The sequence below is a fragment of the Triticum urartu genome, chromosome 7A (genome assembly GCF_056163025.1).
Source record: "Triticum urartu cultivar PI428250 chromosome 7A, HENAU_Tu73, whole genome shotgun sequence".
NCBI lineage: Eukaryota > Viridiplantae > Streptophyta > Magnoliopsida > Poales > Poaceae > Triticum > Triticum urartu.
In genome coordinates this window covers 705,242,444-705,386,622 of record NC_141879.1, presented here as the reverse complement: position 1 = coordinate 705,386,622, position 144,179 = coordinate 705,242,444, and positions in this window count along the sequence as shown.

The window sequence follows — 144,179 nt, the reverse complement described above, 5'->3', positions numbered from 1 at the left end:
CGGCCTGTTCGCATATAGCCCATTTACAGCCTGCTAACCCAAGGCCCGTTACACCCTATCCGAATTAGGCCCAGTAGCATCATCTGGGCCACCCAATATGATTCCAGCCCGTTTTCACTTCTGGCCCATGTATGGCCCATGACGTCTTTCGGCCCATATGAGGCCCTATGTAACTCTTGGCCTACTAACGTCCCATGGTGAAACTGGCCCGTAATGAACAGTGTATCACTTTACACCCATTAATGGCCCGTGGTGAAACTGGCCCGTAATGAACAGTGTATCACTTTATACCCATTAACGGCCCGTTATTCTGTTGGGCTGTTTCCAGTCCATGTTATCTTTCGGCCTTCTCAGAGCCCATTTATTCTTGGGCTCATTTCCAGCATTCGTTTACTTACGGCCCATTACTGTCATTTTCTGCTTGTGGGCCAAATTCAGCCCGTGGTTACACTTGGCCCGTTTGTGGTCCGTTAATACGTTGGGCCGTTTTCACAGCATCATCAAATACGGCCTATTAACGATGACCCGTTATGGTCGGCCCATGAATGGACGATTCCAACTCTAGCCCGTTTACGGCCATAATGCGGCCTGTTATTGGCCCATGTTTGGCCATCGATCATACTGCCCGTATAAGGCCCATTGATGATACGGCCCGTAGAAGGCCCATTGTTTCTATGGCCTGTAGAAGGCCCACTGTTTCTACGGCCTGTAGGAGGCTAAGTGTCACTATAGTAAATATTAGCCCATGGTTATTGTGGCCTAGTTTTAAAAAATAGGTTATTGCAGCCACTAGCAAACCACGGAAAAAGATCTGCAATGACTAGAAGCAAACAAATAAACAAGACAACAAGGAAATAAATAAGCAAGCAACTTACGCCAGGCTATCACAGCTATTACACATATTACATCCACTGGGCATCAAAGTTCGCCATCAGTGCAAATAAACGCGCCGACAAAAGAATATACAAAACTGAGAGCACTTCAGAAGGCACTAGGCTTGGCCAGGTCGGGCCCCCCCAAACAGCTGAAGAAGCTGAGTAGACCTCAGTTGTGTCAATGATAGATGCATCAACACTAGATTTAAGGCATGATGGTGCGCACGGTAGTCCTCTGACATCTTCATTGCATCTTTGACTTCAAGTCGGAGCTGAGCTGAAGCAAGCCTTTCCGTTTTAAGTTGAGACTAAAGAACTCGAACTGATTGAGGCAGTGACTGCACAGAGGTTGTCTCACACCTGCTGGTGAGTAGCTTCAACTCACTGTCTTCATCAAGACAGGACCTTGGGGTCATCTCGCTGTCCTCAAGATGGTTTGGCTCACTATCTTCCCTAAAGTTCTGCCTGGCGTAAGAGATACGAGTCTGAAAGAGAATCAAGGAGACACATAACAGGTTTCACAATTATATAAGCAAATAAATGGATCTGTTCTGCATAAGCAACATGTTTTTACAACTACAATTTGAAACTGGTAGTTGTTGCAAACATCCAATCAGATGTAAACAGCAAAGCAAACAACAGTGGAGGAAATGATGCCTATCCAAATCTATACTAGAACAAAGTTTGAAGGCCTGAGAAGGATGAACTTACATTACATGTTAACACGGGCTAGACAAAGCCCTTCTCCATGTTGATGGAAGGATAATTCAATAAATTCCCCAAAGAAAATTCTTTATAAGCGTTGCCATTATTCTACATTTTGCAAAGAGTAAATATAGATCAAATAATATTGGAAGAAACAGAGGATAATGAAGCTCAGGTGCAGACTGATGATACATAATCAAATAGCAATTAATTAAGTACAACGTTACAAGGCAAAAGGGAGAGAGGTACTGACAAGAGCAATGCAGAGCCCATTATTGTTTTGAGATCGTATGATCCTTTGAGCAAGGAGATTCATCTGAAATTAGTTTTCATACAAGAGAGAAGGTAAGGCACAAGAAGAAATTTAGGAGTTCAAATTTTGAATTGATATCATAGACAGTACGTGACGCTGGGCTCCCAGTAGTTCTAATAGGGGTTTGGCCACTGTAGTAGGGGTAAAGTGTGGTACAGTTGGGCCTGTGTTTTCTGTGGCTGCTGATCTATCTGATTTAATAGGTATCACTACCTTTTCCAAATACCTAGTTTGTACTCCTTGACGACCTGCACTCACCCTCTTCCTTTTGGACACCTATTACGAAAGAACAACATTTGACTGGAAAAACATAGTGTGATGACACATGGAATAGGTACAGAAAATGGATAGGTATGGCATATACTCATATATGATGCTTAAACTAAGCAGATGGTGTAACAAAGTAGAAGTAATGCAAGAGGTCAGAAGCAAAATATGTGCGACCAATACAACTTTGCAAAGTTAGAGCAAGCACCTTGATGGGTGAATAAGATAGGCCATCCTCCACCATGCCAAGTTTGTTAGGCAGTGGATCATTCCGCAATATTCCTCTTGTGCGCCCATTCTCATATTCATTTTGATAATGTTCAATATCTGACATGCATGAAAAAATAAAAACAAGTGAGATTTTCTTTGTAATGCAGAAGTGATTCTAATCCAATACCGCCTCCCTGTAAACCCCTTTGTGCTATCTCTCCAATTCTTTTAAAAGATGCCATGCATGCTGTAATTTGTTGTGTGCATTAATATAATGTGGCCTACTACTCAAAATATGAGAGCTCCAGAAGTGATGACACTTTGCAGATGATAGCTTCAACATATAGTAAATAAGAACAAGTCGACCTGACCTGACAGATTCAAAATATACTAAGGCAGAACAACTCGACCTGACCAATCGACCGCAAGAGAAGAGTATCATCTTAAAGAAGAGCAGAAGAGCAAGCAGATTGAAGATATTACAAGTCTTTTAATACAATGTCGGTTGGCCACCCATGATGAACCAGAGCGCATAGAGAAATACTATTCTTTCCGGTCTCTCCATATGTGGCTCACATGCATTTCGAAACTAAAGTAGGAACATTTAGCTAACCAATTAAACATCTCTCAGTTTTACTAATATCAGCAATAATATCATATATGAATTTGTACAACTAAGCTTGTTTAGCTCGATGGGTGGAGCAGTGCTATTACGATACGAACCACGTAGGCTGGTTGTGGTCGTCATAAAATGGGGAAAACATAAGCATGATGAGTATAGTGTTGACTGTGGCAGTGGGATGGCAGATCTGAAGCTGCAAACCGCGCAAAGGGTAGTTAGCAACCGATGTTTGCTTTGAAATAACAACTAAGATTTGGTATGGACAAGACAAGAAAGTACGGTCAACAAGTGACAAAGAAATGCAATTATGCTGTCTCTCTATATGTCGCGACAAACTCAAGTGGGACCTTTAGCTAACCAATTAAATGTGTCAGTTAACTAATATCAGTATCATATCACAATCATATTTGAACAACTAAGCTTTCGAATTCTGAGTGTTGTGTTGTCTAGCTTGAAGGGTGGAGTAATGCTAGTACGACAGAAATCACCTACGCAGATCATAGTAGAGTAGATAAAAGGGGAAAACCCTAAGCATCAAGAGAAAAATCAGGAAAGTGGAACTAGCTGGACCAATGGGTGGCGCACATGCTTTTCGAAACGAATATAGGAACATTAGGTGACCAATTAAACGTTCTCTGTTTTAGTGATATGAGCATCATATCAGATTTGTATTTCAACACGTAAGCTTTGGGTTGAGGTCTTGAGGAGCAGTGCTAGCACGACATGAAGCACCTACGATGATGGTAGTGAATATAAAGGGGGGAAACCATAAGCTTTACGAGTATAGTGCCCGTGCCATGGCGGATCTGAAGGTGCAAACCGGACAAAGCTACTTCGCAACCAATGTTTGCTTTCAACTAGCCACTACGATTTGGTACGGACAAGAAAAGTCAGTAAACAAATTACGATCTATTTTCCGGGTGAGATCAATAACTTAAGCACATATGGAAGAGTACCACCTCTCTTGCGACGCCGAGTAGGCCTATGCTGATACGTTGAGGGTGCTGCGGGTGCGATGGCTGTCGGCGGCGGGGAAGAAGACTTTAGACGGCAGACGGCCGGGTCGGGGGATATATCCTGTTGCCGTGGAGGAGGCGGTCGTAGGAGCGGCAACGACAAGGTGGACGACGGCGCCGATGAAGCGAGAGGAGGCGATGAAAGGATCCTGGTCCAGCGCCGTGGATGAGAGACGTCCATCTCTTGCAGTGGACGACGGGGTAGGGGTAGCGGCTCCAGCAAGGTGGAGGATGGGGTGGCGGACGGAGGAGGCTAGCCGCAGTGCGGAGGTTGTCGTGCCGCCGACGGTGTATGAATGGGGAAATGGATGGGAGGGGGGATCTCAAACTTTGGGGCACGCTTCTCTGAAATGGGGGAAAGTTATGAACTTATCCCCCGTTTAAAATTTCGGACATCGCGTCGGTTGGGGATAGGACGGTAATCTCGCATCTCCCAAATATTTGCCGGTAACTATTTCGGGCGAGGAGAGGGTGTTTTTCCGCCCACGGTTGGCGCCACGGTGTATGGACGGGTCTGACAGGTAGGGCGGTTGTGTCACGTCTGATGGAAGTTACACATCTGCCCCTATTTAAAATATTAGCCTACATCGATTTCGGGAGAGGAGAGGGTGTTTTGCCGCCCACGGTTGGCGCCCACGGTGTATGAACGGGTCTGACAGGTAGGGCGGTTGTGTCACGTCTGATGGAAGTTACAGATCTGCCCCTATTTAAAATATAAGCCTACATCGATTTCGGACGAGGAGAGTTTGTTTTGCCGCCCACCGTGTATGAATGGGGAAATGGAGGAAGAGACACATGTCTTTTGGACGAGCTTGAATCAAATGTGTTTTGCCGCCCACGTTTGGCGCCCACCGTGTCTGAATGGGCTCAGAGGCCGTCGTGTCACGTCTGATTGAAGTTACTAGTCTACCCCTATCGATAGCAGTGTAAATCCTGTCAATAAGGATGTCAAGTGTCAGGGGTAGACAGTAATTTCCATCTCGCAAACACTTGCTTCGAGCAGCCCACAAATTATAGTGGGTGTTTAGCCGCTTCGTTCAAAACTTGGGAGAATTAGCATTCACGTTTGCCCTGGGACCTGGCAAACTAAATTCAAATCCAATTTGTATTCGATTACGAATATCCAAAGATAATTATACGTTTTGTTATTTATTTCTTCAAAACCACAACAAAGGTTTATTCCACCTTTATATATGATTATGATTTAGAAATGCCGTGATCTTCGAATTCAGTAGGTTGGATACACTCTGAGTCAAACAGTTATTTCATCCAATACAATATGCTCACACGACAAATTGTTCACCTTATGTCAATCATACAAGTTCTGAGGATTACCTCGCGTAAAAAATTTGGATCATTACAACACATGGACAACACAGGGGGTCTTGCAACATAATCCATTCAGAGACATGACACAACATGCAAGTACAATAATCTAATGAAAATTTCAACTGGTATCTAAAGAAGAACCGGGATTATCTTGGGCTTCAGATAGCAGAAACAGCAGGACCTCCTCCGTCTTCAAATGCAACATTCTTACTTCCTCCAATTCTTGGGTTGCTTGCATAATGCGTGCCGCTAATTCCGTAATTTCCAGCCTCAAGATAAACATTAGCTCATTCATGGCAGCCACACCATCTCTTTCTGCCTCTAGTAGAGCCTCAAGCACTATAATATCTGTGCTCAGACTGCTCTCTGGCGGTGTTGCCTCTGAACTGCTACCATCTGGTAACATGGATGGCGCACTGCTTCCACAAATATATTCTGGGGTTGTACATTGTGTCCTAGTGTGAACGGCATCCTGAAAGGTTTCCGCTGGACATCAGTAAGAGATAGTTATCGTATGATCCAGGCAGTAAGCTTACACGGTAAACGACGGACGAATTGTTGCCGAGCATGGCAAACTATATTTAAATGGTTCAAAGCAGCATCAACCGAAAAGAAATTAAAATGGTAAGATGAAACTAGGGATGTAAGTGGCAAATAAACGAAATCCGCCAGTCCCATCTAGTTAGTTTTTGCTACCTCCCTAGTTCATTTTCCTCAAAAAAACAAAAACTATTTTGAACTATCATACCACTAGTGGACTTTAATCGGGATTAAACCGGACCCAGTTGACATCCCTATTTTAAAGGGAGTTTACAACCGCTATATTTAAGTTGCCAAGGCATCTAAGCAGTTGAAATAATCTGAGAAAGCACTTAACAGTGTGGCCTCATATAAACTACGAAGATAGTCTTGTGATGAAGTTGAGAGGAAAAGTTAAGGACTCAAATGAAATAGGCATGCATTTCTTTACGATAGTACAGCAGGCACTGCTGACATATTGGCCAACTTAGGTATAGCGTAACAACAAATAAGCATTCGAATCAAGCAATACAACAAAGCAGACAACTAAACTATTTGTCATTCGGTAGGATTACACGTTGAGGGCACAAGCCAAGAAAGCAACCCACTCGCATTACATTTCACATGTACTAAAACACACTGGCTTACCATATGTTGCTGTGAAGCCTAGCTGCTGTTGCAATGTTCTTCGAAGATATCGCCAGCATCCCGTGGTTGCAAATCTAGTTGTTGTAGTTTATTCTGCACCATCTATTTAGGTAAAATTAATTTTAATCGCATGCACTGATTCGAATTGATCATCAATGGTTCATCTAAACTAATGAAAGAAGGGTGTGTGCATACACGACAATACTCCCTCCGATTCTTTTTACTTTGCGTATAACTTTTTCTCAGTTTTCTCGTATTAGTCTGCGCGTTGCCGATTCCTAGCGCTGGTTTCCTTTTGTGCCCCGCCCCATCTGCCTCTGCCCTAATTAATTGGCAAATTAGTCCAGAAAAATTAAACCAGTGCCCTCCTTGGTATGCAGGTCAAGAGTTATGCGCAAAGTAAATAGAATCAGAGGGAGTATATCTGCTTCCCTCTATTTTTATGCTTGTTCAAGGTGCCAGCCCCAAAAGAACAAATATTTTGCTTGATGGGGTTGGCAGCTCATAATTAATAGAAGCATCAAATTAGTCATGCAACTTGGGAAGATCAAGAACACACAAACAATTAATGAATAGAGGCTCGGGGCAGTGATGTAATAGCTAGCATCAGAAAGTGTAGGGTAAAACGAACAAAAAGCAGCAGAACCACATGCTAGTTTGCTGATGTGTAATTAAGCATAGAGAACATTAAGTAGTCTGATGGAACAAACAGGTGGCATTAGAACAAAACTAAAGCATATTAACTATATGTGCACTGGTATGTAATTTAGCACATGTAACATGTTCACTGCCAGAAGTATGGCCCTACAGGTGCAAGCAGAATAACACGTCTCATGAAAAACTGAATGATGCCCTGAAGAAATTCAAAGGTGCGGTGCTTATGCTAGGAAAGTGAACGTAGGCGCCGGCCGTTGGATAATAGTACCTGATTCTTGGCGGCGTATGGGTATAGTTGTCATACTTGATAGCTAAGGATCATCGACGGTGCTCGTGTTGCGGTTGAGTTTGGGCCGGCTGTCGCCGTCGCTGAAGCGGCTCCGGTGCTACGGTTGCAGCGCCTGTCGACATACAAGAAAGCTCATCTGTGGTAAGTGAACAGTTGCACGATAAAGAGAAAAACCGAAGGAGTACAAATCGAAATAACCTGATGAGGCTATGGCGTCAGTAAAGCAGGGCCGGTGGAGTTGAATATGGCGTCCGTGGAGTGGGTCCGGTGCAGTGGACGAAGGCTTCGGCGGGTGCATTGTACAGTGCTTTCGGTGAGGCGGATCTGTTGTGGCGGATGAGGGCTTGTATGAAGGGCCAGCGAAGGGGCGGACGAGGGAGTCAGTGAAGGGCCTACGCTGTGGTGGACGAGGGTGCCGGTTAAGCAGATCCGGTGCGGTGGACCGTGATGGCGGTCAAGGAGATCTGGAGCGGTGGACAAGCCAGTCGCTGAAGTGGCTCCGGTGAAGTGGCGAGTTGGCAGTTGGGGGTTCCAAGGTGCGGAAGGTAGATCCGGCGGGGTGTGAGGTCCATCGCTATGGCGGAAGACTAGATTCGGCGGCTTGCCGTGGTTGTGGGGGGGTCGGGGAGGGGAAGGGGAGGGGCTCTGGTGAAGAATGTTGGGGGCAAAGAGGGGAAAACAATGGAGTTACCAAAGCAGCCCTTCTCCGTTCATGTGGCAGGGGTAAAACAGGAATATCGTAGGGCTAAACTTTCGGGCGCGTGATATTTCGATGTGAGCGAGAAGTTTGAAAGCTTTTGGCGCCTAAAATTATAAGTATTCTGCTCTCGTACGGCTGACTATGATATCATGGCCGACAATTTGTTTGTTTTGCATGCAAAAAAATGTGCAAGTTTTGAAAATCAATGTCTCCAACTCGAAACTTAGATTGTCCATTCAATTCAAATATGGATCATTGAGCTACTACAAGAAAATACCATCATATAGTCCAATTCAAATGAAATTCCAAATGTGTTTATCCTAAATATGATGACAAAAGCAAAAATGTGTATGTGTATGAATAAAGTGGATGATTCTAAAGTTTGAACATGCCCGTATGTGTATATCTCTAGGTTTGATATATGAATTTGAAATCATGAAATCCCGGCTTAAAAAATGTACCTCCGTTTAAATGAATTACAAAAGCTAATGATGGAGTCGAATTCCAAAATTCCAATCTTAGGTTTGTAATTCTGGTACATCAAGGTATATCACGCATGTTCAAAAGTATCATTATCTCATAGTACAAACTGTGAAACAAATTGATCAACCATGAGTGCACAATATCTCAATTACGCTAAAGTCCCTCAAATATAGACACCTCACTCTTTATCTGAAGTCAACCCCCCCACCACACACACACACACATAGAGAAGTCGTTCTCTCCCGCAAACACCAACACACGAGCACATTAACACCCCTCTCTCTTGTAAAGTCCGGACCCCAACATAGGTCTCTATCACTTTGTCTCTCGGGCATGCACACATCTCTTCCCTCACTCTCTAGGTCTCCCGCTATCTCTCTTACCCAAGCACGCGCACTATGTAGAGTGTATATTTCCCATACACACAAAACGTCCCCCCAAACGTCTATCTCCCTAGTTATGTGGTTCTCGTGCACTCACCTCACACACCACCCCCACTGCAAACAAGCACACTTTGTCTCCTTGTGCACCACTCTCCTCTTTCTATCTCTCCCACATGCGGACCCGCCCCAGGTCCTTCCCTATATACATATATGTCGTTACTCTTTGCATAGCTCCCTAATGTATAATCGTTCTCGATTTCGCACATTGTTCTCTACACCATCTATTCTAGCTCTCTCATGAAGTCCCTATCACGCACACGATGACTCGCTTCCCTTGCGTCTCCGTTCATGGGCCAATTTCGGACAACATCAACATTGTCTCCCTATCTATATGCCATTTATGGACACAAACAACCCCTCTCGCCCCCTCTCTTCCTCTCTCTCTCTCTCTCTCTCTCTCTCTCTCTCCGTCGCTAGCTCTCTCTTTCTCTCGCTCTCACACCCCTCTCCCACACACACACTCGATGTCTCTTCCAAATAGTCTGCTCTCCCCGCCCGCACCCGTGCTATCTCACTACTACACATGTCACACCATTCCCCTTCCCTTATACTAGGTTTACATCATCAGTGGTCTCTCTACTCCACATACACTCTCTCCCTCTCACACACAAACGTGTGCACAAACACACACAGACACGCACAAACACCCATTTACCTGGATCCTCATCTCTCCTCATTTCTACATGTGTATCTCACACACTCACTCTCTAATTATGTATATGTGTCTCCACGTTACACAACACAAAGCCCCATGTACATGTCTCTCTCTATCCTCGACACACATAGACACAACGAATCTGTTATCATTGCCTGAGTCTCTAACATATCACACACGCACTCTCTCTCTCTCTCTCTCTCTCTCTCTCTCTCGCAAACACGCTCAACAAGGGTTTCTCCGTGAATAACTTACCGTCTATTCATGAACAGTCGTGGCAGTATGGCGAACACAAGACGTGAAAAAGAATAAATCTACACGTGCTTAGACCATCTAGTATGACTACTAGGACTAGAGCAAGCCAAAAAGTGCGCCGCCGTCACCCCCTCCTTGTCGGCGACGGGAAAATCTTCGTTTTACACAGTCAAGAAGTCATTGTGCTAAGGCCCCACATGCCGAGGCATTTAATAGAATGTAGATGCTAGTTTACGGAAGCAAGTATCGACAATACGTTTGTATCTCCATACTTATATTTCTTCTCTTATAAAAAACCGAGTTGGTGATGATGGTACGTGTGCCATCTTGCAATATAGACCGTCCGATCTATATGTGACGGATGGAAATTAAACTAAAAGATACCCGCACCCCTCTCCACATTTGCAGACAAGGCCTTCCCTCATTCATCCTTATCTCCAACAAACCTCATTGTTGAGCAATTAGAAAGGAAGCCTCTGGAACAAACTGGCCTGGTGGCCGCTGCCGGCGTCGTCAATCCCCATGCCTCCGCTCAGTTCGACCACCAACCACCACCACACCCCACTCCTCTTCACCTTATCTCATATTTCTCGAGATATCATTAGTTTTTACACATGGGATTACTCCCGCAAGGGTCAATCACAACAAGTGTTTTATAAAAAAATGCATCTTGATGTTCCGTGCAATGCACGGATCTTGCTAGTACTCCTACACAAGACTAAGTTGGTGATGCTGGTGTGTCTGCCATCCGTTGTTTCTGACCATTAGATATACATCTAACGATTGTGATGTAAGTTGTTGCCTTTTCTCATCAACATCCCACTTGTCTACCAATTTGCAGAAAAACCCATAATTAGTATCTTAAAACCAACCACATCCCTCCCTGACCTCACCAAAACAGCCCAAGGAATATATTCTAATTGAAACATAATATATCTCTAGTGACATATGTATATCAAAATTAGGGTGTTTTGTACCAAGTTTGTGAATAAGTATTATTCTAATTATGATTTGTTGCAACGGACATGAACATTGCTAGTATTTCCAACCATGCATTTCTTTTCCTAGTATTCCATAGTTTCAAGTTTTCCATCAAGATATTAGTCACTCATGGTTGATATTTACTTTCAATCATGTACACATATGCACTATGTAACTAGCCTTGCTTATTGGCTTCCAAAGCTTAGCTTTCACTCCTACTTATAATATGTAGAGTATTTAACAAAAAACTACCACTTTTAACCAGCCCTTGGAGGAATCTATTGTACAAAAAATAGCAAAAACATACCCAAAATTTCTTAATCCATGCCAAAAACTACCTAGTACTCCTACCGATTAGGTTCGTTTAAACCCATTTATGATAGGGTTGGCCCACATGTCTGTGCTGACGAGGTAGCTTAAACCAACACATTTTGTTTGATCGTTGACACGAGGGACCCACATCTGACCTTCTATCCTGCTATTCCCCCTCAAATCATTATTTTTCCTGAACATTACTTCAAATAGTACTGATGCGTGTTCGTCGGTGGCGCCGGTGATGAGCGAGTTGGCCGCCGCTCCGCCGGACGGGCCGGACGGCGTGCTGGCCTCCGCACGGGTTGGCAGGCTGGCCCGAGCGTGACTCACGAGCGAGCAAGCCGCCGCACTCGCCTTCGCTCGAGCCGAATGGCTGGCCTTAGCGCGGCGCATGCGAGCAAGCCGCCGCGCTGCCTTGCCAATCTAGCTAGCAAACCTTGCAGACAAGCAGTTGGACGGAGCTATCTTGGCTAGCTAGCGGCCGCGAGCGCCGGACGGAGCTGGCATCCGGGCTGCCGCAACATGGGCTCCGCACCGCCGGCGGTCTTGACCTCACCTTCTGCCGGCGGCGGTAGCTGCGTCCCATGGCCGAGGATGACTAGGTGGACGGGCCGGAGGTAGGAGGTCACTCGAGGATTTTTGTTGGTAAGAACATGTACAATGGTTGATAAGGTAGTCTTATCTTAAGTCTGCCACGTATGCAAGTGGTAGTAGTTTCTTGGCATTTTAGTGGTTTCTTGCATTATTAGAGCAAGTACAATAGAGCTGAGTTAGCAGGCTATAAGAAATAAACTACTACTACATGTTGGCTATAAGATGGGCTGTAGATGACATGGCACTGGCTTATAGCCAGCAGCTGGCTATACTATTAACCATGCTCTTAGGGGTTTCTTGTAAGGAACAATGTACGTACTACTAGCGACAAAAGGCGATTCTAGGTTGCGTTGTACTCCAACGAGTACTACTAGTGGTCGCAGGAGTGTATACCTCGTTTTGTGGGTTCGATCCCGGCCGAACGCACAGCGGCCTTTTTTTTAAAATAGTACTACTACACTTTGCTGTGAGCCAATATTTTACACGGGTAGTTTGAGTTTTGAAGTCAAACGGACGTGCGGCCCCACAATCTGGGTGCACTGGACAGCCTAGCCATGTGAACGGGTTTTCCTTCCCAGCATCCCGTGGCTCACGTGCTCGCCCTAGCCGCACCTCGCTTGCATCTTCCAGCTAGTAGCATATTTAAACTAGCGCCTCCCAATTAAGCCCGAGGAGCCGGAAAAGCCTGGCGAGGCATTGGGAACTGTGCAATATGGCTCTGTACGTAAAGTGTTCTACTACTACTCTGTAGCTTGTGGCGTTGCATGAATGGACTTCACTCCATTATCGGCTCTACTATAAAAGAAATTCCTCTTGCCATGTTTTTTTTGAAACGGAGGCAAAAGCTTTGCTTCATCTCATTCATAAAGAAGGAACTACTAACAAAGTTCGACGAGATCCATTACACCTCCACAAATGGAAGCGAAAAGCCTAGTCTCGCTGTATCAAATAACTCAAATGTTCGGCCCCCGCAGTAACCGTCGCTGATAAACAGGCTGCTAGTGTGTGCATGAGAGGAGCGGCTGAGTAGGCCAGCTACGTGAGAGGAGCGGCTGAATAGAGCACCGAGAGTACCCACTAGGCCACTACGCAGATTACTTCCCCTGCATTGATAGTACAGTGATGGTTCTAGAGAACAGTAGTACCGTCCACTTCCAACTGTAGCTCCTTGGCCCTGAGATTCAAGAGTTCAAAACTGGTGCACTATACTAGACTAGACTAGAAGTACAGTACATCGCACTACTAGTTGAGAAAAGTAGTACTAGTACTGCTACAGTACGAGTACGTACTCCTCCGTCACATAATGTAAGATGTTTTTTGACACTAGTTGGCGTGTAAAAAAATGGCAAAAACATACCCAAAATTTCATAATCCACGCCAAAAACTACTACCTAGTGCCAAAAATTTCTTACTAGTGCTATTATTTATAGTATAATGCAATCCCATAATGTTCCATAATCCCTTTCTTTCAAAAAAATCTCTTCTGGAGAGAAGATTGCTATCTCCACGCGAGCTTCTCATAGGCCAGCGCCACCGCATGCAGTCATGTGAGAGAGAGTGAGACATCCATGCAGCATGCAGAGAGAGGAGAACGTGGGCGGACAACCAATGGGCTGCATGGGGCATTTATAGCTGCTAACTCCTCCCATCCATGCGCCAGGGGTATTTTCGTCCAGAAAGCATGCAGTGAGCCCCTGCCTTGGTATCTGGGTCTGCTCTTATGCGCAGAGTAAAAAGAATCGGAGGGAGTACTAGTAGTAAATAATAGCCTCACCCCTTCGCTGAGGAACAATCTACAGTTGGAAGGGACGAGGCCCTGCAGTTACTACGCTCTTATCTCCTCCTCGCCAGTTCCCCTCCCCCCGAAGAGAAGGCAGTTCGTTGCTGCTCACATGGATTTGCCAGGCGGTTCTCCTCCTCGTCGGGGCTGGGAGACCTTGGACGACGATCCTGTGGGAGAAATCGCACGCCGCTCCGACATCCTCACCACCACAAGACTCAATGCTTCCTGCACCAACTTTTCCAAGACGCTGCTTAAACAGGCCATGCTTGTTGGTCTTCCATGCATCCTCGAGGAGAAGGTTCTTCTATGGGACAATCCTTCGAACAGTCCACCGCTCCCTGGACATGGTTGCACGTTGACTCCGCTTCAGTTGCCGACATTGAGAGGTAGTCGGATTTTGTCCGATGAGCAGGTCAGTAATGGAGTTTGATCATGTAGTACTTAGTTATTCCATTTCCATCCCGTAATTTCTCCGCTGCCCACCCTCTTATATATAGGTCTGGGTCGGTGCCAACGAAGATTGGCTTGCATACCTCCGGCCGGATACCACCATCATTTTGCACAACATCCACAGCAGTGCGGCTGTTCCGGTAGACCCCTTCTCCACCATTGGGATCGGCCTTCTGGACTGGCTGGGAAAGAATACGTATGATGATGCCTACATGGGATTGAAGAAGATAGCAATTGCGGACCCGCCGACAAAGCGACGCGGCGACGACGATTACTATCTCATCGCGGTGTTCGACATAAGGATTGCCATCAATGCAGGAGGCAGTAACGGCAGAGGCTGGCGCATGTTGGCGGCGGCAGATTTGTACCCCTACATGTTCGAAGACGCCGTGCGCCATCCAGGCCGCATCTTCGCGGTGACAAGCCAGGGGACTTGTTTCATCTGGTTGACATCCTACGGTATGGGAGATTACAAATGGAATGCACAAACCATCATTTGCATCCCTAACGGTACTCCATTATTTTGCAGGGACCAGTCATCCCCTGATCAAAATAAGATCGTCGATCCTGGATGTGCATTTTCATCCACGATTCGGTCTAACCTGGAACCTTGTAGCTGAATTTGGCATATTGGGATCAACTATCTTAGCAGTCGTTACCCATGGTACCATTGATGTGCAACATGGTCACATAATCTACCATGATCGAACCGTCACCATCTACCCAGGTATTCCATTTTTTAACCCTCTCGCCTTCTCTTTCATTGTTGTACTAGTAGTATACTTTGTAGTACTAGTAGGAGTACCTTTTACCTTGGAGGACGCGTATAGCTAGCTAGGCCCTTGAAGACTTGATCCCACTAGCTGCCACCATTTTTGTTTTTCCATGTCTTACTATCTCATCCATGTAGCCAAGAGTGGCTATATATAATTAGCCGGTTATTTTACTTCCTCTATACCGGAGTAGTACTATTTGCTGCACAGTATTACTGACCGCCACATTTGAGCACAACATTATTATGCATGGACCTTGACTATGTACGTCACCATGTTTCTAGATCTGGGATGCCGCGTGTACCAGATGAATGGCACCGAGTTCGACCCCCGTGATGCTACGTGGGTGCCGAGGAACACTCTTGGAGAGTACTCGCTTTTCATCGGGGGCAGCTACCCCATTGTGAAGCGGATGCTACCTTCCGTGCACGACACGGAAGGCCTGCCATTCATGAAGCATGGTTGTGTCTTCAGTGCGCACCGCTAGATGAACGACATGCTGGGACACGCTATCCTTGATTTATGCCGCTTCAGCTTGGATGAGTCTCCATCATGTGGAACTGGACTAGAAAGCTGCGACAATGATTTGCCGTTGCCCACCGCTATGGATCGTGCCATCCATGAAGAAGACCTGGGACTGGAACCTGGAGGAGGACATGTAGCCCATCTATAACGTGTAAGTGGAGTACGGTAATTGTGAATGGTAGCGCTGTGAATATATGTAGACTAGTCGTGCACAAATTTATCACATGAGTTGGAGATGAACTTGTGTGGCATACTGGCATTTGTCCTTTAGAATTTATTACTAGTAAATGTGTTATGTGTATGTGCAACTTGTGTGGTTGTTGCACGGGCTCCAACACGCTCTTTGAGAAAAAAGGTGGCACATCTTTGGATATAGGTGACGTGGTGGCATCATACAGTAGCATCGTTCGCTATAGTTGTACTAGTACACTCCTACTAGGACGACAACTCCTATAAAACCTTGCGCTTGGCTCTTTGCCTCTTCGGGAGGTTCAATAGTTCGTACTCGTGTGAACCTTGCACTTGGCTCTTCGCCTCTTCAGAAGGTCCAACAATGATGATACTACAGTACAATATGCTTCTGGCAATCTGACACCGATTGAACTGCTGCATGTCCACCGCGAGGGTGAGGGCGAGGGAGAGGGAGAGGGCGTTGTAGTCAAAACCCTCTCCTCGTCCTGCGAACCACCGCGCGCATGGGCGAGGGAGAGGCGTAGTAAGCAAGCTTCTCCTCGTTCAGCGAGTTGACGGGACACATCAAAGCAGTACTAGTACTACTAGTAGTAGTCCATACTGCATCCTTTCCGATTAATATGGCTTAATTTGAAACGAGAAAAATACACTGGCGGTCAACGTATGTAATAGTACGCTCTTTACGGTCACTATATATAGTTTTGCGGCGATTATGCGATCACTAGCTCATCGTAGAGCACCGTATTGCACCCTACTGACCGGCCACATAGTCGACGTGGCACTTTGTTGACTGGTTAAATTGTCACCTGGTTTCTGGGTCCCACCTGTCAGTTGGCAGAGCAAAGAAATCAGTTAAACAAAACATTACGCAGGCGCGACACGAGTCCAACCCTTGCACGCGAACCGCCCTAGCTGTGTATGTGAGTGCATGCACGTGTCCTCCCTCGGTCTTCCAACAAAGAGTGTACTACATGATGTACATCAACACGTCCAATGCATTTAGCCTTTAATCTAAATCGATATTGATTGACTAATGCACCAACTTGTGTTATAGGTATAGGCTACATGTCTATCCTTAATTACAGCATGCAACAGCCTTCATTTAATCTTCTTATCTCAATGGTCGCATGCACACATAAGTCTGCTACTTTTGGGCGTTAATTATGCCCTGGTCAATGTGTAAATCTCTAAATGTACAGTCTTTCACGGACGTAGGGAGTAGGTTGAGCACTTGAGCGTGAGCGTGTGTGTTGCGTCATGTGCTTTGTGCCGCATGGGTGTGTGAGTGTTGCGTGCGTCCATGTGTACGTTTGAGTGTTGCATGTTGCATGCACGCATGCATGGGGCTTACTCCCTCCCATTGACATGTTCATATTTCAAGCTTCCTCTGTTCCCTCCATATGGTGATACTCCCTCTGTTCCCAAATAGTACGGAGTAAAAGCCTCCCTCTGTTCCCAAATACGGAGTATTTGTCTTTCTACAGATTTCAACAAGAGCTAGGTATGGAGCAAAAATGAGTGAAGTGAGCGTAGAGACATAGGGATACTATAGAAAGGAAGTCCTCGCGATCCATTTATTCCCCATCTCGATCAGAGAGAACTATTCAACTAGTCTCTTATTCTTCTTCCTCTCTTCTTCTTCCTCCTCTCTTCTTCTTCCTCCTCTCTTCCCCATCGTCGGCCGCACACCATTTACCCCCACTCACTGCTCGCCTACCCGCGCCATCTTCCTTGGTAGCTCGCGCGTACCATATCCCCCCGCTCACTACTCGGCCACACGCGGAGAGGCTTCTTCGCTCGCCCGCCCGAATCCACTTCCCCGCTGGCTCACAGGCACCGAAAACCCCAATGGCAGAACCGACTGACACGCAGAGCCGAGATTGGAATTCCCTCCCCGATGTTCTCTTGGAGCAGATCTGTAGTCGTATGGACCTACTTAGCACCGTCCGTCTGGCCGCATGCTCGGTGTCTTTGTACCGTCTACTCGTCTGCAACCGGCCGGCTCTTTTCAAGACACCCTGCTTGCTGATGCCCGATCCTCGCAGGTGGCCCAGACACCGACTTGACGATCCTACGGAGGTTGCCGTGGTGCCCCTCGACATGCTACCACTACCCGTCCACCTGTCCTTCATGCGCGGCCACTACTGGGCGGGCATGAAGGCCAACTGGATCGTCCTCATCCACCACACCGGTAGTCCATGGCGTCTCGTGGATATCTACACCCAGCGAGAGATCACCCTTCCATCGTTGGATACCGCCGCCATCGAGCCTCGCGGCTCGCTGGACATTCCTGCCTACTATGCACGAGACGCGTCAAGCTTTTGGCTCGACCTCTGTTTGCAGAAAGTTGTAATCTGCGAAGTGCCCACACCATCAGAAGACTACATGGATTACAAGCTCATTGCCTTGTTCAACAAGGGATTAGTCTATCTGGAATCCGGTCGCCATACATGGTTATGGCTCATCATCAATCCTGTTGAGGAAACATTTCTGTCTGATGCTATAGTGCGTGATGGCATCGTTTACGAGGTCAACGCATAGATTGGCTACCCATATTGGTGGAATCTATCGTCGTGTAATTGGTCTATCTCATCTCATCTTTACCTTATGAATACGACCGCCTGTCCATTTGTTACAAATTTAGAATGCATATCATGTCTATAACCACATCATTGCTATATGTTCCTCTCATTTCCTAGATTTTTATGACCACACATGTTATTGTTAGAGTTGATATGAGAACAATTGGCATCTAATGATTGTTAGAATACATATTATGAGCATAACATCATGATTGCTATATGTTACTCTCGTTTACAAGATTTTTATAACAACGCATGTTATTGCTTAGAGTTGATATGAGAACAGTAGTAGTAAGTGCTATGGTAGAATATGAGTAGGCGCTTTCATAGCTGTTTTCCTCTCATTGTTACATGATGTTTGAACCATGACATATTGCTAGAATATGAAAGCCATTGGCTTATTTTTTAACTTGGGGTATGATTATGACCACGACATTGCAATTCTCTGTCTATGATATGTGTCACTGTTATAATAATCTTAATTCCACACATACTCTGAACATGATTGTTTATTTTTGTCCTTTTGGTCTCCAATTTGAATTGTTGCAGCAGACGCAAATGCGCTGGCCTTCATGATTCCAGGACCTGGAATCATACCAGCCGATGGGTGGTGGTTTATCGCTCGTTCAGCTGACGACGGTCATTTGATTCTCATTCGCACGTACCAAATTGACCAAACCATTACATCAAACCACATGCAGTACAATGCATGGGGGCGTTCGTGACATTGATGGCTATGGCTGCTTCGTGTTCGAGAAAGATCCCAGCTCCGTTGGGCCAGGCGTATTCAACTGGAGGCGGGTTTACAGCCTCGGCAACCACTCCTTGTTCCCCGGGCTCAATTATCCGATCATCCAACCAATCATCAATCATATCACCGGCGATGATTACTGTGCTATGCAACTTCCATTCGCGAGGGGGGGGGCTGTGTTTACACATCATACCATGGGTTTCATGAATCACCATATCCAGAGATTCGCCGACACAGCTTGTTGCCAGATAATCTTCAGTGTGTGAAAGGCCTCAAGCTTCCATGCGATGGATGGCTTTTGCAAACCCGACATGCGGCGATGTGGTTCATGCCAACAGCAAATATGCACAACTTGATTCGTGCTGATATCTAGACTGAGCCATGTATTCTTCTGCTGTAGCACGACCCTCTTTTGTTGGATATTATGTAATGTTGTTAGTTTGAAGCACTCCTCTGGTTTGAAGGATAGATACCTTCCTGGGATCAAGTGCATCCTAACTCACCTGCGTATGATGTACTGATAATGATGATGGAGATGCTGTGCAGAAGCCATATATATATATATATATATCAGTTAGGCTTCAAGTGTGTACTTGTTAGTTAAACCTATGTATAAATTGTGACACTAAATACGACTAGTAAGTAGTACAGTAGCAGTACTAGTATACATCGGTCAAATTATTTATCATGTCCACAAATTGAATTGACGTGACAACACGCTGCGTGTGACGTGACACAAGAATCCCGGCAGCGTGTTCGGGTATTCTGGACTTCAGATTTGGAGTACCACTTCTCTGTCAAAATATTTCATCATTCACTTAAAACAGTCGATTGATCATACATTGAGTACCATATAACTGGAATTACCGATGCAAGTCGAAGAAGGATTGGCCCGTGCTGCCGGCTGGCATCAAGTTCGATCCCACGGATTAGGAGCTGATCGAGCACCTTGAGGCCAAAGTGAGTGCTGACAGCATGGTATTTCAGTCTCTCATCGATTTGTTCATACCAACCATCGACAGCGAGCACGACATATGTTACACCCAACTTGAGAAACTTCCAGGTAAGACACCGATCGGCGGTCTACTTGCATAAACATATTCCTTTGTTTATAGCTCTATTTTTCTTTTTAGACGCAGACCTGGTGAAGCAATTACAATTTGACAGTTAATAAAAAGTGAAACAAGTGACTGCAACATGCCAAAGATGTTATGAAAATGCCAACTAGGTATACTAAAACCTGTATTCCACAATACTGCAGGTATCACACTGAGTGGCCTAAGGAAGCATTTCTTCCAGCGCAATTCCAGGGCATTCAAAAGGGGCGCGTGGACGCGTCGCAAGATACAGTCGGAGTGCGGCATGCACGCGATGTGGCACAACACCGACAATACCTTGCCGGTGATGGTCAACGGCCGGCAGACGGGCAGCAAAAAAGGTTCTGGTGTTGCACACCAACAAGAACTTCGACCAGCAGAGGACCAACTGGGTGATGCACCAGTACCACCTCGGGACCTGGAGCAAGAGAAGGAGCGGGAGCTGGTCCTCTGCAAGATTTTCTACCAGACGAACACGAGGGCCAGGAGTAAAAAGATTATAAGTTAGTTTGGTATTGGTAGTTGTACTACCTTGTCATCCGCAAGTTGGTATTGTTGTTAACGATCTTTTGGTATGAACTTGCATTTTCTTCCAACCATCATGCCGAGGGTCGACGTGGATATAAAGCTGAATCATTTGTTTCGAAATGAATTTTCAGGCACCTGATTTTTATTTGATGGGTAGCATAAGCACCTGCCGTTCGAATTCCCAGTTCTCCAATTTTTTCGAAACAAGTGCATGCACTTATTATCACGATAAAAAACAATATCCATGTTGCATCCCAGTTATCAGTCTGTACTTGCAGAATTCTCTCATTTATTGAGCATGTATATTGTTTTTTCAGGTCAAGCAAGTTTCAACTTGGCTGTAGATTGCCCAGGGTTGTTTTGTTTTTAACAGGACCAGCCCATGACGACAACGGGGCACAAAGATCCAACAGGTATCTACTGGCCTCTGGCCTGCCAGCATTAGTTATATTTGTCTTACAACATCCGCAGGCAGTTTTTTTACTGAATCAAACACACAGCCCAGTTCTATTTTCCTCTTGAAATGCATGTCCTACATCCGTTTTCTAATCTGTACCTATAGTTTTACTAGTTCATATACATGTATCATTATATTGAAAACACATAAAATTCCCTTTTCATATTTACATCCTTATTTTTGTTGTTTTTTCCCACCCAGCGCTGATTTTTTTACCACTGATTTTCCCTTAAACCAACTAAATTGTCCCACGTCTTATTTGCTTACAAAAACAAAAAGATTTTTTTGGCAAATCAATAAGTTCTTAAAAAATGTTTATCATTTTGGGATTACAACAGTTCGGACTCCACCAAAATATGCAAAATAAGGTTGGACTTTTTGACCGTGGTCCTGGGCAGAAAATGGGCTGTAATAAATTACTTAAGAATTAGCAAATGGGCTGTAAATTATAAAAAATAGCAAATGGGCTTTATGTTGTCTGCCACAGATTTGGAGGCTGACTTGTGGGCCTACTAAGTTCATAAAAAGAAACTTAGTCAACAATCGACTCTACCAGCGTCAGACCATTAGATGTCAATCTAACGACAATCGTGCTTCTTGAGTCTCTGATCTTCTTGCCCCAGCCGCCCAAACCAGCGCCGTCGGAACCGCCTGCTTCCGCCTCCCGTGGCCGGCAGTGCTGCCGGGAAGGCCTCACGGCCCCATCATACTCGCATACCTGGCCTGTCTATCCCTCTACTCACCCACACCACCTGTTATTTTCCGGCGACGGTAGCCGAACCAGTCAACCCTCGTACTCTCAACCGCGTGGGCAGCCACTGCCATGTCTTTCCCGGATCCGTGTCGTTCCCTTCGTAGGCCTCGCCGTCGTCCACCGCCCTGGTGCTCTCGGCACGGCATGGTCAACGAAGTCCATCCAATGGTCGTAGTGCTTCTTCAACCTCTGGTGTTCTTGCCCCAGCCGCCCAAAGTAGCGCCGGTTGTGCCGCATGCTCCTGCCTCCCGTGGCCGGCTGTGCTGCCACGGAGGCCTGACCGTCCCCATACTACTCCCACCGCTGGCCAGGCCATCCCTCCACTCACCCACTCCCCCTGTTATTCTGCGGCGACGGCAGCCTCACACCACAGCCGAACCAGTGAACCCTCGTACTCCTCTCCGCGTGGGCATCCACTGCCGCGTCTTCCCCGGCTCCGCGTCGTCCCCTTCCTAGGCCTCGCCGTCGTCCACCGCCGTGGTGCTCTCGGCGCAGTGTGGTCAATGTGGTCAACGACCGACTTCCATCGGAAGAGTACTATACGTGGAGAGGCTGACAGCTGGGTCCACGGCAGCCGCAAGGAAGTGCCTCCTTATTACGCGCAAAATAATTATTCCTCCACCTGACAGCAGGGACCCATCGGACGGGCAACCAGTATTTCGCAGAAAAAATGTTTACCCCCTGACTGCTGGGACCCACCGGACGGGCCACCGTATTTGGCGAAAAAAACATTTGCCCCTGACTGCTGGGACCCACCGGACGGACCACCATATTTCGTGAAAAAACGTTCCCCCCCGCCGTCAGCTCGGACCCACCGGAAGTGCCTCCTTATTACGCACAGAAAAATGAATACACCCCTGCTAGCTGAGACCCACCATGGTGGGAGGCTGACTTGTGGGCCTACTAAGTTGACGAGGATGGAGGGCTTTGTCAACTTAGTCAATATGAACGATTCTAGCTCCAGTGACCGTACGATGTCCATCCAACGGCCGTAGTGCGTCTTCAACCTCTGGTCTTCTTGCTCCAGCCGCCCAAAGTTGCACCTGTCGTGCCGTGTGCTCCTGCCTCTCGTGGCCAGCTGTGATGCCGCGGAGGCCTCACCGCTCCCTACTACTCCCACCGCTGGCCCATGCTATCTCTCTACTCACCCACACCCCCTGTTATTCTGCGGCTACAACAGCCTCACGCCACAGCCGAACCAGTGAACCCTCGTACTCCTCTCCGCGTGGGCATCCACTGCCGCGTCTTCCCCGGCTCCGTGTCGTCCCCTTCCTAGGCCTCGCCGTCGTCCACCGCCTTGGTGCTCTCGGCGCGGCGTGGTCAATGTGGTCAACGACCGACTTCCATCAGAAGAGTATTGTACGTGGAGAGGCTGACAGCTGGGTCTACGGCCACAGCCCAGTTTTTTTGTGATTTGCCAAGTAAGTCGCTTTGTCAGGCCCGTTGGGCTGCAAATCTTTCAAGACGAGGAGAGCATCATTCGGCTGGCTGAGAAAATGGCCCATCAGTAATGAGAAATGGGCTGTACATTTTTTAAACACATCAAACCGGCAATTAGTATAAAATATCTTTTTTTTCATTTCTAGATTTTAAATTACATTATTTTTTATGCGTGGAGAATTTGTTGGATTTTATATTGATAGACATTTATTTTTAAAATCAGTTTGAATGTGAATCGAAATTTCGGGATTAAAAACAGTTCGGACCGCACCAAAATATGCAAAATTTCGTTAATTTTTTAACCGTGGCCACAATATGGGCTGTAATGCTAACAAAAAGAAGATGGGCTCCAAAAAAACCTTAAGAATTAGCCAATGCGCTGTAAATTATTAGAAATAATGGCAGATGGGCTGTATGCTATTTTCCACAGATTTGAGGCTTTCCTAAAAAAAGGTTGACACACAAGCAGTGACTGTTGGATGTCCATCGAACGGCCGTCGTGCTTCTTCAATCTCTGGTCTTCCTGCTCCAGCTGCTCAAACAAGCGCCGGCGGGACTGCTTACTCCCTCCTCCCTGCGGCCGGCTGTGCTGCCGCGCAGGCCTCACCACCCCACCGTGCTCCCATCGCTGGCCTAGCCATCCCTCTACTCACCCACACTTGCTGTTATTCTCCGGTGACGGCAGACGAACCAGTAAACCCTCGTACAGTCGTACTCCACTCCGCGTGGGAAACAACTGCCGAGTCTTCCCTGCCTCTGTGTCGTTCCCTTCCTAGGCCTCGCCGTCGTCCACCGCCCTGGTGCTCTCGGCGCGGCCTGGTCAACGTGGTCAACGACCGACATGCATCTGAAGTGGACTGTACGTGGAGAGGCCGACAGCTGGGTCCACGGCCGCACGCAAGGAAATGCCTCCTTATTACGTGCAAAATAATGATTCCTCCACCTGACATCAGGGACCCACCGAAAGGGCCTCTGTATTTCACAAAAAAAACGTTACCGCCGCTGACAGCTCGGACCCACCAGCTATATCTTTGCACGCAAGAAAGTGCCTCCTTATTATGCTCAAAAAAATGAATACCCCCTGCTAGCTGGGACCCACCTTGGTGGGAGGCTGACTTGTGGGCCTACTAAGTTGACGGGGACGGAGGGCTTTGTCAACTTAGTCAATATGCACGATTCTAGCTCCAGTGACCGTACGATGTCCATCCAACGGTCGTAGTGCTTCTTCAACCTCTGGTCTTCTTGCTCCAGCCGCCCAAACCAGCGCCGGTCATGCCTCGTGCTCCTGCCTCCCGTGGTTGGCTGCGATGCGGCGGAGGCCTCAGCGCCCCCTACTACTCCCACCGCTGGCCAGGCCATCCCTCTACTCACCTACACCCCCTTTTATTCTGTGGCGACGACAGCCTCACACCGCAGCGAACCAGTGAACCCTCGTACTCCTCTACGCATGGGCATCCACTACCGCGTCTTCCCCGGCTCCGCGTCGTTCCCTTCCTAGGCCTCGCCGTCGTCCACCGCCCTGGTGCTCTCGGCGCGGCGTGGTCAACGTGGTCAAGGAACGGCTTCCATCGGACGTGGACTGTACGTGGAGAGGCTGACAGCTGGGTCCACGGCCGCAGCAAGGAAGTGCCTCCTTATTACGTGCAAAATAATTATTCCTCCACCTGACAGCGGGGACCCACTGGACAGGCCACTGTATTTCGCCCCCCTGACTGCAGGGACCCACCAGCTACATCTTCGCACGCAAGGAAGTGCCTGACAGTCGAGACCCACCTGGTCGAAGCGTACGTAGCATTGTCATTCTGGTCGCGAACGTGTACGTACATATATACTGGTCGATGTAGAGGCGCGCACGTGTCGTATTTGAGGCGCGCACGTAGCATGTACATGTACGTACATCGGCCAGGGTGCAAGAAAGAAAATACGGCCACGTATGTGTACATACGGGCGGGGTCTTGAACGCCTACTCGCGCATACGTACGGCCAGGGCTCGTGTACATGGCTGGGTCGGAACGGAGAAATAGCGTCGTCGTCATGTTCATGGGGAGGCAACAGAATGCGTCGTGTTCATGGGGAGGCAACGGAATACGTCGTGTTCATGGGGAGGCAACAGAACACGTCGTGTTCATCGGGAGGGCTTGGACAGAACAGGCGATGGAAACGAGGCCTAGCGTACCGCAGAACGGAGGAAACGGCCTTATGTTCGACCGGCCACGTTCGAAACGGGATCCTGTTCATCGGGAGGGGTCTGGCGTACCGCAAAACGGAGGAAACGGACCTCCTACGGTCGAAACGGGGGTCCTGTTGATCGGGAGGGGTGTGGCGTACCGCAAAACAGATGAAACGGACTTGTGTTGGAGCGCTACGGTCGAAACGGGGGTCCTGTTCATCGGGAGGGGTGTGGCGTACCGCAAAACGGGACTCCACAGGATACTGTTCATCTCCACTGTCGACCTCCTCCAGCCTCCACGGGCTCCTGTTCATCCTGCCTCCACGGGCTCCTATTCATCCAGCCTCCACAGGCTCCTGTTCATCCAACCTCCACCACGCGCAACTCCACCGGCTACTGTTCAACCACCCCTCCACCGTCTACTATTCATCCAGCCCTCCACACCACGGGGTCCTGTCCAACCACCCCTCCATGGGCACCCCTCCACCGTCTACTGTTCATCCAACCCTCCACACCACGGGGTCCTGTTCAACCACCCCTCCACGGGCACCCCTCCACCGTCTACTGTTCATCCAGCCCTCCACACCACGGGGTCCTGTTCATCCATCCCTCCACGGGCACCCCTCCACCGTCTACTGTTCATCCAGCCCTCCACCACACCACAGGGTCCTGTTCATCCAGAGGCAACACCACCGCTCACTGTTCATCCAACCCCCCCCCCCCCCCCCCCGCCCCGCGCAACGCTCACTGTTCATCCAATTGATCGGCTTCAGTTAGCAGCAGTAGGGAAGGAATCACTCAATCGGGATCAGTTAACAGCCATCGATCGATCGCTCGGGTTCAGTAATGCGTAGCCTGCAGTGCAATCGCTCGGGTTCAGTTAGAGCCCAACGCCTCGCTCGGGTTCAGTTAGAGCCAACGCCTCGCACACATGCGCGTACGTGTACGAGAGAAGCGCACATCGCTCGGCCCCCGACGTCCCACCGCAACCGGGAACTCCCCGAAATTTTCCTCCCCCTCGCTTCTACCATGTTTTTTCCGTCATGGACGGCCCAAAGAATGTCATGCAGCTGCGTCTCCGGCCCGCCCAGGACGAAAATCCCATTTTCTGTCATGATTTTTTGTCATAGAAGTAGGAGCCCACCACATCTATGATGATACCGTGTTTTGTCACAATTATCGTCATAGAAGTGTCATATGTATGACATAAATTTTTTTTGTTCGGCCCAAAATGTCACGGATGTGTCTTTTTTTGTAGTGGGAGGTGCCGTACGTTCGGTACTTGGATCAGTTGGATCGTGAAGACGTTCGACTACATCAACCGCGTTACTAAATGCTTCCGTTTTCGGTCTACGGGGGTACGTGGACACACTCTCCCGTCTTGTTGCTATGCATCTCCTAGATAGATCTTGCGTGATCATAGGAATTTTTTTTGAAATACTGCGTTCCCCAACAGTGGCATTCGAGCCAGGTCTATGCGTAGATGTTATATGAATGAGTAGAACACAAAGAGTGGTGGGCGATAGTAGTCATACTGCTTACCACCAACATCTTAGTTTGATTCGGCGGTATTGTTGGATGAAGCGGCCCGGACCGACATTACATGACCGCATTCATGAGACTGGTTCTACTGACGTGCTTCGCACACAGGTGGCTGGCGGGTGTCTGTTTCTCCAACTTTAGTTGAATCGAGTTTGACTATGGCCGGTCCTTGTTGAAGGTTAAAACAACACACTTGACAGAAAGTCGTTGTGGTTTTGATGCATAGGTAAGAACGGTTCTCGCTAGAAGCCCGTAGCAGTCACATAAAACATGCAACAACAAAGTAGAGGACGTCTAACTTGTTTTTGCAGGGCATGTTGTGTGTGATATGGTCAAGTCATGATGAGATATAAATTGTTGTATGAGATGATCATGTTTGGTAAAAGTTATCGGTAACTGGCAGGAGCCTTATGGTTGTCGCTTTATTGTATGAGATGTAATCGCCATGTAATTGCTTTACTTTATCACTAAGCGGTAGCGATAGTCGTGCAAGCAATAGTTGGTGAGACGACAACAATGCTATGATGGAGATCAAGGTGTCAAGCCGATGATGATGGAGATCATGACGATGCTTTGGAGATGGAGATCAAAGGCACAAGATGATGATGGCCAAATCATGTCACATATTTTGATTGCATGTGATGTTTATCCTTTATGCATCTTATTTTGCTTAGTATGGCGGTAGCATTATAAGGTGACCCCTCACTAAATTTCAAGGTACAAGTGTTCTCCCTCAGTATGCACCATTGCTACAGTTCGTCATGCCGAGACACCACGTGATGATCGGGTGTGATAAGCTCTACATTCACATACAACAGGTGATCATTTAGATGAGTAGAGGGATGTCTATCTAAGTGGGAGTTCTTAAATAATATGATTAATTAAACTTTAATTTACCATGAACTTAGTCCTGATAGTTTTTGCACATCTATGTTGTAGATCAATAGCTCACGTATAGCTCCCCTGTTTTATTTTTGATATGTTCCTGGAGAAAAATAAGTTGAAAGATGATAGTAGCAATGATGCGTACTGGGTCCGTGATCTGAGAATTATCCTCATTGCTGCACAGAAGAATTATGTCCTTCATGCACCGCTAGGTGACGGACCTATTGCAGGAGCAGATGCACACGTTATGAACGTTTGACAAGCTCGGTATGATGACTACTTGATAGTTTAATGCACCATGCTTTGCGGCTTAGAAGCGGGACTTCAAAAATGTTTTGAACGCCATGGAGCATATGAGATGTTCCAAGAGTTGAAATTGGTATTTCAGACTCATGCCCGTGTTAAGAGGTATGAGACCTCTGACAAGTACTTTGCCTACAAGATGGAGGAGAATAGCTCAACCAGTGAGCATGTGCTCAGATGTCTGAGTACTACAATCACTTGAATCAAGTGGGAGTTAATTTTCTAGATAAGATAGTGATTGACAGAATTCTCTAGTCACTATGACCAAGTTACTAGAAATTCATGATGAACTATAATATGCAAGGGATGAAAAAACGATTCTTGAGCTCTTTGCGATGCTAAAATCGGCGAAGGTAGAAATCAATAAAAAGCATCAAGTGTTGATGGTTAACAAGACCACTAGTTTCAAAAAAAGGGGCAAAGGAAAAGAAAGGGAACTTCAAGAAAGAATGGCAAGCAAGTTGCCACTTCCGTGAAGAAACCCAAAGCTAGACCTAAGCCTGAAACTGAGTGCTTCAACCGCAAAGGACATGGTCACTAGATGGGGAACTGCCCTAGATACTTGGCGGACAAGAAGGATGGAACAGTGAACAAAGGTATATTTTATATACATTTTATTGATGTGTACTTTACTAGTGTTTATAGGAACCCCTTGGTTTTTTATACTGGTTTAGTTGCTAAGAGTATTAACTCGAAACAGGAGTTGCAAAGTAAACAGAGACTAGTTAAGGGCAAGGTGACGATGTGTGTTGGAAGTGATTCCAAAGGTTGATAAGATCACCATCGCACACTCCCTTTACCTTTGGGATTAGTGTTGAACCTAAAATAAATGTTATTTGGTGTTTGCGTTGAGCATAAATATGATTGGATCATGCTTATTGCAATACGATTATTCATTAAGTCAAAGAATAATTGTTGTTCTATTTACATGAATAAAACCTTCTATGGTCATACACTCAATATAAATGGTTTACTGAATCTCGATCATGGTGATACACATATTCATAATATTGATGCCAAAATATGCAAAGTTGATAATGATAGTGCAACATATTTGTGGCACTGTTGTTTAGGTCATATTGGTATAAAGCGCATGAAGAAACTCCATGTGGATGGACTTTTGGAATCACTTTATTATGAATCATTTGATGCTTGCAAACTATGCCTCATGGGCAAGATGACTAAGACTCCGTTCTCCGGAATAATGGAGCGAGCCACTGACTTATTGGAAATAATACATACCGATGTATGCGGTCCGATGAGTGTTGACGCTCGCGGCGGATATCATTATTTTCTAACCTTCATAGATGATTTGAGAAGATATGGGTATATCTACTTAATGAAACATAAGTCTAAAACATTTGAAATGTTTAGAGAATTTCAGAGTGAAGTAGAAAATCATTGTAACAAGAAAATAAAGTTTCTACGATCTGATCGCAGAGGAGAATATTCGAGTTATTAGTTTGGGTTTCATTTAAAACAATGTGGAATAGTTTCACAACTCACGCCACCTAGAACATCATAGCGTAATGGTGTGTCCGAACGACATAACCGTACTTTATTAGATATGGCATGATCTATGATGTCTCTTACCGATCTACCACTACCGTTTTGGGGTTATGCATTAGAGACAGCTACATTCACGTTAAATAGGGCACCATCTAAATCCATTGAGACGACACCGCATGAACTATGGTTTGTCAAGAAACCTAAAGCTGTCGTTTCTTAAAAGTTTGGTGTTGCGATGCTTATGTGAAAAAGTTTCAAACCGATAAGCTCGAACCTAAATTGGAGAAGTGCATCTTCATAGGATACCCAAAAGGAAACTGTTGGGTATATCTTCTATCACAGATCCGAAAACAAGATATTTGTTGGTAAGAGTGGATCCTTTCTAGAGAAGGAGTTTCTCTCGAAAGAAGTGAGTGGGAGGAAAGTTGAACTTGATGAGGTAGTTGTACCTTCTCTTGAGTTGGAGAGTAGTTCATCACATAAACCAGTTCCACTGATGCCTACACCAATTAGTGAGGAAGTTAATGATGATGATCATGAAACTTCAGATCAAGTTACTACCGAACCTCGTAGGTCAACCAGAGTACGTTCCGCACCAGAGTGGTACGGTAATCCTATTCTGGAAGTCATGTTACTAGACCATGACGAACCTGCAAACTGTGAGCCCAGATTCCGCAAAATGGCTCACTACTGCAGGATGCTGCTAACGCGACACTACGATCAGAGACCCTTCGAGAAACTGTGTGCGATGCAATAATCGCAAACGGTGCTATATGAACACCGTCAGAAATGTATAAAATGTTTGTGATGACGGATGCATCAAACAGAGTTCAGGTTTTAGTTGTGTGTGCGATGAAGGGCATATGGTTCAGTTCAATTAACTATTTGCGATGAGGAGGAACAAAAGAAATGGGCAGCCAGATGAAGGCATCTGCGATACATAGCATACGGTTCACTCGGATGAACTATTTGTGATTAGGCAACACAAAAGAAATGGTCAGCCAGATCAAGGTGTGTGTGATTGAGGGCATACGCTTCAGAAGGATTAACTGTGTGTGATTAGGCAACAGAACAGAAACGGGTCAGCCAGATCAAAGTGTTTGCGATTGATGGCATACACTTCACATGGATGAAGTGTTTGCGATTAGCCACAACAAACTGAAACAGTTAGATAGATCAACATGTGTGCGCTAGACCGGCACACACATTCTAATTGAAAGAACCGTGTGTGATGGTGCTGACATTGCCTATTGCGGTGCACCCTATGGTGCAAAGGCCACGTACGCTGCCGAGAAGGCGTACGCGCCCATGTTACACCTTCCGGGAATAGTGCCACACTTATAACCGTCAGTAAATTTTGAGCATGCATCCCGTCACATTCCAAATTGCAAACCTGTTCACAATGATCAAAACCTAAACGGTTTCCCACTTAGGAGCGTATTACTACGCGGTTATAAATACTACTACTCCAAGATGACTGCACATTCCTCCTCAACTCCTCATCCACAAAAAGTCAAAAACAAACAAGTCATTCATCATCGTTCCCTTGCGTCTGCCTTGGCCAGTGTGAGTTCTGGGTCGAGAGATTGCCACCAGGGATAGGCGAGCCTGGAAGCGGAAGCATGAGAGATGTCCCGCCTCGCCGCGAAAGCAGCCAACATGTCCCGCTGCACGGCCGTAGCAGCAGAGACGTCCGGCCACGCTGAAGAAGCAGCACGGAGGACCCGCCGCACCGTCGATGCAGCAGACTGGTCCGGCCGCACCGCGGAAGCAGAAGTGGTGTCCCACCGCATCGCGAATGCAGCAGAGAGGTCCTCCCACACCGTGGTGGCCTAGGAAATTGCCTTGCAGACAGGCGAGGACTCTTACAGGCGCATGTGTGCCCTCGTCCTCAGGCAGATGGATCAGATCTCCAGGTGGGCGAGGTTGTAGGATGACCTGCATGTTGGGTTTCGTAGTAATTTCAAAAAATTTCCTACGCTCACGCAAGATCATGGTGATGCATAGCAACGAGAGGGGAGAGTATGATCTATGTACCCTTGTAGATCGACAACGGAAGCGTTTGGTTGATGTAATCGTACGTCTCCACGGCCCGACCGATCAAGCACCGAAACTACGGCACCTCTGAGTTCTAACACACGTTCAGCTCGATGACGATCCCCAGTCTCCGATCCAGCAAAGTGTCGGGGAAGAGTTCCGTCAGCATGACGGCATGGTGATGATCTTGATGTACTACCGTCGCAGGGCTTCGCCTAAGCACCGCTACAATATTATCGAGGACTATGGTGGAAGGGGGCACCGCACACGGCTAAGAGTATGATCACGTGGATCAACTTGTGTCTCTAGGGGTGCCCTTGCCTCCTTATATAAAGGTTCAAGGGAGGGGGGCCGGCCGGCGAAGGTGTGGTGCGCCAGGAGGAGTCCTACTCCCTCTGGGAGTAGGACTCCCCCCTTTCCTAGTTGGAATAGGATTCGTGGGGTGGGAAAAGAGAGAGAGAGAAGGAGGGGGGCGCCGGCCCCCTCTCTCCTGTCCTATTCGGACTAGGGGTGAGGGGCGCGCGGCCCAGCCCTGGCTGCCTCTTCTCTTCTTCCACTAAGGCCCACTAAGGCCCATATACCTCCCGGGGGGTTCCGGTAACCTCCCGGTACTTCGGTAAAATCCCGATTTCACCCGGAACACTTCCGATATCCAAACATAGGCTTCCAATATATCAATCTTTATTTCTCGACCATTTCGAGACTCCTCGTCATGTCCGTGATCACATCCGGGACTCCGAACAACCTTCGGTACATCAAAATGCATAAACTCATAATATAACTGTCATCGTAACCTTAAGCGTGCGGACCCTACGGGTTCGAGAACAATGTAGACATGACCGAGACACGTCTCTGGTCAATAACCAATAGCGGAACCTGGATGCTCATATTGGCTCCTACATATTCTACGAAGATCTTTTATCGGTCAGACCGCATAACAACATACGTTGTTCCCTTTGTTATCGGTATGTTACTTGCCCGAGATTCGATCGTCGGTATCCTATACCTAGTTCAATCTCGTTACCGGCAAGTCTCTTTACTCGTTCTGTAATACATCATCCCGCAACTAACTCATTAGTTGCAATGCTTGCAAGGCTTAAGTGATGTGCATTACCGAGAGGGCCCAGAGATACCTCTCCGACAATCGGAGTGACAAATCCTAATCTTGAAATACGCCAACCCAACATGTACCTTTGGAGACACCTGTAGAGCTCCTTTATAATCACCCAGTTACGTTGTGACGTTTGGTAGCACACAAAGTGTTCCTCTGGCAAACGGGAGTTGCATAATCTCATAGTTATAGGAACAAGTATAAGTCATGAAGAAAGCAATAGCAACATACTAAACGATCGGGTGCTAAGCTAATGGAATGGGTCATGTCAATCAGATCATTCAACTAATGATGTGATCCTGTTAATCAAATGACAACTCTTTGTCCATGGTTAGGAAACACAACCATCTTTGATTAACAAGCTAGTCTAGTAGAGGCATACTAGTGACACTCTGTTTGTCTATGTATTCACACATGTATTATGTTTCCGGTTAATACAATTCTAGCATGAATAATAAACTTTTATCATGATATAAGGAAATAAATAATTATTATTGCCTCTAGGGCATATTTCCTTCAGTCTCCCACTTGCACTAGAGTCAATAATCTAGATTACACAGTAATGATTCTAACACCCACGGAGCCTTGGTGCTGATCATGTTTTGCTCGTGGAAGAGGCTTAGTCAACGGGTCTGCAACATTCAGATCCGTATGTATCTTGCAAATCTCTATGTCTCCCACCTGGACTAGATCCCGGATGGAATTGAAGCGTCTCTTGATGTGCTTGGTTCTCTTGTGAAATCTGGATTCCTTCGCCAAGGCAATTGCACCAGTATTGTCACAAAAGATTTTCATTGGACCCGATGCACTAGGTATGACACCTAGATTGGATATGAACTCCTTCATCCAGACTCCTTCATTTGCTGCTTCTGAAGCAGCTATGTATTCCGCTTCACACGTAGATCCCGCCACGACGCTTTGTTTAGAACTGCACCAACTGACAGCTCCACCATTTAATGTAAACACGTATCCGGTTTGCGATTTAGAATCGTCTGGATTAGTGTCAAAGCTTGCATCAACGTAGCCGTTTACGATGAGCTCTTTGTCACCTCCATATACGAGAAACATATCCTTAGTCCTTTTCAGGTACTTCAGGATGTTCTTGACCGCTGTCCAGTGATCCACTCCTGGATTACTTTGGTACCTCCCTGCTAGACTTATAGCAAGGCACACATCAGGTCTGGTACACAGCATTGCATACATGATAGAGCCTATGGCTGAAGCATAGGGAACATCTTTCATCTTCTCTCTATCTTCTGCAGTGGTCGGGCATTGAGTCCGACTCAACTTCACACCTTGTAACACAGGCAAGAACCCTTTCTTTGCTTGATCCATTTTGAACTTCTTCAAAATCTTGTCAAGGTATGTGCTTTGTGAAAGTCCAATTAAACGTCTCAATCTATCTCTATAGATCTTTATGCCTAATATGTAAGCAGCTTCACCGAGGTCTTTCATTGAAAAACTCTTATTCAAGTATCCCTTTATGCTATCCAGAAATTCTATATCATTTCCAATCAGTAATATGTCATCCACATATAATATCAGAAATGCTACAGAGCTCCCACTCACTTTCTTGTAAATACAGGCTTCTCCAAAAGTTTGTATAGAACCAAATGCTTTGATCACACTATCAAAGCGTTTATTCCAACTCCGAGAGGCTTGCACCAGTCCATAAATGGATCGCTGGAGCTTGCACACTTTGTTAGCTCCCTTTGGATCGACAAAACCTTCCGGTTGCATCATATACAACTCTTCTTCCAGAAATCCATTCAGGAATGCAGTTTTGACATCCATCTGCCAAATTTCATAATCATAAAATGCGGCAATTGCTAACATGATTCGGACAGACTTAAGCATCGCTACGGGTGAGAAGGTCTCATCGTAGTCAATCCCTTGAACTTGCCGAAACCCTCTTGCGACAAGTCGAGCTTTGTAGACAGTAATATTACCGTCGGCGTCAGTCTTCTTCTTGAAGATCCATTTATTCTCAATTGCTTGCCGATCATTATTGGGCAAGTCAACCAAAGTCCATACTTTGTTCTCATACATGGATCCCATCTCAGATTTCATGGCTTCAAGCCATTTTGCGGAATCTGGGCTCACCATCGCTTCTTCATAGTTCGTAGGTTCATCATGATCTAGTAGCATGACTTCCAGAACAGGATCACCGTACCACTCTAGTGCGGATCTCACTCTGGTTGATCTACGAGGTTCAGTAGTATCTTGTTCTGAAGTTTCATGATCATTATCATTAGCTTCCTCACTAATTGTTGTAGGTGTCACAGAAATAGTTTTCTGTGATGCACTACTTTCCAATAAGGGAGCAGGTACAGTTACCTCGTCAAGTTCTACTTTCCTCCCACTCACTTCTTTCGAGAGAAACTCCTTCTCTAGAAAGTTTCCGAACTTAGCAACAAAAGTCTTGCCTTCGGATCTATGATAAGGTGTATCCAATAGTCTCCTTTGGATATCCTATGAAGACACATTTCTCCGATTTGGGTTCGAGCTTATCAGGTTGAAGCTTTTTCACATAAGCATCACAGCCCCAAACTTTCAGAAACGATAACTTTGGTTTCTTACCAAACCATACTTCATAAGGCGTCGTCTCAACGGATTTTGATGGTGCCCTATTTAACGTGAATGCGGCCGTCTCCAAAGCATAACCCCAAAATGATAGCGGTAAATCAGTAAGAGACATCATAGATCGCACCATATCTAGTAAAGTACGATTACGACGTTCGGACACACCATTACGCTGTGGTGTTCCGGGTGGCGTGAGTTGCGAAACTATTCCGCATTGTTTCAAATGTACACCAAACTCGTAACTCAAATATTCTCCTCCACGATCAGATCGTAGAAACTTTATTTTCTTGTTATGATGATTTTCAACTTCACTCTGAAATTCTTTGAACTTTTCAAACGTTTCAGACTTATGTTTCATTAAGTAGATATACCCATATCTGCGTAAATCATCTGTGAAGGTGAGAAAATAACGATATCCGCCACGAGCCTCAATATTCATCGGACCACATACATCTGTATGTATGATTTCCAACAAATCTGTTGCTCTCTCCATAGTACCGGAGAACGGCGTTTTAGTCATCTTGCCCATGAGGCACGGTTCGCAAGTACCAATTGATTCATAATCAAGTGGTTCCAAAAGTCCATCAGTATGGAGTTTCTTCATGCGCTTTACACCGATATGACCTAAACGGCAGTGCCACAAATAAGTTGCACTATCATTATCAACTCTGCATCTTTTGGCTTCAACATTATGAATATGTGTGTTACTACTATCGAGATTCAATAAGAATAGACCACTTTTCAAGGGTGCATGACCATAAAAGATATTACTCATATAAATAGAACAACCATTATTCTCTGATTTAAATGAATAACCGTCTCGCATCAAACAAGATCCAGATATAATGTTCATGCTTAACGCTGGCACCAAATAACAATTATTTAGGTCTAATATTAAACTAGAAGGTAGATGTAGAGGTAGCGTGCCGACCGCGATCACATCGACTTTGGAACCGTTTCCCACGCGCATCGTCACCTCGTCCTTAGCCAATCTTCGCTTAATCCGTAGTCCCTGTTTCGAGTTGCAAATATTAGCAACAGAACCAGTATCAAATACCCAGGTGCTACTGCGAGCATTAGTAAGGTACACATCAATAACATGTATATCACATATACCTTTGTTCATCTTGCCATCCTTCTTATCCGCCAAATACTTGGGGCAGTTCCTCTTCCAGTGACCAGTCTGCTTGCAGTAGAAGCACTCAGTTTCAGGCTTAGGTCCAGACTTGGGTTTCTTCTCTTGAGCAGCAACTTGCTTGCTGTTCTTCTTGAAGTTCCCCTTCTTCTTCCCTTTGCCTTTTTTCTTGAAACTAGTGGTCTTGTTGACCATCAACACTTGATGCTCCTTTTTGATTTCTACCTCCGCAGCTTTCAGCATTGCGAAGAGCTCGGGAATAGTCTTATTCATCCCTTGCATATTATAGTTCATCACGAAGCTCTTGTAGCTTGGTGGCAGTGATTGGAGAATTCTGTCAATGACGCAATCATCTGGAAGATTAACTCCCATTTGAATCAAGTTATTATTATACCCAGACATTTTGAGTATATGCTCACTGACAGAACTGTTCTCCTCCATCTTGCAGCTATAGAACTTATTGGAGACTTCATATCTCTCAATCCGGGCATTTGCTTGAAATATTAACTTCAACTCCTGGAACATCTCATATGCTCCATGACGTTCAAAACGTCGTTGAAGTCCCGGTTCTAAGCCGTAAAGCATGGCACACTGAACTATCGAGTAGTCATCAGCTTTGCTTTGCCAGACGTTCACAACATCTGGTGTTGCTCCAGCAGCAGGCCTGGCACCCAACGGTGCTTCCAGGACGTAATTCTTCTGTGCAGCAATGAGGATAATCCTCAAGTTATGGACCCAGTCCGTGTAATTGCTACCATCATCTTTCAACTTTGCTTTCTCAAGGAACGCATTAAAATTCAACGGAACAACAACACGGGCCATTTATCTACAATCATACATAAACAAGCAAGATACTATCAGGTACTAAGTTCATGATAAATTTAGGTTCAATTAATCATATTACTTAAAGAACTCCCACTTAGATAGACATCCCTCTAATCCTCTAAGTGATTACGTGATCCAAATCAACTAAACCATGTCTGATCATCACGTGAGATGGAGTAGTTTCATTGGTGAACATCACTATGTTGATCATATCTACTATATGATTCACGCTCAACCTTTCGGTCTCCGTGTTCCGAGGCCATATCTGTATATGCTTGGCTCGTCAAGTATAACCTGAGTATTCCGCGTGTGCAACTGTTTTGCACCCGTTGTATTTGAACGTAGAGCCTATCACACCCGATCATCACATGGTGTCTCAGCACGAAGAACTTTCGCAATGGTGCATACTCAGGGAGAACACTTCTTGATAATTTAGTGAGAGATCATCTTATAATGCTACCGTCAATCAAAGCAAGATAAGATGCATAAAAGATAAACATCACATGTAATCAATATAAGTGATATGATATGGCCATCATCATCTTGTGCTTGTGATCTCCATCTTCGAAGCACCGTCATGATCACCATCGTCACCGGCACGACACCTTGATCTCCATCGTAGCATCGTTGTCGTCTCGCCAATCTTATGCTTCCACGACTATCGCTACCGCTTAGTGATAAAGTAAAGCATTACAGCGCGATTGCATTGCATACAATAAAGCGACAACCATATGGCTCCTGCCAGTTGCCAATAACTCGGTTACAAAACATGATCATCTCATACAATAAAATTTAGCATCATGTCTTGACCATATCACATCACAACATGCCCTGCAAAAACAAGTTAGACGTCCTCTACTTTGTTGTTGCATGTTTTACGTGGCTGCTACGGGCTTAAGCAAGAATCAATCTTACCTACGCATCAAAACCACAGCGATAGTTTGTCAAGTTGGTGTTGTTTTAACCTTCACAAGGACCGGGCGTAGCCACACTTGGTTCAACTAAAGTTGGAGAAACTGTCACCCGCAAGCCACCTATGTGCAGAGCACGTCGGGAGAACCGGTCTCGCGTAAGCGTACGCGTAATGTCGGTCCGGGCCGCTTCGTCCAACAATACCGCCCAACCAAAGTATGACATGCTGGTAAGCAGTATGACTTATATCGCCCACAACTCACTTGTGTTCTACTCGTGCATATAACATCAACATATAAAACCTAGGCTCTGATACCACTGTTGGGTTTCGTAGTAATTTCAAAAAAATTCCTACGCTCACGCAAGATCATGGTGATGCATAGCAATGAGAGGGGAGAGTATGATCTACGTACCCATGTAGATCGACAACGGAAGCGTTTGGTTGATGTAGTCGTACGTCTTCACGGCCCGACCGATCAAGCACCGAAACTACGGCACCTCCGAGTTCTAGCATACACGTTCAGCTCGATGACGATCCCCGGACTCCGATCCAGCAAAGTGTCAGGGAAGAGTTCCGTCAGCACGACGGCGTGGTGACGATCTTGATGTACTACCGTCGCAGGGCTTCGCCTAAGCACCGCTACAATATTATCGAGGACTATGGTGGAAGGGGGCACTGCACACGGCTAAGAGTATGATCACGTGGATCAACTTGTGTCTCTAGGGGTTCCCCTGCCTCTGTATATAAAGGTTCAAGGGAGGGGGGCCGGCCGACCAAGGTGTGGCCAGGAGGAGTCCTACTCCCTCTGGGAGTAGGACTCCCCCCTTTCCTAGTTGGAATAGGATTCGTGGGGTGGGAAAAGAGAGAGAGAGAAGGAGGGGGGCGCCGGCCCCCTCTCTCCTTGTCCTATTCGGACTAGGGGTGAGGGGCGCGCGGCCCAGCCCTGGTTGCCTCTTCTCTTCTTCCACTAAGGCCCACTAAGGCCCATATACCTCCCGGGGGGTTCCGGTAACCTCCCGGTACTCCGGTAAAATCCCGATTTCACCCGGAACACTTCCGATATCCAAACATAGGCTTCCAATATATCAATCTTTATGTCTCGACCATTTCGAGACTCCTCGTCATGTCCGTGATCACATCCGGGACTCCGAACAACCTTCGGTACATCAAAATGCATAAACTCATAATATACCTGTCATCATAACCTTAAGCGTGTGGACCCTACGGGTTCGAGAACAATGTAGACATGACCGAGACACGTCTTCGGTCAATAACCAATAGTGGAACCTGGATGCTCATATTGGCTCCTACATATTCTATGAAGATCTTTTATCGGTCAGACCGCATAACAACATACGTTGTTCCCTTTGTTATCGGTATGTTACTTGCCCGAGATTCGATTGTCGGTATCCTATACCTAGTTCAATCTCATTACCAGCAAGTCTCTTTACTCATTTTGTAATACATCATCCTGCAACTAACTCATTAGTTGCAATGCTTGCAAGGCTTAAGTGATGTGCATTACCGAGAGGGCCCAGAGATACCTCTCCGACAATCGGAGTGACAAATCCTAATCTCGAAATACGCGAACCCAACATGTACCTTTGGAGACACCTGTAGAGCTCCTTTATAATCACCCAGTTACGTTGTGACATTTGGTAGCACACAAAGTGTTCCTCTGGAAAACGGGAGTTGCATAATCTCATAGTCATAGGAACATGTATAAGTCATGAAGAAAGCAATAGCAACATACTAAATGATCGGGTGCTAAGCTAATGGAATGGGTCATGTCAATCAGATCATTCAACTAATGATGTGATCCTGTTAATCAAATGACAACTCTTTGTCCATGGTTAGGAAACACAACCATCTTTGATTAACAAGCTAGTCTAGTAGAGGCATACTAGTGACACTCTGTTTGTCTATGTATTCACACATGTATTATGTTTCCGGTTAATACAATTCTAGCATGAATAATAAAATTTTATCATGATATAAGGAAATAAATAATAACTTTATTATTGCCTCTAGGGCATATTTCCTTCACTGCAAGCCTCGTTTGAATAGTCTACCGACGTCATCCGGCAACTAAATGAGAGCAATGCGAAGCTCCGGGCCGAGCACGACCTGCTCAGGGCGAAGATCGTCGAAAGTATGGAGCAGCAGGAGTAGAGCACTGCCTTGTTGAAGAGGAATGGCGTCATCTTCGAGAAACTTATGGACAAGAATGTCATGCCACGCATCGAGCGTAGAAGGCTGGTGGAGGAATCCGTGGATGCTCTCAACCAGCATCTTGAGGACAAGAAAGAGCTCGTCGCCGCCCGCCGCGGAGACTAGTTCCTGCTGTGGCTTCCTTCTTCTTTTGTCCTTGTGTATATTGGGCGTTGCCGCATGTGGCTTTTTTAAATTATGTTTATAAATATGTAAGACAATTATTATCCAATGTCATCGTCCTTATATTCATCATGCTTGCTATAAGTCGTAGTCGATGCTATATATGTCCGTTGGATCGCACATCAAGATCCATGCAAAACTTTCTTTTCAGATTTTCATTTTTCTCTCTTAAATCTAAGTCTAGTGAGACATATAGCCACGCCATCGAACAGGTGCTCGGGTGCCATTAATGGAGATGTTGGGAGGGAGGTGCACGGCGGGTAGCGGTCAAAAGGGCTCTCCTCCTGATGAGCACACACAGGGGTCTGATCGCACGCCTCCCGTACTCAAATAGCTACCCCGCACGGCACCTCCTAACCAATAAAAAAAGGGACGCGTGGCCGCACATAATTCGTAAGTCGAACGCCCATGGTTTCAATAATACTTGCGTTTCCGATTTGTAATGTGACAACACTTGTTCCAAAATGACTAGTGCGCCTTCGCAAATCGGACAGAAAAATTACCACAACATGTTGGTGCCATGTCATGAGACCATGCCAAGTTTCATGATTTTCAGACGTGTTTTGGAATTACAGAAATTAAAAAACCAAGTTTCTCAATCTTTCCGGCCGAGCCATGACGCCCAGATGTTTGAATTTCACTCTGATCTCTTGCATGGGACCTAGAAATTCACCCAAGGACACACATGTGATTTTTCAAACAACTTTGGTGCACTGGAGCCTGTGCTTGTAGTTCAAATTTGAATTATGCACATTAAATGACCAGAAACTCAACTAATGTATAAAAAAATAATTCCAAAATTTAGCACGGTACTTCTATTTGGTCTAATCTGGCTGTGTAAAAAAATTAAGGCGGGAGAAGGCAGTGTACGTATGTCATTTCGCACACGGAGGTGACACGTTCCCTCTCGGAACCACGGGCCTTCTTGAGGGAAGCTCCGGTTTGCAAGAAGCCTACACCAAAGCTTGACCCAATTCTCCCAAAAAAATTACCGCAACATGTTGGTGCCATGTCATGAGACCATGCCAAGTTTCATGATTTTCAGGCATGTTTTGGAATTACAGGAATTAAAAAAACCAAGTTTATCAATATTTCCGGCCAAGCCACGATGCCTAGATGTTTGAATTTCACTCCCATCACTTGCATGGGACCTAGAAATTCACCCAAGGACACAAATGTGATTTTTCAAACAACTTTGGTGCACTGGAGCACGTGCTTGTAGTTCAAATTTGAATTATACACATTAAATGCGCAGAAACTCAATTAATGTATAAAAAAGGCCAAACGAACACGGAATAATTCCAAAATTTAGCAGGATACTTCTATTTGGTCTAATCTGCTTGTGTAAAAAAAATTAAGGCGGGAGATGGCAGTGTACGTGTGTCATTTCGCACACGGAGGTGACACGTTCCCTCTCGAAACCAGGAGCCTTCTTGAAGGAAGCTCCGGTTTGCAAGAAGCTTACACCAAAGCTTGTCCCAATTCGGCCAAAAAAATTACTGCAGCATGTTGGTGCCATGTCATGACACCATGCCAAGTTTCATGAATTTCAGCCGTGTTTTGGATTTACAGAAATTAATAAACCAAGTTTCTTAATCATTCTGGCCGAGCCATGACACCCAGATGTTTGTATTTTATTCCCATTTCTTGCATGGGACCTATAAATTCACCCAAAGACACACATGTGATTTTTCAGCAAACTTTGGTGCATTGGAGCATGTGCTTGAAGTTCAAATTTGAATTATGCACATTAAATGCCCAGAAACTCAATTAATGAATAAAAATGCCAAACGAACCCGGAATAATTCCAAATTTAAACACGACACTCATGTACTAGTTGCATGTTCACTGTACGTAAATGTTCTAGCAATTCAAACACCATCCTTTCCCTCCGTAACACCATTTTGTCTTTCAAAACATAACGAAAAAAATTAGGTATACCACAAATAGTTTACTAGAAAGTATCGTGTGGGATGCGATATAAAATATCTTGGCGCACCATCTTGTATGGCTTACGCAGGAAGCTTCGTCATCTACAGTCCACCGCCCCCGCTTGAACCACACTTATGCGCCAGTTTCTCACGGCACCGAGCGAAATTTTTTGGCCACCGCGGAAATATCTATCTCCCCGCCCCCTCCCTCCTATCAAAAGCCACATTTCCACTTTTCCTCCTTGCTTTCCAAGTTCAAACCTTCACTGCTGCTTACTGGCAACTCAGCCTCCTCGCCAGTGACCCTTCTTGCAGCGCCGCCTCCTCGTCGGCTACCCTTCTTCTCGCAGCGCCGCCTCCTCGCCGGTGACCCTTCTTCTTATAGCGCCGCCTCCTCGCCGGCGACCCTTCTTCTTGCTGCACGGCCTCCTTGTTGCCGACCCTTCTTCTTGTTGCATGGCCTCATCGATATGGTCAGGTAATCCACACCACACCCACACCATCCTCCTCCTTTCCCGTACCACATGCCCTGACCGACGGAGCGACACCTTCCACCGAAATCACTGCCCCCTCCTCCAATTAAGCGCCGCCCACAACCATTTTACACGCAGTATAACGTGGAGCTGAGTAGCATGCGACCGCATGCGCGAACGAGGTTGCTATGGCTGACATGCGTGTCGACCGCCAGATCTTGGAGGAGCACTTCGTCTTCAAGGCCACCGTCGACACATCCGCGTGGTTGTCTACATTAAAATACAGTTCGTGATGTTTTATCGATGCCACCGCCAGTGCCTTCTAGTGATTTCTCCTCTATAATGTTAATATGAAATCTGATGTTCAGTTAACAGTTTGGTCCTCTAAAATGTAATGTTTAGTTAACACTTTGGTCCAACAATTGCTACATTTCGTAGTACTGTTCTCAAGCATTCTTTATTTTGTTAACTGTCTTATCTTCTAACACATGTTTTTATTCTGCAATGTCATGCTCAGTTAACTATTTTGGTTCATTTGGTCTGCTGTCCATTTAACTATTTGGTTCAGTTCTGCAATTTGATTTCCATTTGTTGTGGCTACAATTTTGTATTGTTATGCATGTGACACCAATCGAATTTGGTTGTACTCAATACATATTCTACTGATAGGATGGCAACTCTTAGTTAACCTGATCAAGATCTTCCTTATGTGTGTTGCAGGGAAACAATGGGAGACACTGCGGTTTACCATCAAGGTTTGTTCAAGCAGGGTCATTTGGCTAATAGCACATTATTGTGCAGTTGGAGGAATCATTCTAATATTTAGGTTTCTTACAATTTGGTCTTGCACATGTAGGTCCTGCTGTCAGAGGCTTAGACCCACTATTCGACCCATTTTGCATATGGGGAAATGAGATGTCCATGAATATCAGTCAAGTCAAGAAACTCAGAAAGATTGTTAGGATGAAGAAACTTGTGACGAATAACAACAAGATCTTTGTTTGCGCAACGAAGAAGACATCAGTCAACTATAGGATGGTACCAACTCTTTTACCTTGTTTTTCCCCTTGCGCCATTTCAAAATTTACAACAACGATTTATGCATAGCTTTGTTTTCAGTACTTTTCAAAGCAATTCACCGATGATTACCTCTCAAACCACCTGCATGGTCAAGAAGCAAGGAAGGTATTCACTCAACACCCATGGTACAATATTGAAGTCTTGCTGAAGAGGACGAAGGTTGGGCGGGTAATTATCCATAGCCACTAGCCTAAAGTTGCAAGGACATTCAACATCATTGAAGGCTCAATATTTGCCTTCCGCTTTTGCAGTTTCCTAGATGAGATTCATCTGTCTATTTACCATGTATGATGGTACTTTCCAAAGGTTTTTGATGCTGCATGTGAAACTTGGTGCTGTTGTGTAATGGCGTAACTGAGTGCCGAAGCTATCTGATGTAATTCGATTATGGAATCCTGCTTGCTTTTATACAGATATGAAATATCTGGCGTGTTTTATAAGAAATATCAGTTTGATTAGTACATGGATTATCAATAATGGGCTAATTACCCTGCTTATTGGGGTTTTCTATTGCAAACGGTTACTCAGACAACACCGTGGGCGATGAACTCAAACAACCCACACGGTTTCTAGAAAGTAGGCGTGTTCGATCAACAAACAATCACACACGGCTTCCGGCAGCGAAATGTTTGTGTTAGGACACCTTGCACACATGTTTCCACACAAAGAACTGTCTGGGAAGGACACCCTATCGCACACACTCACTTGGCGACGGTTCCAAATGCCGTCACGGAAAGGGTTTTAAACCGTTTGTTTAGGACGTCGTTGTACCAGTGGCTTGAGGCCATGAAATCTGAGATGGGATCCATGTATGAAGAACAAAGTGTGGACTTTGATTGACTTGCCCGATGATCGGAAAGCCATTGAGAATAAATGGATCTTGAAGAAGAAGGCGGACGCTAATTAATAGTAGTGTTACTATCTACAAATCTCGAATTGCCGCAAAAGGTTTTTGACAAGTTCAAGGTGTTGACTACGATGAGATTTTCTCACTCGTAGCGATGCTTAAGTCTATCCGAATCATGTTAGCAATTACCACATTTTATGAAATCTGGCAAATGGATGTCAAAACTGCATTCCTTAATGGATTTCTTAAAGAAGAGTTTGTATATGATGCAACAAGAAGGTTTTGTCAATCCTAAAGGTGCTAACAAAGTGTGCAAGCTCCAGCGAACCATCTATGGACTGGAGCAAGCATCTCGGAGTTGGAATATATGCTCTGATAAGTCGATCAAAGCATATAGTTTTATACAGACTTGCGGTGAAGCCTGTATTTACAAGAAAGTGAGTGGGAGCACTACAACCTTTCTGATAAGTATATGTGAATGACATATTGTTGATCAAAAATTATGTAGAATTTTTTGCAAAGCATAATGGAGTGTTTGAAAGGAGTTTTTCAAAGAAAGACCTTGGTGAGGCTGCTTACATATTGAGCATCAAGATCTATAGATATAGATCAAGATGCTTGATAAGGTTTTTCAATGAGTACATACCTTGAAAAGTTTTTGAAGTAGTTCAAAATGGTTCTGTCAAAGAAGGAGTCATTGCATGTGTTGCAAGGTGTGAAGTTGAGTAAAGACTCAAAACCCGACCACGGCAAAAAATAGAAAGAGAATGAAAAGTCATTCCCTATGCCTCGGTCATAGGTTCTATAAAGTATGTTATGTTGTGTACCACACCTATTGTGTACCTCACCATGAGTTTGGCAAGAGGGTACAATAGTGATCCAGGAGTGGATCACTGGACAGCAGTCAAAATTATCCTTAGTGGAATAAGGACATGTTTCTCGGTTATGGAGGTGAAAAAAAAGTTCATCGTAAAGGGTTATGTCGATGCAAGGTTTGACACTGATCCGAATGACTCTAAGTCTCAATCTGGATACATATTGAAAGTGGGAGCAATTAGCTAGAGTAGCTCTGTGCAGAGCATTGTAGACATAGAAAATTTGCACAATACATACGGCTCTGAATGTGGCAGACCCGTTGACTAAACTTCTCTCACAAGCAAAACATGATCACTCTTTGGGTGTTAATCACATAGCGATGTGAACTAGATCATTGACTCTGGTAAACCCTTTGGGTGTTAGTCACATGGAGATGTGAACTAATCACATAAAGACATTAATACAGGATGCTGCTAACACGACACTACATTCAGAGACCCTTCGAGAAACTATGTGCGATGCCATAATCGCAAACGGTGCTGTATGAAAACCGTCAGAAATGTATAAAACGTTTGTGATGATGGATGCATCAAACACGGTTCAGGTTTTAGTTGCGTGTGTGATGGAGGGCATACATTTGAGTTCAATTAACTGTTTTCGATGAGGAGGAACAAAAGAAACGGGTAGCCAGATGGAGACGTGTGCGATGCATAGCATACGGTTCACTCGGATGAACTATTTGTGATTAGGCAACACAAAAGAAACGGGCATCCAGATGAAGGTGTGTGCGATATATAGCATACGGTTCACTTAGATGAACTGTTTGTGATTAGGCAACACAAAAGAAATGGCCAGCCAGATCATGGTGTGTGGGATATATGTCATGTGGTTCACTCGGATGAACTGTTTGCGTTGACACAAGAGTACAGAAACGGTTCAACTTAACAAGACGTGTGTGTTGTGCGATGGGATTGCATGCGGTTCACTCGGCCCTTGTCGTCAGTGTGTGACCTCTGTGGCAACCGTTCACTCCCCAGGCGCCTCTTTGTGCACCGTGGCAACCGTCCACCGACTCTTAGCCTTTCCCTCTTGATTTGGAACTGCTGTCGCACGCTAGCTCTTCCTCTCTCCTCCATTTGCCTTCACCCTTCCTTCTGCTATTGTTTGATCATCTTCTCCATGGAGGGAACAAGCCAGAAACGACCCCATTATTCTTGCCCCGATCTGAATGATGACGCGATGGAGAACTCATCGATCGGTGCGATCACTACAAAAAATATGTCAACTTGTGACCTTGACTATTGGTCACTGAAAGGTCATTGTTTTTCATTTGCGACCTTTTTGTGACCAAAAATAGAAGGTCAAAAGCTGGCGGTCGTAAACTGAAATTAACGACCTTCTCTGTGAGAAGGTCGTAGACGTTTACGACCAAAATATGCCTACTGGTGTGTTTTGGTCACTAGCAGCCTCCCCAGGCCACATAGGCATCCGACGTGGCAATCTGATGTGGCACAAGAATCAGCCCGGTCCAATTCGGTGTTTATATGGGCCGAGCCCATTAATTCAGCCCATTTATGTTTTTTGTCAATTTTCATGAGCTGCATGGGCCAAGCCCATCAATTCAGCCTATTTATATTTTATATATCAGTTTTCGTCAGCTGCATGGGCATAGCCCAACATTTTAACCTTTTTATTTTTGGGCCATGGCCTTTGTTTTCTTGTTTTTTCAGATTCTGGTAAGTGGGTCCGAAATGCCAGGTTCTGTTTTGTGGGTCCCTCATGTCAAGGTCATGTTCTTCAGATTTCAATATGCCAGTGAATAAATAACAAATATTTAAATTCAAATAGACAGAAAACACATGTAATACTTCAAATAACAACAGCCAGAATCAGTATGGAGCTCTTGCTCTACCAATAACACGTAATACAATTGGAATCACAATATTACAAGCTCTACAAGTGTCATAGCTGGCTATAGTAATTTACAACTCCACAATTGTCTTCAATCTACTTGAGAATGGAGCTCCTATCAAAAGCGATCACAAACTGGGCACATGCTCCTGTCATATGAACCATATGCCATACTCACTAGATGACCATAGTCAGGATTAGGCTGTGACCTTCATTACAAACATCAATATGAACTTCCATCCCTTCCACGGTCATCCTGTCAAGGATTGGTGCTGACTCGCATTAAAAAAGATATAAAAAAGATTCCATACGGACTAGCATTCTAGAAACTAACTAGTCAAGGATCACATATATTGTTGTAAAGGCATTCCATACTATTAAGATGGACCAAATTCATGCAGATACAACATGTCTCACTAGTTCAAAGCTGAGCCACAGGAAGCTTACCATTGTGCAATGGATTTATCAACAAAAGGGCCAGGTAGATGGCGAGACCAACACTATCCATCCCTGGGTCCTCCAGCTTCCAGCGTGTTGCCTCCTCCTTGCCCTTCCTTCAAGAAAAATAACTTCCTTCAAGAAAAACAGCACATGGTCAGCGCTTTCCTAATATAGCAATCAAGAGTGCTCTAACTTTTGACATGGTTAGCTTCTATTTTTCTGGACATTTGGATCAACATACATCCAAAACTAGCTAAATATGAGCACAAGCTTCACTCGTGTGACCAACAATTTATTGATGAAAATCATTAATCAGGAACTAAATATAACATTTCGACAATCAACAAATGTTTGGTAAAATGACAACTTAAGAAGAAAATAGGCACTCAAGCAGGAGTGCCCACACATCCAATCACCAATCATATAACCACTGATAGCAAGCTAGTTCAGTTTCAGAAATGTACCCCATTCATGAGACCAGCAGCAAAGAAGCAACCCAACCAACGAAGCACTTGAGATAGCCTCAGTTCAACCCGGGCTAGAGAACTTGACGGGCAACACCAACAGTAATTCTTCGCTCCATTCATGCTTGCACAGGTACGCCACCGCACTGCTGGACTCGCATATACCTGCCAACATCACGATACTATAAGATAATTATAATCAGGAAAAGTCACATTGATTCAAGCATATTACTTGCTGGGGGTACCACACAACATCATTATGTGGCTACAATTTTTTTGCTTTCTATATACCATTTTCATCAATCTCAGATTTAACAAAGCAAGAACTACAAATGCAACGTAGCCTCAAATTTAACAGAGCAAAACTACAAATGCAACATAGCCTTAAAAACTAAGTTTGACATGTCATTTTAAAGATGTGTCGACCTTTATTTATTTCTATTCTTGGATGAGAAGGCTAGGGCAAAGTTAGCTTTCTTGTCTGCGTAAGGATGAGAGATAATAACTGTAGTGTTGCAACATAAGGATAGTACAGATACCATAATAAGTTTCAGGAACATCGCATCTAGCACAGTTGTAGAGATGGCACAAAATTCTTCTATGCAATTTTCAACATATTTGTAATAATTTTCATAAGCAATGAATCATGACAAACAAATTATGAGTTATGAAGTGGTTTCAAACTATAACAGTGAAGGACTAGACCCGCAAAACACAACGATGTATAGGCACTAAACGTGCACATCAAGTAATAAGAACAGAGACCATAAATGATACTGATCAAGGATAAAAATAGGTAGGTATCATATAATTCTCATCACAATCATACAATGAATTCATTAAAGGCTACAGATATAGAAGTATCATGCAACCAAAAGGTTTTAAGACCATACACAAGGATCAGTGTTAGCGGAATTGAGATATATTTGTACAGGGTAATGAAAGGTGCCAATCCAGTGCAAGATAATACAACACATATGTCAGAGTTATTTAGATTTGTTAATGTGTTTGTCACACTACCAAAATTCAAGATAAACCATGACAGGGAAATGAGTGAATTACAGCAAAGGAGGCATCTAATTTGACTACCAGTACCACAATCATTGAGTGAAAGCAAACACCAGAGAATTCAGAAACTTTCTGAACTGAATGCAAGCAAGTTTGCACATGACATAGCAAGTCTGAAGACCGTAATTAGATTAGATGTTCTAACTCATGAGCTACATACATAGAGACCTACTGGAATCTGCTTACACTTAAACTAGAAAGAGAACAAAAAACTGAACCTAACTATGCAGCAGAGAGAGATAGCATGGGGGGACGACCTATGGACCAAATTGTCCTTAACCAGATCGTTCAAGGGAGCACAACAGCAGTAGCAGACCTTGCATGTTGCTTCACACAACTAGATCGGAGCAACCTGCAAAGGAACACACTAATTAGATGGGGAGATGGAGAAGAAGAAGATAAGAGAAGTGGAGGAGCAAGTGACGAACCTGAGATGGTGCTACTCCTCCTTGGTCGCCATGGACAATCTGATCCCCACATAGTCTTTCTCGCCCTTCCTTCACAAAACCAGATCAGCTCTCTTCACGAACCTGCAAAAAAAGCAATCATATGCAAGATACGTTAAGTGTACCTGAAATGTCTATAGAGTATGGAGTGGATAAAAGATAGTCTTGCCGGATTCATCAAATGCAATGGTTTGAATGGACCTTGAGGATCCCACCTATTTATTCCAGAAGCAGTATCATCATCAGTAACCAATCATATGAAAAGGAAAAACTTATCGCGCCCTTTGCTTTGAGCATCTTAACATACAGACTATGCTAAGTGATGCACTGGCAGGGTGACACCAAAGAGCAAAAGCCTTAGACAGAATCCATTGCCACAGAGATGCATTCGCAACTACAGCCCAATCTTATAGGATTATAACGTGAACATGAACTGGCCAATACTTATTAGAACCAAGAATCGCATGACACATATCACCACAAAGTATGTACAGAAACCCCACAACTTGCTCGCAAGTTGCAACACAGCTAATAAGTACTAGAAAGCACGCTTATAGCCAATAAGATCTGTTCTTCCTGATTTGCTTAAATACTGAGAAAATTAGTACAAGTGTGATCTGGTTGGTGTTTCTGGGCTCATATGATATGATGAGTTGACTGGAAGGCACCTAGAATACTGCTAGGTGAGATTCCAGATTAAAATGTTATACTATTTCTGTAGAGTAAACCGGATTGAGTGCTACTACTGTATCATGCAACATCTTTTAAAAGTTTCTTCTGGTTCTGAGGCGGCCATGTAGCGACCGAGGTCGTCCCATGGTGGTGGAGCCATGCATGCGTTGTGAACCCACGTACGTGTCTTATCTCAAAGAAATAACCCGGCAGCAGCAGGTCGCACACTTGTTCAAGTGCAGCAGTTTTCTTCACCTACCAGGGTGCCACGGTGCCGGTTTCATTCAATCCTCTACACCTAGCCATATCTTTTCTCTACCAACACGGAATAAATTCTACACCTACTAATCTTACCTTATCTCAAAGAAGACTTGACGACCATGAATGACGACGGCGGGTGAAATGAAAATGAAAGGAGAGGAAAGGCAAGGCTCACTCACATCGTTGGCGAAGAAGACGCGGCTGTAGGTGTAGCTGCCGACGGGGTAGATCCAGGAGTTGGCGACGAAGCTGAGGTTGCCGCGGCCGGGACGTCATGGAGGGTGACGATCTTGAGCAGGAACTCGGGGCTGTGGTAGTTGTTGACGACGATGGCGCCTGGCACCCCCAGCTTCTCCATCTCCCAGTCGAAGGTGAGGCCGAACTTGGACTCCCCCGTTGTCGTCGTCTCCTCATGCAAGGGCGCGCCGGCCTTCATGGTTCCGGCGACCTTCGACGGAGAGGAGGGCGTCGGCGTCCTTGGAGCGAAAGAAGAGGAGGCCGAGGGAGCGGAGACGAGCATGAACTAGTTGCTGGAGTTGTAGATGGTGAAGACAGACGTGCCGGTGAGCGCGTGCACGCGACCTCGTCGAGCCGAGCGCGAGAAACTAGGCGGTGCTATGGGGCCTCAGCGGGCGCTCCGCGGCGAGCGCGGGGCGCGGGGCGGCGAAGCGAGAGGCGAGGTTGGAGAGGAAGGAGGAGGAGGCGGCGAGGGGGTTGGGAGGCGGGGAGGGGGAGGGGAGGGGCAGGACGTGCCGCGGCGGCGATCTGAATCAGGGGGGAGAGGATGAGAGGGAGGGGATCGATGGGAGTTGGGCTGTAGGTGGGGTTTTCTTTTTTTTTTCTCTTTTTTTTCTTTTAGGTGGGCTGCGGGTGGGATCTGAATCGGGGGCAGAGGAAGGATGGATGGATGTGTGCCATGTCATTGATCCATGGCACACATGTTTCAACCAATGAGAACAAAGCTTATATAATTGTGGTTTTTCTTTTTGTCTTTCTTATATTTTTGCACCAAGGTGTATTTTGGAATGGTATAATTTGTTCGGATGATCTCGTATTGTGCAAAAGGGTGCATATTGGAATGACAAACAATGTTGCCTAAGAAGTTTTCATTTTCTTTGAACAAAAAAATTATTTTCCATTTTTCGGGTGTCCAAAATGAGTTTTTTTATGAAGGATGTACAATATATTTGTTGCAAAATTGGACCAAATCAATTTTCTAAAATATTAGACCATGTTTAATGTACAATTGACCAAATCGTTGGGTGTCAAAAGATTTTATCCACCTCTCATGAAAAAAACAAATTTCCGCTGATTTAGCAGGAAGCGGGGCAAATTTGAACTGCAACTACCTCATAGTTTGCTCTTTATTTTTTCCAAAAATTATTTATAGGTACATAAGTACCTATTTAATAAGCGAAACACCAAAAGTTTCCCAAGATCCAACCACTAGCTAGGAACGGGCATGCCAGCCGTTTTAACCGTATTTTGAAACGGGCATGAAAAATTCAAAAAAAAATTAAAAAATTGGAAAACCTTAGCATTGTGTCATTACATGTGACCAAGTTACTAGGAAAAATAATAAACTTGTAATAACGTAATTATTTCAAAAAAGTGTTCTTAGAAATGAGCTATCATGTGTGAAGATTCATCGCTTTCAAGCCAAATGATCGATCTTATAGCCACATTCATGGCATAGTTTGTTGAAATGATCTCATATCATGCACAAGGTTGTATATTGGAATGGAAAACAATGTTTCCTAAGGAAGTTTTCATTTTCTTTGGATGAAAAATTCATTTTCCATTTTTTGAGTGCCCAAAATGAGTTTTTTGTGAAGGACCTACCATATATTTGTTGCAAAAATGGACAAAATCATTTTATAAAGTATTAGGCCATATTTAATGTAAAATTGACCAAATGGTTGGGTGTCAAGAGTTTTTATGCACCTCTCGTGAAAAAAACAAATTTCCGCCGATTCCGTTGGAAGCGGGTCAATTTTCAACTGCAGCTGCCTCATAGTTTGTGATTTATTTTTTCCAAAAATTATTTCTAGGTACACAAGTGTCTGTTTAATCATAGAAACATCACAAAAATTCAAGATTCAACAACTAGTTATGAACGGTCATGCCCGGCGTTTTAACCACATTTTGAAATGGGCATGAAAAATTCAAAAAAAATCAAAAATTAAGAAAACCTTCGCATTATGTCATTACATGTGACCAAGTTACCAGGAAAAATAATAAACTTGTAATAAGGTAATTATTTTTAAAAAGTGTTCTTAGAAATGAGCTATCATGTGTGGAGATTCATGGCTTTCAAGCCAAATGATCAATCTTATGGCCACATTCATGGCATAGTTTGTTCAAATGATCTCATATCGTGAACAAGGGTGCATATTGGAATGGAAAACAATGTTGCCTAAGGGAGTTTTCATTTTCTTTGCACAGAAAATTTATTTTCCATTTTCCGAGTGCCTGAAATGAGTTTTTTTGTGAAGGACCTACCATATATTTTTTGCAAATTGTACCAAATCAATTTTATAAAATACTAGGACATATTTAATGCATAATTGACCAAATGGTTGGGTGTAAAAAGTTTTGATCCACCTCTTGTGAAAAAGACAAATTCCCGCCGATTCAGTAGGAAGTGGGTCAAATTTGAACTGCAGCTGCCTCATAGTTTGCTCTTTATTTTTTCCAAAAATCATCTCTAGGTACATAAGTATCTATTTAATCAGAGAAACAACAAAAAAAATCCAAGATTCAACCACTAGCTAGGAACGGTCATTCCCGCCGTTTTGACCGCATTTTGAAACAGGCATAAAAAATCAAAAAATTGGAAAACCTCCGCATTGTGTCATTATATGTGACCAAGTTTCCAGAAAAATAATAAACTTATAATACGATAATTATTTTTAAAAAGTGTTCTCAGAAATGAGCTATCATGTGTGAAGATTCATGGCTTTCAAGCCAAATGATCAATCTTATGGCCACATTCATGGCATAGTTTGTTCAAATGACCTCATATCGTGCACAAGGGTGCATCTTGGAATTCCAAACAATGTTGCCTAAGGGAGTTTTCATTTTCTTTGCACGAAAATTTCATTTTCCATTTTTTCGAGTGCCTAAAATGAGTTTTTTTGTGAAGGACCTACCATATATTTGTTGCAAAATTGGACCAAATAAATTTTATAAAATACTAGGCCATATATAATGCCCAATTGACAAAATGGTTGGGTGTCAAAAGTTTTGATCCACCTCTGGTGAAAAAGACAAATTCCTGCCGATTCAGTAGGAAGCAGGTCAAATTTGAACTGCATCTGCCTCATAGTTTGCTATTTATTTTTTCCAAAAATCATTTCTAGTTACATAAGTACCTATTCAATCATAAATACATGGTTTGGTGGCGATGCGTCGAGGTTTGGACGGTGGCCGAGGGCCCCAACTCTAGAGCGCGTAAACTTGCATGACCGCCGCGTGGTCACCGCGTGACCGTGGCGTTGCCATGTGTTCTGGGCGTCCTAAGCATGTCTAGTGGGTTGGGCACTCCCTAGGTAGGTGATAGTAAGAAAATCACAACATAAGATTCTCACGAGGAGACCGATCGATGCTCAAACATGAATAAGCAGCCAAGTGTTTGATTAGCGGTACGGGAAATGCACATGGCTAATGGGTGTGAGTTTTGGCTGAGGATGATCAGTTACTAAGAAGACCGTCTTCACAAATTTTCAGCTCAAAAGGAGGAGCCTAAGCGGTACTTGCTTTGCAAAGTACCACACTGGACATAAATACGAATGTTGAAGCTGGGCCCAAAATAATGAATGGATTGAGCTGGCATTTGGTGGAGGATAGTTATTTAGGCATATAAAAGCACTGTAGAAAATGGATACCATTTGGACATGCCAAAGTGGTACTTCCTTCACAAAGTGTCTTTTTGAACAGAATATGAAAATGAATATTTTTGAATTATTTTTGAACTAGGCAAGGAAGTTTTTTTACATATTTGACGAAGATATGACCCAAAGAATTTATGAGATTTTTTGGGGAATTTTGGGAACGATAAAAATATAGGTTGCTTCACAAGCTAGGGCAAAAACTGCCACATGGACATGACACATAGGCAAAACTGATGAGGTGGCGCCTAGTCGTAGCAACCCACCACAATTTACAAGGTTATGACCATCTATATTAGTCATGATCAGCTAGAAATAAGGCAGCAGACCAGTGCTATCTGCTTTATGACCATTTCGTGTAAGGAAATTATGACCTTTCTGACCAAAATGGTCGTTATAGTTTAGGGTTTGGAGCCCCCCGAACAGCTTTTGACCAATTGGTCTGAAATGGTCATAGATCTATGACCAATTCTTCCAGGGTCACTGACAGAAGGTCACTAGTTGACATATTTCTTGTAGTGGATGCCATCACCTCAGCTAGCATGGCAGGTTCATTCAAGACCATTCTCGACTCAACTAATAACATCATTACAAGGAACCCAAGGGTTCAAGAGTGGTTTGATCTCCCCTATCTTCTTCGCCGTGACCCTGCTGACTGGCGCGGGGACGAGGGAAGCCTCGCCTTGTGTAAGTTGATGACGCTTGATAATGATACGTATGATGTTAAGATGCCATTGCTTGAGGGCAAGGCTTGGGCAGGCGCAAATGGTGATTGGGTTGTTTATATTGGGTGCAACCGTGAATGGGAACTTGTGAATGTGTACACTCGTCACCGGGTTCCACTTTGAAAAATCTCAGATGACTGCCCAGAGGTTGAGTACACCGGTAATCTACGTGAGTTCAAATACGATCATGCTGACTGTCGTCTACGGAAGATAGCAATTTGTCGAGTTCCCAACCGCTCTTGGGGTTATAGGAATGCTTATGTTGTCTCTATCTTCGACAAGCTTGTTGCCGTCCTTCATGGTTCAACTCGATGGATATTGCTCAAAAATCAGTTTCTATACATGGATGAGTACTGTGATGCAATTCAATACGAGGGTCTAGTGTTTGCTGCCACCACTCGTGGCACTGTTTTTGCATGGGATCCTCATGATTTTGGTACGTTTGTCTTCCACCGTAATTATAATTGTTTCATCCACATGCATGCGGGTTAGCTAGTTTCCCTTTACTAATTAACCTTCCTGTGTTTCCAAGGTCCTGTGAACATTCCACCACCTATACTTGAAAATTTTATTCACGAGCATGAGGACGAGCAGGACCCATATACTCAGTGGCGCCTGGCAACTTATGCCGATGAATCACCTCTTCTTGTGTGTATACGGGGCACTGCTGATGTTACTAAGGAAGCAGGTGTTGTCTCGTATGGTCGCAATCTCCGGACCTATTCCAACATCCGTTGTAGGGTATTCGGGATGGATACTGGTGTACTAGCGCCAACACCTTCTCCCTAGTTCAGTATTGAATGTCTTGGAGGAAACTCGCTCTTCCTTGGACAAAACTATCCAATGATGGTGGAAGGCGATCTAGCTGCTGTTAACAGAACGTTACTACCATTTATGAGAAGCAACTGTATCTATACCTCGGACATTACTATGCTTCCCTACCGTCCCAATATGGGTATTGAAATAGGCCGCTTCAGCTTGGATGATCAGTCCCGCGTTAGTCTCGAGATTGATAGTAGCTGGCCCTTCCTAGAGAATCACTTCTGGTTCATAGCAAGTGTTTCCAACGCCGACGAGTGGTTGATCTGAAGTTCATTTCATCGCTTTGTTATTTGTTGTGTGAGAAAAACTTTACTAGAATGTTTTGTTGGAAGTGATCTATAATCCAACGTGTATCCTCGTTGTCGTTGTGGGTTGATGACTTGTTGTATGTAATCAATGGTACATTTGCATATGCGTCCATGAACTCACGCCTGCTAGTGGTGTCCATATGAACAGTGCTAGTGATTTTAGTTGCAAAAATTAGATAGTGCTAGTGATTTGTAGCTGCATATTTTGACAAATCGCAGTGTTACAAGGTTGACAAATGGCAATGTTACTAGATAAACAAATGTCAATCTTTCCAGTTTGAGAAATGGCAACATACCCAAAATGACAGATATGCAAATCTTACCCAATTGTTTGTACGTGGTTGCACACAGGTCATGCAAAACAACCGTTTGCGTTGAAGGGATGCAGAAATCCTGCTCGGCACATTTTCCCTTGGCTTCCTGGGGAAGCTGTCGGTTTGCATACGGGTGTTCTAACTAAAACGTTTGCGATGAGTGTTTTATATTTAAAAACCGCTGACGTTTTTACAAAAGAAAATCGTTTGATAAGTCTGTACATTAAGAGAGAAAACGCAAGTTCATTCAAACCATATCTTTCATTCAGTCACACTGCGAATTTATATTCATATGATCGAGAATTCGAGATACAGTATTAAACCCCAAAAAACTATTTCCGGCGGCGGAGGAGGCGGCATGCCGCGCCGTTGTTGTCGTTGTCGTCTTCTGGGATGCCGTTGTTGAAGTCTTCAAGGCAGCACAAAATGTTCTTCACTTGTAAATCAAACATCATGTCGTCGCGCGATCGATGGGTGGGGCACGGGAGGACGACAACTGGCGCCGCTGAGAGGTAGCGGTCGATGGTAGCATCCCATGCCGCTGAGGGGGGGCGCACGGGCACGGGCACGGGCGCAGCGGGTGCAGCCAAACGCACTGGGACCGGCGCCACGGTGGGTGGAGGGACGCGCACGGGCGTGGCGGATGCCGCCAAACGCACGGGGGCCGGCAGCATGGTGGGTGGAGGGGCGCGCACGGGCACGAGCACGGGCGCTAGCGCTGGCATGTGCACGAGCTCGCTTGGGTCCGTGGAGATCTCGCTGACACCCGCGGCTTCCAGCTCTGAGATTGTGCTCGGTGACCAGCCCGTCAATGCTACGGGGGTGGTAGCTGGCGCGGGCGCATGAATGGGAGCTGGGACGGGAGCGGGGGCAGCAACCGCCGCGGCTAGCTCGTTCTGGGCCATGTCCATGAGGCCCCATTCCTCCTTATTTTCTATCTCCTCTGGCTCGGAGTCGACTTCACCAAACTTGAAGACTAGTGGCACATGATCATTCTGCGCCATGGTAGTGGAGGTCTGCCGGGGGGGGAGGGGAATGGGAGGCGAATAGTAAGGCCGCCCGTATTAAACAACGGCTTGGGGGCCATTAATTGAGAGGAAGGCGGGCGGCCATGGAAGTCAAAGGGCTCGCTTCCTAGTGAGCCTACGCAGCGTAAAGCTCGCATGCTTCCCGATGAGTCCACACATTGGAGAACATCTTGCACGCCTCTTGGTCAGCCTGCGCACCGGACTGTGCTCGCACACCTTCTTTTCAGTCAAGGTCAAGCAGCTATCCGCACGGCACCTCCTACAGCCATTAAAACCAAGACACATGGCGTCACGTGAATGGTTAACAGAACGCACACGTTTTCAATTATACAAAAGTTTGAGATATTAAGTGGCAGCTATTTTTTCAAAATGCCTTTGTTGGCTGTCATTATTCGAGTGCGCCTTCTCTCAAAATGGACACAAAAAATACCACATCATGTCGGGCGCCATTCCATGATAGCATGCCAAGTTTCATGAATTTCAGACGAGTTTTGGATTTACTAGAATTTTAAAACCATGCATCTCAATGTTTTGTCGGCAATCAACGGTGCCATGGTGTTTGAAATTCATTCCTATTTATTGCATGGGACCTAAGCATGCACCCAAGGACACAGATTGATTTTTTCAACCAATTTATATGCACTGGAGCATGTGCATGTAGTTCAAATTTGAATTATGCACATAAATGCATTGAAAACTCAGGTAATGCATAAAAATGTCCAAAAGAACCTTGAAAAATCACAAAAATTGACACAACTCTCCTGTTGTTCTATGTTGACACGTGAAATTTTTTGGAAGCAATAAGAGGCAGTGGATATCGTTTCGTCCCCAAAGTTGGGACGTTCCCTACCGAAACCATGATGCTTGTTGTGAGAAGCTCTCGTTTGTGAGAAGCATATACCCAAACCTGCCCCAAACGAGACAAAGTTTTTACCACAGCATGTTGATGCCGCTCCATGAAAGCATGCCAAGTTTCATGAATTTCAGACGACTTTTGGATTTACTAGAATTTTAAAACGAGGCATTTCAATGTTTTGCCGACAATCAACGGAGCCCTGGTGTTTGAAATTCATTCCCATTTCTTGCATGAGACCTAAGCATGCACCCAAGGACACAGATTTAATTTTTCAACCAATTTATATGCACTGGAGCATGTGCATGTAGTTCAAATTTGAATTATGCACATAAATGCATTGAAAACTCAGTTAATGCATAAAAATGTCCAAACAAACCCCGAAAAATCCCAAAAATTGACACAACACTCCTGTTGTTCTATGTTGACACGAGAATTTTTTTGAAAGCAATAAGAGGCAATGGATATCGTTTCGTCCCCAAAGGCGGGATATTCCCTACCGAAACCATCATGCTTGTTGTGAGAAGCTCTAGTTTATGAGAAGCATATACCCGAACCTGCCCCAAATGGGATAATTTTTTTAACACGGCATGTTGATGCCGCTCCATGATAGCATGCCAAGTTTCATGAATTTCATACGAGTTTTGGATTTAGTATAATTTTAAAGCTAGACATCTCAATGTTTTGTCGGCAATCAACAGTGCCCTGGTGTTTGAATTTCATTCCCATCTCTTGCATGGGACCTAGAAATTCACCCAAGGACACATATTAGATTTTTCAACCAACCTTAGTGCATTGGAGCATGTGCTTGTAGTTCAAATTTGAATTATACACATAAAATGCCTAGAAAACCTAGTTAATGCGTAAAAATGTCCAAACGAACCCCGTAAAATCACAAAAATTGACACAACACTCTTATTGTTCTATGTTGACACTAGAAAATATTTGAAAGCAATAATAGGCAATGGATATCGTTTTGTCCCCAAAGATGAGACGTTCCCTATCGAAACCATCATGCTTGTTGTGAGAAGCTCTGGTTTTTGAGAAGCTTATACCTGAACCTGCCCCAAACAGGACAAATTTTTTACCATGGCATGTTGATGCCGCTCCATGATAGTATGCCAAGTTTCATGAATTTCAGACGAGTTTTGGATTTACTAGAATTTAAAAACCAGGCATCTTAATGTTTTGCTGGCAATCAACAGTGCCCTAGTGTTTGAATTTCATTTCCATCTCTTGCATGGGACCAAAAAATTCACCCAAGGACACACATGTGATTTTTCAACTAACTTTAGTGCATTGGAGCATGTGCTTGTAGTTCAAATTTGAATTATGCACCTAAAATGCCTAGAAAACCAGTTAATGTATAAAAAGGCCAAATGAACCTCGAAAAATTCCAAGATTGAACACAACACTCCTGTTGTTATATGTTGACACTAGACTTTTTTTGAAAGCAATAAGAGGCAAATGATATAGTCCCGTCACCAAAGGTGGTACGTTCCCTATCGAAACCATCATGTTTGTTGTGAGAAGTTCTGGTTTGTGAGAAGCTTATACCCGAACCTGCCGCAAATGGGACAAAATTTTCACCATGACATGTTGATACCGCTCCATGATAGCATGCCAAGTTTCATAAAAAAGGCCAAACGAATCCTGAAAAATTCATTCCCATTTCTTCCATGGGACCTAAGCATGTACTGAAGGACACAAATTTGATTTTTCATCCAATTTGTACGCACCGGAGCATGTACATGTAATTTAATTTTGAATTGTGCACTTGAAATGGCTAGAAAACCAGTTTAATGTATGAAATGTCCAAACGAACCCTGAATAATTCCAATTCTTTTACGACACACATACAGTTGCATGTTCACTGCAGATAAAAGGTCTAGCAATTCAAACACCATCCATTGCCACTGTGACCCCATTTTGTAATTCAAATCAAGTAGATCCCACACAGTTTATTCTCACCAACCGTGTGAGATGTAGTACAAAATATCTTGGAGCACCATCGGTGTATAGTCCGCCTATGGCTTATGCAAGAAGGTGCGTCGGCTACAGTCCATAGCCGGCATGTCAAGCACACTAGCTCACTCCCCCAAAACTCCCGCCTCTGCATCCCTCTCTACTTCAGTCCCTTGATTCAAATTTTTAGTAGCCCCGACATTTTACTCCCGCCTCTGCATCCCTCGCAATTTCAAAAATATCACCTCGCCCTTGATCCAAATTTTCAGTGGCCCCACCTTGTTACTCCCGCCTAGTAAAATTTTTAGTTGCCGCAGTATTTCTGATAATCCCCAAGTGCAAGGAATCATCGTAGCAATTTCCAAAGGTGGAAGTGATAAGTATGGAGTGTCGAACCCACAAGGAGCTAAAGGTAAGATCAATATTCTCTCAAGCCCTATTTGCCATTGATACGACTCTACGTACATCGAACGTTTGCTTCCAACTAGCAACGAGAAATAAAACTAGGTTGTGGGTATGAAGAGGATAACTTTGTACGATATCGGAGAGCTAAAATATAAAAGTAGGTGCTGTTATCATGAAGTTAGAATATCTATACCTACTAATAAAGCGAGGTGTGTTTCTTCAATTTTTTCATCCGTTCACCGTCGAAATTTATTTTCTATCCGAGTTGGTACTATTTTTTGTGTGCACCTCTATTTTTTAAGCAATCCGGAATTCTATAGTTGGCCCGCACACGCTGTGGCCCGGCAAAGCCAGCCCACTTATTTGCCTGCCCATGTAGCCGAGAAAAGCCTTTTACTCGCCCAGAGCGATATATAGTCTGCGATAGCCTAGGGCGGCCAAGACTCGGCCGGCCCGTTTTGTTTTTCCGAGCAATTTTTTTGTATTTTTACTTTATTTCCTATTTCAAATTCAAAATTAAAAAAAACAAATTCAGAACTTGTATTTTTGTCAAATTTCAAATTTCTTTTTTGAGTGACAATATTGTCTTCCCCTTTTTAAAAATGTTTGGAACGTTAATTTTTTTTCTCATTCCAATTTTTCTCCGAATTCATAAATATTAAAAAAATTCAGGCTTTAAAAATATGTATTTAAAAATATTATATTTTTGAAATATATTATTGTCTATAACTACTAATACTAATAAAGCAAGGTGTGTTTCTTTAATGTTTTCATCTGTTCACCGTCGAAATTTAATTTTCTATCCGAGGTGGTACTATTTTTTGTGTGCACCTCTATTTTTTTTAGCAATCCGGAATTCTATAATTGGCCCGCACACGCTGTGGCCCGGCAAAGCCAGCCCATGTAGTCGAGAAAAGCCTTTTACTCGCCCTGAGCGATATATAGTCTGTGATCGCCCAGGGCGGCCGAGACTCGGCCAGCGCATTTTGTTTTTCCGAGCATTTTTTTTGTATTTTTACTTTATTTCTTAATTCAATTCAAAATTTTCAGAAAAAATCAAAACTTGTATTTTTGTCAAATGTCAGATTTCTTTTTTATTGACAATATTGTCTTCCCTTTTTTAAAAATGTTTGGAACGTTAATTTTTTTTCTCGTTCTAATTTTCTCCAAATTCATAAATATTCAAAAAAATGTTTGGGATTTACAAAATATGTATTTACAAATATTATATTTTTGAAATATATTATTTTTTAGTAAAATATTCACAGATTCAAAATAATGTATTAGTACGTCTATTTATTTTTAGTAATATATATTTGAAATTTATTTTTCTATCCGAGGTGGATTAAATTTTTGTGTGCAAGTCTATTTTTTGGGGAAAACTTTGTTTTTGCCACTCTACCTTTTGCTAATTTTGCTTATGCCACTCTACAATTTGACATCTCACTTTTGCCACTCTTTGCTTTCGACAATACATCACAAATGCCATTCCATGGAAAAAATGATAACTTTTTATTCTACTTTTGCCACTCTTAGCTTTTGACAATGTATTGCAATTGCCACTCTAAAACTTTTGCTTTTGTCACAGAATGGAAAAACGTGATATATTGTCAAAAGCTAAGAATGACAAAAGTGAAATGTCAAATTCTAGAGTGGCATAAGCAAAGTGTGCAAAAACTAGAGTGGCAAAAACAAAGTTTTCCCTATTTTTTTAGCAATTCATAATTTTATACTTGGCCCGCACATGCTGTGGCCCAACAAATCCAGCCCACTTATTTGTCTGCCCATGTAGCTGCGAAAAGCCATTTTCTCGCCCAGCGCAGTAGATAGACGGCCATCGTACTTCGGGCCCAAGACTGGGCCAGCCCGTTTTATTTTTTCGTCCAAATTTATTTGTATTTTTACTTTATTTCACAATTAAAAAATTTCAAAAAATTTCAGAACTTTAATTTCTGACAAGTTTCTGATTTTTTAATTAAAATATTGTCTTCCCCTTTTTAAAAATGTTTCGAACATTAATTTATTTTCTCGTTCTGATTATTTTTCAAATTTATAAATATTTTAAAAAATTGGGTTTTAAACAACATATATTTTAGAAAACAACAAATTTTTGAAATATATTATTTTTTTTAGTAAAATGTTCACAGGTTCAAAATAATGTCTGCATTTTAAAACATATTTCATAAATTTGTTTGTATGTTCAAAACATGTTCCGTTTTCAAAAGTCGGTCACAAATAATAAAATGTTTGGGTTTTGATAAAAGTTTCATGTCTTTTAAAAATTATGTTGTTTCAAATTTTGGTCATGTTTTTTGCAACATGTACGGAATATTATAAGCATTGTTCGTAATTTCAAAAAAAACACATTTTCAAGAATATTCGGGTATTCATATTTTAAAAAAGTTAAAAAATATTTAAATCCGACGTTGCACTTCGATTTTTGAAATATATTATTGTTTTAGTAAATTTTTCACCGATTCAGAATAATGTCTGCGTTTGAAAACATATCTATACCTATACCTATACCTACCTATACTAATTAGCGACTTCCAAGAAATTACCATGTTAATCAGAATTTAGGAGCCGTTAATCTCTGATGGGACCGAGTTATAACGGTGTAGATTAACTCATGTAGATTCTATAATTGTTTTTACTTTGGCTTAGAAGGCCCACAATATTTTCACGGTTTTAGATATAACTCAAAAGAAAAAAAATGCTTCCAAAGGCCCATAGTGCTTTCACGTACGTTTGGGATGATTACAGAATCCTAAAGAAAAAACAAGAAATTGTTTAGATAGCTTTCCTTATCTTGCACGGCAGCAGTAAGCCAAAAGGAAAGAAATTGGTAGAGATACAATTAGGTAGCCTTCCTTATCTTGCACAACAGCGTTAATCTCCATCTAATCTCTGATCTCTCACGTTCTTGAAGATCACGTTGAAGATCTGTTTGCACAAAAAGAGCTACGATTACCTTCCTTTTCTTACACGCAAGTATTTAAACTTGATCTAATCTCTCACGCTGAAGATATTTTTTGTGCAGAATCGCCATCTCTAACGAACTTGCAGCGCCCCTGTGTGGCTAGCAGGAGCATCTCAATGTCGTCTCTCTCACATCTCAACGGTGGAAGCATGTATGGTATGGATGTGCATGATCTTTTTGCACAAAAAGAGCTCTGATTAACTGCCTTCTCTTACACAGAAGCAGTTAATCTCGATCTAATCTCTCATCTCTCACGCTGAAGATATTTTTAATGCAGAATCGCCATCTCAATGGAACTTGCAGCGCCCCTGCGTGGCTAGAAGGAGCAGCTCAATGTCGTCTCTCACACATCTCAACGGTGGAAGCATGTATGGTATGGATGTTGACAGCGGCATGCAAGTCATGGATGCATGTCTCTAGCGCTGCTGACTACCATCAGAATATCTATAACCAGCATAGTGTGGAGAGGTCTCTTGAATTCATGCGATCCAGAAAGAGATTCTGGTAACGGCGGAAGCATCTTGTATCTCGCCAAGAACGGGCAAATCATACGGTGGTGGTCAGTGGACTGCTCCCTTATTTGTTTTTCCGTTTGAGTTCTAATGCACTTATGTATTCTCTATTCTTACAATTACTTTTTTCTCTACGTGTAATCTGAATGCAGTTTCAAATTCAATTCTGACTTAAAAACTGGAAATAAAATTTTATTTCCTAAATTTCTTCACTAATTTTAGTTATGTACGCTGTACATTTACCAAATGGTTATATGTCAGTTCAGGATAATCTCAATGTTAGAAACTGAATCATTATTTGCACTCTTTGGTATACAAGATTTTGAACAGAACAGTTTTAGTCCTGCTTTCGCCCATATCAGATTCTTTGATTCGGTTAAATATTTCTCATATGCTGTACTGACTTATTAGGATTCAGATTTTGTAAATTTTGGCAGGTTGTCAGACAAGTTCTTTCAAACATTCATCTAATCGCAACTTTTGTAGATTGAGTCCCTTACAATCAGTTTGCCCTTCGGTTAGATGTAGTTGTAATCTATGAAGTAAACGAATGGATTCTATAAAACATTATGCAAATTAACTATATTGATTGCTCAGCGTATCAAGAGACTTTGAAAGGAAATATTTGGCTGAATTGGCGTTAATATGAAGTGAAAACAGAGAGAACAAAAGGACTGGGAACCTCCTATTGTCCTGTAATTCATGTGGTTAATATGCTAATTATCCCTGCAGCGCATCCTCTCCAGGTCATCGAATGATTCAGACTATGGCTGCCATGGTCAATGGCTATTACACGCGGTCGATAATGCATTACAGGATGAAGGTGCAACCATACCTTAGGATTCATGTGTATTCCCCAGTTTGCTTCTTTTCCAGCCTTCCTACATCATAGGGTACACTCGCTTCCAAAAATGACATGGTGCCATGTTTTGATGAACAACTACACCAAGCCAGCCTGATACTACATGGGGCATGCCACTTTTGATGAACAATAATTGAGTGGCATGCCCATCCAATCATGCAGAGCCTAAATTTTCTACAAGATTTTCATGTGATGAAATTCCTCCCCAGCTATCAGGTTATCTCTGCTGCTTTGGGGGCCGCCATCCGTGATTAGATCTTTTATGCAACAATAAATATAGCCGCATGTTACACAAAATACTATTATTCCATATTCCATGTTACAAAAATGCACTAGCATACATGTAAGGAATATGTGGGCAATTTTTTTTCTCCAAATGTTCTTTTGTTAGAACATATTTTGATATAGTTACATGTATAAGAGGTCACATCCCTACGTTTAAGCAAATAAGAAGTGTATTCGGCAGATCTGCATCCTTTTCGAACAAGACAAACACACTTACGTGCGCATGTCACATGATTCTATCTTCCGTTTTCAAAATACCTTATATAATTAACTTCGGGATTCTAACATTTGGCTTACCACCATATATTTTCCATGTGGATGAAATACCGTGTTTCTTAACCTATATGATTGGACACATAACTTAGTAAAACCATAAATCAATATATGATAATAACATAGACAGCATGATAAAATGAGATAACTTGCCCGTATGTTTATTGAATCCGCTACTAGAAGTTGATCTATTTCTGTACAAAACATAGATGTCTTTTTCTGATATGTATGTGTCTATTTATCAGCCCTACTAGAGATGTCCAAAGTCGACAAAGATGACATCCCGTGATTTTTTTAGGAGCAGATTTTTATATAAGGAAGTTCATCCCGATATGAAGTTTCTTGCATCATGATCTGCATTAGCTTGAATTTGTAAATCTGGATGTTCATCAGGATCAGAGCACAATGTAGCTTCGATCAGGGAAGTACATTAAAATCAAGATGCCTTCCACAGCCTCAGCCATAGCGCATGGATTTTGTGCCAAGACATGAGCCCTAGACTATCTGGTGATTAATTTTGTAGTATCGCGCTTCTAGTCTAAGGAGTTAACTACACTGTTTTTTGGGTGCTAACAACTGAGTAAAAAATCCTATCGCTCTATGAATTGTTCATTCTTTTTTATTTCGAGCATCTGTTTACTTCCAACCAATTTCCTGCATGTAAAATTAGTCCTAGACTGACAAGCGTACTTATGTGTCATTTTTTATGGTGGTATCTTGCGTGGCTAACGCTTCTGATTGAATCTCTATATACCTTCCTCTTTTCCTCAAATCGACGTGACTGTACGCATAGCAAATGCAGTATTTTTCTACCCCTAAAACTATATTTGCATATTTCTAGCGAATAAGTATGCCATATTATCTATGTTTTATCATCTAATGTATTTTTCTTATGAACTCCAGTAATTTATTACCTCAGCGGGCCTGCTTTATATCTCTTGGGAATGTATATAATTCCTCCTTTCCTACTATATTTTTCTCGATGGCAAAGTGGAATTCGGATTATAGTTGCATGTTTGATCATCCTATTTTGTCAACATTTGGTCAGGTATTCTATGATGCAACTATCCATGTTACCAGGTACTATCATGTTGCTCTTTTGTGTGAGCTCTCTCAACTACTCAAAGTTTCAGATAGTTGATCGACTAGATGAGTATTTTAGTTGCTGATTTACCATTTTGTATGCAATGTTAATTAGCTATAAGACCAATTGGAACGGATGAGGTGCTAATGGTAAATTTGGGATAAATGCATGCATTGTCCAATAGATATGATAATCTGATGTGTTAGTTATGTGATAGTGCTATGCGTGTTAGATCGAGTTTCAAGCAACAAAAAAGTGCCTCCTTGGATGTATGAATTGTTTCTTTATTTCTTCTCACAAATAACAACATACATATCTTATGTTTCATATAATAATTAATGATATATTTGTTTCTGGATAAAATCCAATTTAATTGCTTACTTTCCATTTCCATTTTCTTTTCAACAATATGAACTCTGAACTATCAATATTGTTTATGTTGGAAACGTATAAATTGGACTACTGTTGCATCTTCAAACGATATTTTCAATGTGTTCATAGGATATTTTGTTTGCAACTATGCGAGCATGGTGCATGTTGTTTAAGGCCTAGGTCTACCTATTTTCAAATTTTATTTCGAAAAATTAGAATATATCATTTGTTTTTTGAAAATTGCGTTCTTCCTTTCATTGAGAGCCTGGCGGCTGACATTGCTCGACTATTGAAGCCTTTGTCCTTGGTACTTTATATTATCAGATGCAGGTAAACACAAATAACAATGATTTAGTAGTTTTTTACGAGGTTAAATGAATTCTGAATTTAAAAAAAAATTAAAACATATGGAATGTAAGTTATAAACTTTTGCCGACAATGGACGTACATATCTATGTGCATGCCACCTCAAGTTACTCTGTTTTGATAGTTGGATTGGATGGTCATTGCAAGTTAAGTAATTGGTATTTCTATTAACAATCATGCAAAAAATAATGTTATAATCCAAAAGACTAGCCCGTGCGGATGCACGGGTTGACGACTAGTTTGATAAATTTGTTTTGAATGCATGTTCTGTTTCCAAAAGTCTGTCACAAATAATAAAATGTTCGTGTTTTTATAAAAGGTTCATGTCTTCGGAAAATGATGTTGTTTCAAATTTTGGTCTTTTTTTGCAAAATGTACGGAATATTATAAAATTGTTCGTAATTAAAAAAACATGTTTCCAAGAACATTCGGTAATTCATATTTTAAAAAAGTTCAAAAAATGTTTTAAATCTGACGTTGCACTGTCTTCTTAATTATTCGTGCCGGCCATTGCTTAGCAGTAGGTGTTTGTTGCCGTGGCTAGCGGCACACGATCGGGTAAGGTCATGTGTTCAACCATTCAACACGTGGTCTTTTTGCGTATTACTCGTGCCTTGCAAACACATCTTATTTCGGTGCCAGCCAGTGGGCTGGCCCAGACACAGACTGTCATGCATCTCACGCGCTATTTGACGCAACACGCATCATATAGTAGCTCCCACGCAGCTGCCCTAAGAAAAGAAAAACATATACATATAGATTTTCTTCCATCCATTCCATACACAGTTCCACATTTTTTTGGATATCCCCCAGGTGGGCCAAACTGGACCTACCATGTATTTTTTTTCTTTCGAACGGACGAGCAGCAAAAACCAAAGGGCGCAACGGGATTGGACTATGAAAAAAAGGTACCAGTTGGGTGGTCGCCGCCACGCTGACCAGCCCCACCACTATCAAGATCTGGCGCGCCAAAGATGACCCAGGAGAAGACCGTAGCTCCTCGCTCTGTCGCCGACCGCCGTGGAGACCGTTTTTGATGAACACATCAATTATCTCTCCGGCTTTTTCTTGCAAAAAAGTATCTCCCCGTTGCAATGCACGGGCATATGTGCTAGTATTACTAAATATTATAAATAGCGAGTGTGGAATAATGGTGGATCGGTGTGCGGAATTGTCCTAGGCAATGGTTAACAAGACCGGTAATCACTATTGCAGTTTCATATGAGGGAGAGGCATAAGCTAACATACTTTCTCTACTTGGATCATATGCACTTATGATTGGAACTCTAGCAAGCATCCGCAACTACTAAAGATCATTAAGGTAAAACCCAACCATAGCATTAAAGCATCAAGTCCTCTTTATCCCATACGCAACAACCCCCTTACTCGGGTTTGTGTTTCAGTCACTCACGCAACCCACTATAAGCGAATCATAAACGTATTTTAACACCCTACAGCGAGAATCCCTCACGCTTGCGCGACACGGAGGGAACCATAGGACAGCACCAAAGTAAAACATACAACTCATACCAATCTAGATCATCAATCAACCCAAAGACAAAGGATATCTACTCAAAACATCATAGCATGGCAACACATCATTGGATCATAATATGTGGCATAAAGCACCATGTTCAATTTGGGATTACAGCGGGGTGCGGGAGAGTGGACCGCGTAAAAGAGATGAGGATGATGATGATGGTGGTGATGTTGATGAAGACGATCACCGCGGCGATGATTCCCCTCTCGATGGCACTCCGGTGCCACCAAGAGAGAGGAGGGGAGGTTCTCCCCCTTGTGCTTCCTCCTCCATGGCCCCCCCCCCTAGATGGGGAGAGGTTCTCCCTCTGGTCCTTGGACCTTCATGGTGATGATGGCCCCTCCGGGATCCACCTCCATGCCCTCCGGTGATGATGGCCCCCTCCGGCAGGGTGCCAAAGAGGTCCTAGATTGGTTTTTGGTGGCTACGGAGGCTTCTGGCGGCGGAACTCCCGATCTAGGTTAATTTTCCGAGGTTTCTGTATTTATAGGAATTTTTGGCGTCGGTCTCACATCAAGGAGGTGCCCGAGGCGTCCATGAGGCAGGACCACACGCTTGGGGGGTGGGGGGCACCCCCACCGTCGTGGACGCCCCGGGACTCTCCTGGCCCAACTCTTTTACTCCGGGGTCTTCTTTTGGTCCATAAAAAATCGTCAAAAATTGGCACGTCAATTGGACTCCGTTTGATATTCCTTTTCTGTAAAGCTCAAAAACAAGGAAAAAACAGAAACTTGCACTGGGCACTAGGTTAATAGGTTAGTCCCAAAAATCATATAAAATAGCACATAAATGCATATAAAACATCCTAGGTTGATAATATAATAGCATGAATACTTCATAAATTATAGATACGTTGGAGACGTATCAGCATCCCCAAGCTTAATTCCTGCTCGTCCTTGAGTAGGTAAATGATAAAAGAAATAATTTATGAAGTGTGAATGCTAGCAAGTGCATAAGTTTCACCAATGATAGTTTCAATCACTTTTTATAGCATCATTATATATCATAACAGTAGCTCATCTTCATAAAACTTTTCATGATCAAGTAACAAGCTATTCACATGTTAAAGTATAGATCATAAACTTTCTTGAAACTAAAAAACTATATTCTCAGTCATCAAACAATTGCAATTCATCTTATTTTCAGGAAGGGTCTATGTTAGAGCTTTGGTTTAGCAAACTCTGCATACTCAACTATCATTTAATCTTTCACAATTGCTAACACTCATGTGATATTTATGGGTTCAAAGTTTTAATCGGACACAGATAAAGATAGGGGTAATGTCAACAATAATAGTTCATGATAACTTACATCCAATTGGATATATATATCAGGATCTTTCCAACACAATGTGCTTGCCAAAGGATAAAATGTAAAAAGGAAAGGCGAAGATCACCATGACTCTTGCATAAGGTAGAAGATAAAAGTAAAAGATAGGCCCTTCGCAGAGGGAAGCAGAGGTTGTCATGCGCTTTTATGGTTGGATGCACAAAATCTTAATGCAAAAGAACGTCACTTTATATTGCCACTTGTGATATCGACTTTTTTATGCAGTCCGTCGCTTTTATTTCTGCCACATCACAAGGTCGTAAAAGCTTATTTTCTCCACATTAATAGATCATACATATTTAGAGGGCAATTTTTATTGCATGCACCGATGACAACTTACTTGAAGGATCTTACTCAATCCATAGGTAGGTATGGTGGACTCTCATGGCAAAACTAGTTTAAGGAATGTTTGGAAGCACAAGTAGTATCTCTACTTGGTGCAAAGAATTTGGCTAGCATGATGGGGAAAAGCAAGCTCAACATGTTGGATGATCCAAGACAATATACTTTATTTCGGATATAAGAAAACATAACCCATTACGTTGTCTTCCTTGTCCGACATCAACCTTTTAGCATGTCATATTTTAATGAGTGCTCACAATTACAAAATATGTCCAAGATAGTATATTTATATGTGAAATCTCTCTTTCTTCAATATTCTTTCATGAATTGTTAAAGTGACCAATTCTACGTTTGCTAACTTTCAATAAGTTACTAAATATACTTATTCTATGTGAAGTCATTACTCCCCATGGTATAAGGATATCAAACATATATAAATTGAGATTTATGATATTCAATTCATTCAACCATTTACTCATAGGATATATGTGAAGCACGTGAGTAATGACAAACTACCCCAAAAAGATATGAGTGAAGGACACTGAGTAGTCAAATAATTAACTAGCCATGGGAGGATTCTTTTTCATTTAAGATTTCAGATCCAATGATTTTATTCAAACAGCAAGTAAAATTGAAAATACGCTCCAACCAAAACACATATCATGTGACGAATAAAAATATAGCTCAGAGTAAGGTATACCGATAGTTTTGAAGACGAAAGAGGGGATGTCTTCCGGGGCATCCCCAAGCTTAGGTGCTTGAGTATTCTTTGAATATTACCTTGGGGTGCCTCAGGCATCCCCAAGCTTAGGGTCTTTCCACTCCTTATTCTCCTCATATCGATATCTCACCCAAAGCTTGAAAACTTCAATCACACAAAACTTAACGGAACTTCGTGAGATAGGTTAGTATGATAAAGAGTAAACCATTCACCTTGGTACTGTCAAAGTCAAAGATCATAATTGTTCTCATACAATGCCTACTGTACCATATCATTTATACATTTTATATTGATGAATATAAGTCATAGAAACTAGAAAACAAGCAAACTATGCAATGAAAACAGAATCTGTCAGAAACAGAATAGTCTGTAATGATCTGAACACTAACCATACTTCTGCTACTCAAACAATTATGAAATAAATTGGTGGACGTGAGGAATTTGTCTATTAATCTTCTGCAAAAAGAATCAACACCAAATCACTCCTTTGTAAAAAATTGCAGCTAATCTCATGAGCGCAAAGTTTCTGTTTTTTACAGCAAGATCACATTAACTTTCACCCAAGTCTTCCCAAAGGTCTTACTTGGTACTTTATTGAAACAACAGCTAAAAAGCATGATTACTACGGAAGATTAATCATGTAAACACACAAAAACAGTAAGGGTAAATATTGGGTTGTCTCCCAACAAACGCTTTTCTTTAATGCCTTTTAGCTAGGCATGATGATTTCAATGATGCTCACACAAAAGATAAGAATTGAAACATAAAGAGAGCATCATGAAGAATATGACTAGAAAATTTAAACCTAACCCACTTCCTATGCCTAGGGTTTTTTTGAGTACACAACTTATGGGAACAATAATCAACTAGCATAGGAAGGAAAAACAAGGATAACTTCAAAACTTTAAGCACATAGAGAGGAAACTTGATATTATTGCAACTCCTACAAGCATATATTCCTCCCTCATAATAATTTTCTGTATCATCATGAATGAATTCAACAACATAACCATCACATAAAGCATTATTTTCATGATCTACAAGCATAGAAAATTTTCTACTCTCCACATAAGCAAAATTCTTCTCATTCGGAATAGCGGGATCACTAGTTCCTAGAGTTGACACTCTTCCAAACCCGCTTTAGATGATAGTATTATTCATACTCCAAAAGGTATAAGTGAAGTTCATGGAGCATTCTACAATTAATAAACTAACCAATTTCCAAGCTCAAAATGTATAATTGAAGCATAAGAAGCATTCTATAAAACCATACTCAAAAGATTTAAGTGAAGCACAAAGAGCAATTCTATAAGATCATACTTAAAATATATAAGTGAAGCACATGAAGCATTATATGAATAAATGAAGGCCTATCTCATAATAGCATGGTTCATAAAGGAAGAAGAAAAAAAACAAAGGACACAAATCATGTGAACGAAACAAAAACGAGGTATACCGATAATTGTTGAAGAAGAAAGATGGGATGCCAACCGGGGCATCCCCAAGCTTAGATGCTTGAGTATCCTTAGAATATTTACTTGGGGTGCCATGGGATCCCCAATCTTGAGCTCTTGCCTCTCTTTATTCTTCTCACATCGGTAACTCCTCGTTCTTCGAACACTTCATCCACAAAAAACTTTAACAAAAACTTTGTGAGATCTGTTAGTATAATAAAGAAAATCACTACCTATAGGTACTGTTGCAAACTCATTCCAATTTCATATTAGAACTATATCTACTGTATTACAACTTCACCATGGTTCATACCCCCCGATACTCCCCATAGATTCATCAAAATAAGCAAACAACACACGAAAAACAGAATCTGTCTAAAACAGGACAGTCTGTAGTAATCTGAAGGTTTAGTAAACTTCTGTAACTCCAACAATTATGAAATAAATTTGATAATTTGAAAAATTTATACATAAGTAATGTGAAAAACGTTTAAGACCCATTTGACTTTCCAGTGAAAAATGTAAAATCACGCGCTACAGCCAAAGTTTCTGTTTTTGTTCTGCACATAGTAAGCAAGCAATCTAATCATCCTAAAACCAAAGCTTGGCACATTATTTTTATAATACAATGGATATATATATATATAAAAGGGGATAATTATTTACAGAGAAACTTCCATGAAAAATTCTACATTGTTTCCGTGAGCATGAACACAAGTGCTCAAGGTCGACCCTCACTTCTTCAATGCATAACTTGCCAATCACTTTGCTTTTTGAAAAACTTTTTAGGCATGAGAGGTAATTAATAATATTTTTTTGGTATTTTCATTCTTTTAATTTTTTTGTATGTTTCGCCCACAACTAAACAAAAACAAAAAGGAAAAAAAATCTACTTATTGAAGAAAGAAAACAAGCATACACGAGAATATCAACCCCACGCTATTGCTCCCCGGCAACGGCGTCAGAAAAGAGCTTGATAATCCCCAAGTGCAAGGAATCATCATAGAAATTTCCAAAGGTGGAAGTGATAAGTATGGAGTGTCGAACCCATAAGGAGCTAAAGGTAAGATCAATATTCTCTCAAGCCCTATTTGCCATTGATACGACTCTACGTACACCGAACGTTTGCTTCCAACTAGCAACGAGAAATAAAACTAGGTTGTGGGTATGAAGAGGATAACTTTGTATGATATCGAGAGCTAAAATATAAAAGTAGGTGCCGTTATCATGAAGTTATAATATATTACTAAATATTATAAATAGCGAGTGTGGAATAATGGTGGATCGGTGTGCGGAATTGTCCTAGGCAATCGTTAACAAGACCGGTAATAACTATTGCAGTTTCGTATGAGGGAGAGGCATAAGCTAACATATTTTCTGTACTTGGATCATATGCACTTATGATTGGAACTCTAGAAAGCATCTGCAACTACTAAATATCATTAAGGTAAAACCCAACCATAGCATTAAAGCATCAAGTCCTCTTTATCCCATACGCAACAACCCCCTTACTCGGGTTTGTGTTTCAGTCACTCACGCAACCCACTATAAGCGAATCATAAACGTATTGCAACACCCTACAGCGGGAATCCCTCACGCTTGCGTGACACGGAGGGCACCATAGGACATCACCAAAGTAAAACATACAACTCATACCAATCTAGATCATCAATCAACCAAAAGACAAAGGATATCTACTCAAAACATCATAGGATGGCAACACATCATTGGATCATAATATGTGGCATAAAGCACCATGTTCACGTAGGGATTACAACGTGGTGCAGGAGAGTGGACCGCGTAAAAGAGATGAGGATGGTGATGATGGTGGTGATGTTGATGAAGACGATCACCGCAGCGATGATTCCCCTCTCGATGGCACTCCGGTGCCACCAAGAGAGAGGAGGAGAGGTTCTGCCCCTTGTGCTTCCTCCTCCATGGCCTCCCCCCTAGATGGGGAGAGGTTCTCTCTCTGGTCCTTGGCCTTCATGGTGATGATGGCCCCTCCGAGATCCTCCTCCATGCCCTCCGGTGACGATGGCCCCCTCCGGCAGGGTGCCAGAGATGGCCTAGATTGGTTTTCGGTGGCTACAGAGGTTTCTGGTGGCGAAACTCCCGATCTAGGTTAATTTTCCGAGGTTTCTGTATTTATAGGAATTTTTGGCATCGGTCTCACTTAAAGGAGGTGCCCGAGGCGTCCACGAGGCAGGACCACACGCCTTAGGGGGGGGGGGGGGTGGGCGCGCCCCCACCCTCGTGGATGCCCCGGGACTCTCTGATACGTCTCCAACGTATCTATAATTTTTGATTGCTCCATGCTACATTATCTACTGTTTTGGATGTTTATGGGCTTTATTATACACTTTTATATCATTTTTGGGACTAACCTAATAACCTAGAGCCCAGTGCCAGTTTTGTTTTTACCCTCTTTTAGGGTTTCGAAGAAAAGGAAAATCAAACGGAACTCATTTTTGGAAGGAAAGAAGCCTAGAAGACTTGGAGTGCACGTCAGGGGATCTACAAGGAGGCCACGAGGAAGGAGGGCGCACCCTCCACCCTCATGGGCCCCTCGTGCCCCCCTGACGCACTTCTTTCACCTATATATCTCCATATACCCTAAAAACATTGGAGAGCACAATAGATCGGGAGTTCCACCGCCAGAAGCTTCCGTAGCCACCGAAAACCAATCTAGACCTGTTCCGGCACCTCGCCAGAGGGGGCAATCCTTCTCCGGTGGCCATCTTCATCATCCCGGTGCTCTCCATGACGAGGAGGGAGTAGTTCTCCCTCGGGGCTGAGGGTATGTACCATTAGCTATGTGTTTGATCTCTCTCTCTCTCTCTCTCTCTCGTGTTTTTGAGGTGATACGATCTTGATGTATCGCTAGCTTTGCTATTATATTAGGATCCTATGATGTTTCTTCCCCCCTCTACTCTCTTGTAATGAATTGAGTTTCCCCTTTCGAGTTATCTTATCGGATTGAGTCTTTAAAGATTTGAGAACACTTGATGTATGTCTTGCCGTGCGTATCTGTGGTGACAATGGGATACCACGTGATTCACTTGATGTATGTTTTGGTGATCAACTTGTGGGTTCCGCCCATGAACCTATGCATAGGGGTTGGCACACATTTTCGTCGTGATTCTCCGGTAGAACTTTGGGGCACTCTTTGAGGTCCTTTGTGTTGGTTGAATAGATGAATCTGAGATTGTGTGACGCATATCGTATAATCATACCCACGGATACTTGAGGTGACATTGGAGTATCTAGGTGACATTAGGGTTTTGGTTGATTTGTGTCTTAAGGTGTTATTCTAGTACGAACTCTAGGGCTATTTGTGACACTTGTAGGAATAGCCCAACGGATTGATTGGAAAGAATAACTTTGAGGTGGTTTCCTACCCTACCATAATCTCTTCGTTTGTTCTCCACTGTTAGTGACTTTGGAGTGACTCTTTGTTGCATGTTGAGGGATAGTTATGTGATCCAATTATGTTATTATTGTTGAGAGGACTTGCACTAGTGAAAGTATGAACCCTAAGCCTTGTTTCAACGCATTGCAATACCGTTTACGCTCACTTTTATCATTAGTTACCTTGCTGTTTTTATATTTTCAGATTACAAAAACTATTATCTGCTATCCATATACCACTTGTATCACCATCTCTTCGCCGAACTAGTGCACCTATGCAATTTACCATTGTATTGGGTGTGTTGGGGACACAAGAGACTCTTTGTTATTTGGTTGCAGGGTTGCTTGAGAGAGACCATCTTCATCCTATGCCTCCTACGGATTGATAAACCTTCGGTCATCCACTTGAGGGAAATTTGCTACTGTCCTACAAATCTCTGCACTTGGAGGCCCAACAACGTCTACAAGAAGAAGGTTGTGTAGTAGACATCAAGCTCTTTTCTGGCGCCGTTGCCGGGGAGGTGAGTGCTTGAAGGTATATCTTTAGATCTTGCAATCGAGTCTTTTAGTTTCTTGTTTTATCACTAGTTTAGTTTATAAAAGAAAACTATAAAAAATGGAATTGAGTTTGTCTCATACGCTTCATCTTTTTAATATCTTTCGTGAGTATGATGGAAAGGAAAATTGTGCCAAAGTGTTAGAAGAAGAATGCATTAAAATGTTTGGCACTAAATCTTTGAATGATGAGCATGATTGCAATGTTGTTAGTACGCATTTTTTGGATATCCATGATACTAATGATGATTGCACTAGTTATGATGAAAATGTCTCCTATAAACATGTCAATTTTTGTGGAGTGCATTGGGTTTGTAAGTACACACCAAATAGGGAAGATAGATATTGCAAGAGGCATAAGTACTTAGAAACTAAATTGTTGCAAGAAGAGCTAGATGAATGTGCTGAAAATTTAATTTTTCTTAGCCCTACTTGTGAACTTTGCAATGAACGTGATCATTTTAGTACCCAATGCAAATTGTTTCATGATCGTATCGTGTCCAAAAATTGTGATGACTTGATTTCCATTGCACATCATAATGAACTTAGTTTGCTCTTGGGTTATGAAGAAATTAAACGTATAACTAAGGATATTCCAAAATTTGCCCTTGATAAAGTTCTTCATTTTGATCTAGAGAAAATTTATATGTATTGTGCGGTGAATTGCATTGAAAATCCTTATATTGCCAACTACATAAAGAAAAGAAAACAAATATAAGATGAAGAGAATACTAATGAAAGGGAAGAGACTTCCCAATATCCTCCTATTATTTCTTACGATGAATCAGGTAACGAGGGGGAGCCTCCTATTCAAACAATCTCATTAATAAGGAGCTCCAAAAAGAGGATTGAACCCACACATGATGTGGTGAAGAAGAAGAAAGAAAAAGGAAGAGAGGTAAAAAGATGTCTCTCCCAAATAATGTTGCCCCTATTACTATTGTGCCTCATGAAAATATAATTATGGAAGATAATGATACTTCTTATGATCTTGAAAATCTTTTTGGCACTTGCTTGGAAGAATATGATAATTGCTATACTATTGGTGCTATCCATACTATTAATGATGAGAGTGATTATGCTTATAATATGAAAAGGCCCAAGCTTCGGGATGCTATGTTTGATGAAGATGATGTTTTTGAGAATATATTTTCTGCAATTAATGTTTGTCCCAAGATTGGGGATGCTATGCTTAATGAAGATGATATTTTTTGTATCCCAAGTTTTGATATGCAAATTTATAATGATAATAACATGCCTCCTACTTATGATAATTATTGTGATGATACATATGCTATAAAAAGTAGTGAGGATTATATTTATAAAAATTGTCATGATTATGGTTACCCCTTTTCTGAACATTACTCTTTTAATGTGGAAACAATTTATAGTATCCAAGTCTCTTATGATACTCCCACTATCCCGAATGAGAAGAATTTTGCTTATGTGGAGCGTAATAAAATTTCTATGCTTGTAGATCATGAAAAGAATGCTTTAGGTGCTGGTTATATTGTTGAATTCATTCATGATGATACTGAAAATTATTATGAGGGAGGAACATATGCTTGTAGGAATTGCAATAATATCAAGTTTCCCCTCCATGTGCTTAAAATTTTGAAGTTATGCTTGTTTTACCTTCCTATGCAAGTTGATTCTCGTTCCCATAAGTTGTTTGCTCACAAAATCCCTTTGCATAGGAAGTATGTTAGACTTAAATGTGCTAGTCATATTCTTCATGATGCTCTCTTTATGTTACAATTCTTATCCTTTATGTGAGCATCATTGAAATCGTCGTGCCTAGCTAGGGGCGTTAAACGATAGCGCTTGTTGGGAGGCAACCCAACTTTATTTTTGTTCCTTGCTTTTTGTTCCTGTTTAGTAATAAATAATTCATCTAGCCTCTGTTTAGATGTGGTTTTATGATTTTAATTAGTGTTTGTACCCAGTAGAACCTTTGGGAAGACTTGGGGGAAGTCTTGTTGATCATGCTGTAAAAAATAGAAACTTTAGTGCTCATGAGAATTTCTGCCATTTTTATTTGGAGAGTGATATTTAGTTAATTATTTTTGCAGATGATTAATAGATAAATTCCCCAGGTCCAGAAATTTATTTGAGAATTTTATGGGTTCCATAAGTATACGTTTGATTCAGATTACTACAGTCTGTTCTGTTTTTGACAGATTCTGTTTTTCATGTGTTGTTTACTTATTTTGATGAATCTATGGCTAGTAAAATAGTTTATAAACCACAGAGAAGTTGGAATACAGTAGGTTTAACACCAATATAAATAAATAATTATTTCATTACAGTACCTTGAAGTGGTGCTTTACTTTCTTATACTAACGGAGCTTACGAGTTTTCTGTTAAGTTTTGTGTTGTGAAGTTTTCAAGTTTTGGGTAAGGATTCGATGGACTATGGAATAGGGAGTGGCAAGAGCCTAAGCTTGGGGATGCCTCGGATGGCATCCCCTCTTTCTTCTTCATTCATCGGTAACTTTACTTGGAGCTATATTTTTATTCGCCACATGATATGTGTTTTTCTTGGAGCGTCATTTTATTTACTTTTGTTTTGTTTGCTGTTTGAATAAAATACCAAGATCTGAAATTCTTAAATGTTAGAGAGTCTTCACATAGTTGAATAATTATTCGACTACTCATTAATCTTCACTTATATCTTTTGGAGTAGTCTGTCGTTGCTCTAGTGCTTCACTTATATCCTTTTAGAGCACGGTGGTGGTTTTATTTTGTAAAAATAGATGAACTCTCATGCTTCACTTAGATTATTTTGAGAGTCTTAAATAGCATGGTAATTTGCTTAAAATCCTAATATGCTAGGTATCCAAGATTAATAAAAATTCTCTTATGAGTGTGTTGAATACTATGAGAAGTTTGATACTTGATAATTGTTTTGAGATATGGAGATGGTGATATTAAAGTCATGCTAGTTGAGTAGTTGTGAATTTGAGAAACACTTGTGTTGAAGCTTGTGATTCCCGTAGCATGCACGTATAGTGAACCGTTATGTGATGAAGTCGGAGCATGATTTATTTATTGATTGTCTTCCTTATGAGTGGCGGTCGGGGACGAGCGATGGTCTTTTCCTACCAATCTATCCCCCTAGGAGCATGCGCGTAATACTTTGCTTTGATAACTTGTATATTTTCGCAATAAGTATGAGTTCTTTATGACTAATGTTGAGTCCATGGATCATACACACTCTCACCCTTCCACCATTGCTAGCCTCTCTAATACCGCGCACCTTTCGCCAGTATCATACACCCACCATATACCTTCCTCAAAACAGCCACCATACCTACCTATCATGGCATTTCCATAGCCATTCTGAGATATATTGCCATGCAACTTTCCACCGTTCCGTTATTATGACACACTTCATCATTGTCATATTGCTTTGCATGATCATGTAGTTGACATCGTATTTGTGGCAAAGCCACCGAGGGAGTCCTGGATTAGGGGGTCTCCGGACAGCCGGACTGTTGGACTATGGAGATACGAGATTGAAGACTTCGTCCCGTGTATGGATGGGACTCTACTTGGCGTGCAAGGCAAGCTAGGCAGTACGGATATGTATATCTCCTCCTTTGTAACCGACCTTGTGTAACCCTAGCCTCTTCCGGTGTCTATATAAACCGGAGGGGTTTAGTCCGTAGGACAACATACAATCATACCATAGGCTAGCTTCTAGGGTTTAGCCTCTCTGATCTCGTGGTAGATCAACTCTTGTAGTACTCATATTATCAAGAATAATCAAGCAGGACGTAGGGTTTTACCTCCATCAAGAGGGCCCGAACCTGGGTAAAACATCGTGTCCCCTGCCTCCTGTTACCATCCGCCTTAGACGCACAGTTTGGGACCCCCTACCCGAGATCCGCCGGTTTTGACACCGACATTGGTGCTTTCATTGAGAGTTCCTCTGTGTCGTCATCATTAGGCTTGATGGCTCCTTCAATCATCGATAGCGATGCAGTTCAGGGTGAGACTTTTCTCCCCGGACAGATCTTTGCATTCGGCGGCTTCGCACTGCAGGCCAACTCGCTTGGCCATCTGGAGCAGATCGAGAGTTACGCCCCTGGCCACCAGGTCAGGTTTGGAAGCTTAAACTACACGGCCGATATCTGCGGAGACTTGATCTTTGACGGATTCGATCCCCTGCCTTGTGCGCCACACGGTCACGATGAGCATGATTTAGCTCTACCATCGGAAAGTGTTCAGGAGATCGCGCCAGCAACCGCTCCGACCCTCAATTTGGAACCAGTTGCGCCATCCATGGACGGGTGGATAGACCCCGACACGGAGGCCGTATCCTCAGCGGTGATCGAGCCGAATATCGACCTTACCCTTCACGAGAGCCGTGATGCCAAGCTACCGGATCCTTCCACGGCCACGGACTCCGAACCGCCTGCGCCCGTGCCTATCGAATCTGACTGGGCGTCGATCATGGAGTTTACCTCCGCGGATATCTTTCAGCATTCGCTCTTCGGCGACATACTGAACTCATTAAGGTCTCTCTCCTTGTCAGGAGAGTCTTGGCCGAGCTATGTCCGGCGGGATTGGGATGCGGATGACGAAGAAATTCGCCGCCCACCCACCAGCCACTTAGTAGCCACTATCGACGATTTAACCGACATGCTTGACTTCGACTCCGAAGACATCGACGGCATGGACGACGATGCAGGAGGAGAACAGGAACCACTGCCCACAGGGCACTGGATAGCCACCTCGTCATATGACATATATATGGTGGACACACCCAAAGAAGGCATGGCGATGGGACAGCGGAGGATGACCCCTCCAAGAAGCAACCCAAGTGCCGACGTCAGCGGCGCCGCTCTAAGTCTCGCCGAAGCAAAAGCGGTGACACCGACACAGGAGATAATAGCACTCTGGACAGTGCCGAAGACGACAACAATCCCCTCCAGCAAGATTTAGGGTAGGAGGATGGAGAAGCCAGCCCTCCCGAGAGAGCGGCAGATGGAGAGGCGGAGGATGATAATTACATGCCTCCCTCCGAAGACGAGGCAAGCCTCGACGATGACGAATTCGTCGTGCCTGAGGATCCCGTCGAACAAGAGCGCTTCAAGCGCCGGCTTATAGCCACAGCAAATAGCCTTAATAAAAGGCAACAGCAGCTTCAAGCTGATCAAGATTTGCTAGCTGACAGATGGACTAAAGTCCTTGCGGCCGAGGAATATAAACTCGAACGCCCCTCCAAGAGTTACCCAAAGTGCAGGTTGCTACCCTGACTGGAGGAGGAAGCACCAAAACCTACATCTCCAGCATATGACGCTGCTGATCGGCCACCTCGTGGCCGCGACAAAGAGGCATTCCAGCCAAAAGTTCAGCCCGCACCCCGACGCCACTCAAATAAAAATGCCAAGACATGGGGAAATACGCCAGACCTGCGAGACGTATCGGAGGACAAAGCAAAACACGCAAGATCGATCTACGGATCACGAGGGCGTGCCACTATGCAAGACGATAACCGTCACGCCAGATACAGCAAAAGTAAGTCCGGCCGGGCCGAACACAGCGGACAAGACTCACTTGAGCTGCGTCGCGATATAGCCCAGTACAGAGGCGCCGCACACCCCCTATGCTTCACAGACGAAGTAATGGATCATCAAATCCCAGAGGGTTTCAAACCCGTAAATATAGAATCATACGACGGCACAACAGATCCTGCGGTATGGATCGATGACTTCCTCCTGCACATCCACATGGCCCGCGGTGATGATCTACACGCCATCAAATACCTCCCACTCAAGCTCAAAGGACCAGCTCGGCATTTGCTCAACAGCCTGCTAGCAGAATCCATTGGCTATTGGGAAGATCTAGAAGCCGCATTCCTTGACAACTTCCAGGGCACTTATGTGCAACCACCAGATGCCGATGACTTGAGCCACATAATTCAGCAGCGAGAGGAATCGGCCAGACAATTCTGGACACGGTTCCTAACAAAGAAAAATCAAATCGTCGACTGTCCGGATGCAGAGGCCCTAGCAGCTTTTAAGCACAACATCCGCGACGAGTGGCTCGCCCGACACCTTGGCCAGGAAAAGCCAAAATCTATGGCAGCCCTCACGACACTCATGACCCGCTTTTGCGCGGGAGAAGACAGCTGGCTGGCTCGCAACAATAACATATCAAAGAACCATGGTACTTCGGATACTAAGGATGGCAATGGCAGGTCACGTCGCAACAAACATAAGCACCGCATTAACAGCGACAATACCGAGGATACGGCAGTCAATGCCGGATTCAAAGGCTCTAAACCCGGTCAGCGGAAAAAGCCATTCAAAAGAAGCACTCTGGGCCCATCCAGTTTGGACCATATACTCGATCGCTCGTGTCAAATATACGGCACCCCCGACAAGCCAGCCAACCACACCAACAGGGATTGTTGGGTGTTCAAGCAGGCCATCAAGTTGAATGCCGAAAACAAAGATAAGGGGTCACACATCGATGACGAGGAGGAGCCCCGGCCTCCGAACATCGGAGGGCAGAAGAGGTTCCCCCCACAAGTGCGAACGGTGAACATGATATACACAACCCACATCCCCAAGAGGGAGCGGAAGCATGCGTTAAGGGACGTATATGCGTTGGAGCCAGTCGCCCCAAAGTTCAACCCATGGTCCTCCTGTCCGATCACCTTCGATTGCCGGGACCACCCCACTAGTATCCGTCATGGCGGATTCGCCGCACTGGTCCTAGACCCAATCATCGGCGGATTTCACCTCACTCAAGTCCTTATGGACGGTGGCGGCAGCCTGAACCTGCTTTATCAGGACAAAGTGCGCAAAATGGGTATAGACCCCTCAAGGATCGAACCCACAAAAACGACCTTCAAAGGCGTCATACCAGGTGTAGAGGCCCATTGCACAGGCTCAGTCACACTGGAAGTGGTCTTCGGATCTCTGGATAACTTCCGAAGTGAGGAGTTAATCTTCGATATAGTCCCATTCCGCAGTGGCTATCATGCACTGCTCGGGCAAACCGCATTCGCGAGATTCAACACAGTACCACACTATGCATATCTCAAGCTCAAGATGTCAGGACCTCGGGGGGTCATCACAGTCAATGGAAACACAGAGCGCTCTCTCCGTACGGAGGAGCACACTGCGGCCCTTGCAGCAGAAGCACAAAGCAGCCTCTTAAGGCACTCCACCAGTTCGGCGATTCAAGACCCGGACAGTTTCAAGCACGCTCGGAGTAATCGGCAACAAGGCCGAGCTCGCATAGCAATGCGGTCCCCACCCCAGTACCAGCAAACGGTGAAATCCAGGTCCGACCTCGGCCATGTGGTTCGGGTCAGTCTTGGTATACCGCGTCTTCAGCATGGCCCAGGCTTCCTTGGCACCTTGATGGCAGGCCGATATCTTCCATAATCAGAAGCATCGCTGTGCTCCCTTGAGCTTCTCCGCAAGCTCTCCAATGCCTTCTGGCAGGGAGACGGCTGGCCACAAGGCCTGGGCAACACCTTGCTTCACCTGCCGAACTTGTTCGTGCAGTTGTGAGAGCTCCGATAGAAGATCACCCGCAGACCCGGGCATCTCCTCCGCGGGATGACCCGTCAGCATACCTGCAGAGATAACTCTATTAGCCGGCTTCTCCGCCGACCCCTTTTTTAAGGGTTCGTTCAAGCACTTACTGAAAATGCCGCGTCGAAGCCGCTTATTCTCCTTCTCGGAGTCCGCAAGCTGGGCTCGAACATCTTTCAGTTCCACGCTCAGCTTGGTATTGGCGTCTTGGAGATTTTTTTTCTCCCGCCTGACCTCAGTCAGCATGCATTCGCCAGCCTTTAGCTGTCGTACGGCATGCCGTCCTCCGGATTGTCTCCGGATTCATCTGCAATATCTATTGTTAGATCTGCAGCCACGCCGCACGCTATATGGTACCTGTCATTCTTTGAAAGAAATGTTACCAGCTGGGGACTTTTTAGGTTCCTTCAATGCGGCAACAGCGGTCCGAAGTTGGGTCTTGCATTCCTCCAGCTCCTGTGATAGTCGAGTATTCTTCTCTGTAAGAACCTGCACAATAAGATGATCCTTAAATCAGTTCTGCTAATTGTTTCAAGTCTCAGGGGCTACTGATACATATAATCATCAGATTTGCTTACCTGTACATCCTTTACATACTGGTCCATGGCTCTGGCTAGACAATTTTGAGCAGCACGGAGGTACGCCTCTCCAGAATTGAAGGCATCAAATGCCTCTGGTGAAAAGCAAGCGTCGCGGAGTACGGCCCGACGACGCCTATGATTCATGGCGCCCTCCACTTCTGAATTCGTAGCGGATAGCCTATCCACATCCTCTGTAGGGGAAGTATCCGGTGTCCGCCCCATGTCGGCTTCCGCCTCTATGTCTGGTCCTGGAGCCCGACTGGTGGGAGCGTGATCGGCAGCCTCACCGGACATATTCCGGCGAGTGTTTCTTCTGTTAAAGAAACATGGACGTCATTACACTTCAAGAAAGACGACTACCACGGAGCGGGGTTTCTGTCATACCTCTGCGCCGGCATCTCCGTCCTGACCGCCTTCCTTTTTGGCCGGCCCGGCCTCGGTGCCTCTTGTTGGTGAGTTGTTGCGGGTTCGGCATGGCATCCCGAATGCCTTCCCTGTAAAACACCATATGTATATGGTAGTTGAAGTGTCTAAAAGGGGATCCTAGTTTTTGGAGTTGGGATTTTTGGTTTTTCTTATGTGCGACGCAGGAAGCAGTCCGGGATAGTCGGCCGTAATGGCCACCATGGTGTCATCACAGCTTAATTGATGGAACTGCCGGTCTATCAGCTCCACGAATATGTCCGGATCTTCTTCGAGTCCGGGACCGAGGGCCCAGTCAGGGTCCTCTGGTTGTGGAGATGGGCTGCTGACCTCCCTTATGGCGTTTCGCAGTTCCTGCCGCAAAATGGCAAGGTGAGTACCTACGACAAAGAATGCGGGAAGAATGGGAGTAAGGAGATATAACTCACCCAGCTTGGAGGGTTGTACATGGAGAATCCATCCCGTGGCTTGGTGCGGATGAACTCCTCTTCCCCTCCCTTGAACAATTCGGACATAATTTTTGCTAAAGCGGCAGCGTTGTCCGGACCCTTACGCCTGCAACTGGTGGCGTCATCTTCCCCGTTAAAACACCACAAGGGGTGCCCTTGATATTGAAGTGGTTGCACTCCCCGCATTATGCATATTGACATAACCTCGATTACTGTCAATCCTGATTGAGCCAGCGCTTTAATCCGGTTCATCAGGTAAAGGACTTCTCCGTTGTCTTCCTCCTGGGGGCTCCGTGGGCGCCAACTTCGGTGTTTCTTCAGAGGAGCATTGCTGAACTCAGGAAGACCCCGCCGAACAGGGTCCGGAAGGGGGGCGTCCTCCATATAAAACCATTCCGAAGGCTAGCCTTCGGACGTCTTCTTCGGAGTACCGGACAGGTATCTGTTTTCGGTGATGCTCCATATTTCGGCTCCGCCCACTTGATAAAGTGACCTCTTCTGTGTGCGAGGGACGAGGCAAAATAACCTTTTCCACAGCTCGAAATGAGCCTCGCAGCCGAGGAATAACTCGCAGAGGGCAACATAGCCAGCGATGTGTAAAATGGAAGCAGGGGTGAAATTATGCAGTTGGAGGCCGTAAAACTCCAGGAGTCCGTGGAGGAATGGATGAATCAGAAATCCGAGTCCCCTCAATAAATAAGGAACAAGGCATACCCGCTCCCCCGTAGAGGGGCTGGGGAAGCTCTCCGCTTGCTCCCCGCCATTGTAGGTGGCGAGCCCGGCTCGGATTGGCACCATATACGCTGGAGGGAGAAATCCCTTAGTCTGCAGTTCGACTAAACGACTATGTGGGACTGAACACCTCTCCCAATCACTAGGCTTAGGGCTACGGGGGCAGGAGGAGGAGCTGCGGAGGTCGGCCATGCTGGAGTGGATCTTTCCGAAGCGTGCTCCGATGGATTCTCGCTGGGGGAGGATGGTATGGATTGGATGTAAGAATCCCCATCCCTTTAATAGACAATTTATTTATCTGGCTAGGGGGGCGAATGTAAAAATGCCCTGGTGCATCACATTCATTCGACGCATGGAAGATAGCCCTTATTGGGCGCAGAAGCCAAGAGGTTCAACATTTATGGGAACGGACACTGCTTAACAAACGTTCGAAATTTGGAGAAGAACCCGCCTTGCAATGCCGAAGACAACACTGCGCCGGACTCATCGTCATTGAAGCCTGGTTCAGGGGCTACTGAGGGAGTCCTAGATTAGGGGATCTCCGGACAGCCGGACTATATCCTTTGGTCGGACTGTTGGACTATGAAGATATGAGATTGAAGACTTTGTCCTGTGTTCGGATGGGACTCTACTTGGCATGGAAGGCAAGCTAGGCAATACGGATATGTATATCTCCTCCTTTGTAACCGACCTTGTGTAACCCTAGCCCCCTCCGGTGTCTATATAAACTGGAGGGGTTTAGTCCGTAGGACAACATACAATCATACGATAGGCTAGCTTCTAGGGTTTAGCCTCTCCGATCTCGTGGTAGATCAACTCTTGTACTACTCATATTATCAAGAATAATCAAGCATGACGTAGGGTTTTACCTCCATCAAGAGGGCTCGAACCTGTGTAAAACATTGTGTCCCCTGCCTCTTGTTACCATCCGCCTTAGACGCATAGTTCGGGACCACCTACCCGAGATCCGCCGGTTTTGACACCGACAGCCACCGTTCATAATTCTTTCATACTTGTCACTCATGAGTCATTGCATATCCCAGTACACCTCCAGAGGCATTCATATAGAGTCATATTTTGTTCTAAGAATCGAGTTGTAATTCTTGAGTTGTAAGTAAATAAAAGTGTGATGATGATCATTATTAGAGCATTGTCCCAGTGAGGAAAGGATGATCGTGACTATGACTCCCCCACAAGTCGGGATGAGACTCCGGACGAAAATAAATAAATAAAAGAGGCCAAACAAGCCCAAATAAAAAAAATAGAAAAGAGGCCAAAAAAAAGAAAAGGCCCAAAAAATGAAAAAATGAGAGAAAAAGAGAGAAGGGGCAATGCTACTATCCTTTTACCACACTTGTGCTTCACAGTAGCACCATGATCTTCATGATAGAGAGTCTCCTATGTTGTCACTTTCATATACTAGTGGGAATCTTTCATTATAGAACTTGGCTTGTATATTTCAATGACGGCCTTCCTCAAAATGCCCTAGGTCTTCGTGAGCAAGCAAGTTCAATGCACATCCACTTAGTTTCTTTTGTTGAGCTTTCATACATTTATAGCTCTAGTGCATCCGTTGCATGGCAATCCCTACTCACTCACATTGATATCTATTGATGGGAATCTCCATAGCCCGTTGATACGCCTAGTTGATGTGAGACTATCTTCTCCATTTTTTCTTCTCCACAACCACCATTCTATTCCACCTATAGTGCTATGTCCATGGCTCACGCTCATGTATTGCATGAAGATTGAAAAAGTTTGAGAACATCAAAAGTATGAAACAATTGCTTGGCTTGTCATCGGGGTTGTGCATGATTTAAATATTTTGTGTGGTGAAGATGGAGCATAGCCAGACTATATGATTTTGTAGAGATATCTTTCTTTGGCCATGTTATTTTGAGAAGAGATAATTGCTTAGTTAGTATGCTTGAAGTATTATTATTTTTATGTCAATATGAACTTTTGTCTTGAATCTTTTGGATCTGAATATTCATGCCACAATTAAGAAGAATTACATTGAAATTATGCCAAGTAGCACTCCGCATCAAAAATTCTGTTTTTATCATTTACCTACTCGAGGACGAGCAGGAATTAAGCTTGGGGATGCTGATACGTCTCCAACGTATCTATAATTGTTGATTGCTCCATGCTATATTATCCACTGTTTTGGATGTTTATGGGCTTTATTATACACTTTTACATCATTTTTGGGACTAACCTATTAACCCAGAGCCCAGTGCCAGTTTCTGTTTTTACCCTGTTTTCGGGTTTCAAAGAAAAGGAAAATCAAACGGAGTCCAATTGACCTGAAACTTCACGAAACTCATTTTTGGAAGGAAAGAAGCCCAGAAGACTTGGAGTGCACGTCAGGGGATCTACGAGGAGGCCACGAGGCAGGGGGGCGCGCCCACCCCCTGGGCGCACCCTCCACCCTCGTGGGCCCCTCGTGGCCCCCCTGACGTACTTCTTCCGCCTATATATCTCCATATACCCTAAAAACATCGGAGAGCACAATAGATCGGGAGTTCCGCCGCCAGAAGCCTCCGTAGCAACCGAAAACCAATCTAGACCCGTTCCGGCACACCGCCGGAGGGGGCAATCCTTCTCCGGTGGCCATCTTCATCATCCCGGTGCTCTCCATAACGAGGAGGGAGTAGTTCTCCCTCGGGGCTGAGGGTATGTACCAGTAGCTATGTGTTTGATCTCTCTCTCTCTCTCTCGTGTTCTTGAGGTGATACGATCTTGATGTATCGTGAGATTTGCTATTATATTTGGATCCTATGATGTTTCTTCCCCCCTCTACTCTCTTGTAATGAATTGAGTTTCCCCTTTGGAGTTATCTTATCGGATTGAGTCTTTAAAGATTGGAGAACACTTGATGTATGTCTTGCCGTGCGTATCTGTGGTGACAACGGGATACCACATGATTCATTTGATGTATGTTTTGGTGATCAACTTGCGGGTTCCGCCCATGAACCTATGCATAGGGATTGGCACACGTTTTCGTCGTGATTCTCCGGTAGAAATTTGGGGCACTCTTTGAGGTCCTTTGTGTTGGTTGAATAGATGAATCTGAGATTGTGTGACGCATATCGTATAATCATACCCATGGATACTTGAGGTGACATTGGAGTTTCTAGGTGACATTAGGGTTTCGGTTGATTTGTGTCTTAAGGTGTTATTCTAGTACAAACTCTAGGGCTGTTTGTGACACTTATAGGAATAGCCCAACGGTTTGATTGGAAAGAATAACTTTGAGGTGGTTTCGTACCCTACCATAATCTCTTCGTTTGTTCTGCGTTATCAGTGACTTTGGAGTGACTCTTTGTTGCATGTTGAGGGATAGTTATGTGATCCAATTATGTTATTATTGTTGAGAGGACTTGCACTAGTGAAAGTATGAACCCTAGGCCTTGTTTCAACGCATTGCAATACCGTTTACGCTCACTTTTATCATTAGTTACCTTGCTGTTTTTATATTTTCAGATTACAAAAACTATTATCTGCTATCCATATACCACTTGTATCAGCATCACTTCGCCGAACTAGTGCACCTATACAATTTACCATTGTATTGGGTGTGTTGGGGACACAAGAGACTCTTTGTTATTTGGTTGCAGGGTTGCTTGAGAGAGACCATCTTCATTCTACGCCTCCTATGGATTGATAAACCTTAGGTCATCCACTTGAGGGAAAATTGTTACTGTCCTACAAACCTCTGCACTTGGATGCCCAACAACGTCTACAAGAAGAAGGTTGTGTAGTAGACATCACTCTCCTGGCCCAACTCTTTTACTCCGGGGTCTTCTTTTGGTCCATAAAAAATCATCAAAAATTGGCACGTCAATTGGACTCTGTTTGATATTCCATTTCTGTAAAACTCTCCGCTCACACAGACACACAAAACCCTCGAAACCATTGGCAGTTCGCTGCCATTGCCGGCTCCTCCATCCTCAACCTCTGTCTGTGTGCCGGGGATCTCGAGTAGACAATGGCCAAAATGAGGTTTATCGCGGCCTTTTCGCCTGACGCCGATGAGGTGACCGCCGAGGTGTCCCCGTCGTCTTCTGCGTGCCCGATCCACCATCGCCGGTCCCCCGATCCACCCGCCGCCGCGCCCCTATGCCAGTTCGAGGACTTCCCCGTCCTTCCCCGGACCCGGCAGCCGACGAAGTCCTACCTCGGGGTCTGGCAACGGCGGTGGGGGACGTGGGTCGACGGGATTACAGATCGATAGACCCACACCCGTCGGTGGCTCAGTAGCTTCCACACGGCTGAGCTCGCGGCCATGGAGTACGACCGCTGGCAGGTCCACTACCACGGCGCGGCGGCTAGGCTCAATTTCCCCTTCGGCACACGTCCGGTCCACCTCGTTCCACTGGAACCAGGGGTGGTGAGCTCGGCTATGGCATGGGAGGACCGCTAGGCGTGGGATCATCTCAAGGCCGAGTCCACCGACGAGGCCTACATGCAATAGCTCCGCCGGCAGCACCCGGAGCTCATGGAGGCGGAGCGGGCGATCTTTGCCGGCACGGAGGGCGGCGAGGTTATCGCGCTCTCCTCCTATGACGAGGTCGAAGGCGGCGAGGATGGCGGCGTGGAGGGCGGCGAGGTTATCACAGTCTCCTCTGATGACGAGGTCGAAGGCGGCGGTGGCGGCGTGGAGGACGTCGAGGTGGGCCCCCAGGACGAGGAGATCGACGTCGACGAGTGGAGGAGTGCCGTCCCAAACGACCCCGACGACGTTACTGGCCCGACCCGGCACACTGCACTCCATACATGACGAGGAAGGATTGGCTCGACCTCTACTTCGCCTGAAAGTAGTATAGCTTAGTTTAAATTTATGTTTTATGTTCGTTTATGCAAAACTATCTATGTTTATGTTTGAATGCGTGCTACTGTCGGTTGAACCTGCTTTGAACTTGATCAAATCGAAGTTTACAACCTTAAGTTTAGGGGATTGACTAGAAAAGGCCAAAATTTGCTAGAGTGTATATATATATGCACTAGGGGTTTTAGTCCTTTAACTTTTTAAGGATCGCCTAGAGATGTCCCTATGACTTGTTTATTTCAGTTCTTCACAATGTGATGCTCTATATGTGCAACTATTTGCTGTGCAGTTCAATTTCATCAATAACAGTTTGAACAATAGCACTATGAATTACGATATTTGGTTGCTATTAAGGATATTGCAGTGAACATGCCTTTTCGTTTTTCAATTGTTGTTTAGCAACATGCATTGTACTGAATGACTAAATATGCAATCCTAGGCTGCATAGCAACAAGGAAGAGTGTTACCTTAATGTTCTGATGATGTCTAGATATACATGTAATAAAATCTTATATAATGGGATGGATGGAATGTTGCACTACATCATTTTTTAATTGTTGTTTAGCTTCTAATATTAACTTGGTGCTTTTAGGTACATATATCATTGCCAAAGATCCACACTTCGACCCTTTCTGCGCATGGGGCAATGAGATATTCTTGAACCAACATCAAGTGAGGAAACTGATAAAGATTGTTACTAGAATGGGACAAAAGATGTCAATCGAACTATTTGTTTACATTTTATGCAAGACAACAGTGAACTGCAGGATGGTAAGTAAGAACCCTGTAGCCTTCTTTTTACTGCCTGTAATAAGTTGTGTTAGATGACAATATCTGATTTTTTTCTTTTGCAGTGGATCCTGAAGTAGTTTACTCAAGATTATCTCTCAAACTACATGATTAGTGGCCGGCCATCACAAGGGGTTGTACTAGAGTCATGCATGGCTTCTGCATCCAGGAGAGCACAATAGGGCCATTCCGCCTCACCTTGTTCAGCAAGTGGAATGTCTGTCCCCTCTTTCTTTACCATCTGTAATAGTACAAGTATAGAACCCTGGTACATCATTCTTTATTTGGTGCTTCTGTAATTCTTAAACATATGTACCTATGAATCGAATAATGCAATGGTTGTTTGAACCTAATGGATATGAATAAACCTATGGCCTACTTTCAAGTTTAAATTAGGTACAATTTTAAATAGCAGCAATTAAATTAGGGCGAAATTACATTATGCAGGTCATTACGGCAAACACGATTGGTAAAACACAAACGTTTGCGATATTACTAAACAGTATAAGTCAGCTAGTTAGGAGCCACCACAACGCTTTGCCATCACTAGCCGTCCGATCAGATCAATCGTCAGTGCTTTGCCATCGCTAGCCAATTAGCTAGTTAGGAGCCACCACAACGCTTTGCCATCACTAGCCGTCCGATCAGATCAATCGTCAGTGCTTTGCCATCGCTAGCCAATTAGGCCGATCGCTTTCTGTTTGGATGTCCTGATATTTCTCTTGGGCCATTGCTCCGTGGAGCTATCTGGGTGAGCTGTGATTAATCGGGCTGCGAATGCTTATTGGGCCAGCGGTTGCGTGCGTTCATAAGTGGTGTGTGCTTTCACCAGCAGCCGGCCGTGAGCACTGCTAATACTTTAGGCTCCCAACTTTTTCTTGAATTGATCTTACTTATTTGTCCCAAGAAACTGTGACTCAAAAAAAAAGAAATTGTCCCAGGAGACAGTTTTATATCCACCCCATTGAGACTACGGAATGGTGTCAATGTATTTCTGTTTTTTTACCACGTGTCGTGTGTGATGCACATGCGGACATATGCCCATGGCCTTTTGTTGGGGTTAAGTTAGGAATGCCAAGAAGTATCTGCACATCAACTGTGGATGATTCATTAGTCCCGTCTAGATGCTTCTTTGGTGGTGGCGTTGACATAATCAATTTATCCATTTTTGTGTCTCTCAGTTGGTGAGGTTGGGATGCCTATCCTCATATATGTACCTCTAGAAAGTCTCCCATTATTTCCCTAAAAAAGTCTCCAATTATGTGAAATCATCATTTTGATATATATTCTCGAAAAGTGAGAAACACAAATTTTGAATCACACTATGGGTTTGGTTTGCAATAGTCCCCCATGTTGCACTACTAACGATGATACTTTGTGCAATTTAGTATACACAGATGACCATTTTATTAGAGAAACATCAGATATTTTCCGAAACCACCGAAAGGTTTTGAGCCCTGAAAAGTTTGATGGCAAGCACGCATCTTAAGTCATTCAATTTCTCTCTAGCACACATTATGTAAGCCACACCATAATCATATTAACTAGCCGATATGAGCTGCAAAGAGGGAATCTCAAACAATCACGTTTTTTAAAAATTGTTGCTCACTATTATATGTCTAAAAAAATTAAAATCTCCTTTACTCTTCTTTGACATTTATGTGTTATGCTGTAAGAAAAATATTATCCACTGTGAAAATTGTCACTTGTTGTATATGCCTATGAAACAATGAAAATATTACTCTTTTTGTTTAAATTGCCACATGTTTACTTCATGTATGTGAAAGAGTTCTTGAAGTTATGTTGATGATCATTTAAAGCTTCGGTGGGTAATTATATTTTATACATGCTTATTTCTTATGTGTCATTTGACGTGTCATGGTGACGTCACGGTAGGACTGGCATCAAAGTTTGGCCCCTTAGCAAGCATTGCCTACTATCATATTATATTTGTATAATCATCTAATATAGGTGTACTTTATGTAAATGTTTTCTCTTTATATTTTTTCAAATATTTACACAATATTCTATTTTTTTAAATGAACAGGCGCAGCAACCCGCGCGATCATGATCTAATACACCATAATCCGAGATGGTTCACAAAGAGGAAACATGTGCAAGCATGCACACAGTTGCCGTTTGCAAAGCGTGTGTGATGTCAGACACTATCACATACGGTGCGGGAAAACTAAATGTGTGTGATTGTCTACCTGTCGTACACGGTTTATAATCATGAACTGTTTGTGATGTGCCAGGCATTGTAAATCTCTTGTGCCTGCAATCTTCCTAGAATCTACCTGGAAAGCTCCTGTGCCTAGAATCTGCCTAGTTTTTAGGCAGAACCACAAAAATCCGACTGCGATGGCAATGCGAGCACAAACGAGTAGCAAGGATGAAGCGTTTGGGATATTCGAGATATCGGAAATGGTTATATAGGGACAACTGTATGCATCAAGGCTCCCTATCCCCGACGGTTTCTGGGTCGTGTGGGAAGGACCCCCCTATCGCCCACACTCACTTGGCGATGGTTCCAAATGCCGTCGCGGAAAGGGGTAAGAAACCATTTGTTTAGGACCGACGCACACCAGTTAGATGTGAACTATTGGCGTTAAATCACATGATGATGTGAACTAGATTATTGACTCTAGTGCAAGTGGGAGACTGAAGGAAATATGCCCTAGAGGTAATAATAAAGTTGTTATTTGTATTTCCTTATACATGATAAATGTTCATTATTCATGCTAGAATTGTATTAACCGGAAACTTAGTACATGTGTGAATACATAGAAAAACAGAGTGTCCCTAGTATGCCTTTTCTTGACTAGCTCGTTAATCAAAGATGGTTAAGTTTCCTGACCATAGACATGTGTTGTCATTTGATGAACGAGATCACATCATTAGGAGAATGATGTGATGGACAAGACCCATCCCTTAGCTTAGCATGTTGATCGTTCAGTTTTATTGCTATTGCTTTCTTCATGACTTATACATATTCCTTTGACTATGAGATTATGCAACTCCCGAATAACAGACGAACACCTTGTGTTCTATCAAATGTCACAATGTAACTGGGTGATTATAAAGATGCTCTACAGGTGTATCTGAAGGTGTTTGGTGGGTTGGCATAGATCGAGATTAGGATTTGTCACTCCGAGTATTGGAGAGGTATCTTTGGGCCCTCTCGGTAATGAGCATCACTATAAGCCTTGCAAGCAATGTGACTAATGAGTTAGTTGTGGGATGATGCATTACGAAAAGAGTAAAGAGACTTGCCGGTAACGAGATTGAACACGGTATGATGATACCAAGGATCGAATCTCGGGCCAGTAACATACCGATGACAAAGGGAATAACGTATGTTCTTCTGCGGTTTGACCAATAAAGATATTTGTAGAATATGTAGGAGCCAATATGAGCATCCAGGTTCCGCCATTGGTTATTGACCGGAGATGTTTCTCGGTCATGTCTACATAGTTCTCGAACCCGTAGGGTCCGCACGCTTAACGTTCGATGACGATTTATATTATGAGTTATGTGATTTCATGACCGAAGTTTGTTCGAAGTCCCGGATGATATCACGGACATGACGAGGAGTCTTGAAATGCTCGAGAGGTATAGATCTATATATTGGAAGGGTATATTCGGACATCGGAATGTTTCAGGTCGTTTCAGATAAGTTTCAGAGTACCAGGGGTTACCGGAACCCCCTCCGGGAAGTTATTGGGCCTTATGGGCCTAGTGGTGGAAGAGAGGAGGCAGGCCAAGAGGTGGCGCGCGCCCCCTAGCCCAAACCGAATTGGACTAGGGCTAGGGGGGCCGATCCCCCTTTCCTTCTCTTCTTCCTCTCCTTCCTTCTTCTCCTACTTGGACTAGGAAAGGGGGAAACCTACTCCTACTAGGAGTAGGATTCCCCCCTTTGGGCGCGCCCCTTGTGGCCTCCCCTCCTCCTCCTCCCCTCCTTTATATAAGGGGAAGGGGGCACCCCATAGACACACAAGTTGATCTTTAGCCGTGTGCGGTGCCCCCCTCCACAGTTTTACACCTCGGTCATATTGTCGTAGTGCTTAGGCGAAGCCCTGCGTCAGTAACTTCATCATCACCATCAACATGCCATCATGCAGACAGAACTCGCCCTCGTCCTCAGCTGGATCTAGAGTACAAGGGACGTCACCGAGCTGAACGTGTGCAGATCGCGGAGGTGCCATGCATTAGGTACTTGATCGGTTGGATCGCGAAGACGTTCGACTACATCAACCGCGTTACTCAACGCTTCCGCTTTCGGTCTACGAGGGTACGTAGACACACTGTCCCCTCTCGTTGCTATGCATATCCTAGATAGATCTTGCGTGATCATAGGAAAATTTTGAAATACCGCGTTCCCCAACAGTGGCATCCGAGCCAGGTCTATGTGTAGATGTTATCTGCATGAGTAGAACACAAAGATTTGTGGGTGATAATAGTCATACTGCTTACCAGCATGTCATACTTTGATTCGGCGGTATTGTTGGATGAAGCGGCCCAGACCCACATTACATGGCCATGTTCATGAGACTGGTTCTACCGCCGTGCTTCGCACACGGGTGGCTAGTGGGTGTCTGTTTCTCCAGCTTTAGTAGAATCGAGTGTGACTACGCCCGGTCCTTGTTGAAGGTTAAAACAGTACAATTGAAGAAAAATCATTGTGGTTTTTGATGCATAGGTAAGAACGGTTTTTTCTAAGCCCGTAGCAGCCACGTAAAACTTGCAACAACAAAGTAAAGGACGTCTAACTTGTTTTTGCAGGGCATGTTGTGATGTGATATGTGATATGTCTCCAACGTATCTATAATTTATGAAGTATTCATGCTATTATATTATCAACCTTGGATGTTTTATATGCATTTATATGCTATTTTATATGGTTTTTGGGACTAACCTATTAACCTAGAGCCCAGTGCCAATTTCTGTTTCTTTCATTGTTTTTGAGTTTTACAGAAAAGGAATATCAAATGGAGTCCAATTGACATGCCAATTTTTGACGATTTTTATGGACCAAAAGAAGACCCCAGAGTAAAAGAGTTGGGCCAGAAGAGTCCCGGGGCATCCACGAAGGTGGGGGTGCCCCCCAGGCGCGTGGGCCTGCCTCGTGGACGACTCAGGCACCTCCTTGACGTGAGACCGATGCCAAAAATTCCTATAAATACAGAAACCTCCGAAAATTAACCTAGATCGGGAGTTCCGCCGCTAGAAGCCTCCGTAGCCACCGAAAACCAATCTAGGCCCTCTCTGGCACCCTGCCGAAGGGGGCCATCATCACCAGAGGGCACGAAGGAGGATCTCGGAAGGGCCATCATCACCATGAAGGCCAAGGATCAGAGGAAGAACCTCTCCCCATCTAGGGGGGAGGCCATGGAGGAGGAAGCACAAGGGGGAGAACCTCTCCTCCTCTCTATTGGTGGCACTGGAGTGCCATCAAGAGAGGAATCATCGCCGCGGTGATCGTCTTCATCAACATCACCATCCTCATATCTTTTATGTACGCGGTCCACTCTCCCGCATCCCACGGTAATCCCTACTTGAACATGGTGCTTTATGCCACATATTATGATCCAATGATGTGTTGCCATCCTATGATGTTTTGAGTAGATATCCTTTGTCTTTGGGTTGATTGATGATCTAGAATGGTATGAGTTATATGTTTTACTTTGGTGTTGTCCTATGGTGCCCTCCGTGTCGCGCATGCATGAGGGATCCCCGCTGTAGGGTGTTGCAATACGTTCATGATTCACTTATAGTGGGTTGGTGAGTGACTGAAACACAAACCCGAGTAAGGGGGTTGTTTTGTATGGGAATAAAGAGGACTTGATGCTTTAATGCTATGGTTGGGTTTTACCTTAATGATCTTTAGTAGTTGTGGATGCTTGCTAGAGGTCCAATCATAAGTGCATATGATCCAAGTAGAGAAAGTATGCTAGCTTATGCCTCTCCCTCATATGAAACTGCAATAGTGATTACCGGTCTTGTTAACGATTGCCTAGGACAATTCCACACACCGATCCATCCTTATTCCACACTCGCTATTTATAATATTTAGTAATATATTCTAACTTCATGATAACAACACCTACTTTTATCTTTTAGCTCTCCGATATCATACAAAGTTATCCTCTTCATACCCACAACCTAGTTTTATTTCTCATTGCTAGTTGGAAGCAAACGTTTGGTGTGCGTAGAGTCGTTTCAGTGGAAGATAGGGCTTGAGAGAATATTGATCTTACCTTTAGCTCCTTGTGGATTCGACACTCCATACTTATCACTTCCTCCATTGGGAATTGCTACGATGATTCCCTGCACTTGGGGATTATCAAGCTCTTTTCTGGCGTCGTTGCCGGGGAGCAATAGCGTCGGGTTGATATTCTCGTGTGTGTGCTACCTCTTGAGCACTGCGTTGGATTTCCCCGAAGAGGAAGGGATGATGCAGCAAAGTAGCGTAAGTATTTCCCTCAGTTTTTGAGAACCAAGGTATCAATCCAGTAGGAGGCTACGCTCGAGTCCCTCGTACCTACACAAAAACAATAGCTCAATGCAACCAACGCGCTTAGGGGTTGTCAATCCCTTCACGGTCACTTACGAAAGTGAGATCTGATAGAGATGATAAATAATATTTTTTGGTATTTTTGGTATAGAGATGCAAAGTAAATAAAGTAAAAGCAAAGTAAAAACAAAGCAATAGTAAAGTGATGGAGATTGATATGATGAGAAAGAGACCCGGGGGCCATAGGTTTCACTAGTGGCTTCTCTCAAGAGCATAAGTATTCTACGGTGGGTGAACAAATTACTGTTGAGCAATTGACAGAATTGAGCATAGTTATGAGAATATCTAGGTATGATCATGTATATAGGTATCACGTCCGAGACAAGTAGACCGAAATGATTCTGCATCTACTACTATTACTCCACTCATCGACCGCTATCCAACATGCATCTAGAGTATTAAGTTAAAAATAGAGTATCGCCTTAAGCAAGATGACATGATGTAGAGGGATAGTTTCATGCAATATGATAAGAACCCCATCTTGTTATCCTCGATGGCAACAATACAATACGTGCCTTGCTGCCCCTTCTGTCACTTGGAAAGGACACCGCAAGATTGAACCCAAAGCTAAGCACTTCTCCCATGCCAAGAACAACCAATCTACACTAGTGCAGAACCGGGCAATAGCACCGGTTCGTAAGGCCCTTTAGTGCCGGTTTGGTAACCGGCGCTAAAATGTAGGCACTAAAGGCCCCCCCTTTAGTACCGGTTCAGCACGAACCGGTGCTAAAGGGCAACCACGTGGCACGAGCCAGCTTCGGGGGCAGGGAGCCCTTTAGTACCGGTTGATGTCACCAACCGGTATTAAAATGTTGGGGGGGTTTTGGGTTTATGATTTCTTTTTCATTTAATTTTGTGTTTTCCATTTAATTATTTTTCGTTTGGTGGTATTATACGATACTACATATTGTACACGTTATGCATATATATAAATAGAATTTCTAGTAGAACCGATCATATTATATATATATATATATATCATCGAATGTCTCAGAACCACCATTAATTAATTCACACATACACACACACACACACACACACACATATATATATATATACAATTTCTCCTAATTTGTTCCTTCGGAGCCAGTGGCATTAGCCTAGCTAATTGGTGCCTTCGGAGCACGATAACAATTGGAAGTGGTTCATGGGGACGGTAGCGGGTAATAGTATTGTCCTTTGGGATCTATGACCTGGTCGAGCAAAAATCCCGCTATTTCCTCTTGAATTGCTTCTATGCGGTCCTGTGCTAGGAGCTTGTCCCGCACCTCTTTGAACTGTTAAGAAGGAGATCAATATGCATGTGTATTAGTTGTGTGACTAGATATCGATAATGGTGTAAAAATTGTGAATAGTGTTCTGACAATCGATATCGTACCCACTCCTGTCTTTGAGATTTGCTCCTTTCGGACGCCATCATGCGAATGTTCTCACAAACGTAGTATGCACATAGATCATTCCCCGGCGCCTGCTTCAGGGCCTTTACGAGAATGGAATTTGATCAGATAATAATTAATCAAGCATGATAATTAAAGAGATGGCAGCTAGCTAGTACTACTTAATTACTTACCTTGGGTCGATACCATTTCAGACTTTGTTTCCATGGGCCTGGAGTGACCCTGATGAACTTTGCCCAAGCCCTGCCCACCGACAAAGAAAATGAATAAATGGGTTATTAAATAGTTGTTATCAGGAAATGAAGAACTAATTAAATAGGCCGAGGTATAGTTAATAATGATTGAAATTACCTGTTGACTATCCCCTTCACGATGGTGTAGTCACTTGCTTTCTTAAGTAGCGAGTCTAGTACTTCAACTGTTCCTTCATCAACTTTAATGATTAACAAGATCCAGTGAAATATGCATGCTCACACGTTTGCATGTCTTAATTAAGCGAGCATATGTAAGAAAAAACATGTAGCTATAGCTAGTAGGGAAAACAGAATTTGTAGTACAAGACAGTGTGACTCACTGGAAGTTGTAAGGAAGTAGTATATCTTCATTGTATTTGAGTTCCTTGAAGAACTGTAGCATGCTTTCCTCTACCCATTTTGCGTGATATGGATCTATTTTCCATGTGTATTCATTAATGGTATTTGGGTCAACGAACCCAATGCCATAGCGTCCACCTTTTTTCATTTCATAAATCTTCATCCTGCATAATACCACAGAAAAGAATATAGTGAGGATAATTACAGGTAATGATTGATCAAAATGATCAGCTAGCTTGAGACTTAAATTACAGAAAGAAATCACTTACAGACAATAGCAACTGACGATAGATTTGTCGAGTGCGTCTTTATTGTATAGCTAAAAAAGTTCAGAATACTCAACGGTCATAGCTTTCTTATGGTAGTAATGCTCCTCGTTGACATTCGCCATGAGGGACTCTCGATTGGAAATCTTGGTAATGTCCATGTACCATTGATGCAATTCATACATTCTCGTTGGGAGCTTATTGACCTCCTCTGGCTCGACCAAAGGTTGGCCCCGGGCATATTTCCGTTTTATTTCCTCCTCTCTAGTCGGAGACATGGGCTCGATATCGAGGAGTTGTCCAACAGTGATCCCGATCGATTCAGCCTGCGCAATATGCTCCTTGGTTATTACCACATCGCCAACCCCGGGAACGTTAACGGTTTGCCCACAATAATATTGGGCGCGCCTACTCTCATGTGTTGTTGGCACAACAAGCGGGGGGATTGATTCCGCCGCCTGTTCTCCCAGCCGGGGAACGGTTTTACCGCTCCTTTTGCCAGCTGATTTGCTCGAGCTCGAGCTCGCCTCTTTCTGTAGACGTGCTCGATTTAATTTCCTGAGGTGGCGCTCATAGTCTGTGTCAACAGGCTTGGGAGCTGGTGGTCTAGCCATACGAATGAAGTGGTCAATCTTTTCCACAGGCACTTTCTTCCTTGGCGGCGGTGGCGGTTTCAGTGCAAAATGGGCTTCCACCTCGGCCTTCGATATGGCTACGTTTTCCTCCTCGGACTTGTCGTAAGGCCTCTGTGGAAGAGGCGCGTGGCTTGGACCATATTGAAATCGCTTGCCTCCGCCTGTACTTGCAGTACTACCTTGACTTGTACCGCTACGCACCATAGCTGAGGCGGCTCTCTTCCGTAATTGCTGAGGCGGCTAAGACGGCTGACGTGGCTGAGTTGGAGGAGGAGGAGTGGCCTGAAGCTGTGCCAGACTTGGAGGAGGAGTGGCCTGAAGCTGTGCCAGAGTTGGAGGAGGAGTGGCCTGACGCTTTGCCGGACTTGGAGGAGGAGTGGCCTGAAGCTGTGCCGGACTTGGAGGAGGAGTGGCCTGACGCGTTGGTGGACTTGGAGGAGCGGGAGTCTGCTGACTCGGTGGCGGACTGCGACGAGGAGTCAGATGGCGCGGTGTCGGTGGCCTTCGAAAGATGATGCAATCCTTTCTCCATAGGATGATACGATGGTTGGCCTCTCCTAGTGTGTGCTCATCGTCACCTCCAGGAATGTCAAGCTCTAGCCCCGAATATTGGTCCACCACCTCATCAACCAAGACACGAGCATACCCCGCTGGAATGGGGTTGCAATGGAAGGTTGCCTCGGGGGGATTTGTAAAAGAAAGGGCGTCCGCCACCTTCATGGATATGTTCTTCATTTTGAAGTGTAGCTCGCAGTTAGTGTTCTCCATGATGTCATCCACTGGGTAGCTATCCAGCAATGCGTCGCCCGGGGCGGAACCCACGCTGCTTCTCGGCATGGATGGGATGGTGCTATCCATTGGTGGATCATCTGCTAGCTGCTGAGACCCCCTTTGCTGGCTAAGTGAGTCGATCTGCTCCTGCTGCCGCTGGAATTTGATTGCCAAGTCCGCGTGCGCTGATTCTAGGCCTTGAAGGCGTTCATAGTCTAGCTTCCTCTGCTCCTCCTCCATCTTCCTCTTCTTCTCCTCGGCAATCTTCTTTATCGCACGGGTTCTGTAGTCGGCGTTCCAGTCCGAAAACCCCTCATACCAGGGAATAGCGCCCATGCCTCGTGTTCTTCCCGGGTGTTCAGGATTTCCCAGGGCACGCGTAAGCTCGTCGTTCTCTCTGTTGGGCTCGAACAACCCGGATCGAGCCTCTTCTATTGCAACAAGTAGCTTATCTTCGGCTCCGTCCAGACATGCCTTCTTCGAAACTTTGCCTGTCTTCGGGTCCAACTCCCCCCATGCGCATAGAACCAAGTCATGCACTTGGGGGGCCAGCTCAATGTTTCTGGAGTGACACCTGCATCCAACATCTCTTTCTCAGACTTATCCCACTTAGGCATTCCCACCGCATAGCCACCTGGCCCCAGCTTATGGAACTTATCCTTTTTTGTGGCATTGGCCTTGTTTATTCTCGAGTATTCCTTAGATAATTCCGAATCCTTGAATTTCACGAAATCGTCCCAATGAGCACTTTGGTTCTCTAGTGTTCCCTCGAATACTGGAGTCTTCCTTCCTCCGTTGACGTACTTGTCCCATTCACAAATCTTGTGGTTCTTGAATGCAACCGCCATCTTCCTAAGAGCAGCGTCCTTGACTTTCTCCACATCTGCATCTGTGAAATGATCTGGTAGGGTGAAATGTTCCATGAGCGCTTCCCAAAGCAAATGTTTTTGTCTGTCGTCGACAAAAGTAACTCCTGGACGTGGCTTTGCTGGCTCTCTCCATTCTTGAAGGGAGATCAGGAGTTGGTCCTTCACAAGAACTCCGCACTGACGAACGAACTTGTCCGCAATCTTCTTAGGCGCGAATGCTTCGCCATTAGGTCTGATTGCCTCGATATTGTACTTTACGCCCTCCTTCAACTTTTTTTTCGGGCCTCGTTTCGTCCTTTTGCCTGAAGATTTGCTCGATCCGGATGGCTGAAAGAAGAAAGATCGATTCGTTAATATATCTTCAAGTCATTTAAAACATGTGATGATCACCAGATGCCTGCTTATATAAATATATATACCTCGCCGGTCTTTGTTGTTTCAAGATCAACATTTTCTTCGTCATGTTCATAGTTCATGACTTCATCAATTCGGTCGTCGCGATCGAATATCATATCACCCTCCCCGGTGTTGTTTAGATATTCGGAGCCGTCATAATCTTCTTCATTCTGATCATCATCTGGCCCGCGAGGATTGCGTATGATATTGAACAGGGCCTCTTCTCCCTCTCTGTCGGTATTGTCTGCCATAGGTTTTGTTTAACTAATCCAAAAGAAATATATTCAAATTACAATGCATGGATGCAATCAATTAATAAGGAAAAACTGAATCAATCATAGTACATAATAAGCATCATCGAATATAATCTCGAATATGTCGTCTCGAATAATAGATATAATCTCGAATACATCGTCTCGAATAATAGATATAATCTCGAATACATTGTCTCGAATAATAGATATCTTCAAGTCATTTAAATCATGCGGCGCGGGCGGTGGACACCCAAAGAGAAGGAACCCTCACAGGATCATAGCTGAAGTGAGATCCCTGAAGAAACTGCCAGGTATTGGAGAACCTGCCGCCCTCTAATGCAACCATGTAGCGATGGACGTGCTCGTCCTCCTCCCTGACACGGCGACATACCACCTCCGGCGGGGCCGGCTCCCTCTGCACCAAAACTGGCCCACGCGAACGCCACCAAACGAGATCAGGGTCGACGACCGGGGCCGGGTTCCTCATCAAGCGGCGCACCCCTCCAGGCAGCACCTCCCAGTGCCAGCTCGGCGGAGCCCAGTCCCGGACATGGGTCAGCCGGACGTCGTCGCGGACGGGTCGACGGCAAGGATGCGGGCCGGGCATCGTCGAGAACAAATACTAGCTATATGCCCGCAAAAAGTAACATTTTTTAATGATTGGATTTTGATAACTAAAATTTCTAACATTTCTATATAACAAACATTCCTATAACATTTCTAACAATGCTATATAACTAACATTTCTAATATTTCTATAACTAAAAAACAGAAAAAAATTTATAACATTTCTATATATATAACTAACATTTGTATAACATTTCTAATATTTCTATAACTAAAAAAAGAAAAATTTCTAACTTTTTTCTAACTATTTCTATAACTAAAAAACAGAAAAATTCCTAACAATTCTAACTTTTCTATAACATTTCTAACAATGCTATATAACGAACTATTTCCATAACTAAAAAAAGAAAAATTTCTAACTTTTTTATAACTATTTCTATAACTAAAAAACAGAAAAATTCCTAACAATTCTAACTTTTCTATAACATTTCTAACAATGCTATATAACTAACTATTTCTATAACTAAAAAAGAAAAATTTCTAACATTTTTATAACAATTTCTATAACTAAAAAACTAAAAAAATGTATGTGTGTGTGCTCACTGGCGAGGTGAGAGGCGACGGGGACGACGACGGGGGCAGCGACGACGGGGATGGCGACGACGGGGACAGGGACGGGGCGGCGACAATGGGGACGGGCCGGGGTGGCGACGACGGGGACGGGCCGGGGCGGCGACGACGGGGACGGGACGGCGATGACGGGGACGGGGACGACGCGGGACGGGCCGGGATGGCACGGCGGTGACGACGGTGACGACGGGGCGGCGACGAGGGATATGGAGACGGGGGCGGCGGGCGACGGGGCAGAGGAGAAGAAGCAGATGAGAAACTGAAATTTTTGAAGTGTTTAGTTATGTAGGATGGACCTTTAGGCCAGGCCAAGCGGCGGGAACCGCACACCCTTTAGTAGCGGGTGGTGGCTCCAACCGGTACTAAAGGGGGGCCTTTAGTACCAGTTGGAGCCACCACCCGATACTAAAGGGGGTGCTCTGGCAAGGTGCTGTGCCTCAAGTTTAGTCCCACCTCGCTAGCCGAGGGGCGTCCGCACTGGTTTATAAACCCCCGTGCGGTAGCTCTCTCGAGCTCCTCTCCAAAGCAGGCCTACTGGGCCTACATGTTCTGTACTGCCCTGTGGGCCTACTGGGCCTTTGCGGGCCTGCATCCTGGCCCAACAACAGGTTGGGTTTCTAGTCGTATGCAGGCCGCCCTGGCCCAGTAGGCGGGCTTTTTTTTAATTTTTTACTTTATTTATTTTTTAGTTGTTTTTTTTATGTATTTAGAGTGTCTTTGTGAATATTTTTTGCTTTAGGTACAAAAAATTACAAACTTTCTGTTAGTGCCCGTAGTTTTCAAATTTGAATAGTTTAAATTTTTAATTATTGGAAATTAGTGTGAATCACTAGTTTGTGAATAACTTAACTTTAAAAATCAGTAAGGCATGAAAGAATTTGTTTGCACATAAAAGTTCTTCGCGTTTCAAATGTCAAAACACATAACTACCCTAACTATTACAGAGATTCCCTCCTGGGTGTGAAACACAGAAGAAAGTGATGATAGTGAAGCCGATCACATCCCAGATCTTTGGGTGTGAAACTTTTTCTTCACGTGTGTCCCTTTGCGCCGTAACCATGGAAAATCTTCATCATTTAACGGGATGCTCGGGTCAATATTCACTGTGAATGGAGCAATTTCATCAAACTTTTTATAATCTTCTGACATGTCTGTCTTGTCATCCACTCCCACGATGTTTCTCTTCCCAGAAAGAACTATGTGCCGCTTTGGCTCATCGTACGATGCATTTGCTTCCTTATCTTTTCTTTTTCTTGGCTTGGTAGACATGTCCTTCACATAGAAAACCTATGCCACATCATTGGCTAGGACGAATGGTTCGTCTGCATACGCAAGATTGTTGAGATCCACTATTGTCATTCCGTACTGCGGGTCTTCCGTTACCCCGCCTCGTGTCATATTGACCCATTTGCACCGAAACAAAGGGACCTTCAAACCACGTCGATAGTCAAGTTCCCATATGTCCTGTATATAACCATAATATGTTTCCTTTCCTGTCTTGGTTTCTGCATCAAAGCGGACACCACTGTTTTGGTTGGTGCTCTTCTTATCTTGGGCGATCATGTAAAATGTATTACCATTTATCTCGTACCCTTTGAAAGTCATTATATTCAAAGATGGTAACTGGGATAGCAAGTACAGGTCATCTTCAATAGAGGTGTCATGCATGGTATGTGTCTGCAACCAGCTGGCGAAACTCCTGGTTTGTTCACGTGTAATCCAGTCATCAGACCGCTCCGGGTGTTTGGAGCGTAGCAAATTCTTGTGTTCATCCATATACGGTGCCACCAAGGCGAGATTCTGTAGAACTGTGTAGTGTGCTTCAGTGAGAGAATGTCCGTCCATACATATTATTTGTTCCCCTCCTAGCATGCCTTTTCCATCCAGTCTGCCCTTATGCCGCGATTCAGGAACACCAATCGGCTTAAGGTCAGGAATAAAGTCCATACAAAACTCAATGACCTCCTCATTTTCATGGCCCTTGGAGATGTTTCCTTCTGGCCTAGCACGGTTATGAACATATTTCTTAAAGACTCCCATGAACCTCTCAAAGGGGAACATATTGTGTAGAAATACAAGACCCAAAACGTTAATCGCTTCGCATAGGTGAACTAGGACGTGCATCACGATGTTGAAGAAGGATGGTGGGAACACCAACTCGAAACTGACAAGACATTGCACCAAATCATTCTCTAACCTTGGTATGATTTCTGGATCAATTACCTTCTGAGAGATTGCATTGAGAAATGCACATAGCTTCACAATGGCTAATCGAACGTTTTCCGGTAGAAGCCCCCTCAATGCAACCGGAAGCAGTTGCGTCATAATGACGTGGTAGTCATGAGACTTTAGGTTCTGGAACTTTTTCTCTGCCATGTTTATTATTCCCTTTATATTCGACGAGAAGCCAGACGGTACCTTAATACTAAGCAGGCATTCAAAGAAGATTTCCTTCTCTTCTTTGGTTGTCTGTCCTGAAAGGTTACTGAGAGCAGGCCAATCATTGATGGTCACGAACAACAACACCTTTAGGTCAAATTCTTCCCCCATGTGCTCATCCCACGCACGTACACCTGTTCCATTCCACAGTTGTAAGAGTTCTTCAACTAATGGCCTTAGGTACACATCAATTTCGTTGCCGGGTTGCTTAGGGCCTTGGATGAGCACTGGCATCATAATGAACTTCCGCTTCATGCACAACCAAGGAGGAAGGTTATACAAACATAGAGTCACAGGCCAGGTGCTATGGTTGCTGCTCTACTCCCCAAAAGGATTAATGCCATCTGCGCTTAGACCAAACCATACGTTCCTTGCATCATCTCCAAACTCCTTCCCGTACTTTCTTTCGATTTTTCTCCACTGCGACCCGTCAGCGGGTACTCTCAACTTTCCGTCTTTCTTATGGTCTTCTCTGTGCCATCGCATCGCCTTGGCATGCTCTTTGTTTTGGAACAAACGTTTCAACCGTGGTATTATAGGAGCATACCACATCACCTTGGCAGGAATCTTCTTCCTGGGGCGCTCGCCCTCGACATCACCAGGGTCATCGCGGCTGATCTTATAGCGCAATGCATCGCATACCGGGCAAGCGTTCAAATCTTCATACTCACCGCGGTAGAGGATGCAATCATTAGGGCATGCATGTATCTTTTGCACCTCTAACCCTAGAGGGCAGACAGCCTTCTTTGCATGGTACGTACTCTCGGGCAATTCGTTGTCCTTTGGAAGCATATCCTTTATCATTACCAGCAACTTCCAAATCCCTTGTCAGATACACCATTCTCTGCCTTCCATTGCAGCAATTCCAGTGTGGTGCCCAGCTTTTTCTTGTCACCTACGCAATTCGGGTACAACAATTTTTTGTGATCCTCTAACATGCGCTGCAACTTCTTCTTCTCCAAATCACCTGCGCAGTTTCTCTTTGCATCGGCAATGGCCCGACCTAGATCATCAACAGGCTCATCCGATGCCTCTTCTTCAGCTTCTTCCCGCATTGCCGGCTCAGCTTCTTCCCGCATTACCGGCTCAGCTTCTTCCCTCATTGTTGTATCATCGTATTCAGGGAACCCATGGCCAGGATAGTTGTCGTCGTCCTCTTCTTCTTCATTGTATTCCATCATAACCTCTCTTTCTCCATGCTTGGTCCAAACATTATAGTGGGGCATGAAACCGGACTCAAACAGGTGGACGTGAATGGTTCTTGACGTAGAGTAATTGCGACCATTCTTACAGCCAGCACATGGACAATGCATAAAACCATCCGCTCGCTTGTTTGCCTCAGCCGCAAGCAGAAAAGTACGCATGCCATTAATTAACTCGGGAGAGCATCGGTCATCGTACATCCATTGCCGGCTCATCTTCAATACACAGCACCGAAAACATCAAATTAATACAATACATAAAGTTCATACATAAAGATCATACAACACTTAAATGCAACAAATAAATAACTCTCTAGCTAAAGAATTTAAATGCAACAACAAATGCTATCAAGATCGCAACTAAGGTAACAATTGATCCAATAGCATAATGATACCAAGCCTCACTATGAATGGCATATTTTCTAATCTTTCTAATCTTCAAGCACATTTTCTCCATCTTAATCTTGTGATCATCGACGACACCGGCAACATGCAACTCCAATTCCATCTTCTCCCCCTCAATTCTTTTCAATTTTTCCTTCAAATCCTTGTTTTCTCTTTCAACTAAATTTAACCTCTTGACAATATGGTCGGTTGGAATTTCGGGTTCAACTACCTCCTACATACAAATATCTATGTCAACTTGATGGGCATAATTTGTCATAAACACGAAATGCAATGAATAGTTTTAAAAGAGAATATACCACATCCGAATCATAACCCGGACGAGGGCCGACGGGGACGGATATCAAAACCATGGCACTATGCATAACAAACAACGTATGGGTAAGATAATTATACGAGTAACTATATATCCAAATCACACAAACATCATTTTTTTATATAAAACTTCATGATCAAGAGGCTCACCACAAGGTGGTGCCGGCGACGTGACATTGCGAGCGATCGACGGTGGTTACGACGGAGATTTAGAAGGTACTAAGTAAACCAGACCTACATATGCAAAATTAAGTGTTATTTTTGACCTCAAATTGCATATAAATCAAATACTAGCACATATATATAGTTCCTCCCAAATTACTAAACTCAAAAATCAATCACTATATAAAGCATTGCACGAGCTAATCTAGCAATGAGAGATGAAAGGAAAAAGTTGCTAACCTTTGTGATCATTTGAATGGATGGGGGCCTTCAAATCTTGGGCAAAATGTGTGATGATCTTGAGAGGAAGAGGGAAAAGAACAGAGAGGAGAGGGGAAAGGGGAAGAACAGAGCGAGCTCGGGTGGACGAAGGGTCTATGTAGGACGACCTTTAGTACCGGTTCGTGATACGACCCGGCACTAAAGGTGCTGGAGGGGCCCCGGACAGACAACATCCTGCCACCACTCACTTTAGTACCGGTTCGTGGCACGAACCAGTGCTAAAGGTTCGTCACGAACCGGTACTAATGAGAGCGGCCCGACTAGCCGTTGGAACCGGCACTAATGTACACATTAGTGCCGACTCAAATTCAAACCGGCAATAATATGCTTCACGTTTGACCCTTTTTCTACTAGTGCTAGTAGGCCAAACCAAACTGATAATTCAAAGAGACTTGCAAAGATAACCAATCATACATAAAAGAATTCATAGAAGATTCAAATATTATTCATAGATAGACTTGATCATAAACGCACAATTCATCGATCTCAACAAATACACCGCAAAATAAAAAAGAAGATTACATCGAATAGATCTCCATGAGAGAGGAGGAGAACATTGTATTGAGATCCAAAAAGAGAGAAGAAGCCATCTAGATACTAGCTATGGACCCGTAGGTCTGAAGTAAACTACTCACACTTCATCGGAGGGGCTTGGATGATGATGTAGAAGCCCTCCGTGATCGATGCCCCCTCCGGCGGAGCTCCGGAACAGGCCCCAAGATGGGATCTCGTGGATACAGAAAGTTGCGGCGGTGGAATTAGGTTTTTGGCTCCGTCCCCGATCGTTTGGTGGTACGTGGATATATATTGGAGGAAGAAGTACGTCGGTGGAGCTTCGAGGGGCCCACGAGGCAGGGGGCGTGCCCTAGGGGGGGCCTACCCTCGTGAGCACCTCGTGGCTTTCTTGACGGATGGTCCAAGTCTCCTGGATCTTATCTGATGAGAAAATCATGTTTCCGAAGGTTTCATTCCATTTGGACTCCGTTTGATATTCCTTTTCTTCGAAACCCTAAAACAGGCAAAAAACAACAATTCTGGGTTGGGCCTCCGGTTAATAGGTTAGTCCCAAAAATAATAGAAAAGTGGAAAATAAAGCCCAATAATCTCTAAAACAGTAGATAATATAGCATGGAGCAATCAAAAATTATAGATATGTTGGAGACGTATCAGTGTGCTTGTTTGCTTTCTTCACTAAGTAGATCTTGTTTTTCCTTTTTGTTTCTGTTTCTGTTTCACTAAGTGTGCTAGTCGCCCCAAAGTTCAACCCATGGTCCTCCTGTCCGATCACCTTCGACCACCGGGACCACCCCACTAGTATCCGTCATGGCGGATTCGCCGCACTGGTCCTAGACCCAATCATCGACGGATTTCACCTCACTCAAGTCCTTATGGACGGTGGCGGCAGCTTGAACCTGCTTTATCAGGACACAGTGTGCAAAATGGGTATAGACCCCTCAAGGATCAAACGCACAAAAACGACCTTCAAAGGCGTCATACCAGGTGTAGAGGCCCATTGCACAGGCTTAGTCACACTGCAAGTGGTCTTCGGATCTTCGGATAACTTCCGAAGCGAGGAGTTAATCTTCGATATAGTCCCATTCCGCAGTGGCTATCATGCACTGCTCGGGCAAACCGCATTCGCGAGATTCAACGCAGTACCACACTATGCATATCTCAAGCTCAAGATGCCGGGACCTCGGGGGGTCATCACAGTCAATGGAAACACAGAGCGCTCTCTCCGTACGGAGGAGCACACTGCGGCCCTTGCAGCAGAAGCACAAAGCAGCCTCTTAAGGCACTCCACCAGTTCGGCGATTCAAGACCCGGACAGTTTCAAGCACGCTCGGAGTAATCGACAACAAGACTGCCTGGCACGTTCCGAGCTCGCATAGCAATGCGGTCCCCACCCCAGTACCAGCCAAACGGTGAAATCCAGGTCCGACCTCGGCCATGTGGTTCGGGTCAGTCTTGGTATACCGCGTCATCACCATGGCCCAGGCTTCCTTGGCACCTTGACGGCAGGCCGATATCTTCCATAATCGGAAGCGTCGCCGTGCTCCCTTGAGCTTCTCCGCAAGCTCTCCAATGCCTTCTGGCAGGGAGACGGCTGGCCACAAGGGCTGGGAAACACCTTGCTTCACCTGCCGAACTTGTTCGTGCAGTTGTGAGAGCTTCGATAGAAGATCACCCGCAGACCCGGGCATCTCCTCCGCGGGATGACCCGTCAGCATACCTGCAGAGATAACTCTATTAGCCGGCTTCTCCGCCGACCCCTTTTTTAAGGGTTCGTTCAAGCACTTACTGAAAATGCCGCGTCGAAGCCGCTTATTCTCCTTCTCGGAGTCCGCAAGCTGGGCTCGAACATCTTTCAGTTCCATGCTCAGCTTGGTATTGGCGTCTTGGAGATTTTTTTCTCCCGCCTGACCTCAGTCAGCACGCGTTTGCCAGCCTTTAGCTGTCGTACGGCATGCTGGTCCTCCAGATTGTCTCTGGATTCATCTGCAATATCTATTGTTAGATCTGCAGCCACGCCGCACACTATATGGTACCTGTCATTCTTTGAAAGAAATGTTACCAGCTGGGGACTTTTTAGGTTCCTTCAATGCGGCAACAGCGGCTCGAAGTTGGGTCTTGCATTCCTCCAGCTCCTGTGACAGTCGAGTATTCTTCTCTGTAAGAACCTGCACAATAAGATGATCCTTAAATCAGTTCTGCTAATTGTGAACCCACGTACGTGTCTTATCTCAAAGAAATAACCCGGTAGCAGCAGGTCGCACACTTGTTCAAGTGCAGCAGTTTTCTTCACCTACCAGGGTGCCACGGTGCCGGTTTCATTCAATCCTCTGCACCTAGCCATATCTTTTCTCTACCAACACGGAATAAATTCTGCACCTACTAATCTTATCTTATCTCAAAGAATACTTGACAACCATGAATGACGACGGCGGGTGAAATGAAAATGAAAGGAGAGGAAAGGCAAGGCTCACTCACATCGTTGGCGAAGAAGACGCGGCTATAGGTGTAGCTGCCGGCGGGGTAGATCCAGGAGTTGGCGATGAAGCTGAGGTTGCCGCGGCCGGGACGTCGTGGGGGGGTGACGATCTTGAGCAGGAACTCGGGGCTGTGGTAGTTGTTGACGACGATGGCGCCCGGCACCCCCAGCTTCTCCATCTCCTAGTCGAAGGTGAGGCCGAACTTGGACTCCCCCGTCGTTGTCGTCTCCTCACGCACGGGCGCGCCGGCCTTCGTGGTTCCGGCGACCTTCGACGGAGAGGAGGGCGTCGGCGTCCTTGGAGCGGAAGAAGAGGAGGCCGAGGGAGCGGAGACGAGCACGAACTAGTTGCTGGAGTTGCAGATGGTGAAGACAGACGTGCCGGTGAGCGCGCGCGCGACCTCGTCGAGCCGAGCGCGAGAAACTAGGCGGCGCTATGGGGCCTCGGCGGGCGCGCTGCGATGAGCGCGGGGCACGGGGCGGCGAAGCAAGAGGCAAGGTTGGAGAGGAAGGAGGAGGAGGCGGCGAGGGGGTTGGGAGGCGGGGAGGGGGAGGGGAGGGGCAGGACATGCGGCAGCGGTGATCTGAATCAGGGGGGAGAGGATGAGAGGGAGGGGATCGATGGGAGTTAGGGTTTGGAGTAGTTGGGCTGTAGGTGGGGTTTTCTTTTTTTTCTCTTTTTTTCTTTTAGGTGGGCTGCGGGTGGGATCTGAATCGGGGGCAGAGGAAGGATGGATGGATGTGTGCCATGTCATTGATCCATGGCACACACGTTTCAACCAATGAGAACAAAGCTTATATAATTGTGGTTTTTCTTTTTCTTTTTCTTATATTTTCGCACCAGGGTGTATTTTGGAATGGTATAATTTGTTCGGATGATCTCGTATTGTGCAAAAGGGTGCATATTGGAATGACAAACAATGTTGCCTAAGAAGTTTTCATTTTCTTTGAACAAAAAAATATTTTCCATTTTTCGGGTGTCCAAAATGAGTTTTTTATGAAGGATGTACAATATATTTGTTGCAAAATTGGACCAAATCAATTTTCTAAATATTTAGACCATGTTTAATGTACAATTGACCAAATCGTTGGGTGTCAAAAGATTTTATCCACCTCTCATGAAAAAAACAAATTTCCGCTGATTCAGCAGGAAGCGGGGCAAATTTGAACTGCAGCTACCTCATAGTTTGCTCTTTATTTTTTCCAAAAATTATTTATAGGTACATAAGTATCTATTTAATAAGAGAAACACCAAAAGTTTCCCAAGATCCAACCACTAGCTAGGAACGGGCATGCCAGCCGTTTTAACCGTATTTTCAAACGGGCATGAAAAATTGAAAAAAATTAAAAAATTGGAAAACCTTAGCATTGTGTCATTACATGTGACCAAGTTACTAGGAAAAATAATAAACTTGTAATAGTAATTATTTCAAAAAAGTGTTCTTAGAAATGAGCTATCATGTGTGAAGATTCATGGCTTTCAAGCCAAATGATCGATCTTATAGCCACATTCATGGCATAGTTTGTTCAAATGATCTCATATCATGCACAAGGGTGTATATTGGAATGGAAAACAATGTTTCCTAAGGAAGTTTTCATTTTCTTCGGATGAAAAATTCATTTTCCATTTTTTGGGTGCCCAAAATGAGTTTTTTGTGAAGGACCTACCATATATTTGTTGCAAAAATGGACAAAATCATTTTATAAAGTATTAGGCCATATTTAATGTAAAATTGACCAAATGTTTGGGTGTCAAGAGTTTTTATGCACCTCTCGTGAAAAAACAAATTTTCGCCGATTCCGTTGGAAGCGGGTCAATTTTCAACTGCAGCTGCCTCATAGTTTGTGATTTATTTTTTCCAAAAATTATTTCTAGGTACACAAGTGTCTGTTTAATCATAGAAACATCACAAAAATTCAAGATTCAACAACTAGCTATGAACGGTCATGCCCGCCGTTTTAACCACATTTTGAAATGGGCATGAAAAATTCAAAAAAAATTCAAAAATTAAGAAAACCTTCGCATTATGTCATTACATGTGACCAAGTTACCAGGAAAAATAATAAAATTGTAATAAGGTAATTATTTTTAAAAAGTGTTCTTAGAAATGAGCTATCATGTGTGGAGATTCATGGCTTTCAAGCCAAATGATCAATCTTATGGCCACATTCATGGCATAGTTTGTTCAAATGATCTCATATCGTGAACAATGGTGCATATTGGAATGGAAAACAATTTTGCCTAAGGGAGTTTTCATTTTCTTTGCATGGAAAATTCATTTTCCATTTTCCGAGTGCCTGAAATGAGTTTTTTTTGTGAAGGACCTACCATATATTTGTTGCAAAATTGTACCAAATCAATTTTATAAAATACTAGGACATATTTAATGCACAATTGACCAAATGGTTGGGTGTAAAAAGTTTTGATCCACCTCTTGTGAAAAAGACAAATTCCCGCCGATTCAGTAGGAAGCGGGTCAAATTTGAACTACAGCTGCCTCATAGTTTGCTCTTTATTTTTTCCAAAAATCATCTCTAGGTACATAAGTATCTATTTAATCAGAGAAACAGCAAAAAAAATCCAAGATTCAACCACTAGCTAGGAACGGTCATTCCCGCCGTTTTGACCGCATTTTGAAACGGGCATAAAAAAATCAAAAAAATTGGAAAACCTCCGCATTGTGTCATTATATGTGACCAAGTTTCCAGAAAAAATAATAAACTTATAATACGATAATTATTTTTAAAAAGTGTTCTCAGAAATGAGCTATCATTTGTGAAGATTCATGGCTTTCAAGCCAAATGATCAATCTTATGGCCACATTCATGGCATAGTTTGTTCAAATGACCTCATATCGTGCACAAGGGTGCATCTTGGAATTCCAAACAATGTTGCCTAAGGGAGTTTTCATTTTCTTTGCACGAAAATTTCATTTTCCATTTTTTCGAGTGCCTAAAATGAGTTTTTTTGTGAAGGACCTACCATATATTTGTTGCAAAATTGGACCAAATAAATTTTATAAAATACTAGGCTATATATAATGCCCAATTGACAAAATGGTTGGGTGTCAAAAGTTTTGATCCACCTCTGGTGAAAAAGACAAATTCCTGCTGATTCAGTAGGAAGCAGGTCAAATTTGAACTGCATCTGCCTCATAGTTTGCTATTTATTTTTTTCCAAAAATCTTTTATAGTTACATAAGTACCTATTCAATCATAAATACATGGTTTGGTGGCGATGCGTCGAGGTTTGGACGGTGGCCGAGGGCCCCAACTCTAAAGCGCGTAAACTTGCATGACCACCGCGTGGTCACCGCGTGACCGTGGCGTTGCCATGTGTTCTGGGCATCCTAAGCATGTCTAGTGGGTTGGGCACTCCCTAGGTAGGTGATAGGAAGAAAATCACAACATAAGATTCTCACGAGGAGACCGATCGATGCTCAAACATGAATAAGCAGCCAAGTGTTTGATTAGCGGTACGGGAAATGCACATGGCTAATGGGAGTGAGTTTTGGCTGAGGATGATCAGTTACTAAGAAGACCGTCTTCACAAATTTTTAGCTCAAAAGGAGGAGCCTAAGCGGTACTTGCTTTGAAAAGTACCACACTGGACATAAATACGAATGTTGAAGCTGGGCCCAAAATAATGAATGGATTGAGCTGGCATTTGGTGGAGGATAGTTATTTGGGCATAGGAAAGCACTGTAGAAAATGGATGCCATTTGGACATGCCAAAGTGGTACTTCCTTCACAAAGTGTCTTTTTGAACAGAATATGAAAATGAATATTTTTGAATTATTTTTGAACTAGGCAAGGAAGTTTTTTTTACATATTTGACGAAGATATGACCCAAAGAATTTATGAGATTTTTTGGGGAATTTTGGGAACGACAAAAATATAGGTTGCTTCACAAGCTAGGGCAAAAACTGCCACATGGACATGACACATAAGCAAAACTGATGAGGTGGCGCCTAGTCGTAGCAACCCACCACAATTTACAAGGTTATGACCATCTATATTAGTCATGATCAGCTAGAAATAAGGCAGCGGACCAGTGCTATCTGCTTTATGACCATTTCGTGTAAGGAAATTACGACCTTTCTGACCAAAATGGTCGTTATAGTTTAGGGTTTGGAGCCCCCCGAACAGCTTTTGACCAATTGGTCTAAAATGGTCATAGATCTATGACCAATTCTTCCAGGGTCACTGACAGAAGGTCACTAGTTGACATATTTCTTGTAGTGGATGCCATCACCTCGGCTAGCATGGCAGGTTCATTCAAGACCATTCTCGACTCAACTAATAACATCATTACAAGGAACCCAAGGGTTCAAGAGTGGTTTGATCTCCCCTATCTTCTTCGCCGTGACCTTGCTGACTGGCGCAGGGACGAGGGAAGCCTTGCCTTGTGTAAGTTGATGCCGCTTGATAATGATACATATGATGTTAAGATGCCATCACTTGAGGGCAAGGCTTGGGCAGGCGCAAATGGTGATTGGTTTGTTTATATTGGGTACAACCGTGAATGGGAACTTGTGAATGTGTACACTCGTCACCGGGTTCCACTTTGAAAAATCTCAGATGACTGCCCAGAGGTTGAGTACACCGGTATTCTACGTGAGTTCAAATACGATCATGCTGACTGTCATCTACGGAAGATAGCAATTTGTCGAGTTCCCAACCGCTCTTGGGGTTATAGGAATGCTTATGTTGTCGCTATCTTCGACAAGCTTGTTGCCGTCCTTCATGGTTCAACTCGATGGATATTGCTCAAAAATCAGTTTCTATACATGGATGAGTACTGTGATGCAATTCAATACGAGGGTCTAGTGTTTGCTGCCACCACTCGTGGCACTGTTTTTGCATCGGATCCTCATGATTTTGGTACGTTTGTCTTCCATCGTAATTATAATTATTTCATCCACATGCATGCGGGTTAGCTAGTTTACCTTTACTAATTAACCTTCCTGTGTTTCCAAGGTCCTGTGAACATTCCACCACCTACACTTGAAAATTTTATTCACGAGCATGAGGACGAGCAGGACCCATATACTCAGTGGCGCCTGGCAACTTATGCCAATGAATCACCTCTTCTTGTGTGTATACGGGGCACTACTGATGTTACTAAGGAAGCAGGTGTTGTCTCGTATGGTGGCAATCTCCGGACCTATTCCAACATCCGTTGTAGGGTATTCGGGATGGATACTGGTGTACTAGCGCCAACACCTTCTCCCTAGTTCAGTATTGAATGTCTTGGAGGGAACTCGCTCTTCCTTGGACAAAACTATCCAATGATGGTGGAAGGCGATCCAGCTGCTGTTAACAGAACGTTACTACCATTTATGAGAAGCAACTGTATCTATACCTCGGACATTACTATGCTTCCCTACCGTCCCAATATGGGTATTGAAATAGGCCGCTTCAGCTTGGATGATCAGTCTTGCGTTAGTCTCGAGATTGATAGTAGCTGGCCCTTCCCAGAGAATCACTTCTGGTTCATAGCAAGTGTTTCCAACGCCGACGAGTGGTTGATCTGAAGTTCATTTCATCGCTTTGTTATTTGTTGTGTGAGAAAAACTTTACTAGAATGTTTTGTTGGAAGTGATCTATAATCCAACGTGTATCCTCGTTGTCGTTGTGGGTTGATGACTTGTTGTATGTAATCAATGGTACATTTGCATATGCGTTCATGAACTCACGCCTGCTAGTGGTATCCATATGAACAATGCTAGTGATTTTAGTTGCAAAAATTAGATAGTGCTAGTGATTTGTAGCTGCATATTTTGACAAATCGCAGTGTTACAAGGTTGACAAATGGCAATGTTACTAGATAAACAAATGTCAATCTTTCCAGTTTGAGAAATGGCAACATACCAAAAACGACAGATATGCAAATCTTACCCAATTGTTTGTACGTGGTTGCACACGGGTCATGCAAAACAACCGTTTGCGTTGAAGGGATGCAGAAATCCTGCTCGGCACATTTTCCCTTGGCTTCCTGGGGAAGCTGTCGGTTTGCATACGAGTGTTCTAACTAAAACGTTTGCGATGGGTGTTTTATATTTAAAAACCGCTGACGTTTTTACAAAAGAAAATCGTTTGATAAGTCTGTACATTAAGAGAGAAAACGCAAGTTCTTTCAAACCATATCTTTCATTCAGTCACACTAGGAATTTATATTCATATGATCGAGAATTCGAGATACATTATTAAACCCGAAAAAACTATTTCCGACGGCGGAGGAGGCGGCGTCCCGCGCCGTCCTTGTCGTTGTTGTCCTCTGGGACGCCGTTGTTGAAGTCTTCAAGGCAGCACAAAATGTTCTTCACTTGTAAATCAAACATCATGTCGTCGCGCGATCGATGGGTGGGGCGCGGGAGGATGACAACTGGCGCCGCTGAGAGGTAGCGGTCGATGGCAGCGTCCCATGCCGCTGAGGGGGGGGCGCACGGGCACGGGCGCAGCGGGTGCAGCCAAACGCACTGGGACCGGCGCCGTGGTGGGTGGAGGGACGCGCACGGGCGTGGCGGATGCCGCCAAACGCACGAGGGCCGGCAGCATGGTGGGTGGAGGGGCGCGCACGGGCACGAGCACGGGCGCTAGCGCTGGCATGTGCACGAGCTCGCTTGGGTCCGCGGAGATCTCGCTGACGCTCGCGGCTTCCAGCTCTGAGATTGTGCTCGGTGACCAGCCCATCAATGCTACGGGGGTGGTCGTTGGCGCGGGCGCATGGATGGGAGCTGGGATGGGAGCGGGGGCAGCAACCGCCACGGCTAGCTCGTTCTGGGCCATGTCCATGAGGCCCCATTCCTCCTTATTTTCTATCTCCTCTGGCTCGGAGTCGACTTCACCAAACTTGAAGACTAGTGGCACATGATCATTCTGCGCCATGGTAGTGGAGGTCTGCTGGGGGGGAGGGGAATGGGAGGCGAATAGTAAGGCCGCCCGTATTAAACAACGGCTTGGGCGCCATTAATTGAGAGGAAGGCGGGCGGCCATGGAAGTCAAAGGGCTCGCTTCCTAGTGAGCCTGCGCAGCGTAAAGCTCGCATGCTTCCCGATGAGTCCACACATTGGAGGACAGCTTGCATGCCTCTTGGTCAGCCTGCGCACCGGACTGTGCTCGCACACCTCCTTTTCAGTCAAGGTCAAGCAGCTGTCCGCACGGCACCTCCTACAGCCATTAAAACCAAGACACATGGCGTCACGTGAATGGTTAACAGAACGCACATGTTTTCAATTATACAAAAGTTTGAGATAATGAGTGGCAGCTATTTTTTCAAAATGCCTTTGTTGGCTGTCATTATTCGAGTGCGCCTTCTCTCAAAATGGACACGAAAAATACCACATCATGTCGGGCGCCATTCCATGATAGCATGCCAAGTTTCATGAATTTCAGACGAGTTTTGGATTTACTAGAATTTTAAAACCAAGCATCTCAATGTTTTGTCGGCAATCAACTTTGCCCTGGTGTTTGAAATTCATTCCTATTTATTGCATGGGACCTAAGCATGCACCCAAGGACACAGATTGATTTTTTCAACCAATTTATATGCACTGGAGCATGTGCATGTAGTTCAAATTTGAATTATGCACATAAATGCATTGAAAACTCAGGTAATGCATAAAAATGTCCAAAAGAACCTTGAAAAATCCCAAAAATTGACACAACTCTCCTGTTGTTCTATGTTGACATGAGAAATTTTTTGGAAGCAATAAGAGGCAGTGGATATTGTTTCGTCCCCAAAGTTGGGACGTTCCCTACCGAAACCATGATGCTTGTTGTGAGAAGCTCTCGTTTGTGAGAAGCATATACCCAAACCTGTCCCAAACGAGACAAAGTTTTTACCGCAGCATGTTGATGGCGCTCCATGAAAGCATGCCAAGTTTCAGGAATTTCAGACGACTTTTGGATTTACTAGAATTTTAAAACGAGGCATTTCAATGTTTTGCCGACAATCAACGGAGCCCTGGTGTTTGAAATTCATTCCCATTTCTTGCATGAGACCTAAGCATGCACCCAAGGACACATATTTGATTTTTCAACCAATTTATATGCACTGGAGCATGTGCATGTAGTTCAAATTTGAATTATGCACATAAATGCATTGAAAACTCAGTTAATGCATAAAAATGTCCAAACGAACCCCGAAAAATCCCAAAAATTGACACAACACTCCTGTTGTTCTATGTTGACACGAGAATTTTTTTGAAAGCAATAAGAGGCAATGGATAACGTTTCGTCCCCAAAGGCGGGATATTCCCTACCGAAACCATCATGCTTATTGTGAGAAGCTCTAGTTTATGAGAAGCATATACCCGAACCTGCCCCAAATGGGATAATTTTTTTAACACGGCATGTTGATGCCGCTCCATGATAGCATGCCAAGTTTCATGAATTTCATACGAGTTTTGGATTTAGTATAATTTTAAAGCTAGACATTTCAATGTTTTGTCGGCAATCAACAGTGCCCTGGTGTTTGAATTTCATTCCCATCTCTTGCATGGGACCTAGAAATTCACCCAAGGACACATATTAGATTTTTCAACCAACCTTAGTGCATTGGAGCATGTGCTTGTAGTTCAAATTTGAATTATACACATAAAATGCCTAGAAAACTTAGTTAATGCGTAAAAATGTCCAAACGAACCCCGAAAAATCATAAAAATTGACACAACACTCTTATTGTTCTATGTTGACACTAGAAAATATTTGAAAGCAATAATAGGCAATGGATATCATTTTGTCCCCAAAGATGGGACGTTCCCTATCGAAACCATCATGCTTGTTGTGAGAAGCTTTGGTTTTTGAGAAGCTTATACCTGAACCTGCCCCAAACGGGACAAATTTTTTACCATGGCATGTTGATGCCGCTCCATGATAGTATGCCAAGTTTCATGAATTTCAGACGAGTTTTGGATTTACTAGAATTTAAAAACCAGGCATCTTAATGTTTTGCCGGCAATCAACAGTGCCCTGGTATTTGAATTTCATTCCCATCTCTTGCATGGGACCAAAAAATTCACCCAAGGACACACATGTGATTTTTCAACTAACTTTAGTGCATTGGAGCATGTGCTTGTAGTTCAAATTTGAATTATGCACATAAAATGCCTAGAAAACTAGTTATGTATAAAAAGGCCAAATGAACCCCGAAAAATTCCAAGATTGAACACAACACTCCTGTTGTTATATGTTGACACTAGACTTTTTTTGAAAGCAATAAGAGGCAAAGGATATAGTCCCGTCACCAAAGGTGGTACGTTCCCTATCGAAACCATCATGCTTGTTGTGAGAAGTTCTGGTTTGTGAGAAGCTTATACCCGAACCTGCCGCAAATGGGACAAAATTTTCACCATGACATGTTGATACCGCTCCATGATAGCATGCCAAGTTTCATAAAAAAGGCCAAATGAACCCCGAAAAATTCATTCCCATTTCTTCCATGGGACCTAAGCATGTACTGAAGGACACAGATTTGATTTTTCATCCAATTTGTACGCACCGAAGCATGTACATGTAATTTAATTTTGAATTGTGCACTTGAAATGGCTAGAAAACCAGTTTAATGTATGAAATGTCCAAACGAACCCTGAATAATTCCAATTCTTTTACGACACACATACAGTTGCATGTTCACTGCAGATAAAAGGTCTAGCAATTCAAACACCATCCATTGCCACTGTGACCCCATTTTGTAATTCAAATCAAGTAGATCCCACACAGTTTATTCTCACCAACCGTGTGAGATGTAGTACAAAATATCTTGGAGCACCATCGGTGTATAGTCCGCCTATGGCTTATGCGAGAAGGTGCGTCGGCTACAGTCCATAGCCGGCATGTCAAGCACACTAGCTCACTCCCCCAAAACTCCCGCCTCTGCATCCCTCTCTGCTTCAGTCCCTTGATTCAAATTTTTAGTAGCCCCGACATTTTACTCCCGCCTCTGCATCCCTCGCAATTTCAAAAATATCACCTCGCCCTTGATCCAAATTTTTAGTGGCCCCACCTTGTTACTCCCGCCTAGTAAAATTTTTAGTTGCCGTAGTATTTCTGATAATCCCCAAGTGCAAGGAATCATCGTAGCAATTTCCAAAGGTGGAAGTGATAAGTATGGAGTGTCGAACCCACAAGGAGCTAAAGGTAAGATCAATATTCTCTCAAGCCCTATCTGCCACTGATAAGACTCTACGTACATCGAACGTTTGCTTCCAACTAGCAACGAGAAATAAAACTAGGTTGTGGGTATGAAGAGGATAACTTTGTACGATATCGGAGAGCTAAAATATAAAAGTAGGTGCTGTTATCATGAAGTTAGAATATCTATACCTACTAATAAAGCGAGGTGTGTTTCTTCAATTTTTTCATCCGTTCACCGTCGAAATTTATTTTCTATCCGAGTTGGTACTATTTTTTGTGTGCACCTCTATTTTTTAAGCAATCCGGAATTCTATAGTTGGCCCGCACACGCTGTGGCCCGGCAAAGCCAGCCCACTTATTTGCCTGCCCATGTAGCCGAGAAAAGCCTTTTACACGCCTAGAGCGATATATAGTCTGCGATAGCCTAGGGCGGCCAAGACTCGGCCAGCCCGTTTTGTTTTTCCGAGCAATTTTTTTCTATTTTTACTTTATTTCCTATTTCAAATTCAAAATTTTCAAAAAAAAAATCAGAACTTGTATTTTTGTCAAATTTCAGATTTCTTTTTTGAGTGACAATATTGTCTTCCCCTTTTTAAAAATGTTTGGAACGTTAATTTTTTTTCTCGTTCCAATTTTTCTCCGAATTCATAAATATTCACAAAAAAATTTCAGGATTTAGAAAATATGTATTTAAAAATATTATATTTTTGAAATATCTTATTGTCTATACCTACTAATACTAATAAAGCAAGGTGTGTTTCTTCAATTTTTTCATTCGTTCACCGTCGAAATTTATTTTTCTATCCGAGTTGGTACTATTTTTTGTGTGCACCTCTATTTTTTAAGCAATCCGGAATTCTATAGTTGGCCCGCACACGCTGTGGCCCGGCAAAGCCAGCCCACTTATTTGCCTGCCCATGTAGCCGAGAAAAGCCTTTTACTCGCCCAGAGCGATATATAGTTCGCGATAGCCTAGGGCGGCCAAGACTCGGCCGGCCTGTTTTGTTTTTCCGAGCAATTTTTTTGTATTTTTACTTTATTTCCTATTTCAAATTCAAAATTTTCAAAAAACAGATTCAGAACTTGTATTTCTGTCAAATTTCAGATTTCTTTTTTGAGTGACAATATTGTCTTCCCCTTTTTAAAAATGTTTGGAACGTTAATTTTTTTTCTCATTCCAATTTTTCTCCGAATTCATAAATATTCAAAAAAATGTTCGGGCTTTAGAAAATATGTATTTAAAAAGATTATATTTTTGAAATATATTATTGTCTATACCTACTAATACTAATAAAGCAAGGTGTGTTTCTTCAATTTTTTCATCCGTTCACCGTTGAAATTTAATTTTCTATCCGAGGTGGTACTATTTTTTGTGTGCACCTCTATTTTTTTTAGCAATCCAGAATTCTATAATTGGCCCGCACACGCTGTGGCCCGGCAAAGCCAGCCCATGTAGTCGAGAAAAGCCTTTTACTCGTCCTAAGCGATATATAGTCTGTGATCGCCCAGGGCGGCCAGGACTCGGCCGGCCCATTTTGTTTTTCCGAGCAATTGTTTTTGTATTTTTACTTTATTTCTTAATTCAATTCAAAATTTTCAAAAAAATTCAAAACTTGTATTTTTGTCAAATTTCAGATTTCTTTTTTTGATTGACAATATTGTCTTCCCCTTTTTAAAATGTTTGGAACATTAATTTTTTTCTCGTTCCAATTTTCTACAAATTCATAAATATTCAAAAAAATGTTTGGGATTTACAAAATATGTATTTACAAATATTATATTTTTGAAATATATTATTTTTTAGTAAAATATTCACAGATTCAAAATAATGTATGAGTAAGTCTATTTATTTTTAGTAATATATATTTGAAATTTATTTTTCTATTCGAGGTGGATTAAATTTTTGTGCGCAAGTCTATTTTTTGGGTAAAACTTTGTTTTTGCCACTCTACCTTTTGCTAATTTTGCTTATGCCACTCTACAATTTGACATCTCACTTTTGCCACTCTTTGCTTTTGACAATACATCACAAATGCCATTCCATGGAAAAAATGATAACTTTTTATTTCACTTTTGCCACTCTTAGCTTTTGACAATGTATTGCAATTGCCACTCTAAAACTTTTGCTTTTGTCACAGAATGGCAAAAAGTGATATATTGTCAAAAGCTAAGAATGACAAAAGTGAAATGTCAAATTCTAGAGTGGCATAAGCAAAGTGTGCAAAAACTAGAGTGGCAAAAACAAAGTTTTCCCTAGTTTTTTAGCAATTCATAATTTTATACTTGGCCCGCACATGCTGTGGCCCAACAAATCCAGCCCACTTATTTGTCTGCCCATGTAGCCGCGAAAAGCCATTTTCTCGCCTAGTGCAGTAGATAGACGGCCATCGTACTTCGGGCCCAAGACTGGGCTAGCCCGTTTTATTTTTTCGTCCAAATTTATTTGTATTCTTACTTTATTTCACAATTAAAAAATTTCAAAAAATTTCAGAACTTTAATTTCTGACAAGTTTCCTATTTTTTAGTTAAAATATTGTCTTCCCCTTTTAAAAATGTTTCGAACATTAATTTATTTTCTCGTTCTGATTATTTTTCAAATTTATAAATATTTTAAAAAATTGGGTTTTAAACAACATATATTTTAGAAAACAACAAATTTTTGAAATATATTATTTTTTTAGTAAAATGTTCACAGGTTCAAAATAATGTCTGCATTTTAAAACATATTTCATAAATTTGTTTGTATGTTCAAAACATGTTCCGTTTTCAAAAGTCGGTCACAAATAATAAAATGTTTGGGTTTTGATAAAAGTTTCATGTCTTTTAAAAATTATGTTGTTTCAAATTTTGGTCATGTTTTTTGCAACATGTACGGAATATTATAAGCATTGTTCGTAATTTCAAAAAAAACACATTTTCAAGAATATTCGGGTATTCATATTTTAAAAAAGTTAAAAAATATTTAAATCCGACGTTGCACTTCGATTTTTGAAATATATTATTGTTTTAGTAAATTTTTCACCGATTCAGAATAATGTCTGCGTTTGAAAACATATCTATACCTACCTATACTAATTAGCGACTTCCAAGAAATTACCACGTTAATCAAAATTTAGGAGTCGTTAATCTCTGATGGGACCGAGTTATAACGGTGTAGATTAACTCATGTAGATTCTATAATTGTTTTTACTTTGGCTTAGAAGGCCCACAATATTTTCACGGTTTTAGATATAACTCAAAAGAAAAAAATGCTTCCAAAGGCCCATAGTGCTTTCAAGTACGTTTGGGATGATTACAGAATCCTAAAGAAAAAACAAGAAATTGTTTAGATAGCTTTCCTTATCTTGCACGGCAGCAGTAAGCCAAAAGGAAAAAAATTGGCAGAGATACAATTAGGTAGCCTTCCTTATCTTGCACAACAGCGTTAATCTCCATCTAATCTCTGATCTCTCACGTTCTTGAAGATCACGTTGAAGATCTGTTTGCACAAAAAGAGCTACGATTACCTTCCTTTTCTTACACGCAAGTATTTAAACTTGATCTAATCTCTCACGCTGAAGATATTTTTTGTGCAGAATCGCCATCTCTAACGAACTTGCAGCGCCCCTGTGTGGCTAGCAGGAGCAGCTCAATGTCGTCTCTCTCACATCTCAACGGTGGAAGCATGTATGGTATGGATGTGCATGATCTTTTTGCACAAAAAGAGCTCTGATTAACTGCCTTCTCTTACACAGAAGCAGTTAATCTCGATCTAATCTCTCATCTCTCACGCTGAAGATATTTTTAATGCGGAATCGCCATCTCAATGGAACTTGCAGCGCCCCTGCGTGGCTAGAAGGAGCAGCTCAATGTCGTCTCTCACACATCTCAACGGTGGAAGCATGTATGGTATGGATGTTGACAGTGGCATGCAAGTCATGGATGCATGTCTCTAGCGCTGCTGACTACCATCAGAATATCTATAACCAGCATAGTGTGGAGAGGTCTCTTGAATTCATGCGATCCGGAAAGAGATTCTGGTAACGGCGGAAGCATCTTGTATCTCGCCAAGAACGGGCAAATCATACGGTGGTGGTCAGTGGACTGCTCCCTTATTTGTTTTTCCGTTTGAGTTCTAATGCACTTATGTATTCTCTATTCTTACAATTACTTTTTTCTCTACGTGCAATCTGAATGCAGTTTCAAATTCAATTCTGACTTAAAAACTGGAAATAAAATTTTATTTCCTAAATTTCTTCACTAATTTTAGTTATGTACGCTGTACATTTACCAAATGGTGATATGTCAGTTCAGGATAATCTCAATGTTAGAAACTGAATCATTATTTGCACTCTTTGGTATACAAGATTTTGAACAGAACAGTTTTAGTCCTGCTTTCGCCCATATCAGATTCTTTGATTCGGTTAAATATTTCTCATATGCTGTACTGACTTATTAGGATTCAGATTTTGTAAATTTTGGCAGGTTGTCAGACAAGTTCTTTCAAACATTCATCTAATCGCAACTTTTGTAGATTGAGTCCCTTAAAATCAGTTTGCCCTTCGGTTAGATGTAGTTGTAATCTATGAAGTAAACGAATGGATTCTATAAAACATTATGCAAATTAACTATATTGATTGCTCGGCGTACCAAGAGACTTTGAAAGGAAATATTTGGCTGAATTGGCGTTAATATGAAGTGAAAACAGAGAGAACAAAAGGACTGGGAACCTCCTATTGTCCTGTAATTCATGTGGTTAATATGCTAATTATCCCTGCAGCGCATCCTCTCCAGGTCATCGAATGATTCAGACTATGGCTGCCATGGTCAATGGCTATTACACGCGGTGGATAATGCATTACAGGATGAACGTGCAACCATACCTTAGGATTCATGTGTATTCCCCAGTTTGCTTCTTTTCCATCCTTCCTACATCATAGGGTACACTCGCTTCCAAAAATGACATGGTGCCATGTTTTGATGAACAACTACACCAAGCCAGCCTGATACTACATGGGGCATGCCACTTTTGATGAACAATAATTGAGTGGCATGCCCATCCAATCATGCAGAGCCTAAATTTTCTACAAGATTTTCATGTGATGAAATTCCTCCCCAGCTATCAGGTTATCTCTGCTGCTTTGGGGGCCGCCATCCGTGATTAGATCTTTTATGCAACAATAAATATAGCCACATGTTACACAAAATACTATTATTCCATATTCCATGTTACAAAAATGCACTAGCATACATGTAAGGAATATGTGGGCAATTTTTTTTTCTCCAAATGTTCTTTTGTTAGAACATATTTTGATATAGTTACATGTATAAGAGGTCACGTCCCTACGTTTAAGCAAATAAGAAGTGTATTCGGCAGATCTGCATCCTTTTCGAACAAGACAAACACACTTACGTGCGCATGTCACATGATTCTATCTTCCGTTTTCAAAATACCTTATATAATTAACTTCGGGATTCTAACATTTGGCTTACCACCATATATTTTCCATGTGGATGAAATACCGTGTTTCTTAACCTATATGATTGGACACAGAACTTAGTAAAACCATAAATCAATATATGATAGTAACATAGACAGCATGATAAAATGAGATAACTTGCCCGTATGTTTATTGAATCCGCTACTAGAAGTTGATCTATTTCTGTACAAAACATAGATGTCTTTTTCTGATATGTATGTGTCTATTTATCAGCCCTACTAGAGATGTCCAAAGTCGACAAAGATGACATCCCGTGATTTTTTTTGGGAGCAGATTTTTATATAAGGAAGTTCATCCCGATATGAAGTTTCTTGCATCATGATCTGCATTAGCTTGAATTTGTAAATCTAGATGTTCATCAGGATCAGAGCACAATGTAGCTTCGATCAGGGAAGTACATTAAAATCAAGATGCCTTCCACAGCCTCAGCCATAGCGCATGGATTTTGTGCCAAGACATGAGCCCTAGACTATCTGGTGATTAATTTTGTAGTATCGCGCTTCTGGTCTAAGGAGTTAACTACACTGTTTTTTGGGTGCTAACAACTGAGTAAAAAATCCTATCGCTCTATGAATTGTTCATTCTTTTTTATTTCGAGCATCCGTTTACTTCCAACCAATTTCCTGCATGTAAAATTAGTCTTAGGCTGACAAGCGTACTTATGTGTCATTTTTTATGGTGGTATCTTGCGTGGCTAACGCTTCTGATTGAATCTCTATATACCTTCCTCTTTTCCTCAAATCGATGTGACTGTACGCATAGCAAATGCAGTATTTTTCTACCCCTAAAACTATATTTGCATATTTCTAGCGAATAAGTATGCCATATTATCTATGTTTTATCATCTAATGTATTTTTCTTATGAACTCCAGTAATTTATTACCTCAGCGGGCCTGCTTTATATCTCTTGGGAATGTATATAATTCCTCCTTTCCTACTATATTTTTCTGGATGGCAAAGTGGAATTCGGATTATAGTTGCATGTTTGATCATCCTATTTTGTCAACATTTGGTCAGGTATTCTATGATGCAACTATCCATGTTACCAGGTACTATCATGTTGCTCTTTTGTGTGAGCTCTCTCAACTACTCAAAGTTTCGGATAGTTGATCGACTAGATGAGTATTTTAGTTGCTGATTTACCATTTTGTATGCAATGTTAATTAGCTATAAGACCAATTGGAACGGATGAGGTGCTAATGGTAAATTTGGGATAAATGCATGCATTGTCCAATAGATATGATAATCTGATGTGTTAGTTATGTGATAGTGCTATGCGTGTTAGATCGAGTTTCAAGCAACAAAAAAGTGCCTCCTTGGATGTATGAATTGTTTCTTTATTTCTTCTCACAAATAACAACATACATATCTTATGTTTCATATAATAATTAATGATATATTTGTTTCTGGATAAAATCCATTTTAATTGCTTACTTTCCATTTCCATTTTCTTTTCAACAATATGAACTCTGAACTATCAATATTGTTTATGTTGGAAACGTATAAATTGGACTACTGTTGCATCTTCAAACGATATTTTCAATGTGTTCATAGGATATTTTGTTTGCAACTATGTGAGCATGGTGCATGTTGTTTAAGGCCTAGGTCTACCTATTTTCAAATTTTATTTCGAAAAATTAGAATATATCATTTGTTTTTGGAAAATTGCGTTCTTCCTTTCATTGAGAGCCTGGCGGCTGACATTGCTCGACTATTGAAGCCTTTGTCCTTGGTACTTTATATTATCAGATGCAGGTAAACACAAATAACAATGATTTAGTAGTTGTTTACGAGGTTAAATGAATTCTGAATTTTAAAAAAATTAAAACATATGGAATGTAAGTTATAAACATATGGAATGTAAGTTATACGCTCCAAGCAAAACACATATCATGTGACGAATAAAAATATAGCTCAGAGTAAGGTATACCGATAGTTTTGAAGACGAAAGAGGGGATGCCTTCCGGGGCATCCCCAAGATTAGGCGCTTGAGTCTTCTTTGAATATTACCTTGGGGTGCCTCGGGCATCCCCAAGCTTAGGGTCTTTCCACTCCTTATTCTCCTCATGTCGATATCTCACCCAAAGCTTGAAAACTTCAATCACACAAAATTTAACGGAACTTCGTGAGATACGTTAGTATGATAAAGAGTAAACCGTTCACCTTGGTACTGTCAAAGACAAAGATCATAATTGTTCTCATACAATGCCTACTGTACCATATCATTTCTACATTTTACATTGATGAATATAAGTCATAGAAACTAGAAAACAAGTGTCTATTAATCTTCTGCAAAAAGAATCAGCACCAAATCACTCTTTCTAAAAAATTGCAGCTAATCTCATGAGTGCAAAGTTTCTGTTTTTTACAGCAAGATCACATTAACTTTCACCCAAGTCTTCCCAAAGGTATTACTTGGTACTTTATTGAAACAAAAGCTAAAGGGCATGATTACTACGGTAGATTAATCATGTAAACACACAAAAACAGTAAGGGTAAATATTGGGTTGTCTCCCAACAAGCGCTTTTCTTTAATGCCTTTTAGCTAGGCATGATGATTTCAATGATGCTCACACGAAAGATAAGAATTGAAACATAAAGAGAGCATCATGAAGAATATGACTAGCAAATTTAAACCTAACCCACTTCCTATGCCTAGGGTTTTTTTGAGTACACAACTTATGGGAACAAGAATCAACTAGCATAGGAAGGAAAAACAAGGATAACTTCAAAACTTTAAGCACATAGAGAGGAAACTTGATATTATTGCAACTCCTACAAGCATATATTCCTCCCTCATAATAATTTTCTGTATCATCATGAATGAATTCAACAACATAACCATCACATAAAGCATTCTTTTCATGATCTACAAGCATAGAAATTTTTCTACTCTCCACATAAGCAATATTCTTCTCATTCGGAATAGCGGGATCACTAGTTCCTAGAGTTGACACTCTTCCAAACCCGCTTTAGGTGATAGTATCATTCATACTCCAAAAGGTATAAGTGAAGTTCATGGAGCATTCTACAATTAATAAACTAACCAATTTCCAAGCTCAAAATGTATAATTGAAGCATACGAAGCATTCTATAAAACCACACTTAAAAGATTTAAGTGAAGCACAAAGAGCAATTCTATAAGATCATACTTAAAATATATAAGTGAAGCACATGAAGCATTATATGAATCAATGAAGGCCTATATCATACTAGCATGGTTCATAAAGGAAGAAGAAAAAACGAAGGACACAAATCATGTGAACAAAACAAAAACCGAGGTATACCGATAATTGTTGAAGAAGAAAGATGGGATGCCAACCGGGGCATCCCCAAGCTTAGATGCTTGAGTATCCTTAGAATATTTACTTGGGGTGCCATGGGATCCCCAATCTTGAGCTCTTGCCTCTCTTTATTCTTCTCACATCGGTAACTCCTCGTTCTTCGAACACTTCATCCACAAAAAACTTTAACAAAAACTTTGTGAGATCTGTTAGTATAATAAAGAAAATCACTACCTATAGGTACTATTGCAAACTCATTCCAATTTCATATTAGAACTATATCTACTGTATTACAACTTCACCATGGTTCATACCCCCCGATACTCCCCATAGATTCATCAAAATAAGCAAACAACACACGAAAAACAGAATCTGTCTAAAACAGGACAGTCTGTAGTAATCTGAAGGTTTAGTAAACTTCTGTAACTCCAACAATTATGAAATAAATTTGATAATTTGAAAAATTTATACATAAGTAATGTGAAAAACGTTTAAGACCCATTTGACTTTCCAGTGAAAAATGTAAAATCATGCGCTACAGCCAAAGTTTCTGTTTTTGTTCTGCACATAGTAGGCAAGCAATCTAATCATCCTAAAACCAAAGCTTGGCGCATTATTTTTATAATACAATGGATATATATATATATATATAATGGGATAATTATTTACAAAGAAACTTCCATGAAAAATTCTACATTGTTTCCGTGAGCATGAACACAAGTCCTCAAGGTCGACCCTCACTTCTTCAATGCATAACTTGCCAATCACTTCTCTTTTTGAAAAACTTTTTAGGCATGAGAGGTAATTAATAATATTTTTTTGGTATTTTCATTCTTTTAGTTTTTTTGTATGTTTCGCCCACAACTAAACAAAAACAAAAAGGAAAAAATCTACTTAGTGAAGAAAGCAAACAAGCATACACGAGAATATCAACCCCACACTATTGCTCCCCGGCAACGGCGCCAGAAAAGAGCTTGATAATCCCCAAGTGCAAGGAATCATCATAGCAATTTCCAAAGGTGGAAGTGATAAGTATGGAATGTCGAACCCATAAGGAGCTAAAGGTAAGATCAATATTCTCTCAAGCCCTATCTGCCATTGATACGACTCTACGTACACCGAACGTTTGTTTCCAACTAGCAACGAGAAATAAAACTAGGTTGTGGGTATGAAGAGGATAACTTTGTATGGTATCGAGAGCTAAAATATAAAAGTAGGTGCCGTTATCATGAAGTTATATACTAAATATTATAAATAGCGAGTGTGGAATAATGGTGGATCGGTGTGCGGAATTGTCCTAGGCAATCGTTAACAAGACCGGTAATCACTATTGCAGTTTCGTATGAGGGAGAGGCATAAGCTATCATACTTTCTGTACTTGGATCATATGCATCCGCAACTACTAAAGATCATTAAGGTAAAACCCAACCATAGAATTAAAGCATCAAGTCCTCTTTATCCCATACGCAACAACCCCCTTACTCGGGTTTGTGTTTCAGTCACTCACGCAACCCACTATAAGCGAATCATAAACGTATTGCAACACCCTACAGCGGGAATCCCTCACGCTTGCATGACACGGAGGGCACCATAGGACATCACCAAAGTAAAACATACAACTCATACCAATCTAGATCATCAATCAACCAAAAGACAAAGGATATCTACTCAAAACATCATAGGATGGCAACACATCATTGGATCATAATATGTGGCATAAAGCACCATGTTCACGTAGGGATTACAACGTGGTGTGGGAGAGTGGACCGCGTAAAAGAGATGAGGATGGTGGTGATGTTGATGAAGACGATCACCGCATCGATGATTCCCCTCTCGATGGCACTCCGGTGCCACCAAGAGAGAGGAGGAGAGGTTCTCCCCCTTGTGCTTCCTCCTCCATGGCCTCCCCCTAGATGGGGAGAGGTTCTCCCTCTGGTCCTTGGCCTTCATGGTGATGATGGCCCCTCCAAGATACTCCTCCATGCCCTCCGGTGATGATGGCCCCCTCCGGTAGGGTGCCAGAGATGGCCTAGATTGGTTTTCGGTGGCTACGGAGGTTTCTGGCGGCGGAACTCCCGATCTAGGTTAATTTTCTAAGGTTTCTGTATCTATAGGAATTTTTGGCATCGGTCTCACGTCAAGGAGGTGCCCGAGTCGTCCACGAGGAAGGACCACACGCCTTAGGGGGGGGGGGGGGTGGGCGCGCCCCCCACCCTCGTGGACGCCCCGGGACTCTCTGATATGTCTCCAACGTATCTATAATTTTTGATTGCTCCATGCTATGTTATCTACTGTTTTGGATGTTTATGGGCTTTATTATACACTTTTATATCATTTTTGGGACTAACCTATTAACCCAGAGCCCAGTGCCAGTTTCTGTTTTTACCCTCTTTTAGGGTTTCGAAGAAAACGAAAATCAAACGGAACTCATTTTTGGAAGGAAAGAAGCCCAGAAGACTTGGAGTGCACGTCAGGGGATCTACAAGGAGGCCACGAGGCAGGAGGGCGCGCCCTCCACCCTCATGGGCCCCTCGTGCCCCCACTGACGCACTTCTTTCGCCTATATATCTCCATATACCCTAAAAACATTGGAGAGCACAATAGATCGGGAGTTCTGTCGCCAGAATCCTCCGTAGCCACCGAAAACCAATCTAGACCTGTTCCGGCACCTCGCCAGAGGGGGCAATCCTTCTCCGGTGGCCATCTTCATCATCCCGGTGCTCTCCATGATGAGGAGGGAGTAGTTCTCCCTCGGGGCTGAGGGTATGTACCATTAGCTATGTGTTTGATCTCTCTCTCTCTCTCTCTCGTGTTTTTGAGGTGATACGATCTTGATGTATCGCTAGCTTTGCTATTATATTAGGATCCTCTGATGTTTCTTCCCCCGTCTACTCTCTTGTAATGAATTGAGTTTCCCCTTTCGAGTTATCTTATCGGATTGAGTCTTTAAAGATTTGAGAACACTTGATGTATGTCTTGCCGGGCGTATCTGTGGTGACAATGGGATACCATGTGATTCACTTGATGTATGTTTTGGTGATCAACTTGTGGGTTCCGCCCATGAACCTATGCATAGGGGTTGGCACACGTTTTCATCGTGATTCTCCGGTAGAACTTTGGGGCACTCTTTGAGGTCCTTTGTGTTGGTTGAATAGATGAATCCGAGATTCCGTGACGCATATCGTATAATCATACCCACGGATACTTGAGGTGACATTGGAGTATCTAGGTGACATTAGGGTTTTGGTTGATTTGTGTCTTAAGGTGTTATTTGTGACACTTATAGGAATAGCCCAATGGATTGATTGGAAAGAATAACTTTGAGGTGGTTTCCTACCCTACCATAATCTCTTCGTTTGTTCTCCGTTGTTAGTGACTTTGGAGTGACTCTTTGTTGCATGTTGAGGGATAGTTATGTGATCCAATTATGTTATTATTGTTGAGAGGACTTGCACTAGTGAAAGTATGAACCCTAGGCCTTGTTTCAACGCATTGCAATACCGTTTACGCTCACTTTTATCATTAGTTACCTTGCTGTTTTTATATTTTCAGATTACAAAAACTATTATCTTCTATCCATATACCACTTGTATCACCATCTCTTCGCCGAACTAGTGCACCTATACAATTTACCATTGTATTGGGTGTGTTCGGGACACAAGAGACTCTTTGTTATTTGGTTGCAGGGTTGCTTGAGAGAGACCATCTTCATCCTACGCCTCCTACGAATTGATAAACCTTCAGTGATCCACTTGAGGGAAATTTGCTACTGTCCTACAAACCTCTGCACTTGGAGGCCCAACAGCGTCTACAAGAAGAAGGTTGTGTAGTAGACATCAAGCTCTTTTCTGGCGCCGTTGCCGGGGAGGTGAGTGCTTGAAGGTATATCTTTAGATCTTGCAATTGAGTCTTTTAGTTTCTTGTTTTATCACTAGTTTAGTTTATAAAAGAAAACTATAAAAAATGGAATTGAGTTTGTCTCATACGCTTCATCTTTTTAATATCTTTCGTGAGTATGATGGAAAGGAAAATTGTGCCAAAGTGTTAGAAGAAGAATGCATTAAAATGTTTGGCACTAAATCTTTGAATGATGAGCATGATTGCAATGTTGTTAGTACGCATTTTTTGAATATCCATGATACTAATGATGATTGCACTAGTTATGATGAAAATGTCTCCTATAAACATGTCAATTTTCGTGGAGTGCATTGGGTTTGTAAGTACACACCAAATAGGGAAGATAGATATTGCAAGAGGCATAAGTACTTAGAAACTAAATTGTTGCAAGAAGAGCTAGATGAATGTGCTAAAAATTTAATTTTTCTTAGCCCTACTTGTGAACTTTGCAATGAACGTGATCATTTTAGTACCCAATGCAAATTGTTTCATGATCGTATCGTGTCCAAAAATTGTGATGACTTGATTTCCCTTGCACATCATAATGAACTTAGTTTGCTCTTGGGTTATGAAGAAATTAAACGTATAACTAAGGATATTCCAAAATTTGCCCTTGATAAAGTTCTTCATTTTGATCTAGAGAAAATTTATATGTATTGTGCGGTGAATTGCATTGAAAATCCTTATATTGCCAACTACATAAAGAAAAGAAAACAAATATAAGATGAAGAGAATACTAATGAAAGGGAAGAGACTTCCCAATATCCTCCTATTATTTCTTACGATGAATCAGGTAACGAGGAGGAGCCTCCTATTCAAACAATCTCATTAATAAGGAGCTCCAAAAAGAGGATTGAACCCACACATGATGTGGTGAAGAAGAAGAAAAGAAAAAGGAAGAGAGGTAAAAAGATGTCTCTCCCAAATAATGTTGCCCCTATTACTATTGTGCCTCATGAAAATATAATTATGGAAGATAATGATACTTCTTATGATCTTGAAAATCTTTTTGGCACTTGCTTGGAAGAATATGATAATTGCTATACTATTGGTGCTATCCATACTATTAATGATGAGAGTGATTATGCTTATAATATGAAAAGGCCAAAGCTTCGAGATGCTATGTTTGATGAAGATGATGTTTTTGAGAATATATTTTCTGCAATTAATGTTTGTCCCAAGCTTGGGGATGCTACGCTTAATGAAGAAGATATTTTTTGTATCCCAAGTTTTGATATGCAAATTTATAATGATAATAACATGCCTCCTACTTATGATAATTATTGTGATGATACATATGCTATAAAAAGTAGTGAGGATTATATTTATAAAACTTGTCATGATTATGGTTACCCCTTTTATGAACATTACTCTTTTAATGTGGAAACAATTTATAGTATCCAAGTCTCTTATGATACTCGCACTATCCCGAATGAGAAGAATTTTGCTTATGTGGAGCGAAATAAAATTTCTATGCTTGTAGATCATGAAAAGAATGCTTTAGGTGGTGGTTATATTGTTGAATTCATTCATGATGCTATTGAAAATTATTATGAGGGAGGAACATATGCTTGTAGGAATTGCAATAATATCAAGTTTCCCCTCCATGTGCTTAAAATTTTGAAGTTATGCTTGTTTTACCTTCCTATGCAAGTTGATTCTCGTTCCCATAAGTTGTTTTCTCACAAAATCCCTTTGCATAGGAAGTATGTTAGACTTAAATGTGCTAGTCATATTCTTCATGATGCTCTCTTTATGTTACAATTCTTATACTTTATGTGAGCATCATTGAAATCATCGTGCCTAGCTAGGGGCGTTAAACGATAGCGCTTGTTGGGAGGCAACCCAACTTTATTTTTGTTCCTTGCTTTTTGTTCCTGTTTAGTAATAAATAATTCATCTAGCCTCTGTTTATATGTGGTTTTATGATTTTAATTAGTGTTTGTACCCAGTAGAACCTTTGGGAAGACTTGGGGGAAGTCTTGTTGATCATGCTGTAAAAAATAGAAACTTTAGTGCTCATGAGAATTGCTGCCATTTTTATTTGGAGAGTGCTATTTAGTTGATTCTTTTTGCAGATGATTAATAGATAAATTTATTTGAGAATTTTATGGGTTCCAGAAGTATACATTTGATTCAGATTACTACAGACTGTCCTGTTTTTGACAGATTCTGTTTTTCATGTGTTGTTTACTTATTTTGATGAATCTATGGCTAGTAAAATAGTTTATAAACCACAGAGAAGTTGGAATACAGTAGGTTTAACACCAATATAAATAAATAATGATTTCATTACAGTACCTTGAAGTGGTGATTTACTTTCTTATACTAACGGAGCTTACGAGTTTTCTGTTAAGTTTTGTGTTGTGAAGTTTTCAAGTTTTGGGTAAGGATTCGATGGACTATGGAATAGGGAGTGGAAAGAGCCTAAGCTTGGGGATGCCCCGGATGGCGTCCCCTCTTTCGTCTTCATTCATCGGTAACTTTACTTGGAGCTATATTTTTATTCGCCACATGATATGTGTTTTGCTTAGAGCGTCATTTTATTTACTTTTGTTTTGTTTGCTGTTTGAATAAAATACCAAGATCTGAAATTCTTAAATGTTAGAGAGTCTTCACATAGTTGCATAATTATTCGACTACTCATTGATCTTCACTTATATCTTTTGGAGTAGTTTGTATTGCTCTAGTGCTTCACTTATATCCTTTTAGAGCACGGTGGTGGTTTTATTTTGTAAAAATAGATGAACTCTCATGCTTCACTTGGATTATTTTGAGAGTCTTAAATAGCATGGTAATTTGCTTAAAATCCTAATATGCTAGGTATCCAAGATTAATAAAAATTCTCTTATGAGTGTGTTGAATACTATGAGAAGTTTGATACTTGATAATTGTTTTGAGATATGGAGATGGTGATATTAAAGTCATGCTAGTTGAGTAGTTGTGAATTTGAGAAACACTTGTGTTGAAGCTTGTGATTCCCGTAGCATGCACGTATAGTGAACCGTTATGTGATGAAGTCGGAGCATGATTTATTTATTGATTGTCTTCCTTATGAGTGGCGGTCGGGGACGAGCGATGGTCTTTTCCTACCAATCTATCCCCCTGGGAGCATGCGCGTAATACTTTGCTTTGATAACTTGTAGATTTTCGCAATAAGTATGAGTTCTTTATGACTAATGTTGAGTCCATGGATCATACACACTCTCACCCTTCCACCATTGCTAGCCTCTCTAATACCGCGCACCTTTCGCCGGTATCATACACCCACCATATACCTTCCTCAAAACAGCCACCATACCTACCTATCATGGCATTTCCATAGCCATTCTGAGATATATTGCCATGCAACTTTCCACCGTTCCGTTATTATGACACACTTCATCATTGTCATATTGCTTTGCATGATCATGTAGTTGACATCGTATTTGTGGCAAAGCCACTGAGGGAGTCCTGGATTAGGGGGTCTCCGGACAGCCGGACTGTTGGACTATGAAGATACGAGATTGAAGACTTCGTGCCGTGTACGGATGGGACTCTACTTGGCGTGCAAGGCAAGCTAGGCAGTAAGGATATGTATATCTCCTCCTTTGTAACCGACCTTGTGTAACCCTAGCCCCTTCCGGTGTCTATGTAAACCGGAGGGGTTTAGTCCGTAGGACAACATACAATCATACCATAGGCTAGCTTCTAGGGTTTAGCCTCTCCGATCTCGTGGTAGATCAACTCTTGTAGTACTCATATTATCAAGAATAATCAAGCAGGACGTAGGGTTTTACCTCCATCAAGAGGGCCCGAACCTGGGTAAAACATCGTGTCCCCTGCCTCCTGTTACCATCCGCCTTAGACGCACAGTTTGGGACCCCCTACCCGAGATCCGCCGGTTTTGACACCGACATTGGTGCTTTCATTGAGAGTTCCTCTGTGTCGTCATCATTAGGCTTGATGGCTCCTTCAATCATCGATAGCGATGCAGTTTAGGGTGAGACTTTTCTCCCCGGACAGATCTTTGCATTCGGCGGCTTCGCACTGCGGGCCAACTCGCTTGGCCATCTGGAGCAGATCGAGAGTTACGCCACACTATTGCTCCCCGGCAACGGCGCCAGAAAAGAGCTTGATAATCCCCAAGTGCAAGGAATCATCATAGCAATTTCCAAAGGTGGAAGTGATAAGTATGGAGTGTCGAACCCATAAGGAGCTAAAGGTAAGATCAATATTCTCTCAAGTCCTATCTGCCATTGATACGACTCTACGTACACCGAACGTTTGTTTCCAACTAGCAACGAGAAATAAAACTAGGTTGTGGGTATGAAGAGGATAACTTTGTATGATATCGAGAGCTAAAATATAAAAGTAGGTGCCGTTATCATGAAGTTATATACTAAATATTATAAATAGCGAGTGTGGAATAATGGTGGATCGGTGTGCGGAATTGTCCTAGGCAATCGTTAACAAGACCGGTAATCACTATTGCAGTTTCGTATGAGGGAGAGGCATAAGCTATCATACTTTCTGTACTTGGATCATATGCACTTATGATTGGAACTCTAGAAAGCATCCGCAACTACTAAAGATCATCAAGGTAAAACCCAACCATAGAATTAAAGCATCAAGTCCTCTTTATCCCATACGCAACAACCCCCTTACTCAGGTTTGTGTTTCAGTCACTCACGCAACCCACTATAAGCGAATCATAAACGTATTGCAACACCCTACAGCGGGAATCCCTCACGCTTGCATGACACGGAGGGCACCATAGGACATCACCAAAGTAAAACATACAACTCATACCAATCTAGATCATCAATCAACCAAAAGACAAAGGATATCTACTCAAAACATCATAGGATGGCAACACATCATTGGATCATAATATGTGGCATAAAGCACCATGTTCACGTAGGGATTACAACGTGGTGTGGGAGAGTGGACCGCGTAAAAGAGATGAGGATGGTGGTGATGTTGATGAAGACGATCACCGCATCGATGATTCCCCTCTCGATGGCACTCCGGTGCCACCAAGAGAGAGGAGGAGAGGTTCTCCCCCTTGTGCTTCCTCCTCCATGGACTCCCCCTAGATGGGGAGAGGTTCTCCCTCTGGTCCTTGGCCTTCATGGTGATGATGGCCCCTCCGAGATCCTCCTCCACGCCCTCCGGTGATGATGGCCCCCTCCGGTAGGGTGCCAGAGATGGCCTAGATTGGTTTTCGGTGGCTACGGAGGTTTCTGGCGGCGGAACTCCCGATCTAGGTTAATTTTCTGATGTTTCTGTATTTATAGGAATTTTTGGCATCGGTCTCACGTCAAGGAGGTGCCCGAGGCGTCCACGAGGCAGGACCACATGCCTTAGGGGGGGGGGGGGGGGGTGGGCGCGCCCCCCACCCTCGTGGACGCCCCGGGACTCTCAGATACGTCTCCAACGTATCTATAATTTTTGATTGCTCCATGCTATATTATCTACTGTTTTGGATGTTTATGGGCTTTATTATACACTTTTATATCATTTTTGGGACTAACCTATTAACCTAGAGCCCAGTGCCAGTTTCTGTTTTTACCCTCTTTTAGGGTTTCGAAGAAAACGAAAATCAAACGGAACTCATTTTTGGAAGGAAAGAAGCCCAGAAGACTTGGAGTGCACGTCAGGGGATCTACAAGGAGGCCACGAGGCAGGAGGGCGCACCCTCCACCCTCATGGGCCCCTCGTGCCCCCCTGACGCACTTCTTTCGCCTATATATCTCCATATACCCTAAAAACATTGGAGAGCACAATAGATCGGGAGTTCTGCCGCCAGAATCCTCCGTAGCCACCGAAAACCAATCTAGACCTGTTCCGGCACCTCGCCAGAGGGGGCAATCCTTCTCCGGTGGCCATCTTCATCATCCCGGTGCTCTCCATGACGAGGAGGGAGTAGTTCTCCCTCGGGGCTGAGGGTATGTACCATTAGCTATGTGTTTGATCTCTCTCTCTCTCTCTCTCTCTCGTGTTTTTGAGGTGATACGATCTTGATGTATGGCTAGCTTTGCTATTATATTAGGATCCTATGATGTTTCTTCCCCCCTCTACTCTCTTGTAATGAATTGAGTTTCCCCTTTCGAGTTATCTTATCGGATTGAGTCTTTAAAGATTTGAGAACACTTGATGTATGTCTTGCCGGGCGTATCTGTGGTGACAATGGGATACCATGTGATTCACTTGATGTATGTTTTGGTGATCAACTTGTGGGTTCCGCCCATGAACCTATGCATAGGGGTTGGCACACGTTTTCGTCGTGATTCTCCGGTAGAACTTTGGGGCACTCTTTGAGGTCCTTTGTGTTGGTTGAATAGATGAATCTGAGATTGTGTGACGCATATCGTATAATCATACCCAAGGATACTTGAGGTGACATTGGAGTATCCAGGTGACATTAGGGTTTTGGTTGATTTGTGTCTTAAGGTGTTATTTGTGACACTTATAGGAATAGCCCAATGGATTGATTGGAAAGAATAACTTTGAGGTGGTTTTCTACCCTACCATAATCTCTTCGTTTGTTCTCCGCTGTTAGTGACTTTGGAGTGACTCTTTGTTGCATGTTGAGGGATAGTTATGTGATCCAATTATGTTATTATTGTTGAGAGGACTTGCACTAGTGAAAGTATGAACCCTAGGCCTTGTTTCAACGCATTGCAATACCGTTTATGCTCACTTTTATCATTAGTTACCTTGCTGTTTTTATATTTTCAGATTACAAAAACTATTATCTGCTATCCATATACCACTTGTATCACCATCTCTTCGCCGAACTAGTGCACCTATACAATTTACCATTGTATTGGGTGTGTTCGGGACACAAGAGACTCTTTGTTATTTGGTTGCAGGGTTGCTTGAGAGAGACCATCTTCATCCTACGCCTCCTACGGATTGATAAACCTTCGGTCATCCACTTGAGGGAAATTTGCTACTGTCCTACAAACCTCTGCACTTGGAGGCCCAACAACGTCTACAAGAAGAAGGTTGTGTAGTAGACATCAAGCTCTTTTCTGGCGCCGTTGCCGGGGAGGTGAGTGCTTGAAGATATATCTTTAGATCTTGCAATTGAGTCTTTTAGTTTCTTGTTTTATCACTAGTTTAGTTTATAAAAGAAAACTATAAAAAATGGAATTGAGTTTGTCTCATACGCTTCATCTTTTTAATATCTTTCGTGAGTATGATGGAAAGGAAAATTGTGCCAAAGTGTTAGAAGAAGAATGCATTAAAATGTTTGGCACTAAATCTTTGAATGATGAGCATGATTGCAATGTTGTTAGTACGCATTTTTTGAATATCCATGATACTAATGATGATTGCACTAGTTATGATGAAAATGTCTCCTATAAACATGTCAATTTTCGTGGAGTGCATTGGGTTTGTAAGTACACACCAAATAGGGAAGATAGATATTGCAAGAGGCATAAGTACTTAGAAACTAAATTGTTGCAAGAAGAGCTAGATGAATGTGCTAAAAATTTAATTTTTCTTAGCCCTACTTGTGAACTTTGCAATGAACGTGATCATTTTAGTACCCAATGCAAATTGTTTCATGATCGTATCGTGTCCAAAAATTGTGATGACTTGATTTCCCTTGCACATCATAATGAACTTAGTTTGCTCTTGGGTTATGAAGAAATTAAATGTATAACTAAGGATATTCCAAAATTTGCCCCTGATAAAGTTCTTCATTTTGATCTAGAGAAAATTTATATGTATTGTGCGGTGAATTGCATTGAAAATCCTTATATTGCCAACTACATAAAGAAAAGAAAACAAATATAAGATGAAGAGAATACTAATGAAAGGGAAGAGACTTCCCAATATCCTCCTATTAT